The 144,179-nt window shown below is 39.6% G+C and overlaps 1 long non-coding RNA gene, 2 pseudogenes and 2 gene segments (V, D, J or C); 4 read left to right on the top strand and 1 right to left on the bottom strand.

Moving 5' to 3' along the window:
• The window catches only part of LOC123951547, a 14,638-nt gene extending 7,879 nt beyond the window's left edge, over positions 1-6,759 (top strand). Inside the window, 2 exon segments of the C gene segment in view lie at positions 4,917-4,964; positions 6,623-6,759. Of these exon segments, the coding sequence occupies positions 4,917-4,964; positions 6,623-6,759 (185 nt within the window).
• Positions 6,760-37,176: 30,417 nt separating this feature from the next.
• On the bottom strand, positions 37,177-46,604 carry LOC123951724. 4 transcript variants are annotated; one of them, XR_006820508.1, is made up of 4 exons: positions 46,386-46,604; positions 42,752-43,675; positions 42,129-42,261; positions 37,177-40,904 (listed from the first exon to the last, which is right to left on the bottom strand). It is a non-coding gene; the product is annotated as an uncharacterized LOC123951724 (long non-coding RNA). The 4 variants fall into 4 exon arrangements; XR_006820509.1 differs by having other exon boundaries at positions 42,129-43,233; positions 43,570-43,675; XR_006820506.1 differs by having other exon boundaries at positions 42,129-43,675.
• A 1,865-nt stretch (positions 46,605-48,469) lies between these two features.
• Positions 48,470-66,281, top strand: LOC123951723 (annotated as a pseudogene).
• Positions 66,282-77,866: 11,585 nt separating this feature from the next.
• Positions 77,867-122,687, top strand: LOC123951722. The segment is given in 6 exon segments: positions 77,867-78,017; positions 84,801-85,120; positions 109,877-109,934; positions 115,780-116,109; positions 119,367-119,414; positions 122,110-122,687. Coding segments are annotated over 6 exon segments (957 nt in total).
• On the top strand, positions 86,274-86,371 carry LOC123952368 (annotated as a pseudogene).
• Positions 122,688-144,179: the final 21,492 nt, after the last annotated feature.

Raw genomic sequence — 144,179 nt, 5'->3', positions numbered from 1 at the left:
CTCTGCTCTGTGGAGAGCCTGCTTCCTCCTCTCTCTCCCTGCCTGCCTGCCTCTCTTGCCTACTTGTAATCTCTGTCTGTCAAATAAAAAATAAAAAAATAAAAAATAAATAAATTGACGTCAATGGGGTGACTTCTGTAATAGTACAAAATGGTTTTCCACCAATGTCCATAATCCTGGAAAATTGTTATTTCTCCAGAGGCTTCCTGCCTCCTCCCTCTGGATCCTTTGAACACCTGCAGATGGATTTCATTCCACTGTCACTTAGCATGGACTACGACTATGTCCCTGTCACTGTTCATATATTTTCTGGATGGGTTAAAACCTTTCTCTGCTATGAGGCTCATGCTCTCACTGTGGCAAAGACACTGTTAAAAATGGGTTTCCCCCATGGGACATACCTTCTGTGATCTCCAGTGACCCAAGGCACCTACTTCACTGGACAAATCATAGCAACCTTTAGGAAATCATGCAGACTTCCTGGAATTGTCTCAATGTACTAATTTCTGGTGATCTTTTGTGTGTGAGTCTCCAATGTTTGATGCTCAAGTCTGTCAACACCAGGCTACAGAAACCTTATTAGATCACAATTAAAGGGTCCTCTCAATCACAGGTTATAGCCTGCTGATTAAGTATTTTAGACACAACATCAGAGGAAGATAGCCCTGGAACCTTGCAGTAGAAGACGGACATTACCTAGTGCTCCTGCTGTAAAATTAAAGGTTGAAACTTGTACACATCACAAAGCTACAGAAGTCTCCACCTGACACCTGGTCCTGCCCAGACACTGAAGTTTCTGAATCAGATTAAGAGAAAGAGAAGTGATGAGGGAACAGAAGGCTGGCTGAGGACAAAGCAAAACACTGACACCTTGCAACCTCACCCCCACCCCGACCCTTGGGTGGGACATATGTGACATTCTTTAGGAATCTCCCATCCATCTTAATGTTAATACCTTGCTAGAAGGCAAAACAACCTTGGCAATGACAAGGCCTCTGGTGGCCAGTATCTCTAGGTCCTCTTTAGCATATGAAAGTTCTATTGAAACCTCCCTTTTCCTTATTTCCCCCACTCCCATGGTATGTAACCTGCCCTCTCTCACAACCCCGGGGCAGCAGCAGCTCTTTCTGCCCACGGGTCCTGTCTGCGTGCTTTTAATAAACCACCATTTTGCACCAAAGATATCTCAAGAATTCTTTCTTGGTCATCGGCTCTGGACCTCACCCCACCAAACCTCACCTAATTCTAGAACTTCATCAGAAGTAGCTGATATCCAAATAGAGTGATTTCCCCTAAACAGGGGTTCAAAACTTAATACTTTAACTAAATATGAAATCATTTCTCCCTCTTTTCTTTTCATTTTCTCTGGTAATGTCCAGTATCTGTCAGGTCATTAACATGGGGGTAACCTCTGGAATTTAGAGCAAACTTTTATTTCAGGGTAACAGAAAATCTAACACTAGTCCTAAATTTTCTTGGGGCAAATAAGACATCTCATTGATTGACTCCCCTAGATTTACATCCAGAGTTAATAGGGATTACCAAGAAGCCACCAGGATTCACTCCTGTGGCTGGCCCTACTTTCCTGGTTAGGGATAAATCTAAATGAGGAATGATCAAGACCTTCTCTTTCATTCTTGAAATTGTTGCAGAATCCCTCCTAAAGCAATGGCTCCTCAACAAAAATCCTTAGACTCTGGCCAAAGCAGTTCTTGAAAGTAAGATAGCCCTTGATTATGACTTAGCTGAGCAAGACTGGATCTGTGCCATAGGCAACACTATTATCCAGATAAACACTATTGGGGAAGTCAAAACCCAAAAACATCAGATCATTGTGTAAGCCATGTGGCTTAACAGAGTGACTCTTTCAGCAGGGTCTTTCTTACTTATTTGATTTTAATTGCTTTGAGTCTTGGGAACTATGACATCAAATAGCTCTTCAAACATGGGGAATTATCATGTTTACAGGCACATTAAGAATCTGGCTCTTGTATCATGTTCCCTCAAAAGCTTAACATGCAAATTTAAAGCCAGTAACCTCCAACCTAGTGATCTTTCTAAGACTGGAACATCACAAAAGAATGAAGAGAATGGGGGCGCCTGGGTGGCTCAGTGGGTTGAAGCCTCTGCCTTTGGTTCAGGTCATGATCTCAGAGTCCTGGGATGGAGCCCGGCATGGGGCTCTCTGTGCTCAGCAGGGAGCCTGCTTCCTCCTCTCTCTTTGCATGCCTCTCTGCCTACTTGTGATCTCTGTCTGTCAAATAAATAAATAAAAATCTTAAAAAAAGAAAAAAAGAATGAAGAGAATGACCAACTCAAAAATTATAAACCTGAAGTGGTAACCTGTGACTATCACAAGGGTTAAGCAAAAAAGTCAGAAAGTGTAAATGCTGTACTGAGGAACAAGAGAAACTATGAGAACTTCAGAGCAATTGCTGAAAGTGGTGTTAATGCCTTCAATTTTGATCCCAGCTCTCAGTTCAGCTGCGAGTCTGATGAAAAGGCAGGGTTATTCAAGAGGAAAACCACAGGCTCAAAATGTATTCACTTAGCTTAAGGCCACAAGTCATTAAGGTCTTCACACCTACCCAAGTGCAGTTTCAACACCTAGAACTGTAACCTTTCACCAACGGACATGGGAATTTCCTGGTCAGCTCTAGGAAGTTTACTGATTGACCTCTGCTCTCCTTAGGAGGGTGATCTTGCTAAAACAATGGTGTCCTTGTTCTACAGCTAACAGAGAGGAAAGTGAACAAGCAAAGCATAAATTTAATGTAACCCCTGGGCTGAAGTATCGTTAGGTTTTGATTTTTCTAGTGATCAGAGAAAAGTAAAAAGTATAGTAAGTTCCATGGTGATTATTATGGTATGAGAGAAATTCTTGTTTATAATGTGTTTTACTTGGAATTTATTTCTGAAAGGAATGTCTGCCAAGGTCTTCTCATAGCAACAAAGCTAGTGAGGGCATTTCTATTAGTGCAATTCTACAGCAGATTCCCAGTGCTGGTTCGTGGAAATTTGTGTTGTTTTTGTTTCTGATAAAAGTTTATATATAGGGGTGCCTGGGTGGTTCAGTGGGTTAAAGCCTCTGCCTTCGGCTAGGGTCATGATCTCAGGGTCCTGGGACTGAGCCCCGCATCAGGCTCTCTGCTCAGCACAGAGCCTGCTTCCCTTCCTCTCTCTCTCTGCCTGTCTTTCTGCCTACTTGTGATCTCTGTCAAATAAATAAAATCTTTTTTTAAAATGCTTATATATATATGTGTGTGTGTATATATACATATATATATATATATATATATATATATATGCATACACAGAACAATTAAGTAATTCTGAAGAGAGGTAAAATTCATCTTGTCCCCATTCTTGACCAACCTTGATTGAGAAATGGCAAATGGAGCACACATTCTAATTTTATTATGAAAATTGTTACCTTACTGTCTTTAAGTGAATCAATGAATAATAATAAGGTATTTTTTAATCTTTTTTTGAGATTTTTATTTTAATTCCAGTTACTTAACATGCAGTGTTATATTAGTTCAGGTGTACAATATGATGAGTAAAATCACTGTATGAAAGAGAAACAGACTTTTAAAGCACTTTAAAGTCAGCTCTTTAGGATAATTTAACATTTAACATAATTATATTAACATTTTCCTTCTTGAGATTTACTCCAAAGCTCAAACCTCAAACCCATTTCTTCAAGAGCACACCAAAATAAGATTGTGTGGAACACATAAAATTGCACACCAGAACTATGTCTGCATGGACAAGGACACATGGACCAGAAAAAGGATAAGCCAAATCAACCTTCCCACTCTCTCCTCCTGTATCCAATGGCCAATGATCATTTTAAGGATTTTTGTCTTTGTAGGGTGGCTTTTTGTTTTGTGTTTCTACACTGCAGATAAAGACAACTCTCACCTCAGATCTTACCTATTCAGATGGCTATCAATGTGACTTGGTTCATATGTTGAGCTTCTGTAAAAAAAGGGTCATTTGCTAAGACGAAGTAAGATATCTGGAAGAGATGATGTCTGAGAGCCCACAAGGGGAGTTATGTTCAATTTCTATAGTGTTGCTCTTCTAAACCCCCACAACCACCCTCTGAGTGCTGGCTCTAGTAACCACCAGTACAATACTCAGTAAGGTACTCAGACTCTTAAATCTTACTTCCTTCTGTGTACATGGAATCCTCTAAATTTAACTCCTATCAGTGTAACGGGGAAATCAGTTGAGATGATGCCTGTGAGCTTTCACATAGAGCATGGCCCAGTGATAATCAATCAATAGGTACTGGCTTTCATTAGTATTGTTGTCATGTCTGCAAATACCACCCGCCACTCCAGAAAATCATGTGCAGGAGTTGAGAATACTGAGGCATGCATGAATTGAAATGAAGGGCTGCTTTCTTTTGCTTAGATGAGAAATTTACCTAAACCAAACTTCTTCGAACATGCAATATTCTGCTGTGGATTCTAGACATGGACAAATTTATTTTGGTAGCAATCCATCATGTTGGCAGTGGATGCTAGGGACTGCGCAGCACCAGGTTTTGTTATTTTCCATTCAGCCAGTATTTATAGGACACCTGCTGTGAAGCAGGCTCTGTGCTGGGAGCTGTGAGCACAGAAGGGAACAAGATAGCCTTAGACATTTATCCTCCAGCTGTGGAAAAAAAAAAAGTGCATCATGCATGAACTTCAATATCTTCACGTGCAGAAATAAATATATGAGTTGATCTACTGAATTATACAGACTCAGAACAATCATTTCTGGAATTTGGGGGCATATAAGTAATGGCTCTCTTCTCTCTGTTTATAAATTCTATGTATCCATCCTTCTACCTACAACAGAGACACACATTAAATAATGGGTTTGAACAATTGAATAATACTTGCTATCATTTCTTTTAGAGCTCACTGCTATTAACTCTACAAAAGCTTCTCTGAATGATGAAAATGGTAAGTTTTTCTCTATGTTTGCCTTTATGTTATGCTGTAGCATTCTTTCCTCCTGATCAACTTAACTTTTGAACTCCCCTGGTTTCAGGAGAAACCTCAAAATGGCTGGATCTTGCAAAAGAGACTAAATGATATTGGAAATCAATCTCCCATTTATCAGGAGTCATCTTCACACAGTAAATGCTGATTTAGATGTGAGAGGACTATAAATTAGGGGTGCAGTGGTGTGCTCTGAATTCTTTCAACAATGGACTCCATTCACTTCTGTGGCCTTTGTTTCTACTGAGGAAAACAGGATATTAAGTTGCTTCTGGATATTTTTAAGTCTTTGTTCTTGCTGGTGGTTAATAACATGAACTGACACTGAGAGGTTCTTGTACAGAAGGCGTTGTGCTGCACTGTGAGTGTATTTTGCTTAATTCTCTTAAAACTCACTGTGAAGGAATTTATCCCCATTTTACACAGGAGGACAATGACCTAAAATTAATTCAGTCCCTTGCACCATGCCATACAGTGATCTGGGGCTTCAACCCAGACCTTCTGAACCAAGAATTCATACACTTACTCAGTTTATATTCTTCCTCTAAATCCCAAAGCTAAGGCCCGAAACAGGTGCACAGATGAGGAGGGGGTGTGCGTGCAGGGTTTCAGGGGCCACAGAATGGACTTAAACTCCACTCTTTTAATTGTCAGTTGCATGAATATTTACATTTTCTGAACCTATCAAAAATGACACAAATCGCACCTAACAATAACATCTAACATACACTGTGATATATGTGGAAACTAGCTTGGTATCTCATGTAACTGCTCCACAATAAGTACTAGCTCCTGGCTCTTTCTCCCCACATATGCAGAAAGGAAATGACTAGGAGCATCAGTTCTAGCCCTGCTGATCCACCCTCTATGTCCAAATTCAAGGGACTTCTGGACTCTAACCATTATCATCATCATCTTTAATATCATCATAATCCAACTTTATATTGTTGTTCAATCATTTTGATGTCTTGGGTAGTTATTATTGTGGAGATCCAGAATTACAGAGCAGCTGAGAAAGTATTCTTTAACGCTGTGTTGCTAGGATTGAAATCTAGATTCTAGTACTTACTAGTTGCATGAAATTAGGCAAATGGCTTTTCTTTCTCTCTCCTCAGTTTATTTGTAAAATGGGAGTGCAAATTTTAATCTCATAGGTTACTGAAGAATTAAATAAGATTTTAGCTTTGCAAGCAAAGTTGTCAAAATGAGTAACATTTAATTTGTAGTTAATGGATATTGCCTTTTATTCTTACTTAGAAAGACATGGTGGGGATGAAGAAATACAAAAGCTATTTATCACCAATGCTTTTTTCCCCCATTGGATTTATTCATTTTAAACACAATGTTACTTTTAATACTTTGGAAGATTCTAGGTGAATTTCACAGGTGTTTGAGTGACTTGACGGGCAAACTGGGTTCTGAGTTGACTTGGGGACGGTGATGGTAGTGATGGTGATGATGTAGCTGTTTACTCTCCAGTTGTGCTGGTGTGAGTGTGTCACTTCAACCTAAGTCATCAGAAGTGTATACAGTCACCCTTCTCCCATTAATAAGTCCTAGTCTTTCAAAACAGCATGTGAAACTATAAACAGGTGAAATACATAAGTGTCTTCTTTTAGACACCCTACAGCTGCAACTCATGAATACATCTGCCTACTATACCTACCTCCTCCTGAAGAGCCTGATCTACTCCACCGTCATCGCCATCCGTCTGCTTGGGAAACCAGCACTCGATGTCACTGGGAAGAGCTCCTAACAACACATGGTGGCACCATTGGCTATTGTCCCTGAAAACGTCTGCTGAAGATCTAATGGAGCTTTCTTTTGGAAATTGGGTTATTTCAGTTCACATGTGTCTTTTTGTACTGTGTCATTGTTGCAGAATGGCTTTACAAACCACTGGGCAAACAGAAGCTTTCACTCTGCAACTAGACCAGTTCTGCCATGACTCAGGGGCAGGGCCATGGGGCATCCACAGAGGCTTCAGCACCACTCTCTCCTTAATGTCCACCAGCTCCTCAGATACCCAGTCCCTGTGCCTCTGAGCACAGCCAGCATGCAGCTTCTAGTCGTGTCCCCCCAGGCTCTTTCCCCAGGTAACTGCCCGGAAACCTTTTATTCTACACATCTGGAAGCTGCGATCTTTGTTATCTGAATTTTGTGCTGTTTTTCATAATAGACACAATAAAAACAAAAGTCTCCTTTTGCCTCTGTGTTCTTTCATTTGTTGCAATCTGAGAGTTCAAGGTGAGGGACAGCATGACAACTGAGCCTTCCAATTCAGTGGTGGTTGTAATAACAGTCAACTCCACATTTCTAATTCTTGCCCTGAGATAGTCCTTACGATGCCTTCTTTGGAGCACTGGGCCCAGGAGAGCCACAGCCAGTGAAGGTGCTCAGGTTGTTTCTCCTTCAAAGTTCAGCAGCTGAAGACTCAGTCGGTCGAAGATGCTCGGTTGGCAACAGTATCACATGTCACATGACTGGCGACTGTGTTCAGACCTGTCCCAGGGTGTCACGGGCACCATGTTCCTGATTTCACAAGAACCCATGACAGCTGCACTGCACAGGAAAAGTAATGTGGTGGAGGGGTTAAGGGTTTGAACTTGAGCTCCAAGTACCTTAGTTTAAATCTTGGGTCTACAGCTATTTAGATTCTCTGTGTTATAATTTTCTCACTTGTAAATTGGAGTTACAGTGACTCGTCTCCTGGAATTATGGGGCAAAATGAATTAATTATGCTGGATACATGCAAATCCTCAACAGCATTAGTATTTATGATTGTAACTCTACCTTAGAAATGATACATAACACACACAAACACACTAAGAAGTATGACACCCCTTTATATGTTTGTGTGTTTCCACAAACACAGATGTAAAATAAAATGTTCAGTGTGTGGTAGGTGGGTGAAAATATAACTGATTGTATATTTTTCTATTTTGGGTAATGAATGCAGTTAAATTAACAACTTTTAGATATTAGAATTGACAATGTTTCATTTAATTTGAGGAAAGATTTCTTTTTCTTTATTTACAATCAGCTTCAGTTTCCGTGAAACTGGGTCTGTTGGAACCCAAGTAGACGTTCCCATGTGGTAACAAAATAAATAAAACACCAGATACAAGAAGGAGGAGATTCAATTTTGAGCTATTCCTTGATTCTCAGGAGTTTGATCAGATATCTTTAGGATAAATATGTGGGTCTCTACTTAGAGATCTAGAACTGTTTCTACATATGGAAAACACAGAGGAACAAAGGGGAAACCAGCAAATGACGGAAAGCTGTGTGAAGCTGATGTCACTGCTAGGCCAGTATCTCCTGTGGCTTCCAACTCCTTAGCACCTTCCTTCCTCAGCTGGCCCTGGGCTGCCCTGGACTGGTAGGTGGAGAGAGGGGGAGGGTGGTGGTGCAGGAGATCCTGTGGGTGGCAGGAGGGGGCTGGTGTGGTGATGGTGCTTATTTCTCAAACTTTTTTTTTTCTCTGTATGCCCTGTCAAGTGTCGTTGATTCTTGAAAAATGCTTGAAATCAAACTGGCTCCTGCTGGGTAGGGCCAAGCAAGAAAGGTGGCTGGGTTGTTAAAAGATAAAATAAGGACAGTTAAATCACAGCCAACTTTGCCTCCTTCCTAAAGGCCATGGCCAATGGAAAGAACACATCCATCTGCACACGCATGCTCCTGCTGTCAAACATACTCTCGGGCTGTGGGTGAGGATCTCTCTATTTTATACCAAGTTCATTCCAGTAGCTGCTACATGAGTTGGGATCCAATGACCAGGACTGTTGAGACGATGTTCCCTCAGTCCACTCCGATGACACTGTTCTGAAGGAAACAGCAGAGATTTCTTGTAGCACTAGGTGATCCCCGACATTCCACCAGGATCTGTGCTTTTCCGTGGCAGGTGATTTCCTGAGGCTCAGACTTTTGGTCTCATTTAGTCCGTGTAGGCAGAGTGACAGAGTCCCATGCCCATGAGGTTACGAGCACAGGGTGACTGTAGACGACACAACAGCAGGTGTGTCTTTCCTCACAAGAACAGACTTATGGAGGCTCTGAGTTCAACTGTGTCACTGAATGTCATCTGAGTCATCTCAGTCCCTTAAAGGGACAAGTGCCTGCAAAGTCAAGTTCAATTAGAACAATGTCTAATAAAAGACATGCACATCAGATAAGTGTGATAGGGGTCCAGGAGGAGGGTTGTTCAGCAATGTGATCATAAGAACAAGTATCCCCACCCCACCCAAGTACAGTACAAAGAAGGTGCCCAGTCCCAAGACCCAATCCTTCCAGTCCTTGAGGAAACAAAACTCTATTGCTGAGATCATCCTTAAGCCTTTCCCAGTTTGACTGCACAACACATTCACACCATAGACTTAATTCCCCTTGGTCTGTGTTTGAGAGCTATCTTCTGGGTGAGCCTAGGCTTCCATGAGCATGGACGGCATGCTTTTGGTTCAACCCATCATTTGTGGGAAAGAGGTAAATTATACAGAGCCATTTTACTTAGGCATCATCCATGGGCTTGGTGTATTTGCAACTTTATTCCTGAGACAAGATATTCTAATGTGACCTCATGACTGAGTTCTTGAGATTTGGGTCCAAAGGCCTGAATCTGCAGACCATCTCACCCCTTTCTCCACCCTAAGAAATTATTTCTTAAGGAAAGAATTTCAGCTTCAGCCTCCCACAAACTCAAAATCTCAGAAGAGCACAGATAGAGCCGATCTGACCGGCAGAATTGTACATTTGACCCTGTCATTACATTCTGTAGTTATCTCTTCAGGAAATACCTCTGACAAAATCATATTTGTTTTCCACTATGTTCATTTTCTCTCTATAAATCAGAAAGAAATCTAAATGTTTGAGAGTAGATGAAAAGTTTAATAATTATTATAGTTCCATGAAATACTTTGCATTGACTTACAATTATATTTATACAACAGCACAGAAAATGCATATGCTATAAAACAAAAGCAAACAAGTAACAGAAAAGAAACTGTATATTCCATAAGGCCATATGTATAAAAATATAAATACAAATGCGCCAATCAGAAAGACAAGAAGATACTAAACAGGTGATTTCAATCATTTCTGGATATTTCAAAATTTCTACAACAAATTGACTTTATAATTTTTAAAACACAGTATAAGTAATATTGACAATTATGGCTATAATAATGTAAAATTACAAACACAAAACGAGGAAGAGACACATTAAACTGTCAGCAGTGATGTGGTCACAGATTTTGAAGGACAGGTTCACTGATTATTGTTCTATGCACATTTTTACAAAAACATGTATTTCTCTCAGAATCAGGGAAGAGAAATAAAAAAGCAGCTATGGGAAGACCAAGGAGCAGGTAAGGGATAGAGCCAACTCATTCACAAAGGAAGCAGCCTGCCTCACAATTGCTTTCCTCTTGTTAGATAATATACCTCAAATAGAACATTTTCTTCTCCTGGAAATGAATGCTACATTCTAGCCAAGAACAAATATGACACAGGAGAATGAATAATTGAGAATTATAAGAAAAGACTGTGTCCCACATCTTAACCTCGTAAGCGTCACATAGTTCAGGAGAAGTTTGCGGTAAACTACATAGACAAAGGCATCGCTGTTGGGAGCCTTCCCTTTCCAGCCTGTTAAACTGCTGTAGAGACACTGGGACAGATCACATGCCTTCTCACTTGGAAACGAGTCTGAGGAGATGGTCATACCATGTCTTCCTGTTTCTGGGCTCACTGTCCACCTGTCAAGCTAATGGCATTTGAGCAACAAGGAGCTGACATGCCTTGAAATTACTCGAAAATCCAAAATAAAGCCAAACATTTACTTAAAACATAATATGTGTGTTTTGCACAATTTACAAGTGAATGTCAGCAAGGTCTTCTGGCAATGGTCAATAAATCTTCTTCTGGAAAACCACTTATAAAGCTGGACTACCAAAACAAACAAACAAACAAACAACCTAACCATTTCAGTGGTTGGGAAATGTCCAAATTCACACAGTCATTTAGGAAGTGTTTCTGCTTGAAAAGCTGCAGTTCAGGGAACAGCAGTGGTGCTCTTGCCTACAGTAGCCCTCATTCCTCCCACACCTCCCCACACCCCGCTTCTTCCAAGATAAGTCAGGCCACAAGGACTGACAGGAAAATTACACAATGTTAAGGAGCTCAGTCAATTTAGAGGACAGAGTGAAGTGAGGCTGATCTGACAAACAGGAAGGCCAGGCTTCTGCTAGTTGAGGTTGCGGTCATGGCTGCAGCAAGCATGTACTTGGCTAAAGCTGTGCATATGCTTACACAGACTCAAAAGAATTCAAACCAGCTGAAGAGTCCTGGTTGACCTGGAGGTGATCGTCACATGCAGAGGGGTCATGAAAAGACTCAGAAATATATAATCTGGGAAGACTTACTCTTTAACACATACAGTCTATGTACTACTTGCTGAAAATATGAATGTGCTTCCCAACACACAGCAAAACCTTTTGGCAGAGGATTAAATTCTTAATCAAGGTGCATGAACACAATCCCTACCTAATCTTGGGTACCGTTAAACTGTGTAGACATAGGGTGATCCCAAGAAAGCTAGGCTGAAAAATAAAATAATTCAAAAAGAAAACAGGAGAGTCATTAGCAGTCACATATTGCAGGGGATAGCATATCACACATTTAGGTCAAGCAACTTCCTCAGCATACAAACAGTGAATTGAAACTTTTGAAGAAAACTCACAATCCAGAGTTGCTACATATGTTTTCAACAAAATATTTTTCAGTTAAAAAAATGATATGACAGGCAAAGAATCAGAAAACCGTGCCTATTTTTAGGGGGAAAAGCTCCCACAACTCAATATATTATAACAGAATGTATATTTAAAAAAATAAAATCCAGAATAGAAAAGTTTTAACCTGAAGTGAAATAGTCACAAGCAGGCTTCAAGAGAATATTCCAGTTGGCAGAAGAAACAATTTCAATACAAAGGATCTTCTTCAGCCTGATAAAGGGCATCTGAAAATCCACAGCTGACATCATCCTTAAGGTGAAAGACTAAATGCTTTTCCCCAAAGACCAGGAACAAGACAGGAATGTCTGCTCTTTATACTTCTATTCAGCATGGTATTAAAGGTAGAAAGTGCAACTAGAAGAAATGCAAAAATCTCTAGCAGACTGAAAAGGAAAAGAAAAAATGTTTTCATCCTCAGATGACATGATCCTGTACGTAGATAATACCATGAAGTCTACACGCACAAAAAACCAAAACCAGAACTCATAGACAAGGTTAGCATCATCATAAGGCACATATTCCAAGTACAAAACAGGAGTTGTGTTCCTTTGTACTAGAAATAGATATGAATAAATATCATGAAAAATATTAATGAACAACTTGAAATTAAGGAAACAATTCCATTTACAATTAAACAAAAGAGAATAAAACATTTAGGAATTAATTTAACAAAATATGATTAAAACTTCTATGGTGAAAATTACTAAAAGATGTAGAGAAAAATTAAAGGATATCTAAATAAATGCAGAGAGGGTCCATCTTCATGGATTAGAAGCTTCAATATTGTTATGATGCCAATTATTCCCAAATTCATCTGTAAATCCAAAGCAGCAGAGGCACCTGGGTGGCTCGGTCATTAAGCGTCTGTCCTCTACTCAGGTCATGATCCCAGGGTCCTGGGATCAAGCCCTGCATCAGGCTCCCTACTCAGCAGGGAGCCTGCTTCTCCCTCTCCCACTCCCCCTGCTTGTGTTCCTTCTCTTGCTGTCTCTCTCTCTGTGAAATAAATAAAACAAATCTTTTAAAAAAATCCAATGCAGCAGGCTTTATTCACAAAAATTAACAAGCTCATCTGAAAATTGACATGAAAACACAGAAGACCTAGAAAATAATTTGGAAAAAGAACAAAGTTGGAGGAATGATATGGTTACCTCACAAAAGCAGTCTGGAGAGAAGGTACACCCAAAATTTGATTTGGAAGATAAGTCTAATGAATGACACTACATACACAGGAAGGGAAATTTTATTACTGAGGCAATGGAGGTCCTGGGGAGAGCAGGGAGGGCCTTTCAAGCAAGCCTTACAGTACCTGATTTCAAAGCTTACAGAAAAAGTAACTTACATAATTAAACCAATGTGCACTTTTGCAAATAGAGCATAGCAGTCAATGAGAAACAACGGAGAATCCAGAAATACACCCTTGTATTGATGGTCAACTGGATGTTGATAATTATGCAGAGTTAATTCAGTGCAAGATGGAATAGTCTTTTCAACAAATTCTTCAGCTATAACTGGATATCTGAAGGCAGGAGAATGAACTTAATTCCTTACCTCCTCCATACATGAAAATTAATTCATAATGGACCATAAACTTAGTGGAAGAACCAACACTCTAAGATCACCTAGATGAAAACAAAGAGAATCTTAGTGATACAGCATTAAGGCAAGGAATTTTTGGATACAACCCCAAACACATTATCCATCAAAGAATAAATCGGATAAACCTGATTTTGTCAAAATTCAAAACAGGTGCTTCAAAGGCTCCATGAAGACAATGAAAGACTACAGCCTGGAAAAGACATATTTGTGAAACATATAAGGGATTTTTATCAGGTAAAGGAATTTTATCTAGAATATCTAATGAACACCCACAACTCAATAAGAGGACAAACAACATAATTTTAAAAAATAATAAAATGTTTAAAATACACATTTCTCCAAAGGAGATATATGAGTAACTATTAATCACATGAAAATGTTTTCAACATTCAATCTGTTGGGGCAAATGAAAACCACAAGGAGACACTACTTCACACCAACTGGAATGTCTGTCATCAAAAAGACAATCTCTACCATGGTTCAGTGAAAACAGGGAGAAACAAGCTCTTTTTAAAAAAACTGAAGTATAATTAGCATACATTGTTATATTTGTTTAAAATTTACACCATAACAATTCAACAATTCTGTAAATTACTCAGTGCTCATTACAATGACTTCTCTTAATCCCCTTTACAATCCCTCCTACCCACCTCTCCTCTGGCAACCACCTGGTAGTTCTCCATCTGTTAAGAGTCTGTTTTTTGTCTCTGTTTCTTCTGTTTTGTTTTTTACATTGTTTATTTTGTTCAGCGCCCTGATCCAATGAAGTGGTAATGCTCGAAGTGACCACTAGATGGCGCGAAACGTGGATTCAGAACTGGAAATGTCTAAGGAGGCAGTCCTCCTATTATTACTATCCTGCTCGCTGAACGTCTAAATATATAAATACATTACTAATGGGAACTTTTACTAGTCTCAGAAAAGTAAAATCTATGCAAAAGCTTGAGAAGATCCGAACTTCCTTTTTTCAAAACAGGTTCCATGACATACAAAACAAAAACAAAAAGCCTCCGTGAAGTAACCCTCATAATGAGGTATGCAAAAGTTTAATACTCATTTAGTTTCTGCTGTCTGAGAAAGATTTTTTTGTCCGTTCATAGCTGTATTTCGTGTATGCTTTTGTGTTTTACCCTGCTTTTAGAGCCAATACCAAGGTCCAGAATATCAAGTTAAATGGAGTTTCCCTGATTTGCTGTCCCATGGCTGTGCCTCTGGTCACTCACATGAATCTTTCTGCCTGGAACCTGCTGTGCTATCATGTGGTGTGGTGTGTGTGTGTGTTGTGTGTTTTATTACTTACTAGGCTCACTGCTGGGAATAAAATAATGCAATCTTTAACCCAGGTTTCTAGCCCAGTGGTGGAAACAGGCCAGGTCAGTGCAGAGGGTGGGGTGGAAGAAGCCTCTCCTGGGAGTGGAAAGTAGGATTGCAGAGCAACAGTGTGAAGGATAGAGAAGGCAAGCTGAGTGACGCTTGAGGGTTTAGGCGCACAAGGTCTTCAGCAAAGCCAAGAGGGAACACAAAGAGAAATACTGAGAGGTTGAACAATAAGTAAGTGAGGTCAAAATGGTGCTTGCTGCCAGGCCAAGGACCCATGATTTCTTTAATTCTTTCCACCACTGAAGGCTTTTGGGCAGGAGAAGACGTGATCAATACAGTCTTTCCATTAATACTGAAAGTCTACATGTGGATTAACTGTGAGCCTGGACTCCAGCGCTGAGCCAGGGTTCAAATCCTAGCTCCACCTCACACTCTTGCATGACCTTGCATGATTCCCTTCTCTGTGCTTCAGTCCGCTCATCTCTGGAATATGGTTAATGAGGCTTTCACTTCCTAGAATGGACCGAGGAGCCCATGAAACAGTGCAAGTGTTCTATGTCCCATGGCGCTCTGGTGGGGCGGGGAGAGGTTGACTGAGGCAGGGAGACAGGAGCTGGTGCAGGAACCACAGCTGGAAGTGCTGAATGGAAGGTGCGGGAGACAGGACGTGGTACAAAGCATGAGGCAGAGGAGGCAGGAACACAGAGGATGGAAATGGCAGGGGAGAGATGGGATGTGGGCCCTGAGAAAGGGCAGCTCCCCAGGGAGGCCCTGGTCTCTGTCATGGGCAACCTGGAGGACAGTGCTCCCTCCTCACACAGGGGGTCCTGGAGGATGGTCAGGTGAGGGGATGACAGGGAGTAGGAGAGCGTCAAGACCCCTTCCCCTGCTCTGTCTTCTGAGATGCAGATCACGCATCACAGGGTCTGTGGCCCTCAGTTACATTTATTTTACACTCTGAGTCTCACCACATCTCCCACAGCAAGACCACGTCTCACTTACTCTCATATCCTTGATGTCTGCTGTGTTCAATGTCTGCTCACTTTTCTGAGAAAAGAGGGAGAGAAGGAAGGGGAGGGACAACTGAGCATTTGAATGATGAGCAAAAACACAAATGATAGTCATTTTTTTTTTTTTTTACCAGCTTCAGATTCAGGAGGAAAATAAACTCAGGAGAAAGAGATACCTTGAAAATCTTTCAACCAAAAAGTGTTAAGTTAATAAATTATGAACCAGTGTTATAAACAGATTCCATCTAGTTTATAAAATTGCCTATTACTCCTATGATTCCTTGACTCAGCGTTTATGGCATCTTTCCCCAGGAAATACCTTTTTCCCTGAAGAGATCAACGCCACCATCAAAACCAAAGCACAAAGCAAATCAAAAAACCTGGTCAAGTCAGACAAATGGTCTACAGTATATATTTTATTAGAGAAATATCAGTTGTAAAGCACAATAAATGGATAACCTTTACAAATGTATAAAGTGCTATTAAGACGGTGAAGAAATATTTATTCACTAAAACCACCCCCACCCAAAAGGAGGGAAATACGAGAGGACAGAAACGGGAAGCCCGATGTGGGACCATCATGGCACCAGGGGAGGTAACACTGAGAGAAGCTGGAGGAAGCACCGGCCTCACCCCAGGAGCCAGGTGTGCATCCCACCTGCTCCTGACCCTGAGGACACTTGTGCTCTCAGTGTTTCATTCAGCCTGACTCTGCTACACTAGTACCTTTGAATTTTACTGAATCACATAAGCATTCAAGCCTCACTCACATTAAAAATGATATGGTTTCAACGAAGCTCACGTTAATGTTGACACAATTACAGAAGCAACTTCCATTAGTTCTGTCAGCTGCTGCTCCAGGAAAGGTTTTCATGGGAGAACAGAGGGCAGAAAATAGAAGACATGTCTGGTGATTTAAAATTACTCTTGAATAATAATTCTGTTCTTGTAGATTTCTACTCTGTAAATGACATAACCCAAAATAAAACCATTTACAAGGTTATTTTATTTCCACTGTCCCTTGAGGTTATAATCACGCTTAACTTTCTCTAGGACATGAGACCTTCTTTTCCTATTAAGCAGGGCAAACTGAGCCACATGCTCACAGAGCATAACCACAGCATGTGTGGAAATGGCCTGGGTCTCTGCATTGAGCCTTGATCATGTCACCAGCAAGAAGGCGGGGGTGGCCCCTGGGCTTCCACTCAGGCCATCATACAGAGAAGAATTCCAGCCCAGTAATGAACCATGCAGCTCAGTCCATCCTGGGGCTTCCAAGTCCATGTCCAAGGGTCTCCGAGCCCACAGGTGATGATAACAGCCTGGCAGGGCTCAGGATCCCACAGCACTAGGAATCCCTGTACTTCTCACAAGAAAATGGGGGAAGCCTGAAGTGACTGAGCATTTGTCTGTCTGGCTATCTCCCTCCTCGACCCCACATGTTCCTCCCTCACCCACCATTCATCCCCTCCAGGCACCACCTGTGCTGATGGTGGCCTCGCAAAGCCACTGCCTGCTCTATAGAAGCCACAGGAGACTCTGGAGGGTCACTGACTCTTAGAGTTGCTGTCTCAGCTCAGCCTGCCTGGTTTCCATCTCTCTGTCCCTGAGGAACAGGTCTGTTCAGATACACAGAGCACTTGGTGTCCTAGGACTGGGATCACAGGAACAGAGAGGTGCCGGCTGTTTCAGGTGTTGGAATGTCCTTTTCCCCAGGGCTCACACTGTCTTCTAGGGAAGCCTGGCCTGACAGCTGGAGAGAGGAGCCACATTCTCTCCCCATTCTGTCCTCTACCTGCTCTGGATTTCTGCTGGGCCCACTGAAGAATGGAGACCTGAGACCCACCTCACCCTCTGAGTACAGCTCCATTCCAACCAGGACTTCCAGGGTCCTGAAGTTCCTGAAGTTCCTGAAGCTAGGGACTGAGTTCTAGCACAGTCCCTAGTCTCTCTCAGGAGCCTAACCTGGGGAGACACTTTCTGTTCCTCTTCTGCCTCTTGAGGTGACACTTTGAGATCCAGAAACCATGTCTCAATCCAGGCAAGAAGGAACGGAATGATGGGAGCACGCAGCCAAAAGCCCCTTGAGAGAAAAGCTGTAAGGACAGACGTGACCAGGAGAGGGAAATGCAGTTTCCAGGAGCTCACACTGGAAAACGAAGCTTCACTGTTATAGACGGTGATGGTACGGAACATGTGGGAGGCTGGACCTGTGAGAGGACAACCTTTGGGAGTAAAATGCACTGGGCACTGCTGTCGTCAGCAGACAGACACATAATCCAGCACCATTCAAATTAGAAGGGAAGGCAGCTGCTCCCAAAACACACCTGCCTGAGCCAGAAGCTCCTAATGCCTGGAAAAGCTCTGCCAGGCCCGGCTCCTGCACACATCACTCTGTCTCCAGCCCCTGAACACACACTGGGCCAACATGGGCTTCTCCGAGGTGTCCCATCCCTCCCTGGCTGCTAGTGCTGTCCCTCCTCCCAGGGTCTAGCTGGCTAGTGTGTTGGCAAACTAAGTTTTGTCTCCCACAAGGTGCAACGGGCAAAGGCAGTCTCCCCACAGAAGGGAGCCCTGAAATGTAGAGGCAGGGCTCCCCCTAGTGGTTGGCGGCCCAGAGATCATCCCCCAGGACCTGGGCCTTGTCCCTCCATCCCCCAACTTGGATTCCTAGTAACAGGATGGCTGCCCAGAATGATGCGGACAGTAGCCTGACTGACAGCATGGGGGTCAGGGGACATTGGGTGAGAAGCTCTGTAAATATTAACACAGCTTCAGGGTGAATGTTTGTTAGCAAATCACCACACACACACACACACACACACACACACACACACACACCCTGCAGCCAAAGTGAGCTTCCTAGACGAGGAGGCATTTTACATTCTGATACTTATTATGTTTACAGGCTGACACCAAGTGCAATGTAGTCCCGGCCTCCCTTTTGCTGATTTTCCTCTGTGCAGGTGAGGAGCTGAGAAACCGCGGCAGGAGCACTGACTTCAGGGCTCTCAAGCTCACAGGGGGGCCCCGGCCACAGTGCAGGCAGCCTGGCTCTGCTGTGCGCTGTAGCCTCTGCAAGCCAGCCTCCACTTTGCTGCCCCTAAAGCACATGGAGAACCTTGTCTCTGAGGGAGATGATTCATGGATACCAGGTATAAACAGAGACCGTCAGCTTCCTCGTCATCAGACAGGAGCCCCTTACCTCCTCAAACAACGGGATGCTGTGTGGGAGCCATCAGGCCAGTAAAAACTTGAGATAACGCAGCATGGGCAGTGTTTATGGAGAACATGTCTGTGTATTTCCCGGGACCAGCCTCCCTGGGATCAGATTCCCAGGAAAATATTTACTCCCAGCATGCAGAGCCCCTGAGCTGTTGGGGACAACTTTGCTGCTGTAAGCCAGTCTGGACAACAGTAAGGGTGTCTGTCACTGTCGGTGAATGAATTAATGCAGTGGTGGCAGCCAGTGGCACCAGGAGCAGCAATGAGGACCAGTGAACTGAGGGACAGACAGATGGACAGACATGGATTGACAGGAATGCTGTGCCCTTATATAAACATAAGTATGCAGTAGCTGGCCGGTTAGCTCAATTGGTTAGAGCATGGTGCTAATAAACATAAGTATGCATATGCACAAGCAAATCTCTGTAGTTTTCACAGGTATGTACAACACCAAGCATATTAGTTAATCCTCTCATTTGAGGATGGGAAATGGGGGCCTTGCAAGGAATATCAGCTTAGAAAAGCCTACAGGCACACTGAGTATACAATCGGAAAAACAGGTTTCCTGCCAAGTATTTCTGGGCACCTCCACTCAATAAGCTGAGTCTTTGCTATAATAGCCAGCCGGCACTCACCGGGGCTCCAATACAAACTGTAAGGTAGATGTAATGCCTGTAATGGCCAGAAGGGGGAGCAAGAAGTCCGTGTAAGGAACAAGACACCAAAGTGTTTATGCAGGAAGCTTATGACTGAAAACAAATGGGAAGTGGAACAAGATCACAAGGTGCATTCAAAGCAGCAGCTCCGTGAGGACAGAAATTAATCCCTGAATCAGAAACATCCTCGCTGGTTATGTAGGCCACAGCCTGCTAGAGTCTGGCCGACCTGAAGTTCTTGGTGTGCTTTGTCTTAGCTGGGCAATCTCAAGTTACTCAGTGTCCTTTAAACCTCAGTCTCATCAGCAGAATGGGATGAATAACACCTGCTTTATGCTTTCAGGGAAGGAATCCATACATATAATGTTTGACATTCGATAAAGTGTATTTGTGATGATTCAGTGGATCAGTGATTTCTGTTATGACCTTTGAAAAATTAGTCTGGTTTCTGGGTTCCCCTGGAATCTTCTGGAAACTGTGCTGGCCCAGCCCTGCCACAGTTCTAGCAGGAGATGGGGCTGCTTTCTGGGAAGCTGGGGGTGACACCGAAGAGCACTGGTCCCAGGAGCAGGAACTGGGCCCTGATCTGGCTTCTCTCCTCCACTGCCAACCCCTCTTTCACCCCAGTGTGTTGCATCATGCTTTGCATAAAATCACGTTCCCATCCATGTCTCAGCCCAGACTGACTGCATGAAATTTCTGATCACTGACAGTTTCTTCCCATCTTCAATGCAAGGAACACACGATGCAATTCCGTTTTGTTAACACTCTTGTACAAAACTTCTAAAACATACACAGGTTACATTATCGCATGCGTATGCATCAAACATACAGCATCTTCCAGGCGTTTCTCCACGTGCTCTTGATACAGAGGTATGTGCCCTCACAGAGCTCATTAAGAACACAATAGACCAGCCACCCTGTGGTCAGAAAACAATACGTATAGAGTGACCCATGTAGGGGTCATGAAATTGTAGGACATTCATGATAAACAGACTGTCTCTCATACTGTTCCCAGATGGCACATCACAGCCAGCTGAAGTAGAATAATAAGCTCTAGTGTGTATGTGATGACCTTGTCCCTGAGATAATAATGCTGGTGACATTCTTCTGTCTTCTGTCACCGTCATCATCATTCGGATGTCTTGATAATAACAGATGCAATCACCAGGGGAAGCCGAGGGAATAAATGTACATTTCTGAGCTTGGACTCATCCTGCCACCACACTGAGCACAGACCCACAGGCCTGCCTCCCACAGGCCCCAGAAGACTTGACATGAGGACCCAAGAGAAGAAAGGGACGATGGATGGAAGAGGCTCATATGAAGAGAGCGCTGAGAGCAGCATACAGCGGTCACCAGAAGAGAGAGAAATGACACAGATGGAATGACATAGAATTTAAAGTATGTGCTGTGACCACGGACAGAGAGGTAGAGAGAGAGATAGGAAGTAAAATAGGTAAGAGAGATGTCAGTAGATGAAGGAACTGGGGAGTAGAGATGGGCAGACAGATGTCAGGAGATAGAAGTATAGAGACAGATGAGAGACACAGAGAGAGAGAGATCAGGAGGAGACAGAGGAGAGGGAGAGAGAAAGAAAGCAGGAGAAGGAGACCCAGCTAGAACGGGAGATGGAGAGAGAATGGTGCAGAGGGACAGACAGCAATAGGACAGGAGACAAAGAGCGAGCATGGACACAGCCATGGGGACAGAGGGAAGTGAGGAGGGGGTAGCAGTTGTGGCAGGGACACAGAAGGGCAGTGGGAGCAGCACTGGTACCAGTGAGGAAGCTGGGGACCCCCTGGGACACGTGTCTGGATGCAGTGTCTCATCAGGGGATGCATGGGGGCGATTTCCTAATTCTAAATTCTCTCTGATTCCCCCTGCACTTCGTGGTGGTAATAATTCCATAGAGAAGAGCTGTCATGCCTAAGCTCTGTGCAGCCTGAAACACAGTCTGTATGGAAGCGGGCAGATGAGTGGTTGACTCTTTTACTATTGTGTTATTTCTGTTTTCAGTCGTTTCTCAACTGAGCCCTGGTATTTGGATGAGAAATGGTACCTGATGCCACAACACAGACGCTAGGAGTGCTCACTTCTGGATTATTATTGTTTTCTTTTCTTTTTCTTTTTTTCCGGTGGGTAGCTAAAAACGAGTATTTTTTTAGAGGAAATAGAATCAAATTATAGACCATAGAGTTTTTAGTAAATGTGAAAAATTATATACTTGCATTTTTCCCTTACACTGAAATCTTGTTTTCTAATACTATCAACATGAATTTATAAAAATAGAAGTAAACAACTGTTTAATCACCACTACCAACACAAGGGCCAGAGGGTGAAATTTAAGATTTTTTCACTCCTTCTTTCTCTCCTGCAACGTTTCTAGGGTCCTCTGGTGTCAACAGTGCACAATTTTCAGTGCCGTAGTCTATGATTTCCTTTAACACTCTGACAGAGAAGATTGCTGTTATGTCTGTTTTATTTTAAGAATTTTCCTTGAAGCACCTAGGTGGTTCAGTCCGTTAAGCACCCGCTAAGCTCAGGTCATGATCTCAGGGTCCTGGGACAGAGCCTCGTGTCTGGCTCCACCCACAATGCAGTTGGCCAGAGATTTCTTTCCTCCTCCCTCTCCCGCTGCTCCTCCCCCGGTTTGTGGTCTCTCTCTTTCTCTCTGAAATAAATTCTTTTTTTTTTTTAAAGAATTTTCTTCCTACTCTAGTGTGACAACAGTTGTACTTTCTTACTTTTGAGGCGAGGAGACTTCTGGCCCAGCAAGGACTTCCGGGACTGCACAACATTGAGCTTGCCTGGGAAAGTCTGCTCTCAGAGCTGCTCCTGGGGCAGCCTCCTGCCCCCGGCACATAGGGTCCCTGAGCAAAGGACGGTCACCCTGAATCCCTGCCCTTCGTCAGCTCCCAGCTTCTGTGTGGCACTTATTGTCTGTATTTTCTGATCATAGCCATTCTAACAGGAGTGAGGTGCCATATTATTGTCAGTTGGTTTGCCTTTCCAAGAATTTCAGATAAACAACATATAATTTTGTAATTTATGTCCCAAATATTGTATAACACTGTGCTTCTTTCCCATTAACTCTGGCAACCCTATGTGAGGCAGACTTTTGACTTTGTAGGAACAGAAATCCTGTCAAACTGACTTGCTATGTATGTACACACATACACAACCACACATACACTTGGAGGAGAGCCAAAATGGACCAACATAACTGACCTCAATTTCTTTTAATACAGCAAGTTCAATGATTACCAAATTCACTCACCTTTTAAAATGAGTCCTTGGTGAAGAATGTCCAAAAGCCTGTCATTCTCTGTTGTCTGACAATACTCATGTGTGCCTCATAGGTTTTATTATTCTCGTGGTTACAAAATAGAGTTTATTGTTTGAAAGGGTCCAGACCCCGTGCCTGACAGGTGGTGGGTGTTCTGCACGTAGTGACTGGGTTTGAAATGCAGGTCCACTTGACGAGAGGTGCACACAGCAGAGAGGAGGGGGTGGGGGTTCTAATCCTGCCTAGCGGCTCACGGTCCTGTCATGTTGAATGAGTCACCTGCATTTTGGCAGCAGTTTTCTCATCTTTAAAGATGAGGAGCAATGAGGGTTCTGGAAGGAAGGCTTTCCTTTTGTTGGGGAAAGACCTTCCTCTGCCCTTTGGTCCTTCTACCTAGACTTAACATCAAAGTGATATGAGACAGATTAACAGGAGAAAATCAAATTTAATAGGCAGGCATGTGAGGAGTCCACAAAGACACAAGAATTCTGAAGACAATGAGGCAACAGGAAGCTTTTAAGAGCTAAGGAGAGGGGCAGGGTCTGAGGACACAAAGGGGCCAGGAGTGGGGGAGTGAAAGGTGGTGTTTGGAAGAACAAGATTGCCCAGTTATGCAGGTGATTCCTTAGATGAAGGGGAGTCTCTGTTAATAGCTGTCTCTCTGCCACAGGCTCTCCTTTCCAGGGCAAATATCTGCTGTTTCAGGAGAGGCAGAAACTTTTCCTGCATCTGCTGGGTTTTGATTATTTTAATTCAGAATAGTCTTCATGCTGAAGTGGTCCATCGTGGGCAGCCTGTCCTCGGTCCCCTACATTGTCCATCTTTAAAAGTCTAAACTTCTGTGAATCCATAGCAAAGTGTGATTCTCCAGCATGCTACTTATGACTTGGTTTTAAACATGGGGCTACTTGTCTAACAAAGAGAAATTATTTTAAACTATTTTTTCAACACATAATGTTTTAAAGGTTTAGCTTGAAGATAAAAGAAAGAATATTTTATGCACAGTCTTCTCCTCAAAATATATCAGTGACTTTCCTGTTTTGGATTTTGAGCTTTGTCCTGTCCACTAAGAGTTGACATCACATGTACAACCATTTTATTCCAGTGACTAAGGGAAGAAGTCAAACTGGATTAGATCTCACATTCTCCCGTGGCCAGAAGGGAGCTGTCCCAGGTCAGGGGAAGCACAGGAGCCTCTCAGAGTTTCAGTGAAAGGTTCAAGCTTCAGCACCTGGCTCTTTGCGCAGGGTCTGCCTGAGTCCACACCTGTTCTGACCCCCCTGTCTCTCCCCTAGGGCTAAGGTCTGGGGGCATCAGAGCAGTTTCATTCATGGCAGCACCGGGATGACCTGGGGGGACAGGAAGTGCTGCTCCGTCAAGAGCCACCTGATTTCTCTCTTCCTGGAGACCAGTGGGGTCTTGCTCAGAACTCTCCACTCTCCACATGAGTGTGGGGTGAATTCTTGACTACCCTTTGTGTCTTGCTCAAAAGTTTCCCTTATTATTTTTTCTAAATATGCACATCTTTTCACAATATGACTTTCAGCACCACTTCCACAAGAGCACAATGTAGCACAGCAGGAAGAGAAGTAGAGGGACACAATTGTCACCTGTTGAAATGCGTTTCCAGGCCCAGGATGGATCCATTCCTGCCTGGGGTGCCGAATCAGCAAACCGAAACGTAGGTAACTTCCCTGTCCCTGTAAATGCTGCCCTTGACCAAAAACACGGTATATCCCAACTAGGCAGGCACCAAACACCAGGAATCTGCAATGATTCCCCTGTTCTAAGTAAGATCAGATATGCAACCCCGGCCAATCAACCTCAGCCAAACACTATCTCCTTATTCTCTGACTCACCTGCTATTCCTCCCTGTTTCCCTCTTACTGCTTCTAAGTCTCTACGAAACGCCCTCTTGCCCAAATTCCCTGGGGAACATGTTCCCTTCTTGTGAGACTCTGAGCTCCCCAATCCATGGCCTGTTCTCCGCTGAGTAAAGGGCACCACACCCTACAGACTGAATTGTTTCACTTTCGTCACCTGACACACAGAAGAGAGTATCCGGCTGGAGGTTTGACACAGACTTCATCACACACTAAGCCTGGTCATGGCCCACAGGTGTTGGAATAAAAACAGTAACTGAGAGAAACAGAGCCTTGAATGCTGGCAAATGTGGCTTAACATTTATTTTCACGAAACAGCAGATGGTCGAGGATTATCCCCCCAAAAGTAAGACTTACATATCGGTAGAAATCTAGAAAAATAGAAAGAAAAGAGGTCACCCAGTTTCTCACCACACGTATTGCTCACCTTCTATTCTCAGACTCCGTCCACCTCTCATTTTCCTGTGCAGACGTCACCCCCATTGTCACTCTCTTTTCCACTTAAGATTTCAGCACAGCTGCCCTAGACACCTGCCGAGGTGTCCATGGCCCTGGATTGTTCTTTAAGCGAAGTATCCTCGTCACCACCTCACCAGCTCAGCATAACCTCAAGGCCTGCATTTTGGGATCCTTGAGCCTTGAATCTTGGTAGGAGCTCAGCATGTGTGTGTCTCAGTGTTTACCAACGGAAGGAGCTCAGGAGCTGGGTCTGGTAGTGGGTGTGAAGGGCCCAAACCTCCTGCCACAGCCAAGTCACCTTCCTGGCCATCCCCACTGCCCTCCCCCTCCAGGCTGATAGGCTATCATTACCATAACTGATGATCGTTGCAATACCCATGAGGCCCTTGTATACTGTCCCAACTAAAAGGGCATGTTCATTTCAGTTGAAGGTCAATGCTACCTTGACTGAATTGAATCTTCATTTTAGATGCATTTCTCAGCTGACTCTTCCTGAGGCCCTGCCTTTACCATTTCTGAGAATCAGACCCTGGAACTACAGGACCTGGTCCCACCAGCCCCCTGGTCTGCACTGCCCACTGGCTCAATGCAGCCCTCTTCCTCTGCACCCTCCCACACCCCTGATTTTATAAAACTGTAATATTTCCTGAAATTCTACACTATGAGGACCCCAGAAGTCATCTACTGCAACCAGCCCAGTTTTGAGGTAAAACAATCCCCCATATTTCTTGAGCATTTTCTCTATATCTAGGGCAGGCTACCTGATTGCTCACATTCCCTGCTTACTCTGCATGCAACCTAATGTGGTCCCTTTGACATATGAGGAAAAGGAAGAGAATAGATTGCCCGAGACTATCCAGCTATTATGTTTATGTTAGGGCATTTACGTCTTCTGAGGAGATTTCTGGAAGAAATATTCCAGTGCTAGCTCAGGGGACCTGTTGCCTCTTCAGCAGGCATCTTTGATCTGGGCTTGTCCCTGCCTCCCAAGCAGCCTGCACACCCATTGCTCTGTCAGTACTGAGTGGCCATTTGAGGCTTGAGGTTTATTGAGGTTTATTGAGGTTTATTCCCAGTGAGACCCACCTAATTCCCTGTAGGCATGCAGCCTTGGAAGAGTTACTTAAAACACGAGCGAGGCTATTCCCATTCTAATGTAATTCGCATTCTAATATAGCAAGATTTATTCCACAGGGTCGTTTTCAGGATTTGATCAATTAGTGCAGTGCTCGGGTGCACTGCTCTTCAATCAAGGATTTCTATTATCGCTGGTGCTCTCATTGCACCAAGATTCCTCAGTGTTTCTCTGCAGCCTGACCACTGATGGTCCTTCAGCACCGCCCTCCTTATGGTTAGACCTGTCCCAGCCCTCTGGCCCCACCCTCACTGCAGCCTCTCTCTCACCAGTTACCTGCAGGCCCCTCAGGGAATCAGACGCTAGGCCCTAACAGAGGCTGCCCTCTGCCACCTCCCAGACAGTCTCCTCCCAGCAGGAGCAGCTGCGAGGTCCCCCTGGACTTTTCTTTCCCTGGTGGGAAGGAGAATCATGCTGGGTCCACTTGCCATCCTTTGTGCCCTCCTGTTTTCCGGTAAGTGCTGACTCCCTCCCTGGTGCAGGATGGGTGAGACACCATCAGGCTCCTGCCACCACCTCACTCACCACTGTCCCCCTTGCAGGTGGCCACGCAGAGATGAGGCTGAGAAGCCAGCTGTAGTCGTGGCACATGAGAGCACCTCAGCTACCCTGCCTTGCACAGCCAGCACCAAGTTCAACTACATCCACTGGTACCGCCACCAGGAGGGAAAGGCCCTCCAGAGGATCCTCCTCTGTCACTCCTCAGACCAATCTGTTCACTGGGATTCGGTTGAAAAAGCAGAAAAAGTCACCGCCATAGGGGCGAAGGATGGTTATAGCTGTAATCTGTTAGTGTTGAAGCTGGAGAAGAGTGACGAGGGCGTGTACTACTGCGCTGTCTGGGAATACCACAGACCTGTGCTCTGACCAGGTCCCTGGCAAAAAGTTCTCTGTCTCCCAGGGCGCTCCATGTCTGACACCTTCCACTGGCTCTGGGTCTCTGGGGTTGCCCTGGGGTCAGCCCACAGCACCTTGCATTCCCTTAGCGCTCCCTCCATTGGTCCGCTGCACAGAACTCTGGAGGGCAAGGAGCCCCTGGCGTGCAGGCTGGCACAGACCCAGAGAGCCGTCCATCTGGAAGGACTTCTCTGAAGATCGTCTACTGCAGCGTTTCTGAGGCATTTGGAGGAGAATCTGTGCTGCTCAATGCAGGAGCCTCTAGCCACATGTGGCTCCTGAGCTTTCGAAATGTAGCTAGTCCACTAGTCCAAGCTGAGAAGGGCTGCTTGTGTGACATACAAACCATTTTGTCAAAGACTACAAAAAGAAGATTAAATATCTCATTAATGATCTCTATAATGAGTGCATGCTTGAAATGACTTCAGATATCTTGGATTACTAAATAAAAATGGTTCTAAAGTGAATTTTATTTCTTTTTTACCTTTTTTAAAATAATTTTTTAAAAGATTTTTATTTACTTATTTGACAGGCAGAGATCACAAATAGGCAGAGAGTCAGGCAGAGAGAGAGAGGTGGAAGCAGGCCCCCTGCTGAGCAGAAAGCCTGATGCAGGGCTGGATCCCAGGACCCTGGGATCATGACCTGAGCTGAAGGCAGAGGCTTTAACCCACCGAGCCACCCAGGTGCCCCTTTTTTTTACCTTTTTTAATTTAACAGCCATACAATTTTTATTTTTGGCTCCAATTGCTGACCCACGTTTATTTACATTAAAGAGCACTCCAGTACACCGGCAACTGAGAAATCTGACTATGCCCTGAAGAATGAGCAAATAAAATGTGGTGCCAATAATGTCCAGGGTGATGGAATCTTTGCAGATTAGCCACAAAATGGTTGAAAACTGAGATTGGACTCACCTCCTGATTCCAGTTTCTAAGTTGCTGCCCCGCCCACTTCTTGTTACTTTGCAGTGGAGACTCAGTGGGCAGAAGCACAGCAAACAGTAGGACTAACTTCTCAGCATCCCCATGCACTGGCGTACCTGGTGCTCAACTCCTGTGGGGGACATGATGCTCAGGCAGCATGATGCACCAACCCTGGGTGAGACCCGGGGCCCTCAGGCTTCCACTTCTCCTTGCATGCTACTCCATATGGAATTTGGGGGCCAGATTCCCCTGACTTCTGTTCTCTCATTCGTAAAACGAGGACGTTTCATGGTTAAGATTACATGACTGATTTCTGTATAAAGCAAAATTACACAAATAAGATATCATTATGTTCACTACCTTCTCATGAAGGTAGTCAACGGGTTCAAAAGACAAAGAAAGAAGAAGGAATGAAGGAAGGAAGGAAAGAAAGAAAGAGAAAGAAAACAAAACTGGTATTACTGATCCTTTAGCCCCAAACAGGAAAACACCTTTTGTTGTATGTAGGGAAGAAGAAAAATCTCTCTGAGGAGGTCCAAGCTGAATTAAACCCATTTTCAATTGAAATGTCAAAGTCTACGTACAGCTTAGTTGCATTGCTAAACGTGACGCCTGAAAGTCTACATGATCTCAAGCAAATTGGTCTCTAGGGTTCACTAACTCCTCATCTATCTCCCTGAGCTTCTGTTTTTGTGGTGGGAAATTTTTAATTTAGACATGCTTTGTTTTGAAAGACCCCGACTATCACTCTGACCTTGTACTGAAGGCCTGAGTTGAGACTAATATCTCCAGTGTGTGCAGGAAGGGGAGGGTGTAGAGGGGCAGAAATTTATGCTGACTCTGTTTTGGGGGGGTCTTCCTTCATCTCTCTCCCCCATTTCCTGTTAGAACCAAACCTCTTCCTCTTGTTGCACCTTCTCAGTGCCTGACTCCACAGACAAATGTCTCTGAGACTGATATTACCATTTAGTTACAGAGAAATTTGCTAGGTATGAAGACTCTTTCATGAGACATCATTCCAAATCAGCTAAAATCCAAGTTGCCGACATGATCCATAGTGTCTTTGAGTTGCACATAACTAAAAGGACAGTGGCCTTGTGCCTGGGGCAAACAACCCTGTGGTGGGGTGGAAGCAAGTCCAACTTTAGAGACATTTACTGCTCCTGCCCTTCTCCTTGTGGCTAAGGCGAGCTTCACCAAGGACACTCTGGACACACACAGCAAAGGCAAACCAGGCAAAGGCCAGTCAGCCCTCCTGTCCTAAGTAAGCTTTTGCTAATTAAAGGGTCATTTAAATGTCTGATGCTGAAAGCTTCTTATTAGAGTGTAAGACACTGAGTACAGTGGTGACTCCATTAATATCTGTTGAAGTGAAATTAATATTTTGACTATTAGAGGGGACTCACATTACCTCATGGGTGGGGGATTTCGTGTAGATGGATGCTTGAAATATCCTGATGATTTGGGCTCAACTCATTTATTTCAATCCTGAGGTGGGTGAGACATAAGGTGTTTGAATAATTTGACCAACATTATGTTATCATATTAAAACTGATTAAGAACACCTTAACTCTCATGATTTCGTAGTTACATTACCCATTATCAGCTGACCATGCATAGTAGTATTCTATAAAAATTGATGTCTGAAAAACAACCTGAGGGTCTTGAAGGGGGGGCAGTGGGAGGTTGGGGGAACAAGGTGGTGGGTATTAGGGAGGGCACATGTTGCATGGAGCACTGGGTGTGGTGCAAAAACAATGAATACTGTTACGCTGAAAATAAATAAATAAATAATAATAAATTTTAAAAAACCTTTAAAAAAATGATGTCTGTTACCTGAGAGTCACTTTGTCAAAATCACAGTTCTAAAAATGGCCTGGCACATTCGGAATTTCATGTTGACACTTTGGTGCTGGGTGCTCTTTATGTTCAGGTTTAGGGATGTGGCCTGGGGCAGAGGAAAGGGCACAGTTTCAAAGAGGTCACCTCTAAACTTGAGATCAGCATAGTGTTTTCTATGTCCCTTCCACATTTCCTGAATTGTCACATAGAAACCTTGTATTGCTTTTGAATTTTGCTCTAAAATTTATTTTAGAAAGATTCACATGACCCTTGGCCTCAGTCCCTAGGTGGTGGTGGATTTTATATGTGTGTGTATATATATTTTTTTAATTTTATTTTATTTTTTCAGTGTTTCAAGATTCTTTGTTTATGTACCACACCGGTGGTGTATTATATAGTCATGGTCAAGATTAAGGCTCCAGACCTTCCTGGCAAGAAGAAGGAGGAGCTACTTAAAGGACAGGAAAACTGGAAGGGGGAGCTGTCCAGCTATGCCTCAATAAAGTGCCAGGAGGCGCTTGTGCCAAGCTCAAGAACAGAGTTGCTCACAAATCCGTCACCTGTGTTCTCACCATCATCAACCAGACTCAGAAAGAAAACATCAGGAAGTTCTACAAGGGTAAGAAGTACAAGCCCAAGATATGGATCTACAGCTCAAGAAGACATGTGCCTGGCTGCTGGCTGAACAAGCAGGCAGAGAACATGAGGACCAAGAAGCAGCTGTGGAAGGGATAGCTGGCCTGGCAGCAGAAGGACGCAGTCAAGCCCTGAGGACTGGCGTCCATAAAACACAGGCAAACTGGAAAAAAAAAATCATTCACTACATTCTTAATACTAAAATCACTGCATATTTTTCATCACTTAGGCACAACATGTCAAATTTGATGGTCAGGAAGGCCTGTAATTTGATCTGTCCTGGTCACTTTTCTCCCCTCTCCTCAAACAACATTGGCTTCTTTTACAAATTTTCTCTCCTGATTCCCATTGACTGTCCGCCAAGTTAGAGACAAGGTTCGCCCTTGAGAGAGCTCAGAGTAGCTTCTGGGAAGTGTCTTTTCCTCTGTGTAGGACAGACACCAGGTACTACAGAGAGGGGCACAAATATTCAGGCTTCTTTTAATTCTTTTAAATTCTTTTAATTCTTTTAAAAAAGAATTGTTACCAGATTAACCAATACACAAAGCCTGCCACAGACTCTTCTTAAAACTCATAAAAAATATATAAGGTAACTAGAAATACAATTCAATAAAATACATGCAAAAATGTAATGGAGAAATTAGTAATTTATCCAAAGATATAAAAGAAGACTTAAAAACCTGAAGAGCTATATTTAGGAATAGAAAGAATCAGTAAAGTAGCAATTATCCTCTTTTAAAGTATAAATTAATGGAATTTTAACAAAATCACATTTTTGTAGAAACTCAAAGGTTATCATAAATTTTACCAACTTCGTTATATGTGGTCACCTGTAGAGATAGATGTAAAGAGAAAGGGGTAGAAAATGTGTCTTTGTTTATATCTATAATATTTAATTTATTTAAAAAAGAGAACTACTTTTGAACATTTAGCATTAAGTGAGAAATAAATCTGTATTGTGTTAAAAAAATTTCAGTTAGGACTCTGTATGTCCCCTTCTTTGGGGACACAGATTTCTCCCCAAAGTACATTTTCTTTCATTCCTGAGGTGGGTGAGACACAATGAGTGTGAATAATTTGACCAAAATTGATTCCAAGGGGCAGAAAGGGTGGATTCTCTGAAATGTTCTGTGTCTTTGTTTTTATTTTTGGTTTTTTTTTTTAACCAAGAGTCAGCACTCCATGTTTTTCCACGGTGCTCTCTGCACACTGAGGCTAACCCCTATGGATTCCACTAATGAGCATCTTTGTTCTGATTGCTATTGACTATTAGCCAATTGAAACTGAAGTTCAAAGAACCATCCCCATGTCACCTGACATAAACATTCCCTCTTGGGCATTAGATTTAGCCTGTGGATCCAGGGACCAGGGAGAAAAGAAACAAATTCCTCCAGTGGGTAATTGGTATGAAAGGAAATGGCCACTCCCACCTGCACCTCTTGGTTCCTGAGCATAAACCTCTGGCTCTGGGATAGATGGCACCATGTGTTGAACCTAGAAAGGTTTCAGCCAACCCAAAGTCACTTGTCATAGAGGGAACACTGAGCTTACTCTGCTCTCATTTCCCAGTCTCCCACTGATGCTCCCATTGACTGCTTCCAACAACAACCAGAAGATAAGGAAGACCATAGGTGCAGTCCATGAGGGTCTGTCTAGTAATGCTCAAGGCAAAGTAAAGAGAGGTGGACAGTCCATCTGCAGCAGCAAAAGGAAGAAATCAAGCAGATAAGTGGTTCAGATAAGTGGTTATGCTTGTCCCCAGATTAGTAACACAATTTGGGGAAATAGGGGAAGGATTATATCTAAATTGATTCATTTCACTTTCCACAAAGCCACCAAGGTCCCATTTCTAACAGAACAGGATGTGCCCTGTTCCTTCTGTAACAAAACAGGAAACGGACAAGTGTTGAGAGATTATTGTGAATTCTATGCTTTTCTATTTGATGAACTAAGAAAAGAGCATGTAGATTATTTGCAATGCTTTTGTTCTTTGGTTAAATAATGGATTCTCTGGTATTTGTTGACTTGTTAAGTAAATCATCAACTCATAAGTCAAATAAAATAAATGACATAAAAGATATATATAAATGATCATAGTGTTTTATGAACCAATATTATGATAAATCCAATTTTGTGTTCTTGATGTTCTTTAATACAATAAACAAGTATATAACAGTGAAATCATCCCAACTCTTTTTTTTTAAAGATTTTATTTATTTATTTGACAGAGAGAGACCACAAGTAGGCAGAGAGGCAGGCAGAGAGAGAGAGGGAAGCAGGCTCCCTGCTGAGCAGAGAGCCCGATGCGGGACTCGATCCCAGGACCCTGAGATCATGACCTGAGCCGAAGGCAGCGGCTTAACCCCCTGAGCTACCCAGGTGCCCCCCCCAACTCTTATTAAATAATTGAGACTATAGAAATACCTGCCACTTCCATAATGTCAACAAAATTCAGCCTCTCACATTAGTTATAATTGATTTTTCCTTTCTGACCTTCCTCAATCTACTTTTCTGCTATCTGTGAGTCAAATTTTAATTGTTTCAGTCACAAGTCGATCATTCCTAGCTACTATAGTTCTGTTGCCTTTATTTTTCAACTCCTAAATTGAGGTTACAAAATAATTACCAAAAATCTGCAGTTATATTCTGAAAATGGTAGAATTAACATTTACAGTTTGTGGGTCAACAAATTTCTTTGAGTTTACTCCTTTTCTTTGCTCAACCAAATCAAAACAAAGAATTCAGTGGTTTCTGTGTATAGTGGTAAATTTGCAGTCAGGCTTTCAGGGAGCTGAGTTCCATATGAGAATGAAAAAATATAGCGCAATATTCTGATAAGAACATAATGAAAGCTATTGCTAATGAGTATTCCTTGTCTACTAGACACTGTATTAAGTACTCCATATACTCTCTGTTACGTAATCCTAATAATAATACTTCAAGATAGCCATAGAAGGTGTAGATAAGACACAGTTAGTCCACACTGATGAGGATTCCTCACAGGAGCCCGTTGGTTGATGTTTGAAAGACAAAACAGCAGCCCTGGCTAAAATGGTCAAGTTATGCTGACTTCCTCTACAGCATGTCAGGAGGACCTAGCATGGGGAGAGGGGCAATAGATGTCAGACCCTGAAATCTTATTGCATTTACATAGTTGAGGACACTGAGTGTTAGATAGCCAATAAATCATACTGATAACATGCAAAATTGGATTTAAAAGCAGTGGGGGCTCTTAACCATAGGAAACAAACTGACGGCTGTTGGCGGGGTGAGGGAATGGACTAACTAGGAAGGCACTTGTGATGAGCACTGGGTGGTATATTCAACTGATGAATCACTAAATTCTACCCCTGAAACTAATAATAAACTTTATGTTAAGTAAATTGATTTAAATTAATATATTTTTTTAAAAGGCAGTAAAGAAATAAGTTTGACTTTCAGCTCCACCATTTACTACCTGAGAAGCCGTACATTACATCGTCATGCCTCTGGAAATCACTACCTGCCAGAATATCATCATTTAGATAAAATGAGCTAAAGGATATACATGTTTTGGAATTGTGAATACCGTATTAAAGATTTCTGGTTTTATTTTAACATCTTTCATTTGTTCCAGTAAGATCTATAATATGAATTATTATTCAGTGATAACCAATATCTAAGGAGCTTTGACCAAAGGGAAGGCACCATACTTGACAGAGTAGGGAAATTTAGCAATGACAAAACATATGGCTGATGTAGCCATACAAAATTTGGTGAAATTTAGTACAGGTTTTATGAAAGTAACAGAGTCAAACAAGGCAGAACTTATCTGCTAACAAAGCGACAGAGTCATTTGCTGTTATGCTCACCCAGGTGAGGGAGAGAAATCACCAAGGACAGAGAACATACTAAGGAATATTAGTGATGTGGCTCATGAGTGAATAGAACTCTTGTGTGCTGGACGTTTAATGGTAGCTTCATTTTGTCCCAGTCTTGGCTGGCTGGGGCTCAAGCTCAAGATAATATTAGGGTGTGCTTGTATCCTACAAGAAGGAACCTAGACTATTGATTCTCAATTGGGGGGAATTCACCCCTCCAATATCTTCCAGAGGATATTGGCAGTGGCTGAAAACATTTCTGGTCATCACAAATGGTTGGGGCGCTGTAGATATTTCATGAGTAGAGGCCAGGACTGCTGCTAAACATTCGACTAGGCACAAGAGAGCCCCACCCCCATGTTAAACAAATATTGAGCCCGATATGTCAATAATGTTGAGGTTGAGAAACCCTGGCCTAGCTACCTTAAGAAATGGACAAAATTGATAACTCCCAACTTTTGACTCCTGAGCTACATCCAGCCCAGATACAAGGAGAGCCTAAATCCTTGAGGACATTGATTGCATGAAGACCTTCTCTAAAAAGCACAGTTGGACGTGTCATGGCAACCATTCTCTTTTTCCACTGAGGTGGTAGAAAGACAACTCTTCTACTTCCACACCAAACAAGGGGACTTCCACGCTCTGGGGCCACCACATATTCAGAGACAAGGTCTGTATAAAAAGTCCCCTCTGTCTTGTGGTTTAGATGGGCAAAGAGGCCAGTGATGACTCTCACCTAAAAAGTCAGAAGGTGATGTCAGGTCATAGCAGACTTGGTAACTTGGGCCAACTTTCCTACTGAAATCAACTAAGTAATCTTGATAAAATATAATCTTCCTAAGAATTATTCTAGGGGTAACTTTTACCTTAGTAAATGGACTGCTGATTACTTATTTGGTATCAGATAGATATGGGTAAAGCTGACCATTGGAACAATCTCAGAAATGACTGATGTGGGGGCACCTGGGTGGCTGAGTGGATTAAGCCTCTGCTTTAGCTCCGGTGGTGATCTCAGGGTCCTGGGATCAAGTCCCACATTGGGCTCTCTGCTTCCTCCTCTCTCTCTCTCTGTCTGCCTCTCTGCCTACTTGTGATCTCAATCTGTCAAATAAATAAATAAAATCTTTTTAAAAAAAAAAGAAATGACTGATATGGGTACTGAGCTCTGAACCACCCATTTCCACTGCTAACACCTGTCACCGGTGCCTTTTTCCTCTTCCTGTTCCAGGTCTATTCCTCATCCTTCTTCTTGAGCATAAAGCCTGAGAAGACAGGATGTTATGGCTATAAATATTCATTTGCTCTTCCCTCTTGGAATGTGAATTTGTTCCCTTACTTCTTTGATTCGTTGAGGAATTTTTTTTTTTAAAAATTAATGTTTTATTCCTTGACAACTTTGGCTTCTGTTGGAAATGCTATTCTTTTGTTTATAGTCGCAGGTGCACAGATATAACTGAAGCAATTGAAAAAATTTATTTCAATAGGAAATGTGGCTCATGAGTGAACAGAATTCTTGTGTGCTGACCGTTTAATGGTAGCTTCATTTTGTCCCAGTCTTGGCTGGCTGGGGCTTAAGCTCAAGATAATATTAGGGTGTGCTTGTATCCTACAAGAAAGAACCTAGACTACTGATTCTCAATTGGGGGGAATTCCCCCCTCCGATATCCTCCAGATATCCTCCTTCACTGCAGAGTATCCAGATTTAATTCTTCATACACACATGTACCAACAAGTGCCAAATCAGGTTTTTGTGGATCAGATAATTCTTTGGAAAAAAACCCTTGTTCAATATTAGTTACAGACAAATATAACCATGAGGCACATAAAATTCTTTATGTTCCTCTTTGGTATTTAAAATAAAATATGCAGAAGAGGAAGAGAACATGATGACCTCTTATAAAGACCCCTAGACCTACAGTAGTATTACAGCCAAATTAATAAGCACACACACCCCTTATGACTGTGACCACATACTCCCCAACACTGAGCAACACTGGTCCCAAGACCATACCTCAGCCCTGACTGGGCATCAGCCTCAGCCTGCACTACTTCCTGAGCCTCTCTGGTCAAGCCTCAGTATCAGAAGAAAGAAGAAAGGGAGTCTGATGGCTCTAACAGATGTCACTAACCATGTCACTCAAATGTCTGGTATTGACTTGGGTTCCTACTTAGAGACTGTGTATGTTGAAACTGTCTGATTATCTCAGAGAGAAGCAAGACACAGTATTTCTTTATTTTTAATTTTTTATTTATTTTTTTAATTTCTTTTCAGTATTCCAGAATTCATTGTTTATGCACCACACCCAGTGCTCCATGCAATACATACCCTGTTTAATACCCACCACCAGGCTCACCCAACCCCCCACCCCATCCCCTCCAAAACCCTCAGTTTGTTATTCAGAGTCCACAGTCTCTCATGGTTCATCTCCCCATCCAGTTTCCCCCAACTCACTTCTCCTCTCCATCTCTCCGTGTCCTCCATGTTATTCCTTATGCTCCACAAATAAGTGAAACCATATGACATTTGAGTCTCTCTGCTTGACTTACTTCACTCAGCATAATCTCTTCCAGTTCCGTCCATGTTGATACAAAAGTTGGGTATTCATCCTTTCTGATGGAGGCATAATACTCCATAGTATAAATAGACCAAATCTTTATCCATTCATCTGTTGACGGGCATCTTGGTTCTTTCCACAGTTTGGCAACGGTGGCTGCTGCTACTATGAACATTGGGGTACAGATGGCCCTTCTTTTCACTACATCTGTATCAAGGTGCAGTATTTCATTCCCCACAGACTTTCAGCAATTGTGAAAACTCAAGCTGAAGGTGCTGGCAATGCACAAAATGGAATTGATAACCATTTAGCTCCATGGGCTGCCAGATAATTAGCTAAATGTTGTGCCTGTCCAGGAAATCATGCATTCATCATAAAAATCTGTAAATAAACTTATTTGGAAGAAAGAATTGATGCTTAGAGTGGAAGAGATATGTTTCTAAATACATAATCCATGCTGTTTGATTGCACAATTAAAATATTATTCAACAACGTCATTTTTCCATTTTTCAGTAATAATAAAAATATAACTTAAAAATATAAAAACCACATATTATTGCCAGGCAGAGAATTTACACTATGTTCATTATCATTTTTAGAGTGAAAACATAATTAAATTCCTGAAAAATATTTATTGCAGCAATTATAGATACAGAAACTCAGATATGAAATAATTAAATAACTCAGCTGCCATCCAAAGGAGTAAGTAGTATAGGAGGGTACTTATTTTCATAGGTCATTAAAAACATACACAGTAACATTTTAAGGATCTGATAAATTTTCAAAACATGAATGGATTTCAAAACTAAATGGGTTAAGTGGTGGAGGAGGGGTGTAATTAACTCTGGCACTTAAAAATAATCTGCTCATAGATAATTTAAAGAATTCCAATATTTCTTACAATAATAAGCTAACCAAATAAAGAAAATATGAGGCCAAATACGCAAATGTGCATGTATATGTGCATTTATATATAAAATTCCAAGCACTTTTTTTCTATTTGTAAATGTGTAAAAAAAAATCCAAAGCAACACTAAATGATAGGTGTCTGGAATTGTTATTTTTATATCTCATTTTTCTCATATTTTCTTCAAGGATCAACTCTTACTTATATGTGTTCTCATATTTACAGGCTCTGTGTCTTTGCATGAGTCACTTCTCTTTTCCACTGTCTTCCTTTGTGAAGTGTAGATTAATCATAACAGCTATTACATGGGGCTACAGAGAGGATTAAATAAAATAGGACAAGAAAATGTTTTAAAACAATATTTGACAAATTGCAAGTCCACAATGGATATTAGATGTATATTAGTTATAAAGATTATTATTAGATATGAAATACAACACTTCTTTGAAAATGATCATGCTTGTGACATCATGCTTATGAGACAGTTGCAAGGCTCAGGGCAAGTAGAAGTTGATTTCCAGAGACTGCTCTGACCCCTGTATTCCCAGCAATTGCAGCCTAGTCCCTTCTTGGAAGTACCTAAATTGCAAATAAAATTTAATTTCTCTGAGTCCTAATCTGCCTGGTGACATCTCAATTAACTTTAGAAAACACAAAATACTCTGGTGTTTGTGTACATGGCATATTCAGTAATGTCAATGAGATATTTCAGTGTCTGATTGTTGTTTTGTTGTGCTGTGTTATCAAGAGTAAAGGTCAGATATCCTAGTTGAGTCTTGAATCAACTGCAAATCAGACAAACAGCCATAGGTGCTGAACCTAGCAGGCATGTCCTCACTTTTCTACAGTACAGGATTCCAGGGGAAATGGCTAAGTGGGTGTGAGAATTATCCTATTCTGGGCTAGATGGACACATTCACACCAGGAATCTCTTTCCAGATTGAGAGCCTCTTACCCCATCTGCCCAGCACTCACAGGGCACAGGACGCCCCAGACTGCTCAGATCTGCGGCTGATCATGAACAACCCCAGGGAACTATCTAGGTCACCACTTCTTCTGAGAAACCTGAACCAGCTCCGCCCTCCAGCCACTGACTTGATAAGTCCTGCTACCGGGGACCTCACTTCTTACCTTGTCACTGGGGAGCGAGCCAGGCCAACGAGATGCCACTGCTAGAAGCTGTCATCTTCTCACCCCCTGGGCCTGCGAGTTGTCCCCCAGTCACTTCAGTCAATAGAGGAGACTGAAGAAATTGTTTCCATATAGTTTGTTCATGGGAATTTCTCTTTTTGGTTGCAGTTGGCCTTGGGCAGGCAACATTGGAGCAACATGAAATATCAGTTTCCAGAGCAAGAGATAGGAGTGCCCACATATCATGCAACGTGTCTGCTAAGGACTTCAACAGTGAAACCATATACTGGTACCGGCAGAAACCAGATCAGGAGATAGAATATCTAACAGGTGTCATAACAAACCGTGTTCAAGTTCCCCTAGATGGGAAGAACAACAAACTTGAGGCAAGTAAAAACACCCATACTTCCACTTCAACATTGAAAATAAATTTCCTAGAGAAAGGAGATGAGGTCATGTAGTACTGTGGCAGCTGGAATTGGATCCACAGCATCACAGTTGGCAAGAGAAGCTGCGCAAGAACCCTCTTCAGGTCTGACCCACCCACATCCTTCTCAATATGGGCAACCACAGAGGCTGCACAGCTGGGTGCCCAGTCTGAGTCTCGCCCTCTGCAGTATTTCCTGAACTTTATATGAAGACATCATAGATTCTGCTCAGACAGTGAGCCCCACGTGATCAGCAATTATGGTCCAAATTATAGCAATCTTACACTATTTCCCACTAAATTCAACTGTCTGGAAACTATGAAAATACAGCATGGATGGGTCAGAAAAAAAAATCCATTTGTCTGTTATTTCACTCTGGAGACAGGGAAGTCTAGCATCTGAATGGTTCAGAATGAAGACAGAAAGGGGTACACATTTTACATAAATATTTCATTACTTACTGATGTTATTCACAGACATTACAGTTCTTTAGTGGTGCAATAATCTGTCAGATGTAAAAATTGTATGTCTTTTATTAGTGTCTGAGGCCATCCTGAAGGAATCCAGTGACCATTAAATCTCAAAGAAAACAATCTGCTATTTTGGGTATAGGAGAGACCAATGTATAAATCCTGTATCCTAGAGGTAGAAGTAGCACATCACTCCAGGTTCAGGGATCAGTGCTGGGAGAAAACCAGCACTGCCCCATTGGAAGAGGCCCCTGAGCACAGCAGGCATCTCCAGCATGGGGGATATGCCTCTGACTTTGTTCTCCAGGGTTCTACAAAGAAACCAAAGATCCTGAACAAGGATCAGATGGTTAAAAAGAAAGATAATACACACTCCCTAGATTTTTAAAGAGGAAGAAAGGTAATGTCCCTCACAAATTAATAAAATAAAAGATAATTATTGAGAATTGAGTTTTGTGATTAGTAACTGGTTGGTTGTGAGTTTTCAAAAACAGGGAAACAGTGTAATGTGTGAAAATGTAAAAGTCCCCTCCCATCACTCAAGAGTCTACTTTCAAAGGATGAGGAAAAACTTTACTTCACAAAAAATTTGTTGCCTTTGGTAACATGGATATCTGATCACAGAATTGCCATACCTGCAGTTTACCTCTAGTTCCTGAGATTATGACATTCTCTGTTTCTCTTTCTAAGAATCAGGTGATGTATTCAAATGCAGAGACACTATGGAAGCAGATTGAATTACTCCCACAACAGAGTCAGCCCCTTTCCATAGGCAAACTTGGGATTCGGTGTCTCACACTCTATCATCATGATTCAGGGTGGGTCCCAGCGGGAGGAACCTGAGGGCCTGGGTCTCAACAGGGCCTCGCCTGTCCTCTGAGGTATCTACAGAGACAAAGTAAGAAGACCCCTGAATGGAATATAGAGCAAGAAAACATGAACCCTTTCCAGGGAGGAGTAAATGAAAGAGGGATTAAGGTTTTCACAGTATGTGCTAAATACTTTACACATATTATTTGATGAATCCAACAGAGCAGTACAGAACTGCATTGAAGTGTGGATGTGGGGACTCATCTCAGGAGATGCAGCTACCCTGACTTTTCAACACACAACAACCGGGAAACACTACAGTGATGAACAGGAGGGAAGAGGGCAACTTACCTATGAGGTTTTGAAGTGTCAAATTATTATGGAGTCATTAAAAACAAGTTTTTTGACCAATTATAAGTAAACAAGCATAATAACCACATATTAGCAAGGAAAATTTCAAATACAGAAATGGTTTACATATAGTAAACTCTCCAATGCATAAAAAGAACAAATGCAAAGGAATTCTTTAAAGAGTGGATCTTCCTGGAAAGATAGGTGTTTTTAATTCTTCTTGATACATGTACAGATTTTGTACATTTTATCAAAAAGCTTCTGTTATGTATACATAACAGCCAATATTTTGGTGATGTATACATTTAATAATGAGATTGTTCATGTAACAATATAGACTAAATCTATACCTATAAGAGATACTTAATATTATTATATATTTATCATTTTCTGTGGAATAATATTATATTATTATACTGTATCCCCTGGGGTGGGGGTGGGACTGAAATGCTACAATTAATCATAATGGTTACCATGGAACAGGAAGTCAGCAAATTGTGTCTATACCTAGCAGCCCCCAGTTTTATAAATAAAGTTTTACTGAAACACAACTTTGTCCATATATTTACAAATTATCTATAGCTGCTTTTGTACTACAATGACAGAATTGAGTAGTTGCAACAGAGACCCACAAAACCTAAAATGTTACCATTTAGCCCTCTACAGAAAACATTTGCCAGTCACCACTCTAGAATGATACTCTGAGAGTGACATAGATTGTTATTTTAGGTTTCCCTATTTCTCAGTGTTTCTTCAAGGACCCTTTACTATATATCCACCTTTCCCATATTGGCTGTCTTACTCTGCATAAATTGCATAATGTATATCTGACTCACTTTCCTTATTTTAAAATGGAATATATATTAACTTTAAGGAGGTGTCAGGAAGAGTAATGTCAATAATACATATGAAGCTCTTACAAGTGCTTGGAGCGTGTCTAATACTCACCATATTGAGACATTGCATTGCTTATATGGATTATTATGGCATATTTGAAAATGAAATTATTTAGATCCGTACTCCAAGTCCTTGATACTCAAAGTTTTGCTCATGGACCAGCAACATCCACTTCACCTAGGAGCTTGTTACAAAGACAGAAAGTCAAACTTCAACTAGTGCTACTGAGTGATAATCTCATTTCACCAGGTTCCCACAAAGAAAGGCAGGCAGGGAGAAGGGGTCCTGCCTTGAGAGGAAACCACCTGTAAGAGGATTTTTCACCACCCTGGAAGGAGCCTTGCACCCTTTCCCACGTGAACAACCACCAAATAGGTAGATGAGTTTGTGAACAAAAACCTGATTGGGTGACAGGAGCCTGGAGTGTTCATCAGATAAAAAGAACCCACCAACGAGGCCATAAAACCCCCTACACTTAGAAACTTTGGGGTGGGGGTGGGCAACTCTCACAAGCCCCTCCCATTTGGGGAGTTATGTACTACGGCTCAATAAACTTTGCTTTGCTGCCCACCACTCTTTCTTCCTCTGATCTACTTCTTCATTCTTTGAAGCAGCGTCACCAAGAACTGTGGGCACTAAAGGAAAAGAACTTCTGTAGCACCCAGACAACTCACACAGTTCCTCTTCTCAGGTTTGTATCCACCCGCATCCTTCCCTACATGAGCACCAGGAGCAGCTCCTCAACTTGTTCTCAGGGCTGGGCTCCATTTCCCAGGACTTCTTCCTCAACCTCTGAAAACTTGGATTATGTTCACACATTAGGACCTACAGAAACCTAGTCATGTACTCTTTTTTTCTTAACTGTCCAGAGATTACCTGAATGTTTAACATTGCTCAGATCCAAAGAGGAAATCACTGAGTGCCAGGAAACACCTTGCTGATATTACATATGTGTATATAATCATCGCAACATTTTGTAATGTAATATTCATTTTGTCCATTGTAATATGAATGATTTGAGACTTAGAAAGATGAAATAACTTTCAAATCCTTCATCCCCACTTTCTTCCTCTCCATCAGGTCTTCTGAAGCAGTTTAGCATTTATTTGCTCTGTACATACTGGGGGAGAATGTGGACAGGAGCTCACAGCCTCTCCTACAGTGAGGATTATAGATCATTCCACACTGTAGATCAGAGGACAGTCCCAGCAACCCACTTTCTTCTGCACAAGCCTCAGATCCTCCAGGGCAGGGAGGGGACATTAGTGTTCGCACAGACCTTTTCCCCCAGGGTTCTGCTGTGAGCCTGGGGAGGATTGCAGGGGCCATTTAGTCAGAGCTGCTGCTCTTTCTCAGGCACTGTGCTAAATCCCTTGGAATAATCTCTCTCATCCTGTGACAATACTGTGACACTGGCACTATCATGATTCACGTTTTACAAATGAGGAGACAAAGGCATAAGACGTTGTTTACTTTGTGGTCACAGAGTTACCGAATGGGATGGAGGGCTGGTTTCTGGCTTCAGTGTCTGTCCTCATACTGGGTACTGCCCTGCCTCTGAAGCACGAACAGTAGAAATGGCTTCTCCTCTGTGGTTCCTACAACCCAAGAGAAAACAAACTATTATTCACAAAATAATTATTGACACAAATAGATGACAATTCTTTTCTGAGTCTGAATAAATATAAGCACATTGGCTGATTGGACTTTCAAATTATAAAACAGCAACAAAATATAATAGCAAACAATAAAACAGTATGAGAAATAACAAAATATTTTTTAAAAACATAGCATAGTATTTTCTTTCCCTTTTTTTTAAATAATAGAAAATAAATAAATAAATAGGTCCTTTTTCTTTTGAACATTTATAATAGGACACGTGCCCCTGGCATTCCTGGAACACAACCATGCCTATTCATTTTATAACTGTCTATGACTGCTTTGAGCTACATGGCAGAGGTGACTAATCACAACAGAGAATTTTAAGCAAAAAAGCCTGAATAAAATATAAAATATTTGTCATTTGACCCGGTACAAAATAAATATATATTTGCCAGCTTCTGCAATGCAACACAAAGTTAAGGAATGAGTTTGTAACTATAACTAAAACTCAAAATGCAATAAGAAAAAAAATTGATAAATTATACTACATGAAAATGAAAAAATGAAAAAATAAAAGCCAACATAACAAAAAGCAGCATGTTAAACCAAAGGGCAAATGACAAGTCACTAGGAAATAGATGCAATTTGTAGATCACATAAAAGTCAACTATCCTCGATAAAAAGAATACATTTAAAAAATGGAGGTTAAACATTTAAAATATCCTGTAGGAAAGTGACAAAAGACATGAAAAGCCAACTTAGGAAGAGAAATATAAAAATAGCCCTTACACGTATAAAAATGCTCAACTTCACTTATAAGATAAAGATCAATTAAAACTACATTGAGATATAATTTCTCACTCATGAGATTGGCAACAATTTAAAAGTTTGACAATACATTCCATTGGTGAAGCTGTGGGGGGAAATAGACACTCATATATTGAAGGGAAGGATGCAAAATACAATCATTTTGTGGGGATATTTGGAAATATCTACCAAAAGTTCATTTGCATTTACCTTTCAACCTAATAAAAGCACATTTAGAAATTTACTCTAGGGGCACCTGGGTGGCTCAGTGGGTTAAAGCCTCTGCCTTCAGCTCAGGTCATGATCCCAGGGTCCTGGGATCGAGCCCCGCATCGGGCTCTCTGCTTAGCTGGGAGCCTGCTTCCTCCTCTCTCCCTCTCTCTGCCTGCCGCTCTGCCTACTTGTAATCTCTATCTGTCAAATAAATAAATCTTTAAAAAAAAAATTTACTCTAAAGGCACAACTTTCAAAAGTGTGAAAATATACATAGAATTTCATTATGTAACTTCAAAATGTTGGAAGTGACATAAAGATCCGAACACAGCAGGACTGGTTGAATAAATGATGGCGTGCACATAGTGGAGGACTATATACAATAAAGTAGAATATGAGATGTAAAATCAAGTGCAATTATATTGGCAATTCACAACTGGAAAGCGAAACTTAAAAAAAGCATCATTTACAATAGTAACAGCAACAATATAAAAAAAAACCTCTATAATAGTTAGAGGTGAAATTTCATCAAAAAATGGGAAAGATTTGTATGCTGAAAACAATAAAACTTTACTGACAGAAGTCAAAGAGGAACTAAATAAATCTAGAGATATGCTACATGTAATTAGGATGTCAAACATTCTCCAAACTGATAAATACATTCAATGTAATCCCAATCAAAATCCCACAAAAGCTTTTCATAGAAATCAGTTAGCTTTTTGCAAAATTTATATGGGAAGACAAAGAACATAGTATTGCCAAAATGTTTTGAAAAGAGTATTTTTGAAAACACTTACCGTTAAGCTACAATGGTCAAAACAGTAGGGTATTGGTGAAAATGTAGATACACAGATAAGAACAAAATCCAGAAATAGGGTAATACATAAGTGGTTAACTAATTCTTAACAAAGGTGCCATGGAAATCCAATGGACAAAGAATAGGCTTTTCTTCAACTGACTATAAAACAATTGTTTATGTATGTAAAAAAAAATAATAAACCACAACCCATACCAAACATCGCATACACAAATTAACTAAAAATGTATTCTAGGTCTAAAAGTAAAAACAAAACAGTAAACTTCTAGATGAACATATAGGAGAAAATCTTTGTGACCTTGGGTTAGTTAAAAATTTCTCATATAGGACACAAAAAGCAAGAATCACAAAAGAAATCTTTGATAAACTGCACTTCCTCAAAATTAACATTTCTGGTTTTCTCAAGACTGAAGATGGAAGGAAAATAGGAAATTCCAAGAAAATGGATAGAAAAGAAATAGATTCAAGGAAAATATTCTCCAAAAACATATCAAAGACTGATGTCCAGAATAGAGAAGTCCCAAGACTCAATAATAAGAAAAGAAATCCAGTTTAAAAAATGGAAAACAATATAACGGGTCTTTGGGCAGAACCCAACTGAAATTCACTCCTTCTTTTGAGAGAAAATTATTTACATTAAAAAAAAAAGAAACACAAAAACAAAATAGGAAAAAAGACCTACACGTGCTCAGAGATGTAAAGAGCTGAAAATAGCAGGGTTCCCATCTTAAGATAACATCCAAAAAAGCAGGATGCACTGAAATTTGATACTTTGCTTGAACCCATCAGAGATCTAAGATTACAGGGCTAATGACTTAAAGAAAAACTGGAGACAGACAGGCACTTGCAGGGAGAAACAGGATGCTCACCTTGGACAGATGTTGTCAAACACATTCCACTGGTCACAGGATTAAAGTGGAGATTTTTAATGAAACAATAAGAGCCGAGTATAGACCAGTGGAAGAATGTGAACCCTGGAGGACCAAAATACGGGATTCTTCCCATCAGCCTTTAAGCTTCTTCTCCAGGAACTCCATAAAATTCTCGCAGGGAAGATCAGGGACAATACAGAGTAAGCTTCCCTGGGTGTTGCAGGAGGGGAACAACAGCTACTACTGCTAAATCCACCCAGACCTAATCTACCCCATCACCACTGTAGAAAAAAGTGACTTCACCTGCAGGGGAAGGTGCTGGTGGAATCCTGCTGCAGCTGAGGGAAGACAAAGAGGCGACCACCACGACTTTGCCCAGAATATCTCCTCTATGTCCAAAATATCAGTTTTCATCTGCTCAAGGATGGGCATCAGAACCACGGCCTGAAGTAGGTGGGAACCTCCTGCAGCTGGGGGAGGGAGACAAGGATTTAAAGTGTTCTATCTCTGGGGGGCACCTGGGTGGATCAGTTGGCTGAGCGTTGGGCTCTTTACTTTGGTTCAGGTCATGATCTCTGGATCCAGCTCGGTGTCAGTCTCCATGCGCAGCAGGCAGCCTGCTTCAGATTCTCTTTTTCCCTCTCCCTCTGCCCCTCCCCCCACTCATGCTCTTTCTCTCTTTAAATAAATAAACAAAATTTTTTTTAAATGAAATAAAATGTTCTACCTCTGGAAAGGAATACTTGCCAAAGCCACGTCCTTAAGACCCAGTTTCACTGTCTCAGGCTAAAATTGAGACTTAATAAAAATATCAGAGTCTGTCCCCTTCTTGACCTTTCACCCCCATGCTAGGAAAACTTGAGTAAAAGTCACAGTGCAATACTATTGAGAGAACTTCAAGAGACCTTTCTTTGGGGAGCAGAACAAAGACTCAAAGACAAGTGAAGAGACAAAGATAAAGTACAACTGGAGAATTTTTAAGTGTCTGTACTCTGACAAAAAAATTTCAACCCTAATAACTTAGCAACAAAGACTTCAAATCCAGGCTAACTCTTGACTAGTAACACAAACACCCACATAATGGCTAGCAGAAGGAAAGGTGTGCTCATTTTCAAGTACAAAATACATTTACCTCAGTATCTACTATACCTTACAACATGTCCAGCTTCCAATCAAAAATTTCAGAGGCATAAAACAGGTCAAAAATAAAGATAGTCTGAGGGGTGCCTGGGTGGCTCAGTGGGTTAAAGCCTCTGCCTTTCGCTCAGGTCATGATCTCAGGGTCCTGGGATGGAGCCCCATATCGGGCTTTCTGCTCCGCAGGGAGCCTGCTTCCTCCTCTCTCTCTGCCTGCCTCTCTGCCTAGTTGTGATTTCTCTCTGTTAAATAAATAAAATATTAAAAAAAAAAGATAGTCTGAGGCTACGAGGCAGTCATCAGAACAGACTGAGATACGATACCGATGTTGGAACTATAGAAGAATTTAATATAAATATGATTAATATGTTAAAGGCTTTAATCTAATAGAAAAGGTAAATAGAATACAAGATCATCAGACAGATGATTTCAGCAGAGAGATTTGAAGATCAAAGGAAATGCAAAAAATAAAAAAACACAGTAGCAGAGATGAAGAATCCCGTGAAAGGCTCACCAGTGGATTTAAGAGATATAAGGAAAGAATTAGTTAACATAAAGATAGACCCACTAGAAATTACATAAACTTCAATGGTAGGATTAAAGATAGAGACAGAGAGAGAAGCAGATAACCTTAACTCCTAGAAGAAGAAAACTATAAGAACTCTCCCCCTTTCTCCCACTCTCTGATTTGAACCAATAAAGGACCATAGTCCTTTAGTAAGAAATGGCTTCTTTACACGAATTATCAATCAATGATAACAATCACACAGTAACGAGAGGGACGTACTGATAAACTGAGTTAGCAACCCTGTTTTGCAGGATGTTTTAGGGTAAATACTGTGGCTCCCTTTCTCCGCAGTCTATGGGTCTTAGCTGTGTGTTTCCAGCACCACTTCCTCTTAGTAAATCAGCCCTCAGATTTGCTCTGTGATCAGCCTGGTATTCAACCACCTCTCCTGACAAGTGCCGGCAAGATGCTGCTCCCGTCACAGGTCATCCTGCTGGCCTCCCTGTGGATCTGTAAGTGGCTTTACCCATGGGGGATTTCACTCAATGAAGAAAAGAGATAGAAAGCATGGACAATCCAGTCAGCCATTGTGGGCAGAAGAAAGCCCAAAAGGTCATTCAACCTAGGCAGATAAATTCCACCATGACCTTGAATTCTTCAGGAAAAAAATGTAAATCCTAAACCCCTAGGTTTTCATTAATAGAAAATAAATATGTACTATTTTAAGGAATGTCAAAATGTTGCTAATTGTTATTTTTGTTTTCCTTTCAGATACAAATGCAGACTTTTTAATAACGCAACTTGTACCATCCATTACCAAGAAACAAGGAAACACAGCATTTTTAGAATGCCAAATAAAAGCAGGTGGCTTAAGGAATAATGTATATATTCACTGGTATCAACAGAAGCCAGACCAGCCTCTAAAACGAATTCTGTATATCTCCTCAAATGAAAATGTGGTCCACGAACAAGGGGTTAATGAGGAAAGATATGAAGCCAGGAAATGGCAGAGGGATTTGCCAGCGAGTCTTAGGATACACCGAGTTAATGAGGAAGATGCTGGGCTATATTACTGTGCCTGCTGGGATACACTGTATAGAAATGCTCCACTTCCACTGAACAAAAACCCTCCCACAACACCACACCCCTGCAAACATATACATGATCCTTTCTACCTCCCAGAGGGACCTGGACATTTCTCCTGCATCTGTGTCCTCAGCAAGGTCTGAGCTAGGACCCCAAACCTCCGATCTGTGTTGTTTCTTTTAGTCAGGTCACCTTATCATCTATTTACCTCTCTGGGGCCTAGGTTGGATTTTGTTAGTGACATCACTGGTGTCCTAGTTAGTGTCCTTCTTCTACATCTATGAGAAGTTTCTGGGGAAGGAAGCTAAATCCAATAAGCAAAATGGTGTGCTGACTTTGAATGAATGAATGAATGAATGATGGAAGATATAAGGCCTTTGAAGTAACATGGACTTGGGTTTGAACTCCTGCTCAGCCTCTTAACTGACAGCATGATCTAGGAAAGTTACTACATCTTTCTCATACTGTTGCTGGGGACTGAAGAAGGTTGCATGCAGGACAGGTCTAGCACAGGGTCAACACATCACCGTGTCCTTTTCCACTACAACTACACTGTTTCTCTGAGTCATCTCAGCTAACATAGGAAGTCAGGAATTTTTAAAAGGCACATTTTAAATACTGTTACGCTGAAAAAATAAATTAATTAATTAAAAAAAGGCACATTTTACATTGTCTTCCCAATAATAATAAAGTTTGCTTTTTTTGGAAAAGCTAAGAACTGTGAATAGGAAAAGAGTTGAGGGTAATAAACCAAAGGATGTCTTTTCACCAAGAATTTTCTTCATTCACAGCACAGTATAGAAACATCCTAGCGTCTAAAGCAACAGCTACAACAATTGTGAATATTCATCAAGCCTTGGAAATTTTTTACAAACTACTGATCTATAGAATGTACATACTTCTGAATAAAGTTGTGGGATTATTGTCTCATTTGTTATTACATAAAGTAATAAGATTTTTCTTCCAATTCTCACAACAGCCATATAGTTCCACACACTCTCCCAAAACATGGTGGAAAATCTCTAAGTCTGAGTGAAATAGCGCTCAAGGATAGGTGTGTTTGAAACAAAAACCTAACAGAAAAATGTGAGGATGTTGCTCCAAAGGGAAAGATTAAAATGAATTATTATAACATAGGGTTTAGGTGAAGTCTTCTGGGATCTGGTAGCTCTTTACACCAGGAACATAATCAACAACACTCAGACAGATCTTACTGAGAAGGTCTTTCCTTGGTTCTAAATCAAACCTTCCTCCCCCAGCCCTGCCTTTGATGAACAAGGGCTGCTACGGCCTCCCCAGTCCTGATTAATGCCCCCTCTTGGAGAGAATTCTAACTAGTCACTTTCAGATGCCAACCCTATGGATATATGGGTCTTTGGCTTGGGTTTGTAGGTTGAACATACTTGTTGCTTGTCTTTTCACTGTTTTTATGTCTACTGTCCACTTGTTCAGGTACCTCTGACCTCACTCCATTGCATTTCAAATGGAGACACCAGAGTGAGAATCTTTCAGAATCAACTGTCCTTTACCTGAACACCAGACAGAACAGTTCACATACACTGCAAGCAGTCTGGAGTTTCTCTCAAGAAGGTCATTGTCCACTGGTACCAGCTAAAATAGAAGAGCCCCTGAAATGAATCCTATATGGCTCCACCAATATTACCTGTAAGACTAGCCCCATTCCGGCTTAGACACAGATCAGAAAAACAACAGGTTTTTACCTGATAGTCAGTAAGGTCTCATGTGCCATGAAGCCCCCTGATACTGTGTCTACTGGGACCTCACAGTTTGCAGAGTCAGAAGGGAACTATAAGAAATCATTTTCTATTACTAACCCTCAACTCCTTTCTCACTTGAGCAGCCACAGCAGACCCTTTCCAGCTCTTCATCACAGGTTCATAAGCTGTGGGAACACGAAGGGCCCTTTGGACATTCATAGCCCAATGCCTAAGCAGCAAATAGGGACATGGGAGCGCAGAGATGACAAATTTCTTGTCCAAAGCTAGTTAACCACAGAGACAGGGCTACGCATGTATTTTTGAAGATCATAGAATAGCTTCCAAGAGGCTTCCCCTTTCAACATTTCAGAAAAATGGATTTTGTTTTCAAATTTTGGTTTGAATCAAAATCTGTTATCTCATGGGAGATAAACTTCTACAAATTTCTTTTTTATTCCAGGAAAAACATTGTCATTACACAAATTATTTTCTCATTTTGCATGGTGGGATAAAGAATCATGTTGTCAAGTCGTAAAAGTAGCTGATTAAAAAATGGAGGCCATTGTTCATATTTCCAAAGTATATCTCTGTTGGTATATTTACATTTTGGGTTACTGAACTTTCCTCCTTTAGAAATACAATCCCAAATTACTAACAGAGCAGGTCTGGTGTTTGTGAGAACAGAAGGGTTTTTCCTTTGATGCATCTCTGAGCAGTTTCACACAACTGAACACGTGGAAATCAAAACCTCTTAACTGACTGAATACTTTTCCTGGTAATGTAGATAAATAGTTGGTTGACCCTTACTACCAATCTCTCTCTTTTCTTTTGCTTTTATTGTTTCTGTTTTCTATCAGCTCTTCTCAGTGAATACTGCCTCCTTGGAAAACAGACACTTGGGTCAACTAAGTTCAGGAAGACTTAGGCTTTCCAAGGAAACTCAGAAGATCAAATTGCCAGTACCATGTTTCTACCTGCTGGTCCTGCTGTGAAGCTCAGGAGGTTGATGTTTTTGTAGAACCTCTAACCAGTGTGATAACTCAGGCTGGATCAAGATGTTTGCACAAGGAACTAAGCTCATAGTAATTCCCCCAGGTAAGTTACCTTGTTTTGTTTCAAAACTGTGAGTGAAAAATTGATAGATGTTTCTAAGAAAAAATAATATAGGATCCCCTCTGCATATGGATAGCAATTTTGCAGCTACTCATCTCTAGTGGAAAGAAAACCACTTTGCAAATGGTTTATTTACTTCCCTGCTTGCAAATAGATTATATTTCTACTTTTAGAAAATACACACACAATAAAATATATTCAGGATTGAAATTAAAATTATTTTGAGAACTGTGTCTACAAAGCATTGGTGTGAGTTATTGGTTCAACATGCTTTTCTTGTAGACAGTCTCTTAAGTGAGAAACAATTTGTTCAAATACATCCAGTATTAATAGTGTTCCCTTCTTAACGGGTAGTGCTTCTTTCTCTAGTAACCTGCAAAATATATGATTTCTTTGATTTTTTTTAAACAGAAGTGCAGGGACGCCTGGGTGGCTCAGTGGGTTAAAGCCTCTGCCTTTGGCTCAGGTCATGATCCCAGGGTCTTGGGATCAAGTCCCTCAGTGGGGAGCCTGCTTCCTCCCTCTCTCTCTGCCTGCCTCTCTGCCTACTTGTGATCTCTGTCTATCAAATAAATAAATAATATCTTTAAAAAAATAAACAGAAGTGCAAAAAAATTAACAGAATAAATGACTATAAAACATCAATAAATCTCACTTATTCTTATTACTGTAACATCTTAGAGGGGAGGCTGAGACTGGTCAAAATGTGTGCTATTATGACTCTTGTGATATTGCCTAGAGATAGTCCAGTTTAATGGAATTTTTGAGCTCAGTAAACCATTTCAACTCCAGAACCCATAAAAAGAATCTGTCTTCATGCTTTTACATTTTTGTTTGTTCATTTATTGTCTCAGCAAACATTTATTGAAGACAGTTTCTGTACTGGATGCTAGAGATAAAAGGGTGAACAAGACATAATCTCATCACTCAAAACGCTTCCATCCAAAGGACAATAATTTTAGATTGTGGCTTCATTGGGCCCCACATTTTTTGGCTTGTGACTACCAGAGACACAGAACATCTTAGATTCATCAGCTCTTTTGCTCTCTTAATTTATGTAATATCTATTGGTTCTAAAATTCATATATTTGAGGCACCCAGTTGGCTCAGTAGGTTAAGCATCTGCCTTAGAGCTGAAGGTCATGATTTCAGGGTCCTGGGATGAGCCTTGCATCAGGCTCTCTGCTCAGCAGGGAGCCTGCTTCTCCCTCTGTCTCTACCCCTTCCCCCAGCTCATGGTTTCTTTCAAGTAAATAAATAAAAATCTTCTAAAAAATAAAATAAAGTTGTATTTTTATTGGAAGAATTTGATAAAAAAAAAGACCTGAAACCATTCCTGCAAAGGGAACAATAATATTAGCTAAGATTTATTAAGGGCCAGATACCATGCTGACTGGTCTAGTGCACTATCTCATTCCTCCACAGCCCTATACAGAACATCTTCTTTTTCTGTTTTGCAGGTGGGGAAACTGAGGCTTAGAGATGTTCAGTTATTTACCTAAAGTCACATGGCTAGTTATTATGGCAAAGAGTGGGATCCAAGAGAGACTTGTCCATTCCAAAAAGGGGTGGTCTAGACCATTATGTGATATTAGAAACACTAAGCCATATTTTTTTTAAGATTTTTATTTATTTACTTATTAACGAACTATAAGAGACTGGACTCCGAGAAACAGACTGAGGGTTTTAGAGGGGAGGGGGATGAGGGGATGAGGGGGTGGGCTAGCCTGATGGTGGGTATTAAGGAGGGCACATATTGCATGGAGCACTGGGTGTTATATGTAAACAATGAATCATGGAACACTACAACAAAAACTAAGGATGTACTGTATAGTGACTAATATAATATAATAAAAAAATAAAATAATAATAAAAACTGAAAAAAATATTTATTTCTTAGAGAGAGAGGGAAAGTGAGCATGGGGAGAGGAGCAGAAAGGGAGGGAGAGTTGTCCTACATGCAGAACTCAGGTGCATAATCCAGAGCTGTCTTTGCACTTCTGCTGGGTCAGCTGCAGAGAGACCAAAACAAACAGGATCATCCTCTTGATAGGGCAATTCAGATTTTTAAATCAATTCCCTGGAAACTGTTAGGGTAATTTCAAGCTCAAAGGAGCAGTCCTTCAGGAATAACTAGGTTAAGAGATCCTAATTATGATTTCAGACTCTGTAACAACTTATCAGGTCTAGAGTCAGTGGGAATTAGATTCGGGAAAGAATTTATTTTACAATTAAACCAGATATCCACCCCTTAATATATAGAAATAAAATAATCCTGTAAAAATACTGGACACTCACTTATTAAATACTCAAATACATTATTTCTATTTTTTCTTTTTTGAAAATTAAAGAAATATTAACTGTAAATTACAGTCTAGTAAAAGAAGTGAAATCACAGAAGAAAACCCTTTAAGGGAAGACATGAGAACTTTCAGGAAAATGGTGAGAAAAGGTAAAATCATACTCTCCAACCCCTGTGAATGAGGTAGGAAAGACGGAACCAAGTTGACCCTGGTGAACACCAAGTTCACGGTGTCAGGGTCACAGAATCAAGCCCCATGTCAAGCAGCAGGTCAAGCCCCATGATGGACTCCATGCTCAGCTATAACTCCCTCTCACTCTCCCTCTGAGCCTGCCTCTGCTAGTATACTCTCTCTCTCTGTCTCTAACATAAACAAATCAATCTTTAAAAAAATTTTTTTAAATGATGAGAATGTAATAAGCATTGTCTCAAGTATTGTTACCCTGAATATAAGGTACTCTCTCATTTTTCAGTGGAAATATCCAGACATAAAGGAAAAAGGGAGGATGTTTTGCAATTTGAATATATAAACTTAAAGTGATATGGATAAAAGCCAAATATTCACTTGTTTATTTAATATCTTAATTATCTAGGTATATTTAGAAAGTTAAAAATTCTATCAATTCAAACATCAATTGAGAAACACTGCTTTTTTTTCCCCTCAATTTTATTCATTTCAGACACTTCACACGCATCTAAAACATATACTTTAGAGCAAATTTCTGAGTCGTCCCAGGGTCTGAGTGTCTATTTTGGGATCCCCTTATGATGACATCAATGGATAGTTTTTCTGAAGAGAAAATTACCCACTTACAAAATTTTAAAAAAAAATTTGTATTCTCTCTGGTATTCCATATTTTTCAACGTAAGCATAACATGTAGAGGTTTTTGTTCCAGGTAATATTTACCAAATCCATATTAAACTTCTTTACTGCCTTTATCAGCTCTACCTTTAAAACCAACGTTGAGTTTATTTAAGGTTGATACCTTGTCCAAGTAGTATTGTTTGATCAAAGTAGACCATTAGAAGAGCCTCTTTAATATGAGAGGCTGAAACCTAAGGCAACTCCCGTGTTGTGAGGGATAATGTTGGGAATGGAAGCTTCATCTTATGCTCTGGCATTTCAATGTGTTTGATTCCACGTGCTTTGTGTCTGTATCTCAGCAGGATTTGCAAACATCTCCCGGTTTTCATGTCATCTTTGAGGTAAACCTTACCAAATGGTCAAGCTCTGGGGCAGAAAAAGAAACGAGTTCTAGTGCACAAACTATCATTTATTTATACTGCCTGTTTCCAGAATCTATTTGAGAAGACTTAAAATAAAATACACAAGTAGAGTTCTGCCAGGAACTAAAAATAGAAGATCCAAAGCACTGAGGAAAGTAGAAGAAAAAAGGCCTGTAGTTATCTACCAAGAAACACAGGGTCAAATTTTAGGTTCAAAGGTAGGGAAAACTGTAATGAAGTACATACTTCATATTACCTGTGAAAATGAAGCACACTGACTTTTCACATTTGTTATGTTTTTCCCACCATAAAATGAGAAAAGGACTTTAAAGTACAAGTCCCTTAGGAGGAATGTGAAGGGAAAGAGTGGGCTTTGCCTTCCACATCCACTTTATAAAATGGAAGAAATGGTCTTAAGAAAAGCACATTCTATGCTCCCACTATGTCGTTACTTTGGGCACCACGATATTTAATGTCATTCACAGATGGTAACCTTCAGCAGACCTGGTCAGACACCAACAAGTTTGGCTTTCATGCTCATATTTATTAGAAAAATTATCATATGGTTTCACTTATTTGTGGAGCATAACAAATAACATGGAGGACATGGGGAGATGGAGAGGAGAAGGGAGTTGAGGGAAGCTGGAAGGGGAGATGAACCATGAGAGACTATGGACTCTGAAAAGCAACTGAGGGTTTTGAAGGGGCCGGGGGGTGGGAGGTTAGGGAAACCAGGTGGTGGGTAATAGGAAGGGCACGTATTGCATGGAGCACTGGGTGTGGTGCAAAAACAATGAATACTGTTACGCTGAAAAGACATTTTTAAAAAGCTATTAAAAAAATAAAAATAATAATGTATGCTGATAAATGAAAAATAAACAGATGGAGATATAAAAAAAGAAAAAAGTTTAAACATTTTAAATACAGTTAGAATTTTAAATAAAGTTAGAAATGTCATAAATTTGAAATTCTATTCAAATATGAATTAGCTTCAATTATTGAATAAAAGAAAAATAACAGAAAAATAAAGAACAATTAAATCAACACCAGTATGCAGGTTTGAAATATCACACTTGCACTTGAAAATGTAGTTGACATTTGGTAAATTTATATAGGATTCACAATATCGTATCTTTTTTTTAATTTGTTCTTTTTCTTTATGTATATTTTTTATTTCTTATTTTTCATAAACATATAATGTATTTTTATCCCCAGGGGTACAGGTCTGTGAACCGCCAGATTTACACACTTCACGCTCACCATAGCACATACCCTCCCCAATGTCCATAACCCCCCTCCCCCTCTCCCAACCCCACCTCCCCCGAGCAACCCCCAGTTTGTTTTGTGAGATTAAGAGTCACTTATGGTTTGTCTCCCTCCCAATCCCATCTTGTTTCATTTATTCTTCTCCTACCTCCCTAACCCCCCATATTGCAATTCCATATCCTCATATCAGGGAGATCATATGATAGGTGCACAATATCGTATCTTAATAAAATATACATAACCAGCAATTTAACTCTAATGTATTTTGTGATTATGCAAATGAATGTATATAAATATATTGGACAGGTTTATTTATTTGGAATCTGTTTTCTAATTTATGATTCATAAAATGATTTTGGCCATAAAAATCACTGTTAATAAGTTTAAAAAGAATGTTGAAGGAAAAAGTAGGTACTATAATACCCCAAATATAGGCACTAACAATATTTAATCAAGTACACTATTTTAATGCTCAGCTAATATTCAATTGAGAAAATTATGGGAGTTCAAGATTCATTTCATGCTGAAAAGAAAAGGGACAGGAGGTAAAACTGATGTGTTACCAGCCAGAAACTTTTCAAGTTCATCAATTTATTTTCAGTTTCTTTACTATAACTATAACAAATCAGAAGTATTCCTATAAAAAAACACACAAAGTTTCTAAGATGAAAATTAGATTCCTTAAAATATTGACTAGAGATTAAAATTATGTAAATATCATGTACAATTGAAAAATTAATCTTTATCTAACATGCTTTTAAAATTAAAAACAAAGTATATCAGTGGAGAAATATACAATGTCTTAATATTATAATCAAAATCGTATTTGCACTACAGCAAGATATATAAACATAAGTACATTCTGGCTTCATTCTATTTATATCATGAATAAAAGTTCATTGTATGTTACTCATTTAGTATAAAAATAGGAACTATGATACACAGAGAGAAATTCTCAAGATTTTTTCCAAAAAAAAAAAAATAGAGTACTACAAACTGCCCAGAAGAGATTTTTTTTCCTTTTTTTCTCAAATGAAAAATCCAATTGTTCTTTTCTAAAGAAATTGCCCATTGTATTACTAAACTAACTCCAAACTAGCCCAAAGAGAATATCAGTAAAGCACTTGCACGATGGAAATAAATTTTATTTTTTTAATTTATTTGACAGAGATCACAAGTAGGCAGAGAGAGAGAGGGGAAAGCAGGCTCCCTGCCAAGCAGACAGCCTGATGCGGGGCTCGATCCCAGGACCCTAGGATCATGACCTGAGCCAAAGGCACAGGCTTTAACCCACTGAGTCACCCAGGCACCCCGACAATAAATTTTAAAAGGATTCTAACATTTATAATTTTAATAACTAACAGTAAATGTATAATCAAGTAACATACCAGTGTTCAAGTGACATGGCCTTTAAAACCAATGATGTTTTGCCATATATTTTGACATTATGTCTGTAAGAAACTCTGGAACATTATGTCTGTAAGAAACTCTGGAACCATACTTCTAACATTATACCAGATATATATATAGATACATCTCTCTCTCTCTCTCTCTCTCTCTCTCTCTATATATATATATATATATATATATATATATGCTTTATTCAGCAGGTGAAATCACAGATACTGTGGGGTTCTAGAAACCAGTCAGCAGCTTTCTAAAGCAGATTCAACTTTAAAGGGAGACGCTGAGAGTCAAAATACGGTGTCTTCTTAGTCATATATAAATGTCAAGTGGAATTCCAATACAAAATGTGCTTTCAGTGAACATTTTCAAAGCAAAACAAAATTCTGATAAGTGCATTAGTTAATACAAAAGCATTTCTTAAAAAAATGAGTTTTCTAATAGCAGTTTTGGAAATACCATTGGAGATGCCCCATTGCTTCTAAATTCAAGGCATTGTAAATATTTGAAAGGTGCAGTTTTAATCATTGTCCTACTTAAAATCCTGGAGACTGAGATGTTTTACAAAATGGAATCAAATAGGAGACCTCCATTACTTCAAAAGTGGGTTTGGCCCTAAGAGACTCTTAATCTCACAAAACAAACTGAGGGTTGCTGGGGGGAGGTGGGGTCGGGAGAGGATGGTGGGGTTATGGACATTGGGGAGGGTATGTGCTATGGTGAGTGCTGTGAAGTGTGTAAACCTGGCGATTCACAGACCTGTACCCCTGGGGTTAATAATACATTATATGTTAATAAAAATAATTTTAAAAAAGTAGGTTTGGGATCCAATTTTGAAGATTTAAAGATCAACTGGATAGATTGTCAAGGACACGTGGAAATGGAGTCTCATTCAAAATGTGAGTGCATATTGTTCCAAAAAAAACTCACATTTTAATCCAGACGCCACCACTTTATAGTTGTGACTTTGAGCAAGTTACACAGTTTCTTGTGACTCTGAAGTTACTGAAATAAGAACAATCAGTACCTTATAACCCGCAGTGGATGAAAGGCCTGACATTAGCACTAATTCTGTGGCAAATTTCCTCATTTCTCTGTGCTAAGTGCTTCTAAACCACACAATGTTTATGTTACTCTAATAATGTAATTGTTACTCCACTTCCCCACAGATAGAAGCCTTACTGTAGACATTTCCCCCAAGCCCACAATTTTTCTACCTTCAGTTACGGAGCGAGAACTCCATAAGGCTGGAACATATCTTTGTCTTCTTGAGGATTTTTTCCCAGATGTTATCAAGATAGATTGGAGAGAAAAGGAAGATGAAACAATTCTGAAATCTCAGCAAGGAGACACAGTGAAGACTAATGACACATACATGAAATTCAGCTGGCTGACCGTGACTGGAGCGTCAATGGATAAAGAACACAAATGTATCGTCAAACACGAGTGGAATAAAGGAGGAGTTGATCAAGAGATTCTATTTCCTCCACAGAAAAAAGGTATGTACATGTATATATGAATGCAACCTTCCAGTACCCTTTTTTGCCCCAAAGGAAATAGTCCACAATTTTTGTCAAATATTAATGAAAAGAAACAAATAGAAACTTTTTATTGATGATGCGACCTTTAATGTAGGACATAAATGTCCTGCTCTTTCTTTTAGAAATTCTTTTCTAGGGACGCCTGGGTGGCTCAGTGGGTTAAGCCTCTGCCTTCAGCTTGGGTCATGATCCCAGGGTCCTGGTATCGAGCCCGGCGTGGGGCTCTCTGCTCCGCAGGGAGCCTACTTCCTCCTGTCTCTCTGCCTGCCTCTCTGCCTACTTGTGATCTCTCTCTCTCTGTCAAATAAATGAATCAAATCTTTAAAAAAAAAAAGAAAAATTCTTTTCTAAAAGAAATTCAGTTCTTTTAGAATTGAAGTAGAATGGGCTTTGGAACATACAGAAAAAAGAAGACAAATTCACTTAGTCTCTCTTACCTCAGTTTCATCATCCAAAAATATGAAGATCACAGTGATGTTTTTGGAGGGTCATTGTATGAATTAATTGAAATAATACATATGAAAGCCCCTAGCAATCTTGCAAACCATAAATACTCAAGAGAGAACAACATTTGATCATGAAATAAGAACAATTATTCATCTTTCAGGAATGTTCTACTCAGCAGTCAGAGTTCCTTTCACTTCAATCTTGCTCTACTCAAAGGATTACCCACAAAGTTTATGAGTTATAAGCTGCAAAATGTTTGAGCCAGATCACAGCTCAACAAAAGTAATTTGGCTGCTGAGGTTTTAGTATGGTCTTGGGTTTTTCAGATTTGAATTTATATTCCACTCTAAGGGGAGATTTGGTAAGTAAAGATGAGCTGAGGCTACCGTGTACAAACATTCTCCCTTTCTACACAATGAATATATTTCTTACCACTGGTAAAACTGCTCAGCAAACATTATTGCAGTCCTAGTGTGTGCCAGGCCTGGGAAGGATGTAGGATGAACTACTACTCCAAGGAGGGTCACTACAGTAGAGAGAACATGCTTTTCTAATCACTCAGGGTCACTCACGATTCAGGCAAGGTGTCCCAAATTAACCTCATTGGTGATGACGTTGGCCATATTCAGACATTGTGGGTGGATGACTGAATGTGCTCTGGACCTGCTGTGATCCAGGAACTCACTAGACTCAGAAGTCAAGTTCTGGCATTAACATCACAGACCAAGGCCCTACAGAGCCCATAAGAAGGAACTAGTTTATATTTTCCCTGTAGTTCACAAGTGCTTGGGAACAGCAGGCAATGAACACATAACGAGACTTGCAAAGACCCTTGCAGTATACCATTCTGAATTGCTGAAGTAAATCTTTATTTTCTTGAATCCTTAGTTTCTCCAGGGATCAATTTAGAGTCAAACACTTAATTACCTTTCCTTTCTCCTGGAATGTGATGAAGACAATGTGCAGTAATGCCAGTGAAAATGCTTGTTTTTGAAAACATGAGATGAATATATTTATTCATTTGTTTTATGTAAAATTACAAACAACCCTAATTTCTTATTCCTACAGCTAAGAAACAGAGAGGAAGCAAATGAGCAAAATACAAGTTTAATGTAATCACTGGGCTGAAGTATTTTAAGTATTGATTTTTATAGTGATAGAAGTGAAAATATGCTATGGTACATTCTATGGTGATCATTACAGAAAAGGGAGAATTTCTTATTCATGATGTGTTTTACCTGAGAATTAAATTCTGAAAGGACTGTCTCCCAAGATCTTCTCATAGCAACAAAGCTATTGAGGGCATTTCTGTTAATGTTTTTCTATAGCAAATTTCTAATATGTTTCTTGTAAGGTTTTTGTTTTTTGTTTTTTCTTTTTGATTTTGATGAAAGCTAAAAATACATAGAACATGGAAGTCGAAATCCATGAAGTGATTTCGAGGAGATAAAACTAACCTGGTCCAAGTTTTCAACCCATCTGATTGAAAAAGAAAATCTAGGACATACCCACAGATTATAATTTGAGAGATTATTAACTTAATATTTTTTAATCAATCAATTCATGGTGATTAGAGATTTTTATTTCTCTTTTAATGAGTAAAGCCACTGTTTGGAAAAGAAAGGGAATTTTAAGACGCTTTAAATTCAGTTCTTGGGGGCGCCTGAGTGGCTCAGTGGTTTAAGCCACTGCCTTTGGCTCAGGTCATGATCTCAGGGTCCTGGGATCGAGTCCCACATTGGGCTCTCTGCTCGGCAGGGAGCCTGCTTCCCTCTCTCTCTCTCTGACTGCCTCTCTGCCTACTTGTGATCTCTCTCTGTCAAATAAATAAAATCTTTAAAAATAAATAAATAAATAAATTAATTAATTAATTAATTCAGTTCTTGGGATATTTTAACACCTAAACATGATTATATACACTTTTTTATTCTTGAGATTTACTCCAAAGCCAACAGCTCAGATTTATTTTTAAAGAGCGTACCGAAATAAGATTGTGTGGAGTGAATAATTTGCATAACAGAACCATACCTGTATGGATAAGAACAAATCAAGCAGAGAAAGAATAAATCAAAACATTGTTGGGACTTTCTTCCTCCACCCAACCGTCAATGATCTTTTTAAGGATTTTTGTCTTTGTATGCATGTTGGGTTTTGTTTTTATCGGGGTTTTGTTTTACACTGTAATACAACCCTCACCTTAGTTTTATATATTCAGAAAACTATGATTCTTACTTGGCCAATCTTTTAATCCCTGGAAAGAAGCACACTGAAATACTAAGCTTCTATAATCAAAAGGTCATTTGTTAAGAGTAATTAAGATACTGGAAGGGATGATGTCTTAGAGTCCACAATGGTAGATATATTATCGATTTCTATGGATTGTTTTACAAGGTAGTTCCATGTTCTAGCTCATCTAAATCCTCATAATGGTTCTTTGAGTGCTGGCTCTGCCAATCACTGGTATGACTCCCAGCGAGTTATTTAGACGTTCTAAACCTCACGTCTTCATGGCTAACATGAATACAGCTCATGTCAGTGTCACTAGGGAATCAGATGACCTAATACATGTGAACATTTCACATGGTGCCTGGCAGAGTAATAATCACTCAATAGGTATTGGCTTTCATTCGTATTGTTGTCATTTCGACAAATACCACTCACCACTCCAGAAAAGAATGTGTGAGAGTTGGGAATATTGGGAACATGCATAATTTGGAAAGGTAGGGCCTCTTTCTTTTGCTTAGAAGAAGAATTTACCTAAACCAGACTCCTCCCAAAATGTAAGATTCTGCTGTGGAATTTATTTGGGTATCAACCTGGCTAGTCTAGCATAAGGCATTTCACATTAGCAATGGGTGCTAAGGACTGTAGAGAAGCCACTGTTTCTGGTTATTTTTCCATTCAACCAATATTTATAGAAGACCTACTGTGCAGTAGGCTCTGTATTGGGAGCTAGGAGCACTTAGATACTCTTAGACATTACCCTCCAGTTGTGAGGAAAGGAAAAAAGTGTATCATTCATGAACTTCAACATCTTCATGTGCAGAAATGTAACATATGAATTGACTTACTGAATTACACAGACTCAGAACAATCATTTCTGGAATTGTGGCACTCATATTAGTAATAGCTCTCTCCTCTTGGTTGACAAATTCTATCTATCTATCCATCCATCCATCTACCCACAACACAGACACCGGTCAAATAATATACATGAACAATTGAATAATACTTGCTCTCATTTATTTTAGAGCTCACTGCTATTAATTCTACAAAAACTTCTCTGAGATATAAAGATGGTAAGTTTTTGTCTATGTTTTCCTTTATGTTATGCTATAGCATTTTTTCTTCCTGATCAACTTAGCATCTGGCATTAGGTGGAAACCTCAGAATGGCTGGATCTTGCAAAATAGACTGAGTGATATTTTAAGTCAATCCATCATTTCTCAGGAGTGTTTTTCACAGTTAGTGCTTGTTTGAGTGTGAAAGGACTATAAATTAGGGGTACAGTGATGTGCTCTGAATTCTTTCAACAATGGATTTGACTCATTTCTGTGACTTTTATTTCTACTGACTGAGGAAAACATGATATTGAGTTGCTTCTAGATATTTTTACATCTAGATACATTTTACATCTAGATATTTTTACATCAATAACACGAACTGACACCAAGAGGTTCTTGTATGGAAGGCATAGTGCTGCACTGTGAGTGCATTTTGCTTAATTCTCTTAATACTCACTGTGAAGGATAATATTCCTATTTTACACATGAAGGCAATGACTTAAAATTAATTAAGTCCCTTACACCATAACACACAGCGAGATTAGAGGCTTCAACCCGGACCTTCTGAATTAACAATTCATAAATCTTACTCAGTTTTCTGTTCTTCTATATTGTGTTGTCATAAAACAAGATATCCCAAAGCCAAGGCCCTGAGAAGGTGTACACATGGGGAGGGGGTGTGAGTACAGGGCTTCTGGTGCCACACACCGAACATTAACCCCAGTCTTTTAATTATTAGCTCCATGAATATGGGTACGGTAGTTACATTTTCTGGCAAGCAGGAATAACACAAATAACACCTCATCAGTTACTGAAGACAAATTGTCATTTATGTGGAATGTCTAAATAGTTTATTTTGTTTAGCTGACACATAAGTACTAGTTTCTGGCCCTTTCTTCCAACATATATAACAAGAGAGTACAAGGAACATTGCTCTAGCTTTGCTGATCTGCCTTCCATGTCCAATATCAAGAGGCTTCTAGACCTTAGCTAACATATTAATTGACCAAGGACACTTTGTCAAGAAATAATGAGTACAGCATCACTTGATGTCCTTTTCCATACCAAGGGCTAATGATTTTGGAATTCTGACTCCATGGAGATAAATACATAAATGAAATTTCCATGTGAAGAGACTCAACCTAATGGCTCATTGAATAGCCGATCTGACCCACCATCATTAGCATTAATTATTTTTTGATATCGTGTATTTCCTGCAAATCCTCAAAGGATAACAAATGCAATTATCCTATAACATCTGAACTACAATAAAGATATTCGGGGAAGACAAGGGAGTGAGTTTGATCTCCTAAAGTTGCAGAGAATTTGGATTTGCTCCTTTCTTCCACTTTATTTTATTTTATTATTTTTTAAGTTTTTATTTAAATTCCAGTTAGTTAACATACTAATTATAATATTGGTTTCAGGTATACAATATGGTGATTTAACTCTTACATACATCACCCAGGGCTTATCACAACTAATGACCTCTTTAATAAAACCTCCCACCCACCCCCAACCTTGAACACAACCAAATTTCCATTGATTGTACCCTTGATAGGAATCTCAGCAATACACAAGATATATTGGCTAAGATGCTTCTAAATCAACAATTCATCTTTATATTTATGCTTAACTCTTTGTAACTGAGAGTATTTATTACTTTGGAGGTACAGAAATACAAAGTAGGTAAGAATGTGGTCATCAACATTATGTCACTAGGATTAAAATCTTGCCGGTGGTATTTATTAATCATATGACATCAGGCAAATTATTCTCTGTGCTCAATTTATTTGTAAAATGGCAATGGAAATAATAATCTCCTAGGTTATTGAAAAATTAAGAAAGATTAAATCTTTGCATACAAACTTTTCAAATTAAATGTCTGCCATTTAGTTAATGATTAAAGGATATTAGTTATATTATTACTTACAGACATGGTAGGGGTGAATAAATGGTAAAAGCTATTTTAACCAATGCTTTTTCAGACTGACTCATTCATCTAGGACATAGCCTTACTTTTTAATACTTTAGAATGTTCTAAGTGAATTTCCCAGAGGTTGTTGATGGACTTGACCTGCAAGCTGGATTCTGAGTTATTTTGTGATGGTGGTGGGGGTAGTGTTAGTGGTGTAGATGTTTATTGTCAGGTTGTGAGGGTGTAGGGGCTTCCTTTCCACTTAGATCATCAGAAATGTATAATGTGACCTCTCTCCCATTAATAAGACTTAGCCTTTCAAAAGAAAAGAAGGTGAAAATAATAAATGACTTGTTTTAGATACTTTGCAGCTGCAGCTCAAGACCACCTCTGCCTACTACACCTACCTTCTACTGCTCCTCAAGAGCCTGATCTACTGTGTCATCGTGGCCATCTGTCTGCTTGGGAGACCAGCATTCCGTGGCAATGGGAAGAGCTCCTGACACATGGTGGCACAAGAGTCCACTTTCCTCCAATGGCTATTGTCGCCAAAAGTATCTGTTGTGGATCTAATGGGGCTTTCTCTCTGAGATTGTTATATTTCAGTTCAAATGTGTCTTTTTCTATTGTGTCATTACTGCAAAACAGGTTTACACACCACTGGGCAAACAGAAACTTTCACTCTGCAGCTAGAGCAAATTCTGCCATGATTCTGGGGCAGAGCCAGGGGGCACCCACAGGGGTGTCAGCACAGCTCTCTCCTTAAGTCCAGCAGCTCCTCAGCCACCCAGTTCCGGAGCCTCTGAGCACAGCCAACACAGCTTCAGCTGCAGCTCCTGGGCTCTTTAACCAGATAACTGCTTCAAAGCCATTTATTCTACACATCTGGACTGCCATCACTGCTGCCTGAGTTTTGTACTGCTTTACATAATAAGCACAATAAAAACAATCAAAGGTCTACTTTGGCCTCTGTGTTCTTTCATTTGGTACAATGTAACTGAGAGTTCAAGATAAGGGACAGCATGACAACTGAGCCTTCAAATTCAACAGTGGTTGTTATATTGGTCATTTCCTCATTTCTAATTCTTTTTCTGAGATAGTCCTTATGAAGTCTTCTCTGGGGCACCGGCCCCAGGGGAACCACAGCCAGCGAAGGTGCCCAGGTTGTTTCTCCTTCAAAGGTCAGCAAATTCATATTCATTTGGTTGAAGACACTCTGGTGGTGACAGTATAACCTGCCCTATGAATGGTGGGTGTGCTCAGACCTATCCCTATATGTCAGGAACACCATGTTTCCTGACCTCACAAGAACCCCATAAGAGTTTCCGTAACACCAGAAATGTAGGTGGTGGCATAGTTACGTGCTTGAACTCTGAATCCCAAGTGCTTGAGTCTATAGCTATAAGAACTCTCTGTGCCGTAAGTTTATCATTTGTAAAATAAAGATACAATGTGCCCATCTCCTGGAGTTGTGTAGATGAGATCATTTAATTTTGGGGGGTACATGTGAGTCCTCAACAGTATTAGCATCTACTGTTGACAGCTCTACTTTAGAAATAATAGATAACACATCTGCTCACACACACACACACACACACACACACACACACACTCCCTCAAGGTATGCAGTAAGATTTACATGCAATACCACAGCACCGTTTACAACAGTCCCAAATTAAGTCCAACGCCTAAGAAGAAACTAAGAAAATAAAATAAATGATGTTGTATGATGGACTAGTATACATCTACACAAAAATGTATATTGTCAAAGAAATGTAAAATTAATCAGAAAGTAATGTTGAGGTGGCCGTGAGTGGCTGGCTCAGTGGAAAGAGCAAGGGACTCGATCTCAGGTTGTAAGCTGGTGCCCCATGGTGGGTATAGAGATTACATGACTAAACAAAAATATTTTTTAAAGAAGGTGTTGTTGAAAAAGATATGCATGGCAGGACCCTACTAAAATTTTTAGATTATACATTCACATGGTTCCAAAATCAAAACACTCTAAAAAATTGAAACACAAAATCTTGTTCCAACCACTGTCTCTACCTGCCCACCACTTACAGGTCACATTTTTGTTCCTTGCCCAACCTTCCAGTTTTTATTTAGGCAAATATGAATTTAGTTATAAAAAATAAATAAATACATATAGATCTAATTTTCTTCCTTCTAACACACAAGTAGTAATGACACATTATTCTGCACTTCTCGCTTATACATCCTTGTGTTCTTTTTATGTCGACATAAAAGAACACTTAGAAAGTTGCACAGTATTTCATTGCTGACTCTACCTTATAAGAGACATTATGAGACCATTTCCTTGTGGTAGACCAGTGGATTATTTCCAGTCTTTTATAATTATAAAACATGCTGAAATATAATATTGCTTCATACACTTCAGATGTGGTTACTGGTTATTTTAGGAGGTGTTGCCAACTTACCCCACTAGAGTTAGCCCCATTGTACACTTCTTTCGTGATATAGGTGAATATCAGGACAGTGCTGTCAAACACCACAATTTTGCTAATCTGACACGTGAAAAATAGTCTCATCATGGTCTTCACTTGCTTTTATCTGCTGAGGATAACCATCTTTTCATGTATTGAGTCCATTTCTATTTCTTTTTGTGTGTGTGTGCAAATATTTGTCCAGCAGTTTGGCCATGATTTCTATGAGTAAAAACACTAACACGTATGGCCCTCACTTATATATGTGTGTATATTTCTACAAATGTGAGTATAAAAATGTTCAATGCGGGGTGCCTGGGTGGCTCAGTGAGTTAAAGCCTCTGTCTTCAGCTCAGATCATGATCTCAGGGTCCTGGGATCGAGCCCCACATCGGGCTCTCTGCTCAGCAGGGAGCCTGCTTCCTCTTCTCTCTTTGCCTACCTCTCTGCCTACTTGTGATCTCTCTCTCTCTGTCAAATAAATAAATAAAATCTTTTAAAAAAATGTTCAATGAATGGTTGGTGGGTGAAGAAATAAATGATATTTTTCTCCTTATCTAATGAATCCTTTTAAAGTAGAAGTTTTTATATTTTAGCATAAAACAATACCTCATTTAAAATTCAAAAGGATCTTTTCTTTTATTTACAATCAGCCTAAGTTTCTATGAAACAGGTGCTTCTGGAAACCAAGTAGAGGTTCCCATGTGAAAACAACATAAGACCCACCAGATACAAGAAAGTGGAAATTTAATTTTTTTCTACTCCTTGATTCTCAAGAATGTGATCAGACTTATTTAGGGCAAATGCCTGGCCTCTACTTAGAGATCTGAACCTGTTTCCGCACATGGAAAGCACAGAGACACAGAGGGGAAACTAACAAACGACCTACAGCTCTGTGGGCTGATGTCACTGCTGGGGCTCCTAGGCAGTGTCTCCTGTGACTTCCAACACCTTAGCACCTTCCTTCCCCAAATGGACCTGGGCTGCCCTGGACTGGGAGGTGCAGAGAGGGAGAGGGTGGTGGTGCTGGAGATGGTGTGGGTGGTGACGGTGTTCCGTTTTCTCAGGCTTGTTTCATCTATGTGCTCTGTCAAATGTGGTTGATTCATGGAAAATGCTCAAAGTCAAACCGGCCCCTGCTGGTTGAGGTTCTGCAAGCATTGCCTTCAGTGTTGAAAGATAAAATAAGGACGTTAAACCACAGCCAACTAGTTCACTTCCTAAAGGCCACAGCTAATGAAAAGAACACATCCATCTGCACACGCATGCTCCTGCTGCCAGGATGTGGGTGAGGGTCCCCTATTTTATACTGAGTTCATTCCAAGTAGCTGCTATGTGAGTTGGGATCGTATGACCAGGACTCTCGAGATGCTGCTCCCTCAGTCCACTCCGATGACACTGTTCTGAAGGAAAGAGCATGCACACTCCTTGTAGCACTAAGTGATTCCTGACATTCCACCGAGATATGCGCTTTTCCGTGGCAGGTGTTTTACTGAGGCTTCGATTTTCAGTCTCATTTAGTCGATGTAGGCAGGGTGACATGGGATCCTAGCCGTGAGGCTACTAGCGCAGGGTGACTGTAGATGACACAACAACAGGTCCTCTTTCCTCACAAGAGCACAGACATATGGAGGCTCTGAGTTCACCTGTGTCATTGAATGTCATAGACTGAGTCATCTCTGTCCCTCTACAGGGACAAGTGACTGTAGAGTCAAACTGAATTAGAGAAAGGCTCCACAGAAGTCATGCACATCAGAGAACGTGCTGGGGGTGGAGCGGAGGAGGGCTGCTCAGCAACGTGAGCACAAAGAGCAAATGTCCTCACCCTCACCCCACCCAAGCATGGAACAGAGAGGGTGCCCAGTCCCGGGATCCAATCTGTTCAGTTTGTGGCAAAGTATAATTCTATTGCTGAGATCACCACCCCAGGCTTTCATAGTCTGACCTGAACGCACATTCTCACCATAGACTTCACTCTAGGTCTGTGCTTGAGAGCCCACTTCCGGGTGAGCCTGGGTTTCCATGAGCATGGGCCCCATGCCATAGTTTCTGTCTAGCATGTGTAGGTGAGGGCACTTTCTCAGGGTAAAGTATACATTTCCATCTAGCTTAGACATCATCTATGGGCCTGGTATGAATGTGGCTCCCTTCCTGAGACAGGACCTTCCAACTGTGGCCACACCTCTGACTCCTGAGATTTGGGTCCCAAGGCCAACCCCACCTTTCTCCACCATAAGAAGCTCTTTCTGGTTAGGCCTCAGCCTCCCACACCTCTCCCGGTGGGACTTCTGTCATTTGGTCCATTCTCAGAACAAGCACAGATGGATGATCTGACCTGCACAAATCAATGGTCAGTTTCCACCCAGATCAGCAACAGTGCTGCTACGCACAAGTGAGTTTCTCTTGAAGGACACAATGAATTAAAGAAGGAAAATTAATCGACACACTACTTTCCTATGAAGCATTAAGATAAACGTTCATGTTTGAAAGATTTCACAACTTAATTTAGTTCATTTTAATTCAAATTAGTGAAGCACAATATTTTTTTTTTAAAAAAAGGAGCCAAACACAAAGGGAAAATGATGGTAATGATTTCAAACTGTGGGTTCAAAATAAATCTCACACTATTTCAGAAGCATACTTCTAAGAGAAAGATGCTATTTCATGATGAAAATAATATAAAATATCTGGTTACACTGTACACCTACTCACATTCCCTCCCTTTGTTAATTCCAAGGTTTCAGGCCAAATCTATGATGCAAAACAAGAGAAGTAAAATGAATCATTTTGATATGTTGGAATTTATTACTTCTTAAAATTGTAAAAAGAGCACATTCTCATGAGTTCAAAAAAAAACAAGGGAAATGAAGGATGTTAAAAAAGAAACACAAAAGAAATCTGAAACATGAAACAAAATTCCAATCTGGATATCAAAATAAAAAGATATCTTCTTGGGGTGCCTCGGTGGCACATTCAGTTAAGCATCTGATTCTCGGTTTCAGCTCTGATCCTAGTCTCAGGGTCTAGGGATGGAGCCCTCACCTCAGGATCCTTGGTCAGTGCAGAGTCTGCTTAAAGATTTTCACTCCCTTTGCCCTTCCCCTCCCTGCACTAGCATGCTTTCTCCCCCTAAAAATAAATAAATCTTTGAAAAGAAGGCTATTTGGCACCATTAAAAAGTGTTATTCCAAAATATTGAAGTCTTCTGATTGGGAATATAGCACAAGATTTTGCTCCCACTATTCATGAACAGATCTGGCTCAGTCTCACTGAATACAGCACACTATCTTACTAGAAGGCAGGTCCTAAATATACGTGATCTGGTACAATGTCTATAAGGTACTACAATAAAGAAATTCTTTATTAACTGTTCATTAAAGTCAGCAGTGAATGTCTTTGAACTTTCAATAGCAAGACCCCAGCTCTGATCCTTTTCTCCCCCCGTCCAGTGACTTTCAATGATCGATTTTTACACTTAGGAAAAGAAAAGACACAAAATTATTTGAAAGGTACCGTTAAAGGGAAAATGGTACACTTTGCCTTGTATTTTATGAGAATGTCTGTGTGCTGAAGATGGACTCTTACAGATACAAAAAAACCTGAGTGTGACCACGCAAGAATTTATTTCAAAGTATTTGAGAATCTTACTATTCTCATCCTCCCATCTCTGCTGTGTCTCAACCACCGATGCAGAAAGCTCAGCCAGCTTGTGGGGCCCTGGAGGTGCAGGCATGTGTCCCACTTGCAGCCACCCTGGCTGCCACTGGGGCCAGTCCCCACCTGTACAGGCCCCTCCACAGCTCTGAGCCAGTCACCACTTTCCTTCTGTCTTCACGTAATTAGGCAGAGCTGCTGCTACTATAATTCACTTTGTGTGTGTTTCCAGGCATTTCTGAGGCTGAGTGTTTACTTTGACGGTCTGAAGTGACAGACAACAGGCCCTACCTTGAGGCCCATTACCTCCTGTTCTGAATGGACCACACGTTTCATCTCAGAAGCTCCACAGCATGTGGGGGACATCTGGGTGGAGGGCCCAGGTGGACCCTGGTAGCAGACAGGACGGGCCTGATTCTCACCCCTTGCCTGCTGTGCTGTCTAGGACAGTCACTCACTATTCTAGTCCCACGGGCTCAGGTATAGACAGACACTCAATTTCCACATCCCATGGCACTGTCACCCTCATAGCACACATAGTTGAACAACATCTCACACAGACATGTTCTGGCTAAGTAGACAAAATGAAAATCTTACCGTGTAGAAATTTGGGTAGTAATGACAGTTATGGTTTGGTCACTGTGTAGTGCATACAAATATTGAATTGTAATGTTGCACCCTAGAAATTTCTATAATGTTATGTGCTAAAATTAGTAAAAATTAATAAAACAAAGGAAAATTTGGGACTCCCGAGTTATTCTTCGTACTTTACAAATTCACACCTATGCAAAAGAATGGTAAGAAATTTTACATAAATAACATCTAAGTATAAATTCATGTGAATAGGACAAATCTGGCTATATATTTATATTCATATTCCTTGATTCTACTCAGAGAAATGGCACATTTAGCTACTTTATTTTTACACTTTCATTTTCAAACACGTATTTCAACCAATGTAACTTCTAAAGGTTTTTAGAATGTAACTTCTAAGGGTTTTAAGTATGGTTTTTCACTGTCCTGCTTTTTGTCTTCAGAGCCTACATAGTAGAGAAGAAGAGAAAACGTATCCCTGTCTATTCAGGGATAACAGAATGTATTTAATATTACAATATATGTGCATCAAATTTTAAGACGTCCCAAGTTACATGTGGTTAATCATCTAAAGATTTAGTTTAACAATGCTGTAACTGTAAAATAAAGTATTGTTACATTTCTTATAAGAGGAAAACCTTTAAAAGCTATAACACATGCTGACCTGTCAAAGTGGATGTCACTTCTATGCTACTCAAAGTATTTATATGGACTAAGAACGATTATCTGCTGCTGCTCTTCCTCCACCTCTTTCTGACAAGCTTGCATATACTTTTCAATTGCAAATAAGTGAGCTTTGGTAAAAAATAATCTAATCTAATTGTTTTTACATATCTCTGTCCTCAGTGAGTGAGACTGGTGAGGACTTCCCAATGCCAAGGGGGATCCCAGATGGTCACTGTTAAATGCTCCCGCCAGCAACCACTGCTACAACCATGGTGGGTCATGCCTCGTGAGCCTTATGTTAATCATACACTTAACCCTCCTATTTCACTAATATTATTTCTCCAGGAAATATCTCTAAAGAAATAATACTTGATTTCAATTATGTACACTTTACTGCTAAAAATCATTAACAATGTCTAAATGTGTGAGAAGAGAGGAAAAGTTAAATAACTATTACATTTCCACAAGATATTTAGTATCTGCTTAAAATTATATTTATATAGTTTAAAACAACACAGAAAATGCAAATGCTAGAAAGTAAAGGCAAATATGTAATAAAAATGTGTATATCACAGGATCATATTTATAATAATAAAAAAGTAAAGATATATATATATGCAAATCAAAAAGATGAGATGAAAATAACCAGGTGACTTAAATTATTTCTGGGTATTCCATAATATGTACAACAAACTGACTTTATAATTTCTTTAAATTAAAACAGGATATAAATACTATTAGCAGTGTGGCCACGATTCTGTGAAATTACAAACAGAAAATGAGCAGAGGACAAACTGAACAGTCAATACTGATGATGTGGCACAGAGTTTGAAGGAAAGGTTCTGTGATTGCTGTTCTGTGCACTTTTTCATAAAAGGCATGTGTTACTCTCACACAATCAGGGAAGGAACATAAAAAGGGAACCGTGGGAAGACAAGGTAGCCAGCGGGTGAGGGATAGAGTCAACTCACACTCAAAGGAAGCAGCCTGCTCCGCAGTTGCTTTCCTCTTGTCAGAAAATATACCTCAGGTAGGACATTTTTCTTCTGAGAAGGTCTGCCTGCATTATAGCCAAGAGTAACTCTGGTATGGCTAATGAATACCAGACATTGTTAGGAAAAGATTGTGTCCCGCTTTTTAAACTTAAAATTGTCACACAGTTCAAATTAAATTTGTGGCGAAGTAAATAGACAAGGATATCACTATTGAAAGGCTTCACTTGCCAGGCTGTTAAACTCCTATAAATCTTAGAGACACTGGGATAGATTAAATACCTTCTCAGTTTGAAACGAGTCTGAGGAAGGTGGTTGTATCAAGTCTTCCTGTTTCTAGGCTTCCTTTCCACATGTCAGGCTAATGGTATTTGAGCCACAACAAGCTGATGTGTCTTGGAATTATGTCAGCTGTCCTAACAGAAGACAAAAACTTTTAATTAAAATATAATATTTATGCTTTGCATAATTTAAAAATGAATTCTAGCAAGGACTTCCAGCTATGATTAAGTGAGGTTAACATATTTTCTCCTTGAAAATCAATATAAAACTGGACTAAAGCAACAAAACTAGTCATATCAGCCCTCAGGAAATGTCCATAGGCCAGTAATCTAAGAAGTATTTGTGCTCAAAAAACTGCAGAATTTAGGGAACAACATTTGTGCTCTCACCTGGAGCTGAGCCCATTCCTTACCACCTCCCAATACCCAGCTCCATGGGCATGAAGGTTCTTCTAAGATAAGATTGCCCATGAGGACTAGCAGTACAATTACACAGTGTAAGGAGCTGAGTTAATTTGGGATGGGGAGCGATGTGAAAGTAAGCTGACAAGATACGTGGTGTGCAAGCAGGAAGGCCAGGGGCTCTGCTGGTCTGCGGTTGTGGTTATGACTGCAACAAGCATCTGCTTGGCTGAAGCTGCGTGCGTGCTTAGCAGGGACTCAAAAGAGCCCAAGCCAGCTACACTGCTGGTTGACCCTGAGAACTTTGGCATAAGCCAAGCAAACATGAAAGGCCTCACAAAATGTATAAACTCTGTAGGACTCAAAATTGCCTAAAATATGAATGTGCTACCCATTCAATGAAAGTCTTAATCCAAGTGCTTGACCACAATCCCTATCTAATCCTGTCTACCACTAAGATATGGAGACATAGGGTGATCCCCACGAAGCTAGGCTGAAAAATAAATAATTGAAAAAGAAAGCAGGAGAGTCATGAGCAGCCACATACCACAGAGGTTATAATATCACACATTTAACCCAGGCAACTTTCTCAGCACACAAACAGAAATGAGAGCAACATTTTGGGGACAAATCACAATCTAGAGTTGCTGCAATATATTTGCAACAAAATATTTTTCAATAGCAAATTAGCAAGACAGATAAGGAATCACAAAAGTGTGTCTGTTATAAGGGGAAACCTCCCCCCGAACTCAATTCAAACTGTCATTGAGTGTGACCAGACATTTTCCATAGCAGATAATGACTTCAGTGCAGCTAATACAAATATGTTCAAAAAAACACAGAAAACCATGTTAGAGAATTAAAGGAAAGTTTGAAAACAATAAATCAGCAAACAGAGATCTAAAGAAGAAGATAGAAATTACAAAAAATAATAGATTTTTTTTTAAAAATCTGCAATAAAAAAGCATTACAGCTGAAGTGAACATTCACTAGAGCGCTTTTTTTTTTTTTTTTTGACCCATACAGGAATGCTCGTAGCATCTTTATTACAATCGCCAGAAGCTGGACAGTCCGGGTGTCCATCGGTAGGAGAATGAATAACCAAACCAGGCGCATCCACACGATGCAAACTACACAGCAACACAAAGACCTGGTCTACTGGTGTCTGCAGCGACAGGAACCTCCAAATGTTTCTATTGACGTAAAGAAGTCAGATACAGAAGCTTGTACTGTGTGGTTCCGTTTATTCACTAGAGCGCTTTAAGAAAATATTCCAGTTGGCAGAAGAAACAATTTCAATACGATGGAACTTCCTCAACCTCATAAAGGGCATCTGGGAAAACCCATAGCTGACATCATACTTAGTGATGAAAGACTGAATGCTTTTACACAAAGACCAGGGACAAGACAAGGATGTCTGCTCTTGACACTTCTGTTTAACATGGTACTAAAGGTTCTAGAAAGTACAACAAGAAAAAAATTTTAAATATCTAAGAGTTTCCAAAGGAAAAGTTAAAGTGTCTTCATCTACAGATGACATGATCCTGTATATACATAATTCCATGGAATCTACATGCAAACAAAACCCAAACTAAAACTCATAAACATGTTTAGCATTGACAAAAGGTGCACAGTTGATATACAAAGTATTAGTTACATTTCTATATACTAGCTTGAACAACTTAAAAATGAAATTAAGGAAATACTTCTACTTACAACAAAACCAAAAAGAATGAAATATTTAGGAATTACATTAACAAAAGAAGATCAAAACTTGTATATTGAAAATTACAAAACAATGCAGAGAAAAATTACTGAATATCTAAAGAAAAGCTTCAATATTGCCATGATGGCAATTCTCACCAAATCCATTGAAGATTTCATACAGCAGCCTTCATGGGCAAAAATTTTTAAAAATCCTCCTAATATTGACATAAAAATCCAAAAGATCAAGAAGTGGCAAATTGATTTTGAAAAAGAACAAGTTGGAAAACTGATATGATCATCCCACAGAAGTGGTGGGGGAAGGGGCACACCTAAAATTGGATTTGGATGATGAGACTGATGATGCTGCACACAGAGAGGGTGTGGAAAGCTTCTTCACCATAAGGTCCTGGGGGCAGAAGGGGGGGGCCTTTCAAGCAAGGCCTCACAGCACCTGACTTCGAAGGTTACAGAAGAATCAAGTTACAGTAGTAAGGTCAGTGTTGTATTGGTGCTAAGAGAACGTACAAGTCGGTGGAATAGAATTGAGTCAAGAAATAAACCCATAAAATGGTATATCAACTTTGGAGAACACTCTGGCAATAACATAAAAAATTAAACAGAAACTTGCCAAAACACCCAACAAGTCCTCTCCTAAGAATCTAAGAATACTAAAACAAATGTCCCCACAAAAGCATGTATGTAAATATACATATCAGATTTACTCATAATAGCCAAAATTTGGCAACAGTTTAAATGACGAACAAATAAAACACGCATACCTATAAAATGGAATAGTATCTAGTCATATAAAGAAACTATTTATACATGGTACACCATGAATGACCATCAAGAACATTATATTAAGTAAAAGAACTCACAAGCAAAAAACTATATATTCTGTGATTAGACAAATATTAATTGTCCATAAAGGGCAAATTTTCAAGACAGAAAGCAGATCAGTGGACAATTACTTGCATGATTTCTGGTAAATACTTACTTTTTAGATCAACAGGGCAGTAAAATTTTGGAGCACTTTCATCATCCATAAATATTTCTGTGTTTACAGCTAGTCCTCATTCCTACTTCTCAGTGGAGAGCCTGCTTCTCCCTCTCCTTCTGCCCCTCTCCCAGCTGGTATTCTCTCTCTCTCAATCTCTATCTCAAATAAATAAATAAAAATCTTAGTTAAAAAAAATTCAGAGGCAGTAAGGCAATGGACTCAACTGGAAAGCATGATGAATAATGCCTAGGGAGGTTAGTACTTATTTGAGTTTCTGCTGGCTAATTCATATCTGTATTTCATCTAACTATGCTTTTATGTTTTATATTGCTTTTAGATCCAATTCAAAGGTGCAAAAACAATGAACACTGTTACGCTGAAAACAAACAAACAAAAAAAAGTCCAGAATATCAAGTTACTTGTAGTTCCCCTGATTTGCTATGTCACATTGCGGTGCATCTGATTATTGACATGAGATTTTCTGCCCGGAATCTGCTTTACTATTGTGTGTGTGAGTAAGTGTGTGTATGTGCGTGTGTGTGTGTGTTTCATTACTTACTTAGGGTCACTGCTGGGAATAACATAAAACAGTCTGTAACTCAGGTTTCTAGTCCAGTGGTGGAAACAGGCCAGGTCAGTGCTGAGGGCAGTGCAGTCAGCACACATGACAACGCTGGGGAGAGTTCCTACGGAAATGTAGAGAAAACCCTCCCAGCAGCCAGAGGGTGGGGTTGGGTGGGAGAAGGCTTCTCTCCTGGGAGTGGAGAGTAGGATTGCAGAGCAACAGTGTGAAGGACAGAGAAAGCAAGCTGCCGAATGGCCTGAAGTTTGAGGTGTACAAGGTCTTCAGTGAACTTCAGAAGAGAGCACAAGGGGATGCTACGGGGAGGTTGGACAACTGCCAAAATGAGGTCAAATGATGCTTGCTGCCAAGGTAAGGACCCATCACTTCCTTCTCCTTTCTACCACTGAAGTGTTCTGGAGAGGATGGAATCAATGCAGCCTTTCCATTAATACTGAAAGGGCCTACATGGATTAGGGGTGAGCGTGGACTCCAGCACTGAGCCGGGGTTCAAATCCTAGCTCCACCTCTCACTCTTTGTATGGCCTTGCACAAATTATTCCCTTCCCTGTGCCTCAATCTGCTCATCTCTGAAATAGGCTGATGAGACTTTCACCTCCTACAGTGGATTGAGGATCCCGTGGAACAATGTAGTGTTCTATGTCTCATGGCGCTCTGGTGGGGCAGGGAGAGGCTGACTGAGGCAGGGAGACAGGAGCTGGTGCAGGAACCGCAGCAGGAAGTGCTGAATGGAAGGTGGGGGAGACAGGACGTGGTACAAAGCAGGAGACACAGGAGGCAGGAACACAGAGGATGGAAATGGCAGGTGACTGATGGGATGGGGGCCCTGAGAAAGGGTGGCTCCCCAGGGAGGCCCTGGTCTCTGTCATGAGCAGCCTGGAGGACAGCGCTCCCTCCTCACACAGGGAGTCCTGGAGGATGGTCAGGTGAGGGGATGACAGGGAGTAGGAGAGCATCAAGACCCCTTCCCCTGCTCTGTCTTCTGAGATGCAGATCGCACGTCACATGGTCTGTGGCCCTCGGTTACATTTATTTTACACTCTGGGTCTCACCACGGGTCCCACAGCAAGTCCATGTCTCAACGCCTGCTGTGTTCAAGTCTGCTCAGGTTCTTAGAGTAGAGGGTGGGGGAGGAAAAGGAGGGAGGGCTGAGCTATTGAGTGATGGATGAAAACACAAATGATAATCACATTATTTTACCTGCTTCAGATTCAGGAGAATAAAACTCAGCAAAAGGAGGTATTTTGAAATCTCCTGACCAAAAACTGTTTTGTTAATAAATTATGAGCCAGTACTATAAGCACAGATATATGTTTATAAAAAAAAATTGGAAGCAGATTTCAACTAGTTTTAAAAATTACCTTTCACTCACATGATTCCTTGACTCGGTATTTAGTGTCTTTCCCTGGGGAGTACTTTCCTCCCTTCAGAAAACTATGACATCATCAAAACCAAAGCACAGAGAAATCAAAATTCCCAGTCAGGTCAGACAAATGGCCTAAAGATGGACTTTGGTAGAGAAATGTCAATTTTAAAGCATAATAAAGAATAGCCTTTTATAAATGTACAAAGCATTATTAAGATAGAAAAAAAAAAAACAACCTGAGGGTTTTGAAGGGTCAGAGGTGGGAGGTTGGGGGAACAGGTGGTGGGTAATGGGGAGGGCACGTTTTGCATGGAGCACTGGGTGTTGTGCAAAAAGAATGAATACTGTTACGCTGAAAAAATAAATAAAATGGAAAAAAAAAATCTTAAAAAAAAAAAAAGGTTATTCAGTAAAAAGTTACCCACAGAGAAGAAAGGAATTTAAAAACACAGAAAAGAGGAGGAATCCTGATGTGGGAGCTCGTACACTTGCACACGATGAGAGGGACCATCAGTGAGGCTCAGGGACCCGGGGAGGTGATGCTGGGAACAGCCGGAGGAGCCCCCGGCCTAGTGTGCCACAGACCACAAAAATAAAGGCTGCTATAAACTATTCCATTCATCCTGTGCTCTAGAATTTGGCTGCATCACCTAAACATTCAAACCTCAATCACATTAATAGTTGATATGCTTACAACCAAGGGCAATATGATGTCCACACACAAATACAGAAGCAACTTCCATCAGTTCTCTCTGCTGCTGCTCCAGGACAGGTTTTCATAGAACTGAAGGCATGTAAGAGAAGAATTATCTTGATCTGACTTGGGTGTTTTAAAATTTACCCTTGAATAATAATTCTGTTCTTATAGATTTCTGCTCTGTAAATTAGATTACTCAAAATAAAATCATTTATGCATTTATTTTCCTCCACTGTTCCTTGAGGATATAATAATGGTTAACTTTTTCTAGGAGATAAGGCTGGTTATCTGCTCAGGCAGGGCTGCCTGTGTGGTTCAGTGGATTAAGCGTCTGCCTTTGATTGGGGTCATGATCTTGGAGTCTAGGGACTGAGCTTCATGTCTGCCTGCCTGCTCAGAATGGAGTCTGCTTCTCCCCCTCCTGCTGCCCCTCCCCATCCCACTCATGTGCGCTCTCTCTTTCTCTCTCTCTCTCTCAAATAAATAAATAAATAAATAAATAGATTTTAAGGCTTTTTTTTTTTCCTTAGGCAGTGTAAACCAAGCCAGTTGTGTGACACAGCATAATCACATCACGTCTTGAAATGGTCTGGGTCTCTGCATTGAGTCTTGATCATGTCACCAACAAGAGGGCAGGGCTGGCCCTGGGTATCCACTCAGGCCATCATACAGAGAATAATTCCAGCCCAGTAAAGAACCATGTAGTTCAGTCCATCATGGGGTTTCCTAGTCCATGTCCTGGGGTCTCCAAGCTCAGAGGTGATTGAAAACCACCTGGAAGAGGTCAGTATCCCACAGCACTAGGAATCCTTCTGCTCCTCACAGGAGGATGGGGGGGGGGAGCCTAAGTGACTGAGCACTTGTCTGGCTGGCTATCTTCCTCCTCCTACCCTCCATGTTCCTCCTTCACCCACCACTTATCCCCTCCAAGCACCACCTGTGTTGATGGTGGCCTCCCAAAGCCACCACCTGTGCTATGGAAGCCACAAGAGACTCTAGAGGGTCATTGACTCTTAGAGTTGCTGTCTCAACTCAGCGTGACTGGTTTCCATCTCTCTGTCCCCAAGGAACAGGATTGTCCAGATGCACATAGTGCTTAGTGTCCTAGGACTGGGATCACCAGGAACAAAGAGGGGCTAGCTATTTCAGATTTTGGAATGTCCTTTCCCCAGGGCTTACACTATCCTAGAGGGAAGACTGGCCTGACAGCTTAAGAGAGGAGCCATGTTCTTTCCCCATCCTGTCCATCACCTGCTCTGGATTTCTGCTGGGCCCACTAAAGGATGGAGACCTGAGATCCACCTTAGCACCCACCACAAGTGCGACTCTATTCAAATCAGGAATTCCATGGTCTTCCTTCTAGCTCGGTCCCTAGCTTCTCACAGGAACCTAACCTGGGGAGACAGTGGTTCCTCTTCTGCCTCTGAGGTGACACTTTGAGATCCAGAAACCGCATCCCAGTCCAGGTGAGAAGGAACACACACACACACACACACACACACACTTTGAGGAGAGCCAAAGTGGACCAATATAACTGATCCTAATTTCTTCTAATAAAGCACGTTCAATGATTATCAAATTCACTCACTTTTTTAAACAAGTCCTTGGTGAAGAATGTCCAAAGCCTGTCATTCTCTTTTGTCTGACAATACTCATGTGTATCTCATAGATTTTTATATTTTCATGGTTACAAAATTGAGGTTAATATTTGAAAGGGACCTGGCCCCATGTCTGACAGGTAGAGGGTGTTCTGCACATAGTGACTGAGTTTGAAATGCCATGTCCATGCAGTGAGAGGTGCACGTAGTAGAGAGGAGGGGGTGGGGGTTCTAATCCTGCCTCAGCTGCTCATGGTCCCGTCATATTGAGTCACCTGCATTTTGACAGCTGTTTTCTTATCATTAAAGATGAGAAACAATGAGGCTTCTGGAAGAAATGCTTTCCTTTTGTTGGTGAATGATCTTCCTGTACCCTTTTGTCCTTCTAGCTGGACTTACAATCAAATTGATATGAGACAGATTAACAGAAGAAAATCAAATTCAATAGAAATATGTATGGGAGTTCACACAGACATGGAAATTCTAAAGACAGTGAGGCAATAGGAAGCTTATATGAGCTAAGGAGAGAGGCAAGATCTGAGAATAAAAAGGGACCAGGAGCAGGAAAGTAAGACGAAATGTTAGGAAGAACAAGATTGCCCAGTTATGCAGGTGATTCCTTAAGTAAAGTGGAGTGAGTCGCTGTTAATAGCTGTCTCGCTGCCACAGGCACAGTTTTCCAGGGTAAATTTCTGCCATTCAGGGAGAGGCAGAAGTTCTCCTGCATCTGCTGGGTTTTGATGATTTTAACTCAAAATAATCTTCATGCCACTGTGGCCCATCAGGGGAAGCCCCACTGGGTCCCCACTCTTTTCACCTGGAATTGATTAAGCTTCTGTGATTCCATAGCAAAGGGTGATTCCCCAGCATGCTACTTATGACGTGGTTTTAATAATGTGTTAGTCAGGGGCGCCTGGGTGGCTCAGTGGGTTAAGCTGCTGCCTTTGGCTCAGGTCATGATCTCAGGGTCCTGGGATCGAGTCCCGCATCAGGCTCTCTGCTCAGCAGGGAGCCTGCTTCCCTCTCTCTCTCTCTCTCTGCCTGCCTCTCTGTCTACTTGTGATCTCTCTCTGTCAAATAAAAAAAAAAATCTATAAAAAAAAATAATGTGTTAGTCATCTAACAAGACAAATGATTTTTTTTAACTTTTTCCAACACAAAGTGTTATAAAGGTATAGGTTGAAGTTAAAAGAACAAACATTTTATGCATGGTCCTCTCATCAAAATATATCAAAGACTTTCCTCTTTTGGGATTTCCAAGTTTGTCTAGTTCACTAAGAGTTGACTCTCAGCCCTCTGAGACATACAGAAATACTCTTCATAGGTGGATGGACAAGACAGTAAAAGACCTCCAGGTCAATCATGGTGATTGAATTGAGAAGTTGTTTTGACCACTATGTTTGCTGAATCAGAATTGGTTATTTTCTTCTTAATTCTTTTACTAATTACATACATTTTCAGAAAAAGGACTATAAGAATTTTTAGAATTAAAATATTATTTAACAAAGCCTTTCTTATTTTTCAATAATAATAAAAATACAACTTGAAAACATCAAAAGGATATATTATTGCCAGACAAAGAATGTCCTTTATTTTCATTTTCATTTTCAGTGTCATGATGTAATTTAACTTTCTGAAAGATATTTTTATGATAATCAAACATATAGAAACTCAGACATGAAAAAATTAAATTAACCCAGCCACCATCTGAAGGGGTAAGTAATATAGGATGGAGCCTATTTTCACAGGTCAATACTAGTATTCACAATAACTTTTTAAGGACCTGATAAATTTTCAAAACACAATGTTAACTAAATGGGTTAAATGATAGAGGAGGGTGTTTAATTGTTTTTGCAATTAAAAATATTCTCATAGATTAAAAAAATAAAAGTATTCTCATAGATTACTTAAAGACTTGCAGTATTATTCACAATAATAAGTTGACCAAATAAAGAGAATAAAAATCAAATGTGCAAATCTTAATTAAAAATGTATATTTGCATATAAAGTTGCAAGCTTTCTTATTTATATCTAAAAATATGTGTGGTACACCTAGGTGGCTTAGTCAGTTAAGCTTTGGACTCTTAGTTTGGCTCAGATCTTGATCTCAGGGCGCTGGGCTTGAGCCCAGCGTCTAGTTCTGAGCTCAGGGTGGAATCTGCTTGAGATTCTCTCTCCCTGCCCTTCTCCTCCTTCCCCCATCCATTCGCTTCCTCTCTCTCTCTCTCTCTTTCAAACAAATACATGAACAAATCTTTAAAAAATTATACATATGTAGGGAAAAATCAAAGTAAAAGTAAATGATGGGTGCCTGTGCCGTCATTTTTACAGTTCGTTTTTCTCAGATTGTCTTTAAGGAAGTACATTTCTTGTGTGTGCTGTTGTGTACCAGCTCTGTGTTCTTGCCTCAGTCACTTCTCTCCGCCACTATACTCATTTGGGAAATGGAGATTAATCACAGCAGCTCTCTCATGAGGCTGCAGAGAGCCATAAATAAAATAATGCAAGAAAACATTTAGAACACTGCCTGACACATTGCAAGTCCACAACAGACATCGGAAGAATATTAATTGTAAAGCTCATCCTTACTTATCTGACATAACATTCCTTTGCAAATGATCCTGCCTATGACATCATGCTCACAAGACTGTTGCAAGTCCCAGGGCAAGTAGAAGCTGGTTTCCAGAGACTGCTCTGACCCGTGTATCCCCAGCAATTATAGCCTAGTCCCTTCTTGAAGGCACCCAGATGATGAATGAAATTGCATTTCTCTGAGTCCTAATCTGCCTGGTGACATCTCAGTTAACTTTAAAAATGCTTATGCACAACTCACATTCAACAACATTGATGAGATAATTCACTGTCTGCTGTTTTGTTGTTCTGTGTTACAGAAGAGTTGAGGTCAGATTTCCCATCCCAGCCCAGATCAACAAGTCAGAGACAGACAGACATAGGGGCTGAGCACAGCAGGCACATCCTCATGTTTCTGAGCAATGTTTCTGCAGTATGGGATCCCAGGGGGGATGGCTGATGGGTGTGAGAATCATCCTGTCCTACCCCAGACAGACACATTCATACTAGAAATTTCTGAGCAGACAGGGAATACACTCACCCCATCTGCCCAGCAATGATGGCACACAGGAAGCCCCAGACTGCTCAGATCTGTGGCTGATCATGAACAACCTCAGGGGAATATCTAAGCCACCACTTCTTCTGAGAAACCCAAAAGAGCCCCGCCCTCCTGCCACTGACATGTCAAGCCCTGCTAACAGGGACCTCACTTCTTACCTTGTCACTGGGGAGCCAGCCAGGCCAACGGGATGCCACTTCTGGAAGCAGTCATCTTCTCCTGTCTCTGGGCCTGTGAGTTGTGCCCCAGGCACTTCAGTCTACAGGAGAGATTCAAGAAATTCTTTATTGTTGCCTTTTTCCATACCATTTGTACATGGGAATTTCTCTTTTTTGCTTTGCAGTTGGCCTTGGGCAAGTGAAGTTGGAGCAACCTGAAATATCAATTTCCAGAGCAAGATATAAGAGTGCCCCCATATCATGCAAGGTGTCCACTAAGGAGTTTAACAATCAAATCATACACTGGTACCGGCAGAAACCATATCAGGAGATAGAACATCTAACATATATCTTGTCAAGCTATACTCAAGTTTCTTTAGGTGGGAAGAAAAACAAACTTGAAGCAACTAAAAACGCTATCACTTCTACTTCAACCTTGAAGGTAAATTTCTTAGAGCAAGAAGATGAGGCCATGTACTACTGTGCCTGCTGGGATTTGATCCACAGCATCAGAGTTGCTACAAAAATCTGCACAAGAACCATCTTCAGGTCTGACCTACCCACATCCTACCACAGAGGTTGCACAGCTGGGTGCCCAGCCTGAGCCTCTCTCTTTGCTATATTTCCTGAACTCTGCAGGAAGACATTTTAGATTCTGCTCATACAGTGAGCTCTATATGATATCAGCAGCGCTGGTACAAACATAAGCATTTTGATGCTATTTCCCATGAAATTCTGTTGTCTGGGAACTCTGAAAATACAGGATTGGTGGTTCAGAGAAAAATCCATTTGTCTGTTAATTCACTGTAGAGAAAGAGATTTTGAGTATTTGAATGGTTCAGAATGAAGCCAGGAAGAGGTATACATTTTACATAAATATTTCCTGTTATTACTACTTTCTGATTTTATTCATTTATTACAATTCTTCAGAGGTGCAATGATCTGTTGGATGTCAATATTGCCTTCTATTTGTATCTGAGGCCTATTTTTTTTAAGATTTTATTTATTTATTTGACAGAGAGAGAGATCACAAGTAGGCAGAGAGGCAGGCAGAGTGAGAGGAGGAAGCAGGCTCCCTGCAGATCAGAGAGCCCGATGCGGGGCTCGATCCCAGGACCGTGAGATCATGACCTGAGCCGAAGGCAGCGGCTTAATCCACTGAGCCACCCAGGCGCCCCAGCTGAGGCCTATTTATTTGTATCTGAAGGTATCTATTTGTATTTGCCTATTATTTGTATCTGAAGGTATCTGACCATTAATTCCTGAAGTAAACAATCAGCTATTTGTTGGTATAGGAGAGATCAAGGTTTAAACCCTGTATTCTAGAGGTATGAAGCAGAACCTCACTCCACATTCAGGGATCAATTCTGGGAGAAAATCAGCACATCAGGTGTCTCCAGCAGAGTGGATATGACTCTGGCTTTGTTCTCCAGGGTTCTACAAAGAAAACTAAGGATCTTGAATAACGACTAGATGGTTAAAAAGAAAGATAATACACCCTGCATACATCGCTAAAGGAAAAAAAAAAGGCAATATCCCTCACAAACCAATAAAACAAAAAATCATTATTAAGAATTGAATTCTGTGATTAGTAACTGGATGGTTGTGAGTTTATAAGAAATAGGGAAACATGCAGTGTAAAAATTCCATTCCCTTTCTTGCTTCAGCAGCACATATACTAAAATTGGAATGATACAGAGAAGATTAGCATGGCCCCTGTGCAAGGATGCAAATTCATGGAGTGTTCCATATTTTTCTTAAAAAAATATATAATAATTCCACTCCCACATCTTTAGAATCCACTTTCAAAGGAAGAGGAAAAACCTTTACTTCGCAAAAGTTTGTACCTTTGGTAACATGGATATCTGATCACATAATTACCATGCCTGCATTTAATACTTGGTTCCAGAGATCATGACAACAGTCATTCTTTTTCTCTTTCTAAGAATCAGGTGGTGCTACCAAGTACAGAGATGCTATAGAAGCAGAATGAAGTCCTCCCACAGCACTGTCATCCCCTTCTCAGAGGCAAACACATGATCTGATGTCCTACACCCTGTCCATTATGACTCCTATTTGTGGTGGATCCTGGAGGGAGAATGAATGAATGAATGAATGGTTTCAACATTGCCTTGCCTTTCATCTAGTAAGTCTACAGAAGCAAAGATAAGAAGACCACTTCTTCTTGTGACGTGAATGAAAGATGTGAATGAAAAGAGGGAATGAGGGGTGCCTGGGTGGCTCAATCATTAAGCATCTGCCTTTGGCTCAGGTCATAATCCAAGGGTCCTGGGATAGAGCCTTGCATCAGGCTCCCTGCTCTGGAGGAAGACTGCTGCTCCCTCTCTCACTCCTGTTTGTGTTCCCTCTCTCACTGTGTCTCTTTCTGTGAAATAAATAAAATCTTAAAAAAAAAGAAGCACTGATACGCTTCTCATAGTATCAGTGCTAAATACAGATTATTTCATTTAATCCTAAAAAGAACAGTGCAGACCTTGATTAACACGGCCACATGGCAGTGAATCTCAGGAGATGGAACCACCCTTACTTTTCAACACACAACAACCATGACACACTACAGTGTGAGCAGTAGGGCATAGGGTACCTTATCTATGAGGCTTTGAAGTGAGAGGATACCATGTGGCCCATAAAAACATGCTTTTTGAAGAATTATGAGTAAAATTTACAACTTTACTGAAGGTCAAATCAATTCTCCCCTCACATGGACATGGCAGGCATTACTAAGGTGTGCATATTATCCTCCAAAGGCACCCAGAGCATGGAGCCTCAAGAGAGGATCTGATCAAGATAGAGGGCCAAAGGTAGAGTCAGTATTTTCAGCACCCCTGCCATCAATATTTTTGAGTTTTTACATTTAATAAAGATTGTATAATAATTTAAAATGTAACTATATAAAAATAAAATTAAACTGTCTATATGACATTTCAAATGGTAATATATTTATATTTTCCATTCTATGGTATTACTGCTTACACCCCCAGAAAAAAGAATAACTAGAAAACTATGATTAAATACAATGGCAAGAGTGGTTACCATGCAATAGGAGGGCCACAGACTATGCCCAAGTCCAGCAAACCTCCAGTTTAGTAAATAAGGTTTTACTGAAACACAGCCTGGACCACATGCTTACAAATTGTAGAAAGCTGCCCTTGCATTACAATGGCAGAGCCCAATATTTGCAACAGAGACCCACAAACTTTAAACTATTGATCATTTTGCCCTCTACAGAATATATCTGTCAATCAACTCCCTAGAAAGATATACTTTGGAGTGACATTTATTTTTATTTTATCTTTCCTTCTGTTTCAGGGTTTCCTCAATGACCCTTTGTTACATATCCACTCTCCCCATATTAACTATCTCACTCTGGATAAATTTATTTTTTTTGTTTTGTTTTGTTTTTTGTTTGTTTGTTTTTTTGTTTTTTTATTTAAATTTTATTTTTTTATTTTTTTATTTGTTTATTTACAGCATAACAGTGTTCATTGTTTTGGCATCACACCCAGTGCTCCATGCAGTATGTGCCCTCCCTATTACCCACCACCTAGTTCCTCAACCTCCCACCCCCCGCCCCCGGCCCCTTCAAAACTCTCTGGTTGTTTTTCAGAGTCCATAGTCTATCATGGTTCATCTCCCCTTCCAGTTTCCCTCAACTCCTTCTCCTCTCCATCTCCCCATGTCCTCCATGTTATTTGTTATGCTCCACAAATAAGTGAGACCATATGATACTTGACTCTCTCTGCTTGACTTATTGCGCTCAGCATAATCTCTTCAAGTCCCGTCCATGTTGCTACAAAAGTTGGGTATTCATCCTTTCTGATGGAGGCATAATACTCCATCGTGTATATGTACCACATCTTCCTTATCCATTCATCCGTTGAAGGGCATCTTGGTTCTTTCCACAGTTTGGCGACCGTAGCCATTGCTGCAATAAACATTGGGGTACAGATGGCCCTTCTTTTCACTACATCTGTATCTTTGGGGTAAATACCCAGCAGTGCAATTGCAGGGTCATAGGGAAGCTCTATTCTTAATTTCTTCAGGAATCTCCACACTGTTCTCCAAAGTGGCTGCACCAACTTGCATTCCCACCAACAGTGTAAGAGGGTTCCCCTTTCTCCACATCCTCTCCAACACATGTTGTTTCTGTCTTGCTAATTTTGGCCATTCTAACTGGTGTCAGGTGGTATCTCAATGTAGTTTTAATTTGAATCTCCCTGATGGCTAGTGATGATGAGCATTGGTTCATGTGTCTGATAGCCATTTGTATGTCTTCATTGGAGAAGTGTCTGTTCATATCTTCTGCCCATTTTTTGATATGTTTATCTGTTTTGTGTGTGTTGAGTTTGAGAAGTTCTTTATACATCCTGGATATCAACCTTTTGTCTGTACTGTCATTTGCAAATATCTTCTCCTATTCCGTGGGTTGCCTTTTTGTTTTGTTGACTGTTTCCTTTGCTGTGCAGAAGCTTTTGATCTTGATGAAGTCCCAAAAGTTCATTTTCGCTTTTGTTTCTTTGGCCTTTGGAGACATATCTTGAAAGAATTTGCTGTGGCTGATATCGGAGAGGTTACTGCCTATGTTCTCCTCTAGGATTCTGATAGATTCCTGTCTCACGTTGAGGTCTTTATCCATTTCGAGTTTATCTTTGTGTACGGTGTAAGAGAATGGTTGAGTTTCATTCTTCTACATATCGCTGTCCAGTTTTCCCAGCACCATTTATTGAAGAGACTGTCTTTTTTCCATTGAATATTTTTTCCTGTTTTGTCGAAGACTATTTGACCATAGAGTTGAGGGTCCATATCTGGGCTCTCCACTCTGTTCCACTGGTCTATGTGTCTGTTTTTATGCCAGGACCACGCTGTCTTGGTGATCACAGCTTTGTAGTAAAGCTTGAAATCGGGTAACGTGATGCCGCCAGTTTTGTTTTTGTTTTTCAACATTTCCTTAGCAATTCGGGGTCTCTTCTGGCTCCATACAAATTTTAGGATTATTTGCTCCAGCTCTTTGAAAACTACTGGTGGAATTTTGATCGGAATGGTACTAAAAGTATAGATTGCTCTAGGCAGTATAGACATTATAACAATGTTTATTCTTCCAATCCAAGAGCATGGAACAGTCTTCCATCTTTTTGTGTCTTCTTCAATTTCTTTCATGAGTGTTCTGTAGTTCCTCAAGTACAGGTCCTTTACCTCTTTGGTTTATGCCCAGGAATCTTATGGTTCTTGGTGCTATAGTAAATGGAATCGATTCTCTAATTTCCCTTTCTGTATTTTCATTGTTAGTGTATAAGAAAGCCACTGATTTCTGTACATTGACTTTGTATCCTGCCACGTTACTGAATTGCTGTATGAGTTCTAGTAGATTGGGGGTGGAGTCTTTGGGGTTTTCCATATAAAGAATCATGTCATCTGCGAAGAGAGAGAGTTTGACTTCTTCCTTGTCAATTTGGATACCTTTTATTTCTCTTTGTTGTCTGATTGCCATTGCTAGAACTTCTAATACTATGTTGAACAAGAGTGGTGAGAGTGGGCATCCTTGTCGTGTTCCTGATCTCAACGGGAAGGCTGCAAGCTTCTTCCCATTGAGGATGATATTTGCTGTGGGTTTTTCATAGATAGATTTTATGAAGTTCAGGAATGTTCCCTCTATCCCTATACTTTGAAGCGTTTTCATCAGGAATGGATGATGGATTTTGTCAAATGCTTTTTCTGCATCAATTGAGAGGACCATGTGGTTCTTCTCTCTTCTCTTGTTGATTTGTTCTATCACATTGATTGATTTGTGAATGTTGAACCAACCTTGCAACCCAGGGATGAATCCCACTGGTCATGGTGGATAATCTTTTTAATGTGCTGCTGGATCCTGTTTGCTAGGATCTTGTTGAGAATCTTAGCATCCATATTCATCAGTGATATTGGTCTGAAATTCTCCTTTTTGGTAGGTTCTTTGCCTGGTTTGGGGATCAGGTTAATGCCGGCTTCATAAAAAGAGTCTGGAAGTTTTCCTTCTGCTTCAATTTTTTGGAACAGCTTCAGGAGAATTGGGGTTATTTCTTCTTTGAAAGTTTGGTAGAATTACCCAGGGAATCCGTCAGGTCCTGGGCTCTTGTTTTTTGGGAGGTTTTTGATCACTGCTTCAATCTCGTTACTAGATATTGGTCTATTCAGGTTGTCAATTTCATCCTGGTTCAATTATGGGGGTTTGTAGTTTTCCAGGAATGCATCCATTTCATCTTGGTTGCTTAGCTTATTGGCATATAACTGTTGGTAATAATTTCTGATGATTGTTTCTATTTCCTTGGTGTTAGTTGTGATCTCTCCCTTTTCATTCCTAATTTTATTAATTTGGGCTTTCTCTCTTTTCTTTTGGATTAGTGTGGCCAATGGTTTATCGATCTTATTGATTCTTTCAAAAAACCAGCTTCTAGTTTCATTGATACGTTCTACTGTATCTCTCGTTTCTACCTCATTGATCTCTGCTCTAATCTTGATTATTTCCCTTCTTGCATGTGGAGTTGGTTTGATTTGTTGTTGATTCTCCAGTTCTTTAAGGTGTAGAGACAGGTGTATTCTGGATTTTTCAATGTTTTTGAGGGAAGCTTGGATGGCTATGTATTTCCCCCTTAGAATCGCCTTTGCTGTATCCCATAGGTTTTGGACCGAAGTGTCTTCATTCTCATTGGTTTCCATGAATTGTTTAAGTTCATCTTTGATCTCCTGGTTGATCCAAGCATTCTTAAGCAAGGTGGTCTTTAGCTTCCAGGTGTTTGAGTTCCTTCTGAACTTTTCCTTGTGATTGAGTTCCAGTTTCAAAGCATTGTGATCTGAGAATATGCAGGGAATAATGTCAGTCTTTTGGTATCGGTTGAGTCCTGCTTTGTGACCCAGTATGTGGTCTATTCTGGAGAAGGTTCCATGTGCACTTGAGAAGAATGAGTATTCTGTTGTTTTAGGGTGGAATGTTCTGTATATGTCAATGAGGTCCATCTGGTCCAATGTTTCATTCAATGCTCTTATTTCTTTATTAATTTTCTGCCTCGATGATCTGTCTATTTCTGAGAGAGGCGTATTAAGATCTCCTACTATTATTGTATTCATATCAATATGGCTCTTTATCATGATTAATAGTTTTCTTACGTAATTGGGTGCTCCCATATTGGGGGCATAGATATTCACAATTGTTAGATCGTCTTGGCAGATAGTCCCTTTAAGAATTATGTAGTGTCCTTCTGTATCTCTGACTAGAGCCTTTAGTTTAAAATCTAATTTATCTGACATGAGAATCGCTACCCCGGCCTTCTTTTGAGGCCCATTGGCATGAAAGATGTTTCTCCATCCCTTCACTTTCAGTCTGGGTGTATCCTTAGGTTCAAAATGGGTCTCTTGTAGACAATATATGGATGGGTCCTGTCATTTTATCCAATCTGCAACCCTGTGTCCTTTTATGGGCACATTTAGGCCATTCACATTGAGAGTGATTATTGAGAAAAAGGTTTTTATTGACATCATGTTGCCTTTGAAGTCTTTCTGTCTATAGATTGTTTCTATATTTCTGTTCAATGATATTCTTAGGATTTTTTCTCTTTTATAGGACCCCCCCTTAATATTTCCTGCAGTGTCGGCTTGGTGGTTGCATAGTCTTTTAAGCCTTGCCGGTCTTGGAAACTCTTTATCTCTCCATCCATTTTAAATGTCAGTCTTGCTGGATAGAGTATTCTTGGTTGCATGTTCTTCTCATTTAGTACTCTGAATATATTTTGCCAGCCCTTCCTGGCTTGCCAGGTCTCTGTGGAAAGGTCTGACGTTATTCTAATGGGCTTTCCTCTGTATGTAAGGAGCTTCTTTGTCCTAGCTGCTTTTAAGAGGGTCTCTCTTGAAACATAATTCCTCATTCTAACTATCAGGTGTCGTGAGGACTTTTGAGAATCTAAAATCTTGGGAGGAAATCTCTCTGCCTCTAGTACATAAACGTTGTTTCCATTCGTGAGATTGGGAAAATTTTCATTGACAACTTCTTCCACTATATCTTCTCAACTTCTTTCTTTTTCCTCCCCTTCAGGGATTCCAATAATTCTGACGTTGGAACGTTTCATGGCATTGTTTATTTCCCTGATTCTGTTTTTGTGGCTTCTGAGCTGTTTGTTCCAGGCTTCCTCCTGATCCTTTCTCTCTATCTGTTTGTCCTCCAGATCACTAATTCTATCTTCTGTCTCAGTTACCCTAACTTTTAGAGAATTTAGATTAGATTGAAACTCATTGAGAGCATTTTGAACATCATCCCTGGTGGCTTTCAGTTCTGCCCTAACATTGTGAACATCATCCCTGGTGTCTTTCAGTTCTCCCCTAATCAATTCTGTTTAGTCATCCATTGCTTTCTCCAACCTAGCTATTGCCTAGATAATTGTTAGTCTGAATTCCTTTTCTGACATATTGTCTATGTCGATAGCCATCAGCTCTGTTGCAGAAGGCCCATCCTCTGTATTTTTCTTCTGTTGGGTATTCCTCCTCCTAGTCATTTTGGTAAGAGATGACTGAACGGATGCAGCTGGACTTATCGATTGTGGTGCAGTCAATGTGCACCCTGGAACGCTTCTGTGCAATCAGGATTCCCCACTCAAATGAGAGAAAAAAGAAAAGAAAAAGAAATAGAGTAGAAGAAAGAAAAAAAGGGAGAGAGAGAGATAGGAAAAAAAGGGAAGATAAAAGAGAAGGCTCAGCCCAAATGGGCCACAAGGTAAGATTTGTGAAGTATACAAACAAAAACAGACAAACAAAAAGACTGATAAAAGTGTACGACAAGAGAAAAAAAAATATATATATAAGCAAAAAGAAGGGAAGAACCTCATCAGAAAGAACCCCAAGTATAAGATTTGTATATTATCAGGACAAACACAAATTCACAGAAACACTGACAGAAGGAAAAATTGGGAGAGTGGTTATAAATTCTCAGTGTGGGTGAGGAAGGTTATTTTGATTCTTCCTGAATGTATCTTGATGTTTTTGTTAAGGGACTCAACTTTTCTAAGTTACAGGGGGATTAGAAACTGGTTTGCCTATAGGGGTAGCATTGATTGGGGAAAGGGGATTACCTTGAAGTTTAACTCTATATGTATAGTAGAAAATAAAAATTAAGAAAGAATAAACTAGACTAAACTAAGTTAAAATTTAAAAAGAATTAAAAAAATAGAAAAGCAAAAGAAAAACACGGGTGTATGTATCAAAAAGTTCAGGTTAGAAGGTTATTAAAGAATTTGATGTACTGGACATCTCAGTGCGGTGGTAAATAGGTTAAAAAATTATCTGTATGGGGAGGGAGGAGTCAAGATGGCGGAGAAGTAGCAGCCTGAGACTACATCAGGTAACAGGAGATCAGCTCGATAGCTTATCTAAACATTGAAAACACCTACAAATCCAACGGGAGAGCGAAGAGAAGAAGAACAGCAACTCTAGAAACAGAAAATCAACCACTTTCTGAAAGGTAGGACTGGCGGAGAAGTGAATCTAAAACGACGGGAAGATAGACCGCGGGGGGAGGGGCCGACTCCCGGCAAGCGGCGGAGCAACGGAGCACAAAATCAGGACTTTTAAAAGTCTGTTCCACGGAGGGACATTGCTCCAGAGGCTAAACCAGGGTGAAGCCCACGTGGGGCCAGCGTGGCCCCAGGCCCCGCAGGGTCACAGAAGGATCGGGGGTGTCGGAGTGTCAGAGAGCTCGCAGGTATTAAAACGGAGAAGCCGGCTGCAGAGACAGAGCTGAGGACTGAACTCTCAGCTCGGGGTTACCTTGAACTGGTCGCGGGCTGGGTGAGCTCGGAGCGCGGCTAGAGGCTGGGGATACGGGAGTGATTGGGTGCTGTCCTCTGGGGGCGCACTGAGGAGTGGGGCCCCAGGCTCTCGGCTCCTCCGGGCCGGAGACTGGGAGGCCGCCATTTTCATTCCCGTCCTCCGGAACTCTATGGAAAGCGTTCAGGGAACAGAAGCTCCCAAAAGCGAACCCGAGCCGATTACTTAGTCCGGCCACCGGTAAGGGCGGTGCAATCCCGCCTCGGGCAAAGACACTTGAGAGTCACTACAACAGGCCCCTCCCCCAGAAGATCAACAAAATATCCAGCCAGGATGAAGTTCATCTATCAAGGAGAAAGCAGATTCAATTCCTAAGACAGCAGAGCAATTCCAGAGGAGGAGAAAGCAAAGCACGGAACTCATGGCTTTCTCCCCATGATTCTTTAGTCTTGCAGCTACTTCAATTTTTTTTTTTCTTTTTTCAATTTTTTTTCTTTTTTCAATTTTTTTTTCTTTTTTCTTTTTTCTTCTTCTGCTAAATTTTTTAAAACTTTTACCCATTTCTTTTCCAATGTTTTTTTGACTAGTTCATCTAAATATATATATTTTTTCTTTCCTTTATATTTTTTATTTGTTTTATTTTTTAAATTTTTTTCTTTTTTTTTTTTTCAGAAACTGTTTTTACCCCTTTCTCCCCCCCACAATTTGGGGTCTCTTCTGATTTGGTTACAGCGCATTTTTCCGGGGTCTTTGCCACCCTTTTAGTAGTTTATTTGCTCCTTCATACCCTCTTATCTGGACAAAATGACAAGGCGGAAAAAATCACCACAAACAAAAGAACAAGAGACAGTACCGAAGGCTAGGGACCTAATCAACACAGACATGGGTAATATGTCAGATCAAGAGTTCAGAATGACGATTCTGAACATTCTAGCTGGGCTCGAAAAAGGCATGGAAGATATTAGAGAAACCCTCTCTGGAGATATTAAAGCCCTTTCTGGAGAAATTAAAGAACTAAAATCTAACCAAGTTGAAATCAAAAAAGCTATTAATGAGGTGCAATCAAAAATGGAGGCTCTCACTGCTAGGATAAATGAGGCAGAAGAAAGAATTAGTGATATAGAAGACCAAATGACAGAGAATAAGGAAGCCGAGCAAAAGAGGGACAAACAGCTACTGGACCATGAGGGGAGAATTCGAGAGATAAGTGACACCATAAGACGAAACAACATTAGAATAATTGGGATTCCAGAAGAAGAAGAAAGAGAGAGGGGAGCAGAAGGTCTATTGGAGAGAATCATTGGAGAGAATTTCCCTAATATGGCAAAGGGAACAAGCATCAAAATCCAGGAGATGCAGAGAACCCCCCTCAAAGTCAACAAGAATAGGTCCACACCCCGTCACCTAATAGTAAAATTGACAAGTCTTAGTGACAAAGAGAAAATCCTGAAAGCAGCCCGAGAAAAGAAGTCTGTAACATACAATGGTAAAAATATTAGATTGGCGGCAGACTTATCCACAGAGACCTGGCAGGCCAGAAAGAGCTGGCATGATATATTCAGAGCACTCAACGAGAAAAACATGCAGCCAAGAATACTCTATCCAGCTAGGCTATCATTGAAAATAGAAGGAGAGATCAAAAGCTTCCAGGACAAACAAAAACTGAAAGAATTTGCAAACACCAAACCAGCTCTACAGGAAATATTGAAAGGGGTCCTCTAAGCAAAGAGAGAGCCTAAAAGGAGTAGATCAGAAAGGTACAGAGACAATATACAGTAACAGTCACCTTACAGGCTAATAATGGCACTAAATTCATATCTCTCAATAGTTACCCTGAATGTTAATGGGCTAAATGCCCCAATCAAAAGACACAGGGTATCAGAATGGATAAAAAAACAAAACGCATCAGTATGTTGCCTACAAGAAACTCATTTTAGACGCGAAGACACCTCCGGATTTAAAGTGAGGGGGTGGAAAACAATTTACCATGCTAATGGGCATCAGAAGAAAGCTGGGGTGGCAATCCTTATATCAGATCAATTAGATTTTAAGCCAAAGACTATAATAAGAGATGAGGAAGGACACTATATCCTACTCAAAGGGTCTGTCCAACAAGAAGATCTAACAATTTTAAATATCTATGCCCCTAACGTGGGAGCAGCCAACTATATCAACCAATTAATAACAAAATCAAAGAAACACATCAATAATAATACAATAATAGTAGGGGACTTGAACACTCCCCTCACTGAAATGGACAGATCATCCAAGCAAAAGATCAACAAGGAAATAAAGGCCTTAAATGACACACTGGACCAGGTGGACATCACAGATCTATTCAGAACATTTCATCCCAAAGCAACAGAATACACATTCTTCTCTAGTGCACATGGAACCTTCTCCAGAATAGATCACATCCTGGGTCACAAATCAGGTCTCAACCGGTATCAAAAGATTAGGATTATTCCCTGCATATTTTCAGACCACAATGCTCTGAAGCTAGAACTCAATCACAAGAGGAAAGCTGGAAAGAACCCAAATACATGGAGACTAAACAGCATCCTTCTAAAGAATGAATGGGTTAACCAGGAAATTAAAGAAGAATTGAAAAAATTCATGGAAACAAATGATAATGAAAACACAACAGTTCAAAATCTGTGGGACACAGCAAAGGCAGTCCTGAGAGGAAAATATATAGCGGTACAAGCCTTTCTCAAGAAACAAGAAAGGTCCCAAGTACACAACCTAACCCTACGTGCAAAGGAGCTGGAGAAAGAACAAGAAAGAAACCCTAAACCCAGCAGGAGAAGAGAAATCATAAAGATCAGAGCAGAAATCAATGAAATAGAAACCAAAAAAACAATAGAAAAAATCAATGAAACTAGGAGCTGGTTCTTTGAAAGAATCAGTAAGATTGATAAACCCCTGGCCAGACTCATCAAAAAGAAAAGAGAAAGGACCCAAATCAATAAAATCATGAATGAAAGAGGAGAGATCACAACTAACACCAAAGAAATACAGACAATTATAAGAACATACTATGAGCAACTCTACGCCAACAAATTGGACAATCTCGAAGAAATGGATGCATTCCTAGAGACATATAAACTACCACAACTGAACCAGGAAGAAATAGAAAACCTGAACAGGCCCATAACCAGTAAGGAGATTGAAACAGTCATCAAAAATCTCCAAACAAACAAAATCCCAGGGCCAGGCGGCTTCCCAGGGGAATTCTACCAAACATTTAAAGAAGAACTAATTCCTATTCTCCTGAAACTGTTCCAAAAAATAGAAATGGAAGGAAAACTTCCAAACTCATTTTATGAGGCCAGCATCACCTTGATCTCAAAACCAGACAAGGATCCCACCAAAAAAGAGAACTACAGACCAATATCCTTGATGAACACAGACGCAAAAATTCTCGCCAAAATACTAGCCAATAGGATTCAACAGTACATTAAAAGGATTATTCACCACGATCAAGTGGGATTTATTCCAGGGCTGCAGGGTTGGTTCAACATCCACAAATCAATCAATGTGATACAACACATTAATAAAAGAAAGAACAAGAACCATATGATACTCTCAATAGATGTTGAAAAAAGCATTTGACAAAGTACAGCATCCCTTCCTGATCAAAACTCTTCAAAGTGTAGGGATAGAGGGCACATACCTCAATATTATCAAAGCCATCTATGAAAAACCCACCGCAAATATCATTCTCAATACAGAAAAACTGAAAGCTTTTCCGTTAAGGTCAGGAACACGGCAGGGATGTCCATTATCACCACTGCTATTCAACATAATATTAGAAGTCCTAGCCTCAGCAATCAGACAACAAAAAGAAATTAAAGGCATCCAAATTGGTAAAGAAGAAGTCAAACTATCACTCTTCACAGATGATATGATACTATATGTGGAAAACCCAAAAGACTCCACTCCAAAACTGCTAGAACTTGTACAGGAATTCAGTAAAGTGTCAGGATATAAAATCAATGCACAGAAATCAGTTGCATTTCTGTACACCAACAACAAGACTGAAGAAAGAGAAATTAAGGAGTCAATCCCATTTACAATTGTACCCAAAACTATAAGATACCTAGGAATAAACCTAACCAAAGAGACTAAGAATCTATACACAGAAAATTATAAAGTACTCATGAAAGAAATTGAGGAAGACACCAAAATATGGAAAAATGTTCCATGCTCCTGGATTGGAAGAATAAATATTGTGAAAATGTCTATGCTACCTAAAGCAATCTACACATTTAATGCAATCCCTATCAAAATACCATCCATTTTTTTCAAAGAAATGGAACAAATAATCCTCAAATTTATATGGAACCAGAAAAGACCTCGAATAGCCAAAGGAATATTGAGGAACAAAGCCAAAGTTGGTGGCATCACAATTCCGGACTTCAAGCTCTATTACAAAGCTGTCATCATCAAGACAGCATGGTACTGGCACAAAAACAGACCCATAGATCAGTGGAACAGAATAGAGAGCCCAGAAATCGACCCTCAACTCTATGGTCAACTAATCTTCGACAAAGCAGGAAAGAATGTCCAATGGAAAAAAGACAGCCTCTTCAATAAATGGTGCTGGGAAAATTGGACAGCCACATGCAGAAAAATGAAATTGGACCACTTCCTTACACCACACACGAAAATAGACTCCAAATGGATGAAGGACCTCAATGTGAGAAAGGAATCCATCAAAATCCTTGAGGAGAATGCAGGCAGCAACCTCTTCGACCTCAGCCGCAACAACATCTTCCTAGGAACAACGGCAAAGGCAAGGGAAGCCAGGGCAAAAATGAACTATTGAGATTTCATCAAGATCAAAAGTTTTTGCACAGCAAAGGAAACAGTTAACAAAACCAAAAGACAACTGACAGAATGGGAGAAGATATTTGCAAACGACATATCAGATAAAGGGCTAGTATCCAAAATCTATAAGGAACTTAGCAAACTCAACACCCAAAGAACAAACAATCCAATCAAGAAATGGGCAGAGGACATGAACAGACATTTCTGCAAAGAAGACATCCAGATGGCCAACAGACACATGAAAAAGTGCTCCACGTCACTTGGCATCAGGGAAATACAAATCAAAACCACAATGAGATATCACCTCACACCAGTCAGAATGGCTAAAATTAACAAGTCAGGAAATGACAGATGCTGGAGAGGATGTGGAGAAAGGGGAACCCTCCTCCACTGTTGGTGGGAATGCAAGCTGGTGCAACCACTCTGGAAAACAGCATGGAGGTTCCTCAAAATGTTGAAAATAGAACTACCCTATGACCCAGCAATTGCACTACTGGGTATTTACCCTAAAGATACAAACATAGTGATCCGAAGGGGCACGTGTACCCGAATGTTTATAGCAGCAATGTCTACAATAGCCAGACTATGGAAAGAACCTAGATGTCCATCAACAGATGAATGGATAAAGAAGAAGTGGTATATATACACGATGGAATACTATGCAGCCATCAAAAGAAATGAAATCTTGCCATTTGCAACGACGTGGATGGAACTAGAGCGTATCATGCTTAGTGAAATAAGTCAATCGGAGAAAGACAACTATCATATGATCTCCCTGATATGAGGACAAGGAGAAGCAACATGGGGGGGTAGGGGATAGGAGAAGAATAAATGAAACAAGATGGGATTGGGAGGGAGACAAACCATAAATGACTCTTAATCTCACAAAACAAACTGGGGGTTCCTGGGGGGAGGTGGGATTGGGAGAGGGGGAGCGGGCTATGGACATTGGGGAGGGGAGGCGAACCATAAGAGACTATGGACTCTGAAAAACAACCTGAGGGTTTTGAAGGGTCAGGGGTGGGAGGTTGGGGCAACCTGAGGGTTTTGAAGGGTCAAGGGTGGGAGGTTGGGGGAACAGGTGGTGGGTAATGGGGAGGGCACGTTTTTCATGGAGCACTGGGTGTTGTGCAAAAAGAATGAATACTGTTACGCTGAAAAAATAAATAAAATGGAAAAAAAATTATCTGTATGTATAAAAAAAAAAGAACCAGAATATTGGTAAAGAGTTAAAAATAAAAGTATTTATGAAGTATTGGTGGTTGTTGTCTTGAGTCTTTTTTTTTTTCCTTCCTTCCTGGTTGGTTTTCTGGGGGAGGGGCCTGCCACGTGGGTTTTCAGACAATGATGTTCCCTGAGTTAGGTCCTCCTGCTCCCCTCAAGGGGGTGAGCTCTGAGGAAACTGTTTTTTTCAGGCTTTTGTTCTCTGGGGGTTTTTATGTTCTTTCATCTGCTTTCTCTCGCCTTGACAGCTTTTTTTTTTTTTGAAGATTTTATTTATTTATTTGACAGAGAGATACAAGTAGGCAGAGAGGCAGGCAGAGAGAGTGAGAGGGAAGCAGGCTCCCTGCCGAGCAGAGAGCCCGATGCGGGACTCGATCCCAGGACCCTGAGATCATGACCTGAGCCGAAGGCAGCGGCTTAAACCACTGAGCCACCCAGGCGCCCCTCACCTTGACAGCTTTTGATGGTTTTTGGAGGTTTAGAGGAGAGCAAACTGCACCCCGACCTCCCTCTCAGAGAGAAGCCTCAGAATGTTTTGCAAGAGCTGCTGGCAGAGTCGATTCTAAGTCACTGTCCCTGGGGATGCAGGAGCTCCTCGTTGTACCCAAAACCAGGGCAGCAGTGGCTGTCTGGGCAGCTCCAGACCGCCAGAGAGGTTCGGAGCAGAGATCGCACACTGAGATTTTCCTGCTATCCCGGGCTGGGAATGTCTGGTTTTTCCGGATGCCAGAGCTCCAGGCTAGCGCCTATGAGCACCTATCCCAAGGGAGGGTGTGGGACGTGCGCATTTCAGGATTGCCGTCTGGCCAGGTTCCCAGCCCCTCACGGGAGCCAGACCCCACTCGTTCTCAGGCGTGCTGGCGGGTCAGGTGCACTGGCGGCTCAGGGACGGAGACCTGATTTCTCAGCCACACTCTCTCTGGCTCAGCACCAGGGGAGGCTGTCCTGGGTCCGGGGACTTAGGTCCCTGACCCTAACCGCCCAGGTTCCCACTATTTCCCCCCACGATCCTTTGCTCTTTGTTTTTTGAGTGCTTTCAACCAGACTCCAAGTTAATGCTGGTCCCCAGATGCAGGGTACTCTCGTATTGGGGTATTACTTTCTCATGGGTCACCTCTGGTGGCTCTCTCCCCCTTTTGTTTATCTTCCAATATCAGTCCGACGCTCCCAGTCGGCTTTACCTGCCACTGGCGTCTTCTGCTCCTGTAGAGATCCAGACGTGTATAATTCTGATCTCAGGCTGATTTCATGGGTGGTTGGAGTTCTTTGGTAGGTAATCAGCTCACTTTAGGGTACAGGTTGAAATGGCGCCTCCTCCTACTTCCCCGCCATCTTGACTCCCCCCTCTGGATAAATTTATTGCCATATCTTTGATTCATTTTCCTCATTTGGAAATGGAAAATATAAATATATTTACCTGGAGGAACCGCTGAGAGAAGTAACTTAGAGAATACATATAAAGTTGTTCCACATGCTTGGAGCAGGCCTAATGTTCATTATATTGAGGCTTTGCATTTCTTATATGGGTTATTATAGCATATTTGACCATAATATAACAAAATATAAAACCAAAACCAAAACTTATTATTTTCTCTACTTCTTAATTTTAAATAATAGAATAAGTGAAAATAGAAAATTTTTCCTCTCAGATTTTCTAACAGAACACCTGCTTTTGACATTCCTGGAATACAACCATGCCTATTCATTTCCTAACTGTCTGTGATGGCTTTTGTGCTACAGTGGCTGAGGTGATGAATTAGAAGAGAGACCTTAGGGCCAAACCGCCTAAGTAAAATATTTGTTATCTGACTCTGAACTGAAAAATGTTGGCAGCTCCTTCCATGCAAAAAAAAAAAAAAAAAAGTTAAGAAATGAGTTTTTAACTACAATTAAAATTCAAGATACAATAAGAAAATATTTTGATGAATTTTACTCTGAAAATGAAAACAAAGCTTGCATGGCAAAAAGCAGCATAAGTTAAATCAAAAGACAAATAACAATCCATGAGGAAATACTTTCAAGTTGCACAGCACATGATTATCAACTATCCTCAAAATAAAAATACATTTTAAAAATGGAAGGAAAATGGCAAAAGACATGAAAATCCAATTCATGAAGAGAAATATAAAAATGGTTCTTAAATATATTCATGTTCAATTTCACCTTTAATAAGGTAAATATCAATTAAAATGACATTGAGATACCATTTCTCATTCATGAGACTGAATAAAAGCAGTACACTCTGTTGGGGAAGCTGTGGGAGACACTCTGACACATTGCTGGAAGGATGCAAAACACAGCCAACCCTTTCATGGAGGAATTTGGAAATATCTAACAAAATTTCACATGCATTTAACTTTAACCTAGCAAAAACACTTTTAGAAATTTACTCTGAAGGTACAGTTTCAATACTATAAATTATATATATATATATACCCAATGAATATATATATATATATATACCCAATGAATACTTTTGTGCATATATATATATATATATATATATGCACAAAAGTATTCATTGGGTAACTGCAAAATGTTGGAAATGATATAAATATCCAAATATAGTGAGTTTAGCTGAATAAATGATGGCACATACACCTAGTAGAGGAGTATACACTGCTAAATAGAATGTGAGATGTAAAATCGTAATACATTTTTCTGGCAAATCACAATTGGAAGGTAAAATTTAAAAAATATTTATCATTTACAATAGTCACACTAACAATATCAAAAGAACCTCTATATTATGTAGAGGTTAAATTTAACCAAAAATGGGAAGGATTTGTATGCTAAAATCAATAAAACTTTACTGACAGAAGTTGAAGAAGAAGTAAATAAATCTAGAGATATACCATGTTCACAGATTGGAAGACTCAATACTGATAAATATGTTCACTATAATCCCTACTAAAATCCCAGGAGAACGTCTCATACAAATTAATAAACTGATTGCACTATTTATATGGGAAGATGAAGAATAGTGAATTGCGAAATAGTTTTGAAAATAATTTAGGCACTTACTATGAACCTGCAGTGGTCAAGACAGTGGGGTATTGGTGAAAACATAAATACATGGATAAGAGGGAGAGAATCCAGAAATAAGGCAACACATAAGTGGTTAACTAATTTCTAACAAAGATGCCAGGGAAATCCATTGGACAAAGAATGGACTTCTCTACAACTGGTTATGAAACAACTTTTCATCTATGTAAAAAAAAATAATACACCACAATCCATATCAAATATCACATACACAAACTAACTAAAAACAGATTCTAAGACAAAATGTAAACACTAAAGCATAACACTGCTAGATATTGTTGTGAACGCATTGTGAAAATATGTCACAAAAATATTTGTGACCGTGGGTTAACCAAAGGTTTCTCATATAGAACACAAAAAGTAAGAATCATAAAAGAAATGTTTGACAACTTGCACTTCCTCAAAATTAACATTTCTGTTCTTCTCATGACTGAAAATGGATGGAAAATAAAAAGTGAATCATATAAATCAAATCAAGACAAAATAAAAAAGGCACAGATTAAAAAAAAATATTACCCAAATACCTATCAGAGAAGCCTGAGATGCACCATATGGAGAGAAGTGTCAAAGCTGAGTATTAACAAATTACAGTTAAAAAATTACAGAGAGATATAATGGGAATTTGGGCAGAACTCAACTGAAATTTATTTTTCTTCTTCTTTTGATAGCAGAACATTAAGATAAACAACAATTTACACTAAAGAAAAACAAACAGGGGCACCTGAGTGGCTTACTTGGCTAGGTGTCTGCTTTTAGCTCAAGTCATGATCTCAGGACCTGGGATTGAGTCAGGCTTGAGTCAGGCTCCCTGCTCTGTGGGGAGTCTCCTTGTCTCTCTGCCTCTCCCTTCCAGCACTACCCCAACACCACCACCACTTGAGCTCTCTCTCCCTCTCTCTCACTCCCTCACTCTTTCTCTCAAATAAATCAGTAAAATCTTTTTTAAAAAATAAAGAGAAACAGGGGCTCCTGGGTGGCTCAGTGGGTTAAGCTTCTGCCTTCAGCTCAGGTAGGATCTCAGGGTCCTGGGATCGAGTCCCGCATCGGTCTCTCTGCTTGGCAGGGAGCTTGCTTCCTCCTCCTCTCTCTCTGCCTGCCTCTCAGCATACTTGTGATCTCTCTCTGTCAAATAAATAAAATATTTTTAAAAAGAGAAAAAAGAAACCCTTCCCTGACATGCAATCAGGAAGATGTTCTCTTAAAAAAAAAAAAAGAAAAACAAACAAGCAAAATTTAGGAAAAAGGACCCACATGTGTTCCGACGTGTTGAGAGCTGCAAATAGCTCAGTTCTCATCTTAAAATAACATCCAAAAAAGCAGGAGGAGCTGAAGTGTCATTCTGTGTATCCATTGGAGAACTGAAATTGTACTTAAATAAAAATTGGAGACAGGCTCTTGCAGGGAGAAACAGGAAGTGAGCATTTGTTCATCTTGGATAGATGTTGTCAAACACATTCACCTGGTCACAAGATTAAAGTGGAAATTTCTAAAGAAATATAAAGAGCTGAGTATAGACTAGTGGAAGAGTGTGAACCCTGAGGAACCATACATAAAGTATTTCCCATCACCTTTTAATTGTCTTCTCCAGGAACTCCATAAAATTCTTGGAGGGAAGATCAGGGACATTCCAGAAAAATGCTTCCCCCTTGATGCTGTCGGAGGGGAACAACAGCTAGAGCTAAATCCACCCAGACCTAATCTATGCCATCACCACTGTAAGAAACTAGTGACTTCATCTGCAGGGGAAGGTGCTGGTGGAATCCCACTGCTGCTGAGGGAAGGAAAAGGAGGAGATCACAAAAATGTTCACCAGAAACATCTCCTCTATGTCCAAAAGTAACACCTTTTCATCTACAGAAGGATGTGCATCAAAGTACAACCTGAAGTAGGTGGGCACTTATTGTGGCTGAGGGAGTGAAATAGGGATTTAAAATTTTCTACTTCCGGAAACAGGTTGGAATACTTGTGAAGACCACATCCTTAAAACCCATTTTCACGGCATCTACATAAAACTGAGACTTAATGAAAATATCAGGAATGTCTCCCTCCCTGACTTTTCTCCCACAGGCCAGCAAACCTCTGGTAAAAGTCACAGTGGAATAGAGCTCAGAGAGCTTCAAAAGATGGACTCTCTCTGGTGAGCAAAACAACAGTAGACTCAAAGACAAGTGAGGAGAAAAGACAAAGTAGAACTAGGGAATTTTTAAGTGTCTGAACACTAACAAAACAAATTTAAACCCTGATAACTTAGCAACAGCAAACTTCAACTCCAGTCTAACTCCTGATCCATTAAAATAAACACCCAAAGTAAAGGCCTAACAGGAAAGGTGTCTTCACTTTCAAACACAAAATATATTTACTTCAGTATCTACTATACCACACAACATGTGTAGCTTCCAAACAAAAATTTCATAGATGTACAGTAGGTTAGGAAAAATACACTCTGAGGACTCCACGCCATTACCACAACCATATTGAGACATGATACAGATGTTGAACTATCAGGGAATTCAAAATAACTATGATTAATATATTAAAGGCTCTAATCTAATAGAAAAGGTAAACAATATTCAAGGTTAGACAGATAATTTCAGTAGAGAGATGGAAAGAACCAAATTAAAGGCAAGAAATAAAAAACACAATAAAGGAAATGAAGAATGCCAAAAAGGCTCACCAATGGATTTAAGAGATACAAGGAAAGAATTAGTCTACATGAGTACAGACCAGTAGAAATTATCCCAGCTACATTGGAAGGACTAGAGAGAGAGGAAAGAGGAAAGGAAGGAGTGGATAAGCATAACTCATAAAAGTAAAGAACTGTAAGAACTTCCTCCATCTCTCTATTTTGCAGGATGATTTGGTGTAAATACTGTGGCTCCCTTTCTCTGCAGTCTATGGGTCTTAGCTGTGTGTTCAGAGCACCAGTTCCTCTTGGTAAACCAGCTCTCATATTTGCTTTGTGATCAGCTGAGTATTCAACCACCTCTCCTGACAAGAGCTGGCAGGATGTTATTCCCACTACAGGTCATCCTGTGACCTCTCTGTGAATCTGTAAGTGGCTCTACCTATGGGAGATTTCACTCAGTGAAGAAAGGAGATAGAAAGTCTGGACAATCAAGCCAGCCATTATGGGAAGAAGAAAGCTCATATGGTCATTTAAACTAAGCTGACAGATTTCACCATGAACTTGAATTCTTCAGGAAGAAAATTTAAATATCAGACCCTAAGCTTTTCACTAATAGAGAACAAATATGTACTATTTTAGCAAATGTCAAAATTTCACAAATTGTTGCTTTTTTCTCTCAGATGCAAATGCAGACATTCTAGTAACACAGTTCATGCCATCCATTACTGAGAACAAAGAAACAGAATTTTTAGAACACCAAAGGAAGAATGTATATATATACTAGTACTTACAGAAGCCAGACCAGCCTCTGAATGAATTCTGTGCATTTCCTCGAATGAAAATGTGGTCCAGGAACAAGGTGTTAGTGAGGAAAGCTACAAAGCCAGGAAAAGAAAGAGGGTTTACCAGCAAGCCTCAGGATACACCAAGTTAGTGAGGCAGACGCTGGTCTGGAATACTACATCTGCTCAGATACACTCCAGTGAAGTGTGGAAATGCTGCACTGCCACTGGACAAAAGCCCTCCCACACCTCCACACCCCTGCCATCACATACATGCTCCTTTCTACCTCCCAGAGGAACCTGACTAATGTCTATACAGGAATTTTCTCCTGAATCTGTGTTCTCAGCAAGGTCTGAGCTAGGAGCCCAAGGAGTGAACCTGTGATGTTTCTTTCAGTCAGGTCACTTTATCAACTATCCTTACCTCTGTGGGACCTACACTAACTTCTGCAAGTGTCTTGATTTTTATACTTCTGCATCTATGAGAAGTTTCTGGGGAAGGAAGACAAATCAATGTGCAAAATGGTGTGCTGAGTTTGAATGAACGAATAAATGAACAAAGGAATGAATGATGGAAGATACAAGACTTTTGAGTGTTACAGATCTGGATTTCAAATTCCTGCTCGGCCACTTAACCAGCAGCATGATTGAGGAAAGTTACTAAATCTTTGTTATATTGTGTTCCCAGTTTTAGGTATTAACCTACTCGATTGCTGGGAACTAAAGAAGGTTGCATACAGACAGTTCTAGTACAGGATCAACACATCACAGTGTCCTTTCCTATTATAACTGAACTACTTCATGAGCCATCTCAGCGACCACAGGATCTCAGGGAGTCTTTAAAAATCACATCTCATTTTGCCCTCTAAACAACAGTAAAGTGTTGCTTTAATTCTAAAAAGCTAAGAATTGTGAAGAGGGAAAGAGTTAAGGGTAATAAATGAAAGGATATTTTTCCTTCAATATTTTTCTTTATTCATAGTAGAGTATAGAAATGTCATAGCATCTAAACTAATAACTACAGTAATTTTAAATATTCATCAAACTCTGTGAACCTTCTATAAACTATTGATCTATAAAATATACATACTTCTGCATAAAGTTGTGAGATTAGTATCTTATTTGTTATTATATAATAAGACTTTTCTTCCAATTTGCACGCTAAATTAAAGCTCTCCACACTTTCAATCTGAGTGAAAAAGAACTCAAGGATAGGTGTGTCTGAAGTAAAAGCTAAAGGAAAAATGCAAGGGTCTTGTTCCCAAGGGGAATATACATTGAATTATTATAACACGGGTGTTTTGGTGAGGTCTTCCAGGATCTGATAGTTCTTTATACCAAGAACATAATAAAATAACACTGAGACAGATCTTACTGAGAGGGTCTTTCATTGTTTCTAAAGCAAACCTTCCTTCCCCATTCTTGCCTGTGAGGAAAAAGGGCTGCCTCCACCACTACCTCCCCAGTCCTGATTCATGCCCCCTCTTGGAGCCCATGCTAATTAGTCACTGGCAATGCCAAACCTATGGATGTATGTATATCTTCGGCTTGGGTTTGTAGGTGACTATACACTTTCTTGTCTTTTCACTGTTTTTTATGTCCACTATCAACTTGTGCAGTATCTCTGAATTTATTCCCTTGCATTTCAAACGGAGACACCAAAATGAAAATCTCTCAGAATCAACTCTCCTTTACCTGAACACTAGTCAGAACTTTTCATATACATTGCAAGCAGTCTAGGGTTCCCTTGAGAAGGTCATTGTCCTCTGGTACCAACTTAAAGAAGAGCCCCTGAAATGAATTCTATAAGCTCAACCAATATTACCTGTAAGACTAGCCAAATTCTGGCTAATCAGAGATAAGAAAAACAACAGTCTTCTACCTGATAGTCAATAAGGTCCTCATGTCCCATGAAGCCCCCTGATATTGTGCCTACTGGAATCTCACAATATCAGAGAGTGAGAAGGACCTGTAAGTAAACCTGCTCTATTACTAACCCTCAACACCTTTCTCACTTGAGCAACCACAGCAGATACTTTCTTGCTCTTAATCACAGGTTCATAAGCTATGGGAACAGGAAGCACCCTTTGAACATTCATAGCCCAATGCCCACACAGCAAATGGGATGTGGGAAAGCAGGGGTGGCAAATATCTTGTCCAAAGCTAGTTAACCACAGAAGTAGGGCTACACATGCATTTCTGAAGATCACAGAATAGCTTCCAAGAGGCTGCGTCTTTCAACATTTCAGAGAAATGGATTGTGTTTTCATATTTGGGGTTAAAATGGTATCTATTTTTTCATAGAAGATAGATTTCTACAAATTGATTCTTTCATTCCAGGGATAATATGTCATTACACAAATTATTTTCTCATTTTGATTGTGCGATAAAAAATCATTTGCCATCATAGCTGATTACAGAACGGAGAACATTGTTCACATTTCTCAAATACATTTCTATTGGCATATTTGCAGTGTAAGTTACTGAAGAATTTCCCTCTTTAGAAATACAATCTCAAATAACTAACAGAGTTGGTCTGGTGTTTGTGAGAACACAAAGGCTTTTCCTTTAATGCACACTCTGAGCAATTTCACAAAATTGAACACCTGGATATCAACCTCTTAATTCACTGAACACTTTCCTGGTAATGTAGATATGTAGTTGGTTGACCAGTTAATCTCTCTCTCTCTCTCTCTTTTTCTTTTGTTCTTAGTGTTTTTGTTTTCTGTCAGCCCTTTTCAGTAATTATTGGCTTCTTGGAAAACACACTTGGGCCAACTAAGCTCAGGTAAACTTATAAAATATCAGATGCTATGAAGCCTATATTCAAGGATTCCCCAGGAAACTCTGAAGATCAAATTGCCGGTACAAGGTTTCTTCCTGCTGGTCCTGCCATGAAGCTCAGGAGAAGGCTGATGTTTTTGTAGAACCTCTAACCAATGTGGTAACAGTCTGGATCAAGACATTTGCACAAGGAACTAAGCTCATAGTAACAACCCCAGGTAAGTCACTTTCTTTTGTTTAAACCTTGTGAATGAAAAACTGATAGATGCTTTTTAGAAAAAACAATGTAGGATCACTTCAGCATAGGGACAGCAATTTTGCAGTTACTGGTCCCTATATATGGAGAGAAAACTCTTTGCAAATTATTTATTTACTTCCCTTCTTGAAAGCAGATTTTATTTTTTCTATTTTTTTATTTTTTATAAACATATAATGTATTATTAGCCCCAGGGGACAAGCAGATTTTAATTCTGCTTTTAGAAAATACACACACACACTAAAATATATTCAGGTTTGAAATTAAAATTATTTTGAGAACTGTGTTTATAAAGCATTGGTGTGAGTTATTGGTTCAACATGCTTTTCTTGTAGTCACTTATGTAAGAAATACTTGTAAATACCTCTAATATTAACAGGGCTCCTTTCTTAATGAATAGTGATTCTTTCTCAAATAACTTGAAATTCATATGATTGCTTTTGTGTCATCTTTTAGACCAGTGCAAAAAAAAATCTTAGAGTAAATGATGATAGAACATCAATAATCCCACTTATTACTGTAGCATCTTAGTGGGAAGGCTGGCACCAGTCAAAATTTTTGCTATTGTTAGTCTTATAATATTGCCTAGAGATGGTCTAGTTTAATGAATTTGTGAGCTAATTAAACCATTTCAGATCCAGAACTCATAAAAAGAGTCTTCATGGTTTTAGGAGAGTTTGGTGTAGAAAAAAATTATGGACTGTGTATAATCATCTGTTAACAAATAAATTTTGATTCACTTGTTATTGCTTTCTTAAAATTATAAAAATAATAATGTTCATTATGGAAAAAATTAGAAAAGAAAAATTAAAATTTTATAGTGACAGTTGTTACTGTTAACATTTTGGATTCCCATCTGTTCATATTATCAATGTAATAACAATCTCAAGTGAATGGTGCTAGGAGTATATGAAATTTTTGTTGATTTTTGTTCCAGGTAATATTTACCAAATCCATATTAAACTTCTTTACTGTCTTTACCAGCTCTACCTCTAAAGCCAACGTTGAGTTTATTTCAGGTTGTTTTGAGTATTTGAATATTGAGTATTGAATTGAGTATTCAATTGAATTGTGAATTGAATTTTGAGTATTGAATATTTCAGTATTGTTTGATCAAAGAAGAGCATTAGAAGATCCTCTTTTAATATGAGAGGCTAAAACAAAAGGCAACTCCCGTGTTGTGAGGGATAATATTGGGAATGGAAGCTTCATCTTATGCTCTGGCATTTCAATGTGTTTGATTCCACATGCTTTGTGTCTGTATCTCAGCAGGATTTGCAAACATCTCCCGGTTTTCATGTCATCTTTGAGGTAAACCTTACCAAATGGTCAAGCTCTGGGGCAGAAAAAGAAACGAGTTCTAGTGCACAAACTATCATTTATTTATACTGCCTGTTTCCAAAATCTATTTGAGAAGACTTAAAATAAAATACACAAGTAGAGTTCTGCCAGGAACTAAAAATAGAAGATCCAAAGCACTGAGGAAAGCGTAAGAAAAAGAAAAAAGGCCTGTAGTTATCTATCAAGAAACACAGGGTCAAATTTTAGGTTCAAAGGTAGGGAAAACTGTGATGAAGTACATAATTTATATTACCTGTGAAAATGAAGCACACTGACTTTTCACATTTATTATGGTTTTCCCACCATAAAATGAGAAAAGGACTTTAAAGTACAAGTCCCTTAGGAAGAATGTGACGGGAAAGAGTGGGCTTTGCCTTCCACATCCACTTTATAAAATGGAAGAAATGGTCTTAAGAAAAGCACATTCTATGCTCCCACTATGTCGTTACTTTGGGCACCACGATATTTAATGTCATTCACAGATGGTGACCTTCAGCAGACCTGGTCAGACATCAACAAATTTGACCTTCATGCTCATATTTATTAGAAAAAAGTTTAAACATTTTAAATACAGTTAGAATTCTAAATAAAGTTAGAAATGTCATAACTTTGAAATTCACATTCAAGTATGAATTAGCTTTATTTATTGCATAAAAGAAAAATAACAAAAAATAAAGAACAATTAAATCAACACCAATATGTAGGTTTGAAATATCACATTTGCACTTGAAAATGTAGCTGACATTTGGTAAATTATATAGAATTCATACTGTTGCATCTTAATAAAATATAAATAACTCAGATTATTTAACTCCAATGTATTTTGTGATTATCCCAATTAATGTATATAAATGTGTTGAAGAGGTTTATGTACTTTGGAATATTCTTTCTACTTCATGAATCATAAAAATGATTTTGACCATAATATAATAATATTTTAAAAAGAATGTTGAAGGAAAAGCCATGTAATCTAATCACCTAAAATATAGGCAATAACCATGTGTAATCAATGTCACTATTTTAATGCTCAGTTAATATTCCATTGAGAAAATTGTGGAGGTTCAAGATTCATTTTATCCTGGGGTGCCTGGGGGGCTCAATTGTTTGAGTGATTGCTTTCAACTCAGGTCATGATCCTGGAGTCCCATTATAAACTCCCTCACTGGGCTTCCTGTTCAGGGAATACGTGCCCTCCATAATACCCACCACCTGGGTCCTCCAACCTCCCACCCCCCGCCCCTTCAAAACCCTCAGATTGTTTTTCAGAGGCCATAGTCTCTCATGGTTCATCTCCCCTTCCAGTTTCCCTCAACTCCCTTCTCCTCTCCATCTCCCTATGTCCTCCATGTTATTTGTTATGCTCCACAAATAAGTGAAACCATATGATACTTGACTCTCTCTGTTTGACTTATTTCACTCAGCATAATCTTTTCCAGTCCCATCCATGTTGATACAAAAGTTGGGTATTCATCCCTTCTGATGGAGGCATAATACTCTGTAGTGTATATGGACCACATCTTCCTTATCCATTCATCTGTTGAAGGGCATCTTGGTTCTTTCCAGTTTGGCCACCCTGGCCATTGCTGCTATGAACATTGGGGTACAGATGGCCTTTCTTTTCACTACATCTGTATCTTTGGGGTAAATACCCAGTAGTGCAATTGCAGGGTCATAGGGAAGTTCCATTTTTAATTTCTTTCCTTTTTATTTCTTAAAGATTTATTTATTTATTTGACAGAGAGAGATCACAAGTAGAGAGAGGCAGGCAGAGAGAGAGAGGGAAGCAGTATCCCTGCTGAGCAGAGAGTCCGATGCGGGATGCCATCCCAGGACCCTGAGATCATGACCTAAGCCGAAGGCAGCGGCTTAACACACTGAGCCACCCAGGTGCCCCATTTTTAATTTATTAAGGAATCTCCACACTGTTCTCCAAAGTGGCTGCACCAACTTGCATTCCCACCAACAGTGTAAGAGGGTTCCCCTTTCTCCACATCCTCTCCAACACACGTTGTTTCCTGTCTTGCTAATTTTGGCCATTCTAACTGGTGTAAGGTGGTATCTCAATGTGGTTTTTTTTTTTTTTTTAATATTTATTTTTATTTGTTTATTTACAGCATAACAGTGTTCATTGTTTTGGCATCACACCCAGTGCTCCATGCAGTACGTGCCCTCCCTATTACCCACCACCTGGTTCCTCAACCTCCCACCCCCCCCACCCCCCTGCCACCCCTTCATAACCCTCTGGTTGTTTTTCAGAGTCCATAGTCTCTCATGGTTCATCTCCCCTTCCAGTTTCCCTCAACTCCCTCTCCTCTCCATCTCCCCATGTCCTCCATGTTATTTGTTATGCTCCACAAATAAGTGAGACCATATGATACTTGACTCTCTCTGCTTGACTTATTTCACTCAGCATAATCTCTTCCAGTCCCGTCCATGTTGCTACAAAAGTTGGGTATTCGTCCTTTCTGATGGAGGCATAATACTCCATTGTGTATATGGACCACATCTTCCTTATCCATTCATCCGTTGAAGGGCATCTTGGTTCTTTCCACAGTTTGGCGACCGTAGCCATTGCTGCAATAAACATTGGGGTACAAATGGCCCTTCTTTTCACTACATCTGTATCTTTGGGGTAAATACCCAGCAGTGCAATTGCAGGGTCATAGGGAAGCTCTATTCTTAATTTCTTCAGGAATCTCCACACTGTTCTCCAAAGTGGCTGCACTAACTTGCATTCCCACCAATGTGGTTTTAATTTGAATCTCCTTGATGGCTAGTGATGATGAACATTTTTTCATGTGTCTGATAGCCATTTGTATGTCTTCATTGGAGAAGTGTCTGTTCGTGTCTTCTGCCCATTTTTTGATATGATTACCTGTTTTGTGTGTGTTGAGTTTGAGAAGTTCTTTATAGATCCTGGATATCAGCCTTTTGTCTGTACTGTCATTTGCAAATATCTTCTCCCATTCCGTGGGTTGCCTCTTTGTTTTGTTGACTGTTTCCTTTGCTGTGCAGAAGCTTTTGATCTTGATGAAGTCCCAAAAGTTCATTTTCACTTTTGTTTCCTTTGCCTTTGGAGACATATCTTGAAAGAAGTTGCTGTGGCTGATATCGAAGAGGTTACTGCGTATGTTCTTCTCTAGGATTCTGATAGATTCCTGTCTCACGTTGAGGTCTTTTATCCATTTTGAGTTTATCTAAAGGGTGCTAACATTTATAATTTCAATCATTAGCAATAAATGTATAATCAAGTAACAAACCAATGTCAAGTGACATGCCTTTTAAAACTGTGTTTTGTTATATGTCTCGACATTAGAACTGCAAGAAACTCTGGAACCATAACTTCTTTTTCTTTAATTAAAATTCAATTAGCCATTATAAAATATATCATTAATGAAGCAATAACTTATAACACTACAACAGTTACATATATATTTTATTCAGCAAGTAAAATCACAAATACTGTGGGGTTTTGAAAAACAATTAGCAGCTTTCTAGAGCAGATTCAACTTTAAAGGGAGACTCTGAAAGTCAAAATATGGTGTTTTTTTAGTCATGCATAAACATCAAATGAAATTCCAATACAAAATGTGCTTTCAGTGAACATTTTCCAAAGCAAAACAAAATTCAAATAAGTGTGTTACTTGATAAAGTTAATACAAAAGCATTTCTGAGTGTGTGTGTGTGGGGGGGGGAGTTTCCTAAAAAGAGTTTTGGAAATACTGTCACTTTGCTACTAAATTCAAGGTATTGTAAATATTTGGGAGGTACAGTTTTGAACATTGTCCTACTCAAAATCCTGGAATGGTTCAGATGTGAAATTGAGATGTTTTATAAAATCAGGAATTAAGTAGAAGACCTCCATTACTTTAGAAGTGGGTTTGGGGGCACCTGGGTGGCTCACTTTTTTTTTTTATTTGTTTATTTACTTATTAAGCATCTGCCTTTGGCTCAGGTCATGATCCCAGTGCCCTGGAATCAAGCCCCATGTCAGGTTCTTTGATCAACGGGGAACCTACTTATCCCTCTCCAGCTCTCCCATGCTTGTTTTTCTTCTCTCCTTAACTCTCTCTGTTATAAATAAATGGAATCTTAAAAAAAAAAAAAAAGGAAATGGGTTTGGAATCCATATTTGAAGATTTGAAGGTCAACTTGATAGATTGTCAAGTATGCATTATAGTAGTTCCATTCAAAATGTGAGTGTGTATTGTTTCAAAAAATCTCACATTTTAATCCAGATTCTGCCATTTAATAGTTGTTATTTGAGCGAGTTACATGACTTCTTGTAACTATTTCTCATTGAAAATAAGAACAGTCAGTACCTCATAACCCACTGTGGATGAAAGGCCTGAGATAAGCACTAATTCTATGGCAAATATCTTTCATTTCACTGTGAGGTGGTTCCAAACTATATGATGTTTGTGTTAGTTTAATAAGGTTTTAATTGCTATTCCACTTCCCCACAGATAGAAACCTTGATGCAGACATTTTCCCCAAGCCTACAATATTTTTTCCTTCAATTGCTGAAAGAAGACTCCATAAGTCTGGAACATATCTTTGTCTTCTTGAGGATTTTTTCCCTGATGTAATCAAGATATATTGGAAAGAAAAGGATGATAAAACAATTCTGACATCTCAGCAGGGAGACACCATGAAGACTAATGACACATACATGAAATTCAGCTGGCTGACTGTGACTGAAGCGTCAATGGATAAAGAACACAAATGTATCGTCAAACATGAGATGAATAAAGGAAAGGCTGTTCAAGAGATTCTATTTTCTTCCCATATAAAAGGTATGTACATGTATGTATGTATGTACGTATGTATGTGTGTGTATGTATGTGTGTATGTATGTGTATATATATATCTATATATATATATCCTGGTACTCTTTTCTTCAAAGGAAATACCCCACTTCCCTGTCAAGTATTATTGAAAAGAAACAAAAGTCTCTAAATGTTGGTATCTTAAATGGCAGCATGAATGTCTTGCTATTTCCCCATGGAATTGAAAGAGAATGGGCTTAGGAACATACAAAGAAAAAGACAAATTTGCTTAGCTTTTCTTGCCTCAGTTTCATCATTCAATATAAAGGTCACATTTGTTCATATTTTTGTTGTATTTATGTATATTCTTTCCTAAAATAACTAAAGTAAGATTCCAAACAGTCTGACACTGTAGGCTACAGACCTCTTGTCCTGAGCTGCTTTCAGGATTTTCTCTTTGTCTCTGAGACTTTTAAATTTTACTATTAGATGACAGGATGTGTACCTATTTTTATTGATTTTGAGGGGGTTTCTGTGTGCCTCCTGGATTCTGATGCCTGTTTCCTTCCCCAAATTAGGGCGGTTATCTGCTATAATTTGCTCCAATATACCTTCTGCCCCCTCTCTCTTTCTTCTTCTTCTGGGATCCTAATTATTCTAGTTTTGTTTTGTCTTAGGGTATCATTTATCCCTTGAGTTCTCCCCTTGTGATTCCATAGTTGTTTCACTCTCTTTTCCTCAGTTTCCTTATTCTCCATCATTTGGTCTTATATTTCACTAATTCTCTCTTCTGCCTCTTTTGTCCTAGCAATAATAGCCTCCATTTTTTATTGCACCTCATTAATAGCTTTTTTAAATTTCAACTTGGTTGTATTTGTTCTTTTATTTTCTAATAAAGGAATTCTCTAATATCTTCTATGCTTTTTTCAAGCCCAGCTAGCATCTTTAGAATCATCATGCTGAACTCTAGTTCTGACATCTTACTAATGTCCATATTGATTAGGTCTAGCAGTCAGTTCTGCCTCTTATTCTTTTTTTTTTTTTTTTTGAGGTGAGTTTTTCTATCTTGTCATTTTGTCCAGAGAAAAATAGATGAATGGGAGAACAAAATGCCAAAAAGGTAACAATGAACCCAGAATAATATACACTAACCAAATCAGAAGATACCTTCTATAAAATGGTCACTTTTCTGTTCATGGAATGGTTGCTATTCTCTTTGATCTTCTGTTTAGTTTGTAGGTGTTCAGAATGGTTTGATAACTATTTAGCTGAATTCCTTGGACCAGATGAAATTTAGATCTCCTACTCCTCTGCCATCTTGCTCCTCCCTCCCTTCCTCAGCATATTTCTAATGCTAATGCTTATAAGTTTTTTGTTTGTTGTTTTTGTTTTTTTTTATGAAATATATAAAACATGGAAGCACAAAACAGGGAAGGAATTTTGAAGAGAGATAAAACTAATCTGGTCCAAGTTTTCTACCAACATTGATTAAGAATGTGAAACTAGAATACACATAGATTTAATTTGAAAAATTGTTACCTGAATGTTTAAACCTCAATAAATGGTGGTAAGTGATTTATATTTATTTTAATGAGCAAAGTCACTGTATGGAAAAGAAAGATGCTTTCAAGACACTCAAAAACCAGTTCTTGAGGATATTTTAACATCTAAACACAATTATGTAAATATTTTTGTTCTTGAGATTTACACAAAAGCCTATAGCTCAGATTCATTTTTTTAAAACATACCAAAATAAGATTATGTGAAGTGAATAATTTACATAACAGAACCATATCTGGAGAGAACACATCAAGGAGAAAAATAATGAACATGCTAAGACTCTCTTCCTCCATCCAACAGTCAATGATCCTTTTTTTTATGTTCAGTTGGCCAACATATAGTATGTCATTAGATTTTGATGTAGTATTCAATGATTCATTAGTTGCATATAACACCCAGTGCTCATCACATGTGCCCTCCTTGATACCCATCATCCAGCTATCCCATCCTTCTACCCTTCTCCTCTGAAACCCTCAATTTTTTTCCCAGAGTCCAGAGTCTCTCATGGTTTGTCTCCCTCTCTTATCTCTACAAGCAAATAATCCAGTCAATGATCTTTTTAAGGAATTTTGGTTTTGCATGCATATCGGGGTTTTGTTTTTATTTTTATTTTTGTGGGTTTTTTTTTTACACTATAGAGTAATACAACCCTCACCTCAGTTTTATATATTCAGAAAACCTATGATTATCCCTTGTCCAGTCTTTCTGTCCCTGGAAAGAAGCACACTGAAATTCTGAGCTTCTGTAATAAAAAGGTCATTTTCTATGAGTAATTATGATAGCAGAAGAGATAATGCCTGAGACTCCACTATGGTGGAGTCATATGAATTTCTATGGATTGTTTTACAAGGAACTTTCCACATGTTCTAGCTCATCTAAACCCTCATAATGGAACGTTGAGTGCTGGCTCTGCCAATCACACTGGTATGACTCCCAGCAAGTTATTTAGACTTTCTAAACCTCATTTCGTCATAGCTAACATCAATATAGCTCACATCAGTGTCACTAGGGAATCAGATGACCTAGTACATGTGAATCTTTCACATACTTCCTGGCACAGTAATAATCATTCAATAGGTATTGGCTTTCATTAGTATTATTGTCATGTCCACAAACACCACCACTCCAAAAAATCATTTGCAGGAGTTGGGAATATTGGGAACATGTGTGCTTTGGAAAGTTGGGACCTCTTTCTTTTGCTTAGATGGGGAATTTACCTATTCCAGACTCCTCCCAAAATGTAATATTCTGCTGTGCATTCTAGGGTTGGATGAATTCATTTTGGTAACAACCCTTCATGTTAGCAGTGGGTGCTGAGGAATGTATAGCAGCCACTGTTTCAGTTATTTTTCCATTAAACAAGAATTTATAGAACACCTACTGTGTAGCAAGCAATGTGCTGGGAGCTATGAGCACAGAGGGAAAACAAGATAGTCCTAGGCATTAAGTTGTCATAAAAGAAGGAAAATGCATCATTCATGAACTTCAACATCTTCATGTGCAGAAATACAATAAATTAATTGATCTACTAGCTTACACAGACTCAGAACTATCAGTTCTGGAATTGTGGGGCTCATATTAGTAATGACTCTCTCCTCTCTGTTTACATATTCTATCATCTACCTTTCTATTTATATACCATCCATCTATCCATCCACAAAACAGACAACATATCAAATAATGAATATAAACAATTTAATAATACTCGTCTTTATTTCTTTTAGAGCTCTCCGCTATTACATCTAGAAAAGCTTCCCTGAAAGATGAAACTGGTAAGTTTTTGTCTATGTTTGCTTTTAGTTATGCTATAGCATTTTTTCCTCCTGATCAACTTAACTTTTGAAATTCCCTGGCCTCAGGGAGACACCTCAGAATGGCCGGATCTTGCAAAATACACTGAGTTATAATTTTAAGTCAATCCATCATTTCTCGGGAGTCATTTTCACACAGTAAATGCTGGTTTTGGTGTGAGAGGACTATAAATTAGGGGTACAGTGATGTACTCTGAATTCTTTCTGCAATGGACTCTGTTCACTTCTGTTGCCTTTGTTTCTACTGACTGAGGAAAACATGATATCAAGTTGCTTCTGGATATTTTTAAGTCTTTGTTCTTATTGGTGGTTAATAACATGAATTGACACTGAGAGTGTCTTATACAAGGGGAATTGTACTGCACTGTGAGTCTATGTTGTTTCATTCTCTTAATATTCACTGTGAAGGATTTTATCCCCATTTTACACATTGAGGGGGGACAAGGACCTAAAATTAATTTTGTCCCTTGCGTCATGCCACACAGTGATCTGGGGCTTCAACCCAGACCTTCTGAATTGAGAGTTCAAATACTTACTGGTTCTTATTCTTTCTCTAATTCCCAAAGCCAAGGCCCTGAGACAGGTGCACACATGGGGAGGGGGTGTAAGTGCAGGGCTTCATGTACCACAGACTGGACATTAACCCCAGTCTTTTACTTTTTAGTTTCATGAATGTGGGTACAGTAGTTACATTTTCTGGAAAGCAGATATAACACAAATAATGTCTCACTCAGTTACTGAAGACATAAGGTCACATTTGTAGAATGTCTAGCATAAGGTATGTCATTTAGCTGTCACATTGTAAGTACTGGTTTCTGGTCCTTTCTACTACAAGAAGCTACAAGAAACTACAAGAAGCACTCGCTCTAGCCTTGCTGATTTTCCCCCTCCATGTCCAATCTCAAGGATCCTCTAGACCTCAGCTAACATATTACCTAACCAAAAGCAAGGAACAATGAGCACAGCACCACTTGATGTCTTTTTCCACAGTAAGGGTTAATGATTCTTCAGTTCTGACTCTTTTGGAGATAAATACATAAAAAAAAAAATTTCCAGGTGCACCTGGGTGGCTCAATCGGTTAAGGGTCTGCCTTCAGTTCAGGATATGATCTCAGGGTCTTGGAATTGAACCCCATGTTGGACTCCCTGCTCAGTGGGGAGCCTGCTTCTCCCTTTTCCTCTGCAGTTCCCCCTGCCTGTGCTCTCTGGCTCTTTCTCTCTCTTTGGTAAAATAAAATAAAATAAAATAAAAGTCTTAAAAAAAAAGAAATTTCCAGATGAACAGACTCAAGACCCAACCTAGTGGTTCATTGAATGGCCAGTCTGGTCCACCATCATTGTCATTAATTTCTTGACATCATATATTGTCATTATTTCTTGACATCATATATTTCTTACAAAACCTCAAAGGATAAAAAATGCAATTATCATATAACATCATAGATACAATGAGGGTATTCAGGAAAGACAAGGGAGTGAGTTTGAGCTCTTAAAGTTGCAGAGAATTTGAACTTTCCCCTTTCTTCCATTATTTTAAGTTTAGTTTGTTTTATTATTTCTTCAAGATTTTATTTAAATTTCAGTTATTTAATATAAGGGTAATATTAGTTTCAGGTGTACAATATGATTTAACACTTCCATATATCACCCTGTGCTCATCACAACTAATGCCCTCTTTACTAAAACCTCCCATCCATGCTACCTTGAACACAACCAAATTTGTACCCCTGATAGTAATCTCAGTAATGGCTAAGATGCTTCTAAAGCAACAATTCATCTTTATATTTATGCTTAACTCTTTGTTGTTGAGGGTATTTATTACACATGGAGGTATAGAAATAGAGAGTAGTTAAGAATGTGTTCTTTTTTTAAAGATTTTATTTATTTATTTGACAGAGAGAGAGAGACATCAAGAGAGGGAACACAAGCAAGGGGAGTGGGAGAGGGAGAAGCAGGCTCCCTGCAGAGCAGGGAGCCAAATGCAGGGATCAATCCTAGGGCCCTGAGGTCATGATTGAACCAAAGGCAGATGCTTAATTATTGAATCACCCAGGCTTCCCAAGAATGTGTTCTTGAACATTATGTTGCTGGGATTAAAATCTGGCTTGTGGTACTTACTAACTGTAGACATCAAGCAAATTAGTTCTCTGTTCTCAATTAATTTGTAAAATGGTAATGTAAATAATAATCTCCTAGGTTATTGAAAAATTAAGTAAGATTAAAGTTTTGCACACAAACCTCTCAAATTAGTCTGTAGTTTAGTTAGTGATTAAAGCATATTAGCGATTATTATTACTTAGAGTCTTGGTGGGGATGAAGAAATGGTAAAAGCTATTTTCACCAATGTTTTTTTCAGGTTGACTCATTCATCTAAGATATAACCTTACTTCTTAATACTTTGGAATGTTCTTAGTGAACCTCTGATGTTATTGATTTACTTTATCTGCAAGCCGGATTATGAGTTATTTGGTGGTGGTGGTAATGGTGGTGGTGCTGGTGATGTTGATGGTGTAGACATTTACTGCCAGGTTTTGCTGTTGTGGGGACATCAGTTCAACCTAGGTCATCAGAAATGTATAATGTGACCCATCTCCCATTAATAAGTTATAGCCCTTCAAAAGAACAGAAGGTAAAACTAATAAATGACCTATTTTAGACACACTGCAGGTGCAGCTCATGAACACCTCTGCCTACTACACCTACCTTCTCCTCCTCTTCAAGAACCTGATCTACTTCACCATCATTGCCTTCTATCTGCTTGGGATACCAGCACTCTGTGGCAATGGGAAGAGCTCCTAGTACATGGTGGCATCAGGTGTCCACTTGTCTTCATTGGCTATTGTTGCCTAAAGCATCATCTGAGTATATAATGGGACATTCTGGGTTTGGGTTATTTTAGTTAACATGTGTCTTTCTATTGTGTCATTATTGCAGAATGATTTTACAAACAATTGGGCAAGCAGAAAAGTTCACTCTGCAGCAAGAACAACTTCTGCCATGACTTAAGCATAGGGTCAGGGGGTTATCCACAGGGGCTTCAACACTGCTCTCTCCTTAATGTCTGCCAGCTCCTCAGAGCCACCTGTGACTCTGAGTTTAGCCAACACAGAGCTTCTAGGTGCATCTCCTGGGGCTCTTTAACCAGATAATTGCTTCAAAACCTTTTATTTCGTACATCTGGAAACTGATATCTTTGCTTTCATAATAGGCACAATAAAAACAATCAAAAGTCTACTTCTGCATCTGTGTACTTTCATTTGGGACAATCTAACTGAGAGGCCAAGGTAAGGGACAGCATGACAAATGAGCTTTCAAATTTAGAACTGGTTGTAATATTGGTTAATTCCACATTTCAAATCTTTCCCTGAGATAGTCCTTATGAAGCTTTCTTTGGGGCACCCACCCCAGGGGGGCTATAGCCAGTGAATGTGCCCAGGTTATGTCTCCTTCAAAGTTGAGCAGATTCAGACCACTTGGTTTGAAACATTCTGGTAGTGACAGTATAACATTGTCACATGACAGGCAGGTGTGCTCAGACCCATGTTTCCTGATCTCACAAGAACCCCATTAGAGCCCCACCAACACTGAAAAAGTAGAGTAGTAGAGAAGTTAAGTGCATGAACTCTGAACCTGCCAAGTACCTGGGTTTAAATCTTGAGTCTATAGCTATCTGAACTGTCTATGCTGCAACTTTCTCATTTATAAAATGAAGATATGTTATGCCCCATCTCCTGGAGTTGTGTAGATGAGATAGTTAATTTTGTTGAATATATATGAATCTTCAACAATATTAGCATCTACTGTTGGCAGTTCTACTTTAGAAATAAGAGAAAACACACCTGCTTGCACACCCTTATGGTATGCACTAAGATTTACATGCAATACTATACCACTATTTACAACAGTCCCAAATTAAATCAAATGTCCAATAAGAAACTAAAAAAATAAAATAAATAATGTTGTATGATAGGCTAGTTTGCATCTACACAAAAATATAGATTGTTGAAGAAATAGAAAATTAATCAGAATGTATTATTGTGGTGGTAGCTGGCTGATTCAGTTTAAAGAATGAGAGATTTTCGATCTCAGGTTTGTAAATTCTTAAGAATTTACATTCATTGTAAATTCATTGTAGAGATTACATAAATAAATAAAAACTAAAAAAGATTTTAGAGATTACATAAATAAATAAATAAATTTTAAAAAGAGATTGTAGAGATTACATAAATAAATAAAAACTTTTAAAAAGGAAAGTATTATTGAAGAAATAGGCATGGAAGGGTCCTACTAAAATTTTTAGATTATACGTTCACATGGTTCCAAAATTTAAACACTCTAAAAATCGAACTACAAAATCTTACTCCAACCACTGTCTCTACCTGCTCACCACTTACAGCCACACCTTTTGTTTCTTGCCCATCCTTCCAGGTTTTATTTAGGCAAATATGAACTTAGATATAAAAAACAAATACAAATAGATCGAATTTTCTTCCTTCTAACACACAGGTAGTAATGGCTTACATTATCCTGCACCTCTCACTTATATACCCTTCTACTCTTTTTATGTCAATTTAAAAGAACTTACATAGCTGGAGAGTATTTTATTGGTGACTCTATACTTTACAAGGTGCTTTATAAGATCAGTTCCCTGTGATAGACCAGTGGATTATTTTCAATGTTTTATGATCATAAAATATATTGAAATCGTAATATGTTTTCTGACACTTTGGATGTATGTGTTGGTCACTTTGGTACTGCCAACCTATCCTGGTAGTGTTAGCACAGTGTACACTCCTTCCACCATGTAGGTGAATGTCAGGACAGTGCTGTCAAACATCACAATTTTCCTTATCTGGAGGGTGAAAAGATAGTATCTCCTCATGTCTTAATTTGCTTTTCTTTAATGAGGATAATCATCTTTTTGTATATTCAGTCCATTTCTAGTTCTTCTTTTGTGCAGTATTTGTCCAGTCCTTTGACCATGATTTCTATGAGTAATAATACTAATAAGTATGACACTCATTTATGTGTGTGTGTATATCTCTACAAACATGAGTGTAAAACAAAATGTTCAATGCATGGTTGACAGGTGAAGAAATAAATTATTGTTTTTCTTTTTTACAAATGAATCCTTTTTTTTTCCGATTTTATTTATTTTTTTCAGCGTAACAGTATTCATTGTTTTTGCACAACACCCAGTGCTCCATGCAAAACATGCCCTCCCTATTACCCACCACCTGTTCCCCCAACCTCCCACCCCTGACCCTTCAAAACCCTCAGGTTGTTTTTCAGAGTCCATAGTCTCTTATGGTTCGCCTCCCCTCCCCAATGTCCATAGCCCCCTCCCCCTCTCCCAACCCCACCTCCCCCCAGCAACCCCCAGTTTGTTTTGTGGGATTAAGAGTCATTTATGGTTTGTCTCCCTCCCAATCCCATCTTGTTTCATTTATTCTTCTCCTATCCCCCTAACCCGCCATGTTGCTTCTCCATGTCCTCATATCAGGGAGATCATATGATAGTTGTCTTTCTCCGATTGACTTATTTCACTAAGCATGATACGCTCTAGTTCCATCCACATTGTCACAAATGGCAAGATTTCATTTCACAAACGAACCCTTTTAAAGTAAAAGTTTTTATATACTAGAATAAAACAATGCCTCATTTAAAATTGGGAAGGATTTTCTGTTTATTTACAATCAGCGTCAGTTTCTGTGAAACAGGTTCTGTTGGAAACCAAGTAGAGAGTCCCATGTGGAAACAACATAAGACCCACCAGATGCAAGAAAGTGGGAATTTAATTGTGATTAAATTGTGATCAGACTTCTTTATGACAAATGCCTGGCTTCTACTTAGAGATCTGGAACTGTTTCTGCATGTGGAAAGCATGGAGATACAGAGGGAAAACTAACAAAAGACAGAAAGCTGTGGGGAGATGATGTCACTGCTGGGGCTCCTAGGCAATGCTTCCTGTAGCTTCCAGCTCCTTAGCACCCTCATTCCCCAACTGGACTTGGACTGCCCTGGACTGGGAGATGCAGAGAGGAGGAGGTGCTGGAGACCAGTGCGGGTGGCAGGAGGGTGCTGGTGTGGTGATGGTGTTCTACTTTCTCAGACTTGTTTTATCTAAGTGCTCTGTCAAATGTGGTTGATTCATGGAAAATGCTTGAAGTCAAACCAGCCTTTACTAGTTGGGACTGTCAGTGATGGTTGCCATGTTGAAAGATAAAATAAGGACAGTTAAACCCCAGCCAACTTTGCTCATCCAAAGGGCCAAAACTAATGGAAAGAACATATCCATCTGCACACACATGCTCCTTCTGTCAAGCATACTATTAGGCTGTGGGTGAGGATCCCCATATTTTACACCAAGGTTCACTCCAATAGCTGCTACGTGAGTTGGGATTGTAAGACCAGGGGTATTGAGACACTGCACCCTCAGTCCACTGTGATGACACTGTTCTGAAAGAAATAATATGCAGACTTGTAGAACTAGGTGACCCCTGACATTCCACCAAGACCTGCTCTTTTCCACGGCAGGTGATTTACTGGGGCTCCTATTTTCAGTCTCATTTTGTCACTGTAGGCAGGGAGACTTGAGATCCTTCACCATGAAACTGCTAGCACAGGTAGACTGTACACATTATAACAGCAGGTGCTTCTTTCCTCACAGGAACACAGACATACAGAGACGCTGAGTTCCACTGTGTCATTGGATGTCATAAGCTGAATCTTCTCAGTGCCTCTAAAGAGACAAATGACTGCAGAGTCAAGAATAGTTAGAGCAAAGCCATTTTTTTAATTTAATTTAATTTAAATTCAATTACTTGACATATAGGGTATTATTAATTTCAGAGGTAGAGTTTAGTGATTCATCACTCATCCATTTTGAGTTTATATTTGTGCATGGTGTAAAAAAAAAGAAAAGAAACCCATTTCCATTCTTCTGCATGTAGCTGTCCAATTTTCCTAACACCATTTGTTGAAGAGACTGTCTTTTTTATATTGCATATTCTTTCCTGTTTTGTCAAAGATTAATTGACCATAGAGTTGAGGGTCCATTTCTGGGCTCTCTATTCTGTTCCATTGATCTATGTGTCTGTTTTTGTGCCATTACCATACTGTCTTGATAATGACAGCTTCGTAATAGAGCTTGAAGTCTGGAATTGTGATGCCACCAACTTTGGTTTTCTTTTTCAAGATTCCTTTGGCTATTTGGGGTCTTTTCTCATTCCATACATATTTTAGGATTGTTTGTTCCAGCTGTGAAAAATGCTGGTGGTATTTTGATAGGGAATGCATTGAATGTATAGATTGTTCTGCTGATATTTGTTCTTCCAATTATTAAGCATGAAACGTTTTTCCATTTTTTTCTGTCTTCCTCTATTTCTTTCATGAATGTTCTATAGTTTTCAGAGTACAGATCCTTTACCTCTTTGGTTACATTCATTCCTATGTATCTTATAGTTTTTGATGCAATTGTAAACGGGATGGATTCCCTAATTTCTTTCGCTTCTGTCTCATTGTTAATGTATAGGAATGTAACAGATATCTGTGTGTTGATTTTATATTATTCCATATTTCTGAATTACTTCTTGAGTTCTCACAATTTTGGGGTGGAGTCATTTGGGTTTTCCACATAGTGTGTCATGTCATCTGTGAAGAGTGAGAGTGTGATTTCTTTGCCACCTCAGATGACTTTTATTTCTTTTTGTTGTCTGATTGCTGAGGCTCAGACTTCTAGCCCTATGTTGAACAGCAATGGTGATAGTGGACATCCCTGGCATGTTCCTAACTTTAGGGAAAATGCTCTTAGTTTTTCCCCATTGAGAATGATACTTACTATGGGATTTTCATATCTGACTTTTATGATATTGAGTTATGTTCACTTTATCCTTACACTATGAAGAGTTTTAATCAAGAAGAGATGCTATATTTGTCAAATGCTTTTTTGCATCTATTTGGAGGATCATGTAGTTCTTGTCCCTTCTTTTATTAATGTAGTGTATTACATTGATTAATTTGCAGATGTTGAACCAAGCTTGCAGCCCAGGAATAAATCCCACTTGGTCGGGGTGAATAATTCTTTTAATGTACTGTTGTATCTTATTGGCTAGTATCTTGGTGAGAATTTTGGCATCCATGTTCATCATGGATATTGATCTATAATTCTTTTTTTTTAATAGGTTCTTTGTCTGTTTTGGGATCAGGGTAATACTGGCCTCACAGAGAGAGTTTGGAAATTTTCCTTCCATTTATGTTTTTTAAAACAACTTCAGAAGAATAGGGTTTTTTTTTTCTTTTTTTTTCCATTTTATTTATTTTTTCAGCGTAACAGTATTCATTCTTTTTGCACAACACCCAGTGCTCCATGCAAAACGTGCCCTCCCCATTACCCACCACCTGTTCCCCCAACCTCCCACCCCTGACCCTTCAAAACCCTCAGGTTGTTTTTCAGAGTCCATAGTCTCTTATGGTTCGCCTCCCCTTCCAAATTTTGTTTTTTTTTTAATAAACATATAATGTATTTTTATCCCCAGGGGTACAGGTCTGTGAATCGCCAGGTTTACACACTTCACAGCACTCACGATAACACTTACCCTCCCCAATGTCCATAGCCCCCTCCCCCTCTCCCAATCCCACCTCCCCCCAGCAACCCCCAGTTTGTTTTGTGAGATTAAGAGTCATTTATGGAGGGAGAAGAATAGGTTTTATTTCTTCTTTAAATGTTTGGTAGAATTACCCTGGGAAGCCATCTGACCCTGGATTCTTGTTTGTTGGGAGATTTTTGATTCCTGCCTCAATTCTCCTTGCTACTTATGGGTTGGGTCTGTTCAGGTTTTCTATTTCTTCCTGTTTCAGTGTTGGTAGTTTGTATATTTCTAGGAATAGATTCATTTTTCCAGATTGCCTAATTTGTTGACATGTAGTTGCTCATAATATGTTCTTACAATTGTTTGTATTTCTTTGGTGTTGGTTGTGATCTCTCCCTCTTTCGTTCATGATTTTATTCACTAGAGTCCTTTCTGTTTTCTTTTTGATAAGTTTGGCTAGGGGATCATTGATCTTAATTCTTTCAAAGAACCAGTTCCTAGTTTCACTGATCTATTATACTGTTCCTTTGGTTTCTATTTCATTGATTTCTGCTCTAATCTTTATTAATTTTCTTCTCCTGCTGTGTTTAGGTTTTATTTGCTGTTCTTCCTCCAGCTTCTTTAGGTATAAAGTTAGGTTGTATATTTGAGACTATTCTTATTTCTTGGGAAAAGCTCATATTGCTATATACACTCCTCTTAGGACCACCTTTGCTGCATCCCAAGGGTTTTGAACAGTTGTGTTTTCATTTTTATTTGTTTCCATGAATTTTTTAAAAATTCTTCTTTAATTTCCTGGTTGACCCATTCATTCTTTAGTAAGACGTTCTTTAGCCTCCATATATTTGTGTTCTTTCCACATTTCCTTCTGTGATTGAGTTCAAGTTTTAAGGCATTATGGCCTGAAAACATGCAGGGAATAATCCCAATTTTTGGTACCAATCAAGACTTGATTTGTGACCCAGTATGTGATCTATTCTAGAGAAGTTGTTATGTGACTTGAGAAGAATGTGTATTCTGTTGCTTTAGGTTGGAATGCCCTGAATATATCTGTGAAGTCCATCTGGTCCAGGGTGTCATTCAAAGCCCTTATTCCCTTGTTGATCTTCTGCTTGGTCTGTCCATTGCAGTGAGTGGGGTGTTAAAGTCCCCTACTATTATTGTATTATTATCAATGTGTTTCTTTAATTTTGTTATTAATTGCTTTATATAATTGGCTGCTCCCAAATTTGGAGCATAAATATTTAAAATTTTTAAATCTTCTTGTTGGATAGACCCATTAAGTATGATACAGTGGTCCTCTTCGTCTCTTATTACAATCTTTGATTTGTTCTAAACAAATCTAATTTGTTTTTTATAAGGATTACTACCCCAGCTTTCTTTTTATTTCCATTAGCATGATAAATTGTTCTTCATCCTCTCATTTTCAATCTCGAGGTGTCTTTGGGTTTCATGTATAAGACAGTGAAGATAGAATTCAGAATAACAATTATAAAGATACTAACTGGGCTTGAAAATCTGGGCTTGCAGACTACATATTGATGGTCTTGCTTTTTTATGTAATTTGATACTCTGTGTCTTTTGATTGAACATTTAGCCTATTTACATTCAGAATAACTATTGATAGATATGAATTTAGTACCATTGTATTACCTGTAAAGTCAGTGTTTTTGTATATTGCTCTGTTCCTTTCTGGTCTATGTTACTTTTGTGCTCTCTCTTTGCTTGAAGGATCACCTTCAATATTTTTTGTAGGGCTTATTGAATGATCACAATTTCTTTTGTTTCTGTTTGTCCTGGAAGCTTTTTATCTCTCCTATTCTGAATGAGAGCCTTGGTGGATAAAGTACTCTTGATTGCATATTTTTCTCATTTACCACCCTGAATATATCATGCCAGTCATTTCTGGTCTGCCAGGTCTCTATGGATGGGTCTGATACCAGCCTTATATTTCTACCTTTGTAGGTTAGGAACCTCTTATCCCTAACCACTTTCAGGATTTTCTCTTTGTCTCTGAAATTTGTAAGCTTCACTATTATAGGTCAATGTGTTGACCTATTTTTAGAAATTCTGATGAGGGTTCTCTCTCCTTCCTGGACTTGAGTGCCCATTCCCTTCCCCAAATTAGGGAAGTTCTCAGCTATAACTTGCTTAAGTATACTTTCTGCCCTTCTATCTCTCTCTCTCTTTCTCTTTCTCTCCTCTTCCTCTGGGACCTCATTATCCTAATATCGTTTTTGCTTTACGGTGTCACTTATCTCTCAAATTCTCACCCCATGATCCACTAGTTGTTTATCTCTTTTTTTTTTGACATTTTCAAATAAGGACTTTATTCCCTGATTTTTTTCTTATCTTTTATTTTATTTTTTTCACTTTTTAAAAATTTCTTTTCAGCATAACAGTATTCATTGGTTTTGCACCACACCCAGTGCTCCATGCAATACGTGCCCTCCCTATTACCCACCACCTGGTTTCCCAACCTCCCACCCCGGCCCTTCAAAACCCTCAGGTTTTTTTCAGAGTCCATAGTCTCTCATGGTTCATCTCCCCTTCCAATTTCCCTCAACTCCCTTCTCCTCTCCATCTCCCCATGTCCTCCATGTTATTTGTTATTCTCCACAAATAAGTGAAACCATATGATACTTGACTCTCTCTGCTTGACTTATTTCACTCACCATAATCTCTCTCTTTTTAACAGATTCTTTATTCTCCATCATTTTGTCTTCTATATCACTGATGATATCTTTTGCTTCATTTATCCTAGCATTAGAGCCTCCATATTTTATTGCTATTTTACTAAAAGCCTTTTTTATTTTGATCTGATTAGATTTTAGTTCTTTTATTTCTCTAGTAAGGGATTCTCTAGTGTCTTCTATATTTTTTTCAAGCCCAGCTAGTATCTTTATAATTGTTATTCTGAATTCTTTTTGTTGTTGTTGTTGTTGTTGTTATTCTGAATTCTATCTCCGCTATCCACTTATCCATATTGATTAAGTCCCTGGCAGTTAGTACTTCCTCTTGTTCTCTTTTTCAAGTGAATTCTTCCATCTTGTCATTCTATCCAGAGAATAGATGATTGCAAGAACAAAATACAAAAATAGCAACAACAACCCCAGAAAAATGTACCTTAAACAAATCAAAAGAGACCAGAAACCAAAAAAGAAAAGAAAAAGTAAAAAAGAGAGATTATAATCAAACAGGTGAATGGAACAGAGCAATATACTAGATACCTGGTGTATCTTGGTCTGTTAGAAGAAACTAATCCCAAAATTATGAAGAAAAAAAAAACTTTTTTTTTGCTTTTAAGAAAAAGCCACAAATTCTATATACCATTTTCCCCTAGCACTGGAGTTTTACAGTTCTCTGTCATCAGTAAACTTGGAATTGGCTGGATGTTCTTGCTGATCTTCTTGGGGAGGGGCCTGTTGCAATGACTCTCAGGTGTCTTTGCCCCAGACAGAATTATACCCCGTTTTCAGGGGGGCCAGGCTCTGTGTAAGCAGCAGCTCCAGATTGTTCTTTGCAGTTTTTGTTTCCTGATGGCATTCCACACCACTTTGGGATATGGGAATTAAAAATGATAATGTTGGTGTTCCAATCTCCATCCCCAGAACAGAAAGCTCTTGCAACCCCCTCAACTCCTCAGAGCACCCTCAGGGAAAAACAGTCAATAACTCCTGTCTCCCTGGTTTCTGTCTGCACACCATGCTCACCCAGCTTGTGACTGAGTATTTCTATCTCAGGCACACAACCCTGACCCCATTTGGAGTCTTCAAATCCTGCAGAGTCTTGAGGCTGATATCTGTACCACTTTTCCCAGTGAAGGGGGTGCATCCCATCATAGTTCTTCTGCTTGCTGAGTCCTGCTCAGAGAGAAGTCACTGATTGTGTTGGCTTCCCAATTTATGGCAATACTGAGCTGAAAGACCACTCCTGGGCTTGCTGACTGCAGCTGGCTTCCCCACTCTGATGCCTGGGAACTCTGCCACACTCAGGAACCCCTGTTCTTTCTGTGACCTCCCAAGATCCTGAGACTACACTACCCCATCTAGGTCTGTGCTTGCTTCACCACCTGAGTAGCTTTCAGGCAGGGATGTCCCTCTCCTTCTCCCAAGCAAACTTTCAAAATTTCCAATTTTTCTCCTCGCTGTTGTATCACTTTCTGGTGCTGGCTTTTGGAGGCTCCCTCTTGGATTCACTTCTCCACACCTCCTACCTTGCAAAAAGTGGTTGCTTTTCTATTTATAGAATTTCAGAAATTCTTTTCTTGGATGTCAGGTTGAGTTCACAGGTATTCAGAATGATATGATAGCTATGTACTCAAGTCAAAGGACCAGATGAAATTAGAGTCCTCTATTCCTCTGACATCTTCCTCACTTCCCTAGAACAAGTCCAAATAGAAGATATGCACATCAGAGAAGTGTGCTGGAAGTGGAGCGGAGGAGGGCTGTTCAGCAATGTGAGCACAAAGAGCAAGTGTCCTCCCCCTCACCCCACCTACGCATGGAACAGAGATGGTGCCCAGTCCAAAGTCCCAATCTTTCCAGTCCCTGGCAAAGTATGGCTCTATTCCTGAGATCACCACCCCAGGCTTTCACAGTCTAACTTCACAGCACATTCTCACCATAGACTTCACTCCTCTTAGTCTGTGCTTGAGATCCAACTTCTGGGTGAGCCTTGACTTCCATGAGCATGGACCAAAAGCTACAGGTTCAGCTTAGCATGTGTAGGTGAAGGCAGTTTCTCAGAGTAAATTATACACTTAAGTCTGGCTTAAGTATCATCTGTGGGTCTGGAGTGAATGTGGCTCCCCTACTGAGACAGGATATTCCCACTGACCACACCTCTGACTCTTAAAATTTGGGTCCCAAGGCCAAACCCTCACCTTCCTCATCCCATTATCCACCATAAGAAACTCTTTCTGGTTAGGCCTCAACCTCCCACACCCTTCCCAGTGGCACTTCTATCATTTGGTCAAATCTCAGAACAAGCACAGTTGGATGATCTGACCTGCACAAATCAATGGTCAGTTTCCATGCAGACCAGCACCATTGACACTACAACCAAGTGAGTTTTTCTTGAAGGACACAATGAATAAAAAAGGAAAACTAATCAACACACTACTTGCCTATGAAGCATTAAGGTAAACATTCATGTTTGAATGAAAGGGCTCAAAATATAATTTAGTTCACTTTAATTCAAACTAGTTTTTGAAAAAAATGTGCCAAACACAAAGGGAAAACAATGGCTATGATTTCAGACTGTGGATTCAAAATAAGAGTCTCATTATTTGAGAACAATACTTCTCAGAGAAAGATGGTATTTCATGTTGAAAATACAGAATGTCTGGTACACTTTATATTCCCCTTTTGGTAATTCCAACTCTTCAGGCCAAATACATAATGCAAATCAAGAGAAGTAAAATGAATCATTTTGATATGTTGGATTTTATTACTTTTTAAAATTGTACAAAGAGCACATGAGCATGAGTTAAAAAACATAAAAGAAATGAAGGATGTTAAAAAAGAAATACAAAAGAAATCTGAGCCATAAAAAAAAATTCCATTTTGCATATCAAATTAAAAAGGTACTTTCTTAGGGTGCCTGGTTGGCACAATTGGCTAACTGTCCCACTCTAGACTCAGGTCTTGGTCTCAGTGTTGTGAGATAGAGCCCTGTGCTGGGCTCCAGCTCAGTTCAGAGTCTGCTAATCTCTGACCCTCCCCCCTCCTCTTCCCTATTCTCATGCATATGCTCTTTTGCTCACTTAAAATAAATAAATAAATATTTAAAAAGAAAGACATTTGTGTAATAAAAAAACTGTTATTCTAATATATTAAGAAGTTTTTTAATTGCGAATATAGCAGAAGGCTTTGCTCCAACTATTCATGAATAGATCGGATTCAGTCTCATGGAACACAGATGTATCATCACATTATCTTACCAACCACAGGCAGGTCCTAAATGTACATGATCTGGCACAATGTCTAGAGATATTGCAATAAATAAATTCTTCATTAACGATCATTCAAGTCAGCAGCAGATGTCGCCTTCAACTTTCAATAGGACGACCCCAGCTCCGGTCCTTTTTTTTGCTCCAGTGATTTTCAATGATGAATTTTCACACTTAGAAAAAGAGAGAACACAAAATTATTTAAAATGTACAGTTAAAGGGAAAATAGTATACTTTGCCTTATGTTTTTATGAGAAAGTCTGTGTGCTAAAGATGGGCTGTTAGGACACAAAAAGACCTGAATGTGGCCACACAAGAATTTGTTTTAAAGTATTTAAGGATTTTATTATTATTTTCCTCCCATCTCTGCTGTATCTCAACCACCGATAAGGAAAGCTCGGCTAGAGCTTGTGGAGCCCTGGAGGTACAGGCATGGATCCCACTTGCAGTCCCCCCTGTACAGGCTCCTCCACTGCTCTGAGCCAGTCACCACTTTCTTTCTGTCCTCACATAATTAGGTAGAGCTGTTACTACTACAATTCACTTTGTTTTTATTTGTGGGCATTTCAAAGGTTGAAGAGTTTTGCTTGATGATTTGAAGGAATTGAACAAAAGGCCCCATCTTGTGGCCCATCAAGTTATTGCCCTCATTGGACCACATGTTTCATCTTGGAAGCTCAGCAGCACTTGGGGGACAGCTGGGGGCAGGGCCAGGATGAACCTAGTACCACATTGGATGGGTCTAAGTCCCAGCTCTGCCACTTGTCAGCTGTGCTGCCTGGGACAATGACTCACCATGCTAGTCCCATATGCTCAGGGGTAGACCAAAACACTAATGGTACCTGCATCCCATAGGACTGCTACCATCATAGCACACATATGTGAAAAACAACTCACAGGGACACATGCTGGCTAAGAAGACAAAGATGAACTCAATTTTACAGCATAGTAATTTGGGTGGTAACAAGAGTTATGGCTGTGATCACTTTGTAGTGTATACAAATACTGAATGTAATGTACTCCAGAAACTTGTATAATGTTGTATGCTAATTTTATCTCAATAAAACAAAGAAAGAAAGAAAGTTATTTTTTCGTACTTTACAAATTCTTACCAATGCAAAATAATGGTCAGAAATTGGGACACCCGGGTGGCTCAGTCATTAAGCCTCTTCCTCCAGCTTAGGTCATGATCCCAGGGTCCTGGGATCGAGCCCTGCATTGAGCTCCCTGCTCAGCGGCAAGTCTGCTTCTCCCTCTTGCACTCTCCCTGCCTGTGTTCCCGCTCTTGCTGTGTCTCTCACTGTCAAATAAATAAATAAATAAATAAAATCTTTTAAAAAAGAAAAAAGTGGCAAGAAATTGTACATGAATAACATGAAACCTTAAATTCATGTGAACAGAACACATCTGCTATATACCTGTACTATTATTCTTTGAATTTTACCTTAAATCTACTTAAAGAATTTTACCCTAAATCTACTTAAAGAAATGGTCCATTTTTAACTGCTTTGTTTCATACAATTACTTCAACTAAAATAAGTTCTAAAACTGTTCTAAGCATAGTGTTTCACTGTCCTGCTTTTTGTCAGCTTTTTCTTCAGATCCTTCTTAGTTGAGAAGAGAACTAAAAGTATCACATTCCATTCAGGAATAACATGTTATTTAGTATTACAATATATGTGCATCAAATTTTAAGACCTCCAAAGATACTACAGTAATTTTTAATATTCACCAAACTTTGTGAACTTTCTACAAACTACTGATCTATAAAACGTGCATACTTCTGCATGAAGTTGTGGGATTATTGTCTCATTTATTGTATAGAATTAAGATTTTTTTTCCAATTCTCATGATAAGCATCGAACTCCCTACACTTTCACTAAGAGTGAAAAAGAGCTCAAAGATAGTTGTGTTTGAAGCAAAACCTAAAGGACAATGCAAGAGTGTTGTCCCCAAGGGGAAGATAACAAAGAATTATTATAACATGTGTGTTTGGTGAGGTCTTCTGAGTTCTGATAGTTCTTTATACCAGGAATATAATACCACTAAAACAGATCATACTGAGGTCTTTCACTGGTGCTAAAGCAAACATTCCTTCCCTCTCCTTGCCTTTGAAGAACAGGACTGCCACTGCCTCCCCAATTCTGATGCATGACCAACTTGGAGAAAATTCTGACAAGTCATTGGCAGTACCAACCCCATGGATACACATGGGTCTTGGGCTTGGGTTTGTAGGTTGACTATATTCCATTTTTGTCTTTTCATGTTTTTATGTCTACTGTCAACTGTTCAAGTATCTCTGATTTTCTCTTTTGCTTTACAATGTAGATAGCAAAATAAGACTCTCAGGATCAAGTTTCCTTTAACCGAAGACATGCGAGAACAGTGGTGCACGTAAGGCTGCAAGCTGTCTGGGGTTTTCCTGGAGAAGGCTATTATGCATGGTACCAACAAAAAAGAAAGGGAGCCCTTGAAATGAATCCTATATGGCTCAACCAGTATTACCTGTGAGACCAGCCCAATTCTGGCTTGGGCACAGGTAAGAAAGACAACAGAGTCTTTTACCTGATAACCCTTAATGTCCTCAAGTCTGAGGAAGCCCCCTGCTATTGTGCCCGCTGGGATCTCATAATGTCACAAAATCAGATGGGACCTGCAGGAGAACCTTCTCCATTACTAACCTTCAACTCCTTTCTCACTTGAGCAGCCACAGCAAACAAACCTGCTCTTAATCACAGTTTTGTAAGCTGTGTGGGAACAGGAAGAGCCCTTTGGACATACATAGCCCAATGTCCACAAAGCAAATGGGATGTGGCATCCCAAGGATGACAACCACCTTATCCAAAGCTCGTTAACCACACAGGCAGAGCTACATGTGCATTTCTGAAGATCACAGAATGGCTTCCAGGAGGTTTTTCTTTAAACATATCAGAGAACTGGGTTTTGTTTTCAAAATTTTGGTTTAAATAGGAATCTATTATTTCACAGAAGATAGAGTTCTACAAATTTATTCCTTCATTCCAGGAATAATATGTCATTACACAAATTATATTTCTCATTTTGCATTATGTGGTAAAAAAAAAAAAAAAAAGTAATTTTGTCAAGTCATAAAAGTAGTTGGTCACAAGGGGCGCCTGGGTGGCTCAGTGGGTTAAAGCCCCAGGTCCGGCTCTCTGCTCAGCAGGGAGCCTGCTTCCTCCTCTCTCTCCCTGCCTGCCTCTCTGACTAGTTGCGATCTCCATCTATCAAATAAATAAATAAAATCTTTTTTAAAAAAAAGTAGTTGGTCACAAAATAAACATTGTTTATAATTCTCAAGTAGATATCTGTTGATATAATTGCATTTTGGATTACTAAAGAGTTTCCTCCTTTAGAAATACAATCCCAAACTGCTAATGGAGCAGGATTGTTTTTGGTGAGAACAGAGAGGCTTCTCCTTTGATGCTTCTCTAAGCAGTTTCACACAATTGAATATCTGGAAATCAAAACCTCTTAATTGACCAAATACTTTTCCTGGTAATTTAGATAAGTAGTTGGTTGACCAGTTACTCCCCCCCTCTCTCTTTTTTTTTCTTTTGCTCTTTTTATTTCTGTTTTCTACTGTTTCTGTGATTACTGTCTCCTTGGAAAACAGATATTGTTGTCAGTTTTAGGAAATTGTTGTCAATTTTAGGAAAACTTATATCAGATGCCATGAAGCTTATATTCAGACTTTCAGGGGAATGCAGAAAATCAAATTGCCAGTACAAGTTTTCTACCTGCTGGTCCTGCCATGAAGATCAGGAGAAGGCTGGTGTTTTTGTAGAACCTCTAACCAGTGTGATAACTCAGGCTGGATCAAGATATTTGCATAAGGGACTAAGCTCTTAGTAACTCCCCCAGGTAAGTAACTCTGTTCTGTTTTGACCCTCTAAATGGTAAACTGATAGATGTTTTTTGAAAAACAAGATCACCTCAGCATCTGGACAGCAATTTTGCAGCTACTGATTACTATATATGGAAATAAAACTATTTTGCAAATGGTTTATTTACTTCCCTGTGTAAAAGCAGATTAAAAATCTACTTTTAGAATATACATACACACCCAAAAATAGACTCAGGCTTGAAATTAAAATTATTTTTAAGACTGTGCCTACAAACCATTGGTGTGACTTATTGGTTCAAAATGCTTTTCTTCCTTTTTAAGATTTTATTTATTTATTTGACAAATAGAAAGAGAAAGAGTGAGCACACAAGCAGGGGGCGCTGCTGACGGAGAGAGAGAAAAGAAGCAGTTTCTCCAATGAGCAGGGAGACTGATGCAAGGCTCTATTCCAGGCCACTGGGATCCAAAATGGTTTTCTTTTAATTGGTCACTTAAATGAGAAACGCTTTGATTAAGCACCTCTGGTATTAATAGTGTTCCTTTCTTAATGAATAGTGTTCCTTTCTTTAATAACCTGCAAAATGTATGTGATCACTTTTGATCTCATTTTTAACAGCATTGCAAAAAAAAAAAAATTAACTCTTACGGTAAATGACAATAGAACATCAATTATCCTGATGAGCAGTTCTTAATTGTAAACCAATACCCTGGAATTTATTAGGGGGTAATTTTGAGTTCAGAGAGGCAGTCTTTCAGGAATAAATATGTTACAGGATCATCATTAATATTTCAGACTCTGTAACAACTCATCTCATCTCTAATTAGTGGGGATTGCATTCTGGAAAGAGCTTACTTTACAATGAAACAAAATACTCACCCCTCAAATATGTAGAAAGAAAAAAAATCTTTAAAAATATTGAACATTCATTTATTAAATACTTTTTGTTCCTCTTTGAAAACAAAATAAAAAACAGCTGTAAGTTATCTCTAGTAAAAGAAGTGAAATCGCGCAAGAAAAACCCTCTAAAGGAAGAGATAGCTAAGGGTCAAGAAAATGGTGAGGAAAAGTAAAATCATACTCCCCAACTCATGTGAGTGAGCTGGGAAAGACAGACCCAAGCTGTGCAGGCAGAGAGGGCTCAGTACTTCCATTCTCAACTGCATTCGTATCTAATGTGATTTTGCTTGAGCTTTATCTTTTTTTAATGTTAACAAGGTCCAATTTTATAAATTTATATAAATACTGAAAAAAAATGTGGGCATAATTTTAAAAGAGGCACAGAGAGATTGCTGTAAAAGTTTTTCAGGTGAGATTAATATGGCTGGAGCAGAATCAGTGTTTGGTCCTGGCACAAAGCTCAGGGTTACAGGTAAATTTCTTTACATTCTTCAGTATAAGGTAGGGAGGGGAGGTTGCAATGCAGGGGCCACATACTAGGTGCTGGTGCTGGCTCAGAATTCTAGGCTTTGGTCCTAGTTTGGTCACAAATAGCAGCAGGAACCTTGGAGAGGTAGGAAATTCCATCCCAGTCCTTGGGGGTAATTGCTGCTTGACCTAGCATGGAGAATATTAGCAAGGAGCTAACTAGCTGCAACAACTGAGAGTTTCTAAGATCTTAGGGCAATTTGGGATTTCTGTGTTGAAAGTTTTGTAAAGAGGCTTATACATCTTATTTATTTAATTTCAAAAATAACCAATGGAGGGGCGCCTGGGTGGCTCAGTGGTTTAAGCCACTGCCTTCGGCTCAGGTCATGATCTCAGGGTCCTGGGATCGAGTCCCGCATCGGGCTCTCTGCTTGGCAGGGAGCCTGCTTCCCTCTCACTCTCTCTGCCTACTTGTGATCTCTCTCTGTCAAATAAATAAATAAATAATCTTTTAAAAAAAAATAACCAATGGAAAAGAACAAAAAATTGCTAAACTCATTTGTCAGAGGATGACTAATATCAAGTATCAAAATACTTAACTGTGTAAACATATTCAAGAATGGTATAAGCTAAGTTTTTTCCCCCTAAATTCAATCTACTAAATTTGTTCATTCTTCACTAGCCTTAGAGATGAAATTTTGCCTGAATGAGGGAGAAAATCTCACAGGGAAGTTTCTAGCATACTGGGTTTGCACAAATAAAAGTTTTCAAGAATTTTCACAAAGGTGGTAAAACATTGAAAAAAATGAAAGAAATTGTATATTTTGCTTTTCTTAGTGGTTGTGATGATAGGCACATAGGAATTCCTAAACTGAAAAACAAGATTCTGGTCCTCTTTTTTTTTTCCAACTGACTGCATAATCAATGTGTAGTCTAGCAATCAAATTAAATAATGCTCAGTTAATTATTCTACTGAGAAAATTGTGCAAGTTCAAGATACATTTTATCCAAAAGAATAAAACACAAAGAATCTAAATGAAGAAAAGGGACAGAAGATAAAAAACAGTGTGTTACTGTCCAGAAACTTTCCAAGTTCATGATTTGATTTTCAATTTCTTTACTATAATGAATCAGAAGTATTCCTATTAAAAAACCACAAAGTTTCTAAGATGAAAATCAGATTCCTTAATATTTGAGTAGAGGTTGAAATTATGTAACTATCATGTGCAGTTGACAAATTAATTTTTAACATGCTTTTTAAATTAAAAACAAAGTGTATGGTTGGAGCAATATATAGTGTCTTACTATTATAATCAATAAAATACTATTTGCACTGCAAGCAAGATGTATAAACTTAAAATAAGTACGTTATCATCTAATTCTACTTACACCATGGATAAGAATTCGTTGTTTGCTTACTGAATTAGTATGGAAATCAGGAGGTTTGCTACAAAGGTAGAAATTCTCAGGAATTTTTTTGAAAAAAAAAAAAACACAGAATATTAAGAACCCCCCCAAAAGAACTTTTTCCTTCTCTTCTCAAATGAGAAATCCAACTCCTCTTTCCTTAAGAAATTGAATTATTAAACTAAATCCAAACTAGCCCGAAGAGAATATCAGAAACATACTTGAATTTCATTTGGAAATCAATTAAAAAGTTTCTATTATTTGTAATTTCAATCATTAAATTAATAGTAAATGTATAATCAAGTAACATACCAACATTCAAGTGACACATTCTTTAAAACTATGATGTCTTGTTAAATATTTTGACATTATTTCAATAAAGTCTGGAACCATAACTTTTATACTACTTGTTATATATCTACTTTATTCAGCAGGTGAAATTACAGAATATTATGGCATTCTAAAAATGTTTAGCAGTGTTCTAGAGCAGATTCAACTTTGAGGGGAGATGCTGAGAGTCCAAATTCTTCAAAGTGTGGCTTCTTAGTTATACCTAAAATATAAATGAAATTTCAATGTGTTTTCAATGAACATTTTCCAATGTGTTTTCAATGAACATTTTCCAAAACAAAACAAAATTCTGATAAGTGTGTTACTTGATAAGGTTAATATAAAAGCATTCCTGAAAATAATTAGCTTATTAATAGCCATTTCTGAAATACTGCCCTTTTGCTTCTAAATTCAAGGCATTATAAATAATTGGGAAGTACAGTTTTAAACATTGTCTTACTTAAAACCTTGGAGTCATTCAGATGTGAGATTGAGATATTTTATAAAATCAGGAATTAAGAAGGAGACCTCCACTACTTCAGAGTGGGCATGGGGTCCATATTTGAAGAGTTAAATGTCAACTTGATAGATTGCCAAATACATGTTAGTAGAACCCATTCAAAAAGTGAGTGTGTACTGTTTCAAAAAATCTCACATTTTAATCCAGACTCTAACGCTTACTAACTGTGACTTTGGGCAAGTTATATGACTTCTTGAATCTGTTTTCCCATTGAAAATAAGAATAATCAATACCTCATAACCCACTGTGGATGAAAGACCATGATAAGCACAAATTCTTGAGCAAACTCCCCCTTCATTTCACTCTGTGCTAGGAGTTCCAAACCACACGATGTTTGTATTTCTCTAATAATGTTTTTTTGTTTTGTTTTGTTTTTGGGTTTTTTTGTTGAGTATGCAAATAGTACTCTTTTTTTTCTCTTAAATTATTTTTTTTCCATTTTATTTATTTTTTCAGCGTAACAGTATTCACTGTTTTTGCACAACACCCAGTGCTCCATGCAAAACGTGCCCTCCCTATTACCCACCACCTGTTCCCCCAACCTCCCACCCCTGACCCTTCGAAACCCTCAGGTTGTTTTTCAGAGTCCATAGTCTCTTATGGTTCGCCTCCCCTTCCAAATTTTTTTTTTAATAAACATATAATGTATTTTTATCTCCAGGGGTACAGGTCTGTGAATCGCCAGGTTTACACACTTCACAGCACTCACGATAGCACATACCCTCCCCAATGTCCATAGCCCCCTCCCCCTCTCCCAATCCCACCTCCCCCCAGCAACCCCCAGTTTGGTTTGTGAGATTAAGAGTCATTTTTTTTTATTTGTTTATTTGCAGCATAACAGTGTTCATTGTTTTTGCACCACACCCAGTGCTCCATGTGGTACGTGCCTTCCCTATTACCCACCACCAGGTTCCTCAACCTCCCACCCTCTGGTTGTTTTTCAGAGTCCATAGTCTCTCTTGGTTCATCTCCCCTTCCAATTTCCCTCAACTCCCTCTCCTCTCCATCTTCCCATGTCCACTGTGTTCTTTGTTATGCTCCACAAATAAGTGAGACCATATGATACTTGACTCTCTCTGCTTGACTTATTTCACTCAGCATAATCTCTTCCAGTCCCGTCCATGTTGCTACAAAAGTTGGGTATTCATCCTTTCTGATGGAGGCATAATACTCCATCGTGTATATGTACCACATCTTCCTTATCCATTCATCCGTTGAAGGGCATCTTGGTTCTTTCCACAGTTTGGTGACCGTGCCCATTGCTGCAATAAACATTGGGTACAGATGGCTCTTCTTTTCACTATATCTGTATCTTTGGGGTAAATACCCAGTAGTGCAGTTGCAGGGTCATAGGGAAGCTCTATTCTTAATTTCTTCAGGAATCTCCACACTGTTCTCCAAAGTGGCTGCACCAACTTGCATTCCCACCAACAGTGTAAGAGGGTTCCCCTTTCTCCACACCCTCTCCAACACACGTTGTTTCCTGTCTTGCTAATTTTGGCCATTCTAACTGGTGTCAGGTGGTATCTCAATGTAGTTTTAATTTGAATCTCCCTGACGGCTAGTGATGATGAACATTTTTTCATGTGTCAAATATGTATACAAATAGCCATTTGTATGTCTTCATTGGAGAAGTGTCTGTTCATATCTTCTGCCCATTTTTTGATATGATTATCTGTTTTGTGTATGTTGAGTTTGAGGAGTTCTTTATAGATCCTGGATATCAACCTTTTGTCTGTACTGTCATTTGCAAATATCTTCTCCCATTCCGTGGGTTGCCTTTTTGTTTTGTTGACTGTTTCCTTTGCTGTGCAGAAGCTTTTGATCTTGATGGAGTCCCAAAAGTTCATTTTCGCTTTTGTTTCCTTTGCCTTTGGAGACATATCTTGAAAGAAGTTGCTGTGGCTGATATCGAAGAGGTTACTGCCTATGTTTTTAATTGCTATTCTATTTTCCCCTACAGACAAAAGCCTTGATGCAGACATATTCCCCAAGCCCACAATTTTTTTCCCTTCACTTGCTGAAATAAAATTCCACATGTCCGGTACATATATTTGTCTTCTTGAGAATTTTTTCCACGAAGTTATCAAGATACATTGGAAAGAAAAGGATGGCAAAACAATTCTGAAATCCCAGCAGGGAGACACCATGAAGACTAAGGACACATACATGAAATTCAGTTGGCTGACCATGGCTAGAAAGTCATTGGCTAAAGAACAAAAATGTAGCATCACACACGAGAGTAATAAAGGAGGGATTGATGAAGAGATTGTTTTTTGTTCAATGAAAAAAGTTATGTGCATATATGGAAATATAAACTCCCATTATCTATTTTTTTCCAAAGGAAATACCGCACCTTTTCTGTTAAATATTAATGAAAAGAAACAAATAGAAATCTTTCTAAATGTTGTTACTGTTAATGGTATCATAAATATCCTGCTATTTCCCCAGCGAATTGAAATAATATGGGCTTTGAAATATTAAAAAAGGAAAAGAAAAATTCACTTATTCTTTCTCGCCTCAGTTTATCATCCAAAATATGAAGGGTACAATGATGTTTTTTAAGGTCGTTACAGGGATTAAATGAAACAATATACATGAAAGCATCTAGCAAATTTGCACACCATATATGCTTAAAAAGAGAGTCCACATTTTTAACAGTTTTTTTAAATTAGATTTTATTTATTTATTTGA

This window comes from Meles meles, chromosome 10, assembly GCF_922984935.1.
Source record: "Meles meles chromosome 10, mMelMel3.1 paternal haplotype, whole genome shotgun sequence".
Taxonomy (NCBI): domain Eukaryota; kingdom Metazoa; phylum Chordata; class Mammalia; order Carnivora; family Mustelidae; genus Meles; species Meles meles.
Note: the sequence above shows the minus strand (reverse complement) of the source record. Positions and strands in the feature narration are given on the sequence as shown.